This window comes from Stegostoma tigrinum, chromosome 18 (genome assembly GCF_030684315.1).
Source record: "Stegostoma tigrinum isolate sSteTig4 chromosome 18, sSteTig4.hap1, whole genome shotgun sequence".
Classification (NCBI taxonomy): domain Eukaryota; kingdom Metazoa; phylum Chordata; class Chondrichthyes; order Orectolobiformes; family Stegostomatidae; genus Stegostoma; species Stegostoma tigrinum.
The window spans coordinates 27,273,021-27,417,199 of NC_081371.1; the positions used below are offsets into that span (position 1 = coordinate 27,273,021).

General features: G+C 41.4%; 1 long non-coding RNA gene across 2 annotated transcripts; it reads left to right on the plus strand.

The window, feature by feature from the left end:
• The first annotated feature begins 25,273 nt into the window (after positions 1-25,273).
• Positions 25,274-77,706, plus strand: LOC125460665 (uncharacterized). 2 transcript variants are annotated; one of them, XR_007249308.2, is made up of 6 exons: positions 25,274-27,350; positions 33,379-33,468; positions 38,360-38,430; positions 60,243-60,325; positions 60,410-60,508; positions 77,566-77,706. It is a non-coding gene; the product is annotated as an uncharacterized LOC125460665 (long non-coding RNA). The 2 variants fall into 2 exon arrangements; XR_007249307.1 differs by lacking the exon at positions 77,566-77,706 and having other exon boundaries at positions 60,410-61,147.
• The last annotated feature ends 66,473 nt before the right edge of the window (positions 77,707-144,179 follow it).

A 144,179-nucleotide genomic window follows, 5' to 3' on the forward strand; every position in this document is an offset into this window, starting at 1 on the left:
CCTTTCCACCATTTACAAGACACAGTCAGAAATGTGACAGAATACTCTCCACTTGCCTGGATGAGTGCTCCTCCAAGAACACTTGAGAAATTTGACACCATCCAGGACAAAGCGGCCCACTTGATTGGCACCATATCCACAAGCATCAACTCCCTCCAACATCGACGCTCAGTAGAAGCAGTGTGTACCATCTACAAGAAACACTGCAGAAATTCACCAAAGATCCTCAAATTCACCAAAGCGCCTTCCAAAACCACAGCCACTTCCATCTGGAAGGACAAGGCCAGCAGATACCCTGTAAATGCCATCAGCTTCAAGTTTCCCTCCAAGCCACTCACCATCCTGACTTGGAAATATATCACCATTCCTTCACTGTCGCTGGGTCAAAATCCTAGAATTTCCTCCCAAGGGCATTGTGGGTCAACCTAAAGCACATGGACAGCAGATTCAAGTAGGCAGCTCACCGCCAGCTTTTGAAGGGTGACTAGGGATGGGAAATAAATGCTGTCCAGCCAGTGACATCAACATCCCATGAGTAAATAAAAAAAAGAATGTGATGGCATACTCCCCACTTGCCAAAAGGGGTATATCTCCAACAACAGTGACAAAGCTTGACACTGTCCAGGACAAAGCAACCCACTTGACTGACATCCTTTCCATGTCCTTAAACAAGCACCTGCTTTGAAATTGACATATATTGGCAACAGTGTGTACTATGTGCAAGATGCACTACAGTAACTCACCAAAACTCCTTCAACAGCACCTTCCAAACTCACAGCATCTACCATCTAAAGGGACGAGGGCAACGGATGCATGGGAATGCCACCATTTGCAAGTTCCATTCCTCACCTTCCTGACTTGGAAATATATTTTCAGTCCTTCACCGCCAGTGGGTCAAAGTCCTGCAGGTCACTTTCTAATAATGTTGTAGGTGTGCCAACACCCAAGGATTGCAGCTGTTCAAGAGACTGCTCACCACTACTTTCCCAGGCCAGTTAGAAATGGACAATAATTGATAGCCTACCCAGCATCGCACGCATTCAATGAATGACTTAAAAAAAGTTGTAGTTTCAGAATTTTCAGCAATGGCTTCTTCACCTGGCCCCAAACCACCTCCTCCAAAATCCTCCAAGTACCTAACCTGAGGCATTCTGCTTCCTTATCTATGAGCTTCCCCATGGCAACATCATTCACTGACATAGGGTCACCTTCCAAGTCTACACTGACAATCCAGATCTACATTTCCATCTCTGTCTCAGATCCTCCTTTACATTTGTATAGTTTGACTGTTTGAACAAGATCAGATCTCAACACTGCAATTTGGAGCAATGAAGGGTCATTCTTTTAGCCTCCACCATAAACTCAGTATATTGTATAACTTATTACCATTTCATTCTTCCTTGTTTAAGTTCAACATGGACACATGCCTGATAAATAGCAGTAAGTCAGGGAGATTTAATGCACGACTAGGATACAACCATTCACGTAGGTTGAAGATGGCCAAACTTCAGGGATAACATGTATTGGTATTGAAGCAACATCAAACGTCACCTAACCCTGTAATGCATAAGATATTAAATTGTTAGCAAAAATATCTTCACTGCTTTAAACAATATGTGCTTAACATTAAAATCAGGTACTAAGCTGTGAAATAGGGGAATAGCAAAATGAAAGTGCATCTTAAATCACTCCTCAAGGATGGTATTGAGTAGGCATGCAATAGTTCTGCAGGGGCTAGAGCCAGTTGGCAAATTTAAACTTTTATTGCTATCATTAATCACAGAAATGACAGTTTCTGTGCAATGAAGGCTTCAAGTTGTTTACTCTTGTACTTTAATTTTTACCTTTCCGTAGTTGTTCAACAGGGTAAGCTGGATCTCAATTTTCACTTTCCATTGCCCATCACAATGATGTGTAAAAGCACAATGGAAAACCATCTTACCTGCAAGGAATGTAATCCCATCAAGCATTCTCAGAATCATAAGTGTGTCTGCAATAGTACGGTTGATGGATTTCATGATTGTTGCTTTCTTCTGTTAAGTGCAAATATGTCAATCACATAAAAGGATTGGTAGAACAGTAATGTGGGTTCTTTATTACAAGACTAATACTGTACACAGATAATGGTAACCAGGAAAGTGTACAGAATATTTCTCAACTGGAGGCACCACTGCTCTGATCTGTCTACACACTGCATGAGTACATACTATCTCTTGGTGGACAGAAATGTACAGCCATTTCAGAGTCATTGACCAAAAACAGATCACAATGATGATCACAGTTGCTGTATACAGAAAAAAATCATCCCAAAATGACCTCTGATTTTATGCGCATGCGTGATCCTATTATCTCAGAACCTGATGATGATATCAATGTTCACTCTCTGTTCCTTTCCTTGTTTTATCTGCTGAACGGAATTCCAACATATCACCTCAGCTTCCACCATGGGTAGGTCAAGAGGCAGGTTCCAAATACCTGGCAGGAGCAGAGATCAACCAGGAATCTCTCCCATTGTTACTGCCTGCCATAAGTGCATGTTGGATAGATTTACAAGTTGATGCTCAAATATTTTGACACATATGGTCATCAAGTTTTCAAGTGGACCTTGAACCGTGAGGTCTGACACAGAGGCAAGGGTTTACTAACTGCACCACATGACCTCCCAAAGGCCAATGTTAGTCTGAAGTAATAACAAACCTCACAGCCAAACCATTGCTATATGTTCAAAATGCCAAATCATTAAAACTTTGATGAAGGATGCCACCTGATCAGATACTGCCTGTACTACTGCTTTATTTTATTCTTTCATTGAATATAGGCATCACAATCAGGGCCAGCAGTTATTTCCCATCCCTAATTACCTTTCACAATCACTACAGTTCCAGTGGTGTAGAAACACCTACAATGCTGTAAGGGACAGTGTTTCAGGATTTTGACCAAGTTGGGACTGTATTCACCCAGAAAAGCGTGCAGGAGGGCATGCCAGGAGCAGTAGCTGGCCTACCTAAAAATGACAAGTTAACCTGGTGAAGCTACAACTCAGGGCTACTTGCATTTCAAACAGCAGAAGCAGCATGCAATAGAGGTAAGAAATTCCACAACCAGCAAATCAGATCTAAGCTTGTGATTCTTCAACATTAATGGGAGTGAACAAATAAACAACTAACAGGATGATGAGGTGCCACAGATAGTCTTGTCATAGAGAGCCTTGCACATCAATGCCAAATATAAGGCTGAAACATTTGCAACAATCTCCAACCAAAAGTGTCTGGTTGATGGTCTATCTCTACCTCTTCCTGAGGTCCCCAATGTCACCTGTGCCAGTTTACAGCCAATTCAAGTCAGTCAATAATACCAAGTAAAAACTGAAAACACTGGATACAGCAAAGACTCAAAACATTTTAGCAATAGTACTGAAACCCTGTGCTCTAAAACTAGCCCCTAGCCAACAAAAAGAGAAATTGGTGGAAAACCCACAGCAGATCTGGCCATGTCTGTGGAGAGAAAGCGGAGTTAACATTTCAGATCCAGTGCCACTTTTTCAGAAGAAGGATCCACAGATGCTGCCAGACCTGCTGCGGTTTTCCAGCAATTTCTGTTTTAATTTCCGATTTCCAGCATCCGCAGTTCTTTGCCTTTTTCTATTAGCCCCTAGCCAAGCTGAGTCAGTACATGTACAACAATGTGTCAATGTAGAAAATTAACCAGCTATACCTTATCCATAAGAAAGCAGGATGCCTAATTACCACTTTGTCAATTAATGCAATCATCAACAAAGTGATGTAAGGAATTACTGACAATGCTATAAAGTCACACTTGTTCAGCAATAACCTACTAACAGATGCTCAAATTATGTTTTTCCACAACTACCCAGGCCCTTGCATTATTACTGCAGTGGTTCAAAAATGAACAAAAAAGCTCAATTCCAGAGGTGACACAAGTGACTATTCTTGACATCAAGGTACTCTAGCAAAACTGAAATTTACAGGTATCAGGGAGAAAATTCTTTACTGGTCAGTCATAACTAGAACAAAGGACAATGTTGTAGTTGTTAGATATTAATCATTGTCATCCCAGGACATCACTGCAGGAGTTTTTCAGACCCAACCATCTTCATTTGCTTCATCGATGGTATTATTTCCATCATAGACTTACAACATTGACTGGCGTATTTACATTTTTGGTCACTGATAACTTCAGGATGTCGATGGTGCAGAATTCAGTGATGGTAATCCTGTTGAATGCTATGAAGATGTGTTTAGAGTCTCACTTGTTGGAGCTGATTATTGCCTGGCACTTGAAGCTTGGCATCTGTGAGGCTGTGATGAGGAGGCAGAGATGAATCATTTTTTCAACAGTTCGGTTTGCATGTCGGATTTCCAGCATTTGCTTTTTTCATATATCTTTCCTGTTACAATACTTCATCTAAATCTAAATTGATTATTAATCATGCTCTATTACAGCCGCCAAAATAGTCACCACCTGCTCCATAATTATACTTAACAAGGAGGACTGAACATTCAGCAACAAAATAGGTCATACAACAGAGGAATTGATGATTGCTGATGTGTGGCAAGAAGCATTGTAATCAGCAGCTATTTGAGAAAAACACTGACTCATGCACATACACCACGTGATATGCCATTCTTTCCTGTTTTACAATGCATACTCCTCAAAAAACATGTTCCTTCTCTTTATGGTCAGCTGGCAAACTGTCCACCTTTTCTCCTTTATAGCTTCCCCACTTCAAACAGGATTGAAACAGTATAGAGCTCAATAATGCAGATAAGATCTGCTAAATTATTGGAATCTCCAAATAGCAATCAGTGTGCAATAATATGCTGAGAAAACCCGTAAGACCAGATCAGAGGTAGACCAGACCAGAAGAGCAATATGAGAGAGAGTTAATAAGATAACAAGTAAGAGACATTACTCTGATTAAGGGGCACCTCCAATACTGGGGTACCTCCTGCTACGTGCCAGCTTCATTTCTGCTATGAAATCACAAAAATTCTTCCACTCTCTCAGAACATGTGGCTCACATTCCCAGCACTAATGCTTATTGGGCACCTAGTAGCTCCCTTTCAGCATTTATAAACTTTCCAAAACTCTAGCTTCCCATTACTTTCCAAAGTGAAAAAGCAAGTGTAATTAAAGACTTCCCAAAGAAAAATAAATTTTCCCAATATATCCAATGATATTAGAAATGTTATTAAATCGCTTGATAAGCTTTCTCTGCTCTAGTTGACATAGTCCCAAAATTTGAAGTTTCTTCTCATAATTGTATTCCTACCATTAATCTGGTGAATCTACCTTAAAACTTTGCACATTGTACCTGCTAAATGAACCTAAAAAATTCATATATACTCTAGCTGTGGTCTAAACATCATTATTATAAATGATTTACTCTTGTCAATCATAGTCCTCATTATTGTCTGCCTCAACCTTTCCTCTACTTTGTTGGAAATTTAGACCAACCAATGCAAACTAACTCAGCGGACACAGCTGCAATGTATTCTTCCACACCTTTTTTTTGTTTCTGTCCATCCATCCTGCCACATTTGCTCATACTTCAAATTGCAATAAACACCTTGTGAGACACCTTTTGAAACATGTCTTAAAAATCCAGATGCATTATTTCTGCTGACTCCCATTGTCTCTGTGATCTGTCTCTCCATCAAAACATCATTTAAAAAATGGTCAAACACACACTGCCTTGAAAATATCTTTGCTGTAACTAAAGGGGATCTTCAAAGTGCTAGCTTGATATATGAAATTCTTGCATTCAGTATGAGGTACGATTTGGGCCTATCCCTGTGACATTGTGAAATATCGATAAAATATTCCAGTGTAGTCATTCATAGTGTATGCAGGGTGAGATTTCACTGCTCTGGACTGCTTTCTTGGCACTGGGAAGAAGGTGATTGCACCTGGCCCCTAAATTGCTTCCCTTGAAATTTCTGGACTTTTGTTTGGGTCAGCGGCTCTGGGGGGAGACATATCGTCCTCAAAACAATAACAACCTTCGCAACAGCAAATTCATGAACATCCTTTGGAGAGGAAGTATGTCAACTTTACTGCTCTGGCCTACATGTGATTCCAAATCCACAGCTTAAATAAATACTTTTTGAACAATAAAATAATTACTGTTGTAACCCATGGAGGTGTGACAACCTATTTGCAAATTGCAAGGTCCTACAAAAAGGATAATTTGCAAATTCAACATCCCATTAAAAATTAAGTGGCTATAACCAAGAAAATATTCTAGGATTCCAGGGTCAGCTGAAGTGGGATCATCTCTCTTTATCAGCTCAAGTGTTGGGACTTCTGCCTCCTGTGAAATATTTTGGCCTTCTATTTATATCCAAGAAGACCATAAGATATAAGAGCAAATTATCCTTTTTGTAGGACCTTGCAATTTGCAAATAGGTTGTCACACATCCATGGGTTACAACAGTAACTATTTTATTGTTCAAAAAGTATTTATTTAAGCTGTGTAATACTTCCTGATGCATTATGATCAAGAAAAGTGTGACATACATGAAAGTTCATTTGCAGTGGCTCATGAATAAAATTTTGTAGCAGAGTGGAAAGTAATTGTAATGTAATTTGATAGGCCACAAACTTGCACTTAATAAAGCAGTCTCAAGGTTCCCAACGAGGTAAATCTTTACTTAACTTTTTATTGTATATGAACACTGACACCACAGCACTGCTCAGATGCGCACAATTTTAAGATGATTTTTGAGTATGATAAGTTTTACTTCATTTTACATTTCATTTATGTAACCAATGTAAAGTAATATTATCACAATATACAGATTTTTTAAAGTACACTTGTTTAATTTTCTTTTTTCACTAAAGCACTGCCAATTACTTCTAACTGTACATGCACACACTATATCATTTTATTGGACCACAACATGCAGTTTATTATGAACGTGGACTGTCCATACTGCACCTTAACATACATTTCTTTTATTTCTTTTAAAATGCATTTTGTATCCTGCTTCACATCCTCAACCATTTGCTTCCCATGTGTTTTCTGTTTATTTCTCTATAACCTTTTCCCCTCTATCTGTGATTTTCAGTTTGGGGCTCTCGCATTTTGACCTGTAGTTCAGAGGTAAACTCAAGCATTCCAGGGTTATCATAGCTGCTGCTTATTGCTGTTACTTCTTTAGGAAACTTAATAAGCATTAAATATTCAACCACAAAGAAAGAGTTCTATTTTAGGTCAGTAGGCAGAGGGAAGGGTGAATAATTAAATGAGTTGGCCCTTGGGAGACACTTGCCTCTTCTTGCCTCCTCAGTAATTAAGTACTGTGCAATTAATATTCATATTAATCCACCATTAACCTTTCTCAATCCACCACCAACTGAAGCCCTTAAGTGATCTATTTGTGGCCACATAATGACTTCAGCCCAGAAATCACCTTCCACAACACAGTGCACAGAAAACTTAATTCCTGCCATTTAATCAGGGGTTGGCACTGTGGCTGGCGCCACTGCCTCATAGTGCCAGGAACCCAGGTTCAATTCCACCTAGGGTGACTGTCTGTGTGGAGTTTGCACATTCTCACTATGTCTGTGTGAATTTCTGCCAGGTGCTCCAGTTTCTTCCCACAGTCCAAAGATGTGCAGGTTAGGTGAATTGGCCATGGGAAATTGCACATGATGTTCAGGGGTGTAAGTCTGCTAATCATGGGAAAAATAGGATTACAGGGATGGGGTAGTGGATGGTTCTGAGTGGGAGACTCTTCAGAGGGTCAGAGTGGGCTTGTTGAGCCAAATGGCATGTTTCCACACTATATGGATTCTAAATATTAGTCTATTTAGCTTACTTCTGTTACTTGAAAACTTCAAGAGAAAAACTTCAGACTGTTTTCCTAGTGTTTGATGTTACAACTATTTACATTAAAAGTTGCATTATTCTCCTTGCATATTAACAGCGTGATTGCTGATAGTTTATCAATGCTTTAAAGAGGAAATGTAGCAGACCAGCTGTGAAATCACAATAATTCAATCAGTGTTTGTTTCCTGCTAAGTCTTCTAATTGCTGCATTAATTAGTTTTGTGAATAAAAACTGAAATTGCTGGAAAAACTCAGCAAGTCCATTAGCATCTGTGGAGAGAAAGCAGAGTTAACGTTTTGGGCCCCTTCTTCAGAACAGGAAAAGTTTTTCTGAAGGAAGGGGATGTGTGATGGAATCTGAGGTTTCAAACCTTGGAAAGTTTGAGACAGATCCGACCTGGAACTGAAATAGACAGGTTAATTAACCGAAACGGAAATAAAACTAAAATGTAAACTTCAGATTTCAGCATTAACTAATACTGGTGTAAGGCAAAAAAAAGGCAATAATTTAAATTGGATCCCATGATGCTGTACGGGCTAGCTGAAGAAAACAGAAGCTGGATTCAAGGACCTGAGAACATATAGAGCAATATGTAGTTCCTGTCATTGTTTCTGATAACATTCTGATAATTTCAAGATAACATTGGACAATATATGTCGTTAAGGCCGTTGTGAGAAGAATTGAGGAGGCTCTACTTCATTTTGATGAAGACCATTCCTGTAGAACTCAGATGCTGCTGTTAACTGGGGATCAGACTAAATTCTTGAAGGAAAGGAGCTGGAATTCTAATGGAGAAAGTTCAGAGCATTGAAGGACCTTGTAGCTAAAATTGTTGCTATCTATGTCGAGTGAACTGTCCAGTAAATGTGTGAGATTGATCTTTGTTACAAGTTGCTATTTAATGTGTAATTTAGGGTTAGGTTGGCCACAATCTATCTGTTCATTTGTATCCAGTTTATGTTGACTTATGTTTGATTGTTGCAGCACACAGCATGCTAGGTGAAATCTTACCAATGCTCTTATATGGACAATAAGACTTCCTTACTTGTATATTCCATCCCTATTTTAATAAACATGATTAGTCTGTTTGTCTTCCTAATTGCTTGCTGTACCTGCATGCAAGACCGGGGGACTCACCATCCCGCAGTACCATTGTTTATTTCTCTAAGCTATTTTCCCAGTGATACTAATTAGTTTATGCTCCCTACGTTTCCACCTTAATTTTCTATTGCTCTGCAAGATCTTTTTTGTGTCTTCTACTGCCAAGACTGAAACAAAATATTTATCAAAGTTTCCATCTAATTTTTTTTTGCTTCCCATTATTAATTCCAGTCTCATTCTCTGAGGGAACAATGTTTCCTTTAGTTACTCACTTCCTTTCTATATACACCTAGAAACTCTTACTGTCTATTTTTCTATTTCTTGCTAATTTAGTCCCATATTTTAATTTATAAACCATTTTGTTTTGGATATTCTTTGAAATTTCCAGAATTTTCCCAATTTTCTGGACAACCAATACCTTTTGTAACACTATAAACAGTTTCTTTTGATGTTCCATCCTTATTTAACCACATGTCATTTATTTCCCAATTGTATAGAACTGTTGAAAGTTATAAAATATCTGCTTAAGTATCTGCCACTGCTTAAGTACCATGTTGCTTTTTAACCTATTTTTCAAGTCCATTGCAGCCAATTTAGTTTTCATACATTTGAAATTGTCTTTACTTAATTTAAGAGACTAATTTCAGATCCTGTATCTCAACTACAAACTGAACGTGAAAATCTGCCGTATGCTTGAAAGATCATTTGCCATGAAATAATTTATAAAACTTGTTTCATTGCTCATTACCAAGTCTAACAAAAGCTGCTCTCTAGTTGGTTTCAGAACATATTGTAAGAAACTGACCTTAAGGTACTCTTTGAAACTCATCCTCTCGGATAACATTGCTAATTCGGTTTGTCCATTCCATTTGAAGACTAAAATTGCCCATGATTTTGTAATTTCTGTCTATCAATACCCCATTCTTTTTTGATGTATTTGATGTACTGCAGCATAGAAGAGGGTTATAGTGCACCTATAAACCACTCTCAGACAATTGCGTAAGTTTTACCTTTCCAAATAGATTCATAAAACAATAAATGAAAATATGAATAGAAGCAATGATACATTTTATGTTTACCATGTTTACAGCTTTAATTCTCCTTTTCAAGAAGACTGTAAAATAACAGTGACATCTGGGGTGTCATGAACTACATCATAAACTTTCTACAATATTGCTGCTGATCAGAGTAGGCTCTGTGACCATCTATATTTCCTTTATGGTTTCAGGTGGACTACCCAGTTTTGAACATGGTAAACCAAGATGGACAGTACAAAAAGATGGCCTGAACAACAGAAATTGGAAGAACACCTTTTCAACAGAATAGTGAATATATAGGCCAAACTATGTGAAAATGCATTGATTCAGGGCAAGTCAATAGATTGACAAAGACAATGAATAAATAAGAGGCCCAGAAAGGGGTGTCTTTACTAGAGTAAGACTCCGTCATTGAGGAGATAACTTATTGGCTGTGGAAGCAGTTAGCTTTTTGGACAAAATTATCATTCCTTCTTCCTAGTTTCTTGTGTCCAATATTTAAACAAACATATATCAGTACTTCTCCAGCAATTTTTAACATAAATACAAGCCTCACTTGTAACCTAATGGCTTGCTGTCTTTTAAGCACAAATGAGCTTTTCCTTTCATTGTGTCAGCATATATTAAAGAGGACACTGACCTTATCTGTACCTAGGAGTCAAGGTGAATAAGGAGAATGTATTCATATCAGTAGGAATTGAGTACATGTTAGGGGTATTTGTACATCAGAAATAAAACCACAATGTTATGATGATCGTGCAAACAACATAACACACCCTCATGGACAGGAGCAATCCTTCCTGGCACACATAATGTTCTGGAACAATGAACAGTTGCACTGCAGTTCACCATGGATAGAACAGCAAAAATTTGGCCTGTTGTGGAAAACTCAAGGGTTAATAAAGGCTCACCCAAATCTGAACACATTATTCAATGAAAATTATTCATGGTAAAAAGTAGTGGGTAATGAAGTTGACGCACTTAATCAGGAAAGACGGTTTCTCTGGCATTCAAGTCTTAGCTCTTTGCATCCACAGTTCTATAATATTAAATGATGTAATTTTGGTGTGCAGTTCAGTTCTGCCTCAAGTTGCTATCACATTTGTTCACACTGCAAATATGTGTAATCAATGAGGAGGTTTATAAGCCACAGTCACATGGTGAATGACCAGCCTCACACCACCTGGTACATTTCAACCTGTAAAATTATCAACGCCACATGCCCACAAGAACTAAATCTCACAGGAATTCCTTTTGAGATATTACAAGTACATTCATATAAAATCAAAACTTAATTTTCGCCTGAGAGGAACAGGGGAGGTCTTTGTTCGACACAACAGTTCAGATCTGAAGTAATTTCATAAAATATCAAAGCTAAGATTTTAATTAAAACTTAACAACTTTGGCCTTTGATGGGTCCTGGAGATGCTTGCAATTTCCTTCTCACCTACCACTCAAAGGATTTTGAAATTTCTTTTCTGGATTTTTTTATAGAATATTAGGCTGAGCACAATGATACTCCAATTTGCAACTAAATTAGCACCTGTGGTGAGAAGTTAGATTTAATCTGCATTTCTTTGATATTTCTAATTATTTTTTCAATAAGGGCATAGGCTATCTTGTGTGTTGTTACAACTAATGTATCCATCTTCAACTAGCGGCTTGGACACTAATCTCTCTGTATAAATTGAATAATGCTATAAGGAATTCATCAGATTTTTCTGTTTCTACTATCTTTTAAATCAATATCTCCTAGTATTAACAGCATACACAGGAATAGGACATTGAAGAGTCCTTAGTGTTTCCTTCCATTGTTCAATCCAACAGTGCAACCTTTAATATTTTTTTACAGAGAGTTTAGCCGGAATGTTCAGCAGTAGTAATGCCAACAGAGGCGGAGTTGTGTTGGGGAATGGGATTCTACCCAGCAGTTGTATTTGCCATTGAGTAGAGCTGAATTTCAGAAGTAACTGATTTAAGACCATCATCAGTCAGCAATGACTACTTGTCAATTCACAGACGATGGCTACTCCGATTGTGAGTTTTTACCATAGGTTCTTGATTCGTATATCCTTGGGCACATCGGGCAAGATGTCCCATGAGTCATAGACAGAGTGCATATTTGTTTCATTTTCTCTCCTTATCCGCCACTACTCTGTCTCATAAAGAAGGCATTTGAACTCAGGCCAAGTTGCCGCTTAATGGTCATATTTGTTTATATAGCAAATTCTTGACAGAGTTGGGGCTAATTAATTAATCAACTGGGCATTAGTCAAAATATATTTGACTGGGATTACAGGCTTTTGTGGTGTAGTACCTCTGATATAAGAAACCTGGGTTCACCTTCCATCTGTTCCAGAAGAATATAATAATATCTCTGAATAAGTTGGTTTGAAAATATCTTTGACTGGGCATTCCAACTCCATTTTTATTTAGCCCCATCTGCCCCTCCCTCATCTTTGATAGTTTGCATTGCTCTTAAAGGTCTTTGCATGTAAATTAATCAATTGGGAAACACAGGTGATTTAGTGGTGGGTAACAGATGAAAATATCATGGTTGATTTGTTAGTGGGGGGTGACAATTGGTGATGCATGGTAGCACTTCTGGATAAAAATAAGTTTGACTGGGCATTAGGGCTTTGGTGATGTAGTGGTATTGTCCATACCTCTGAGTCAGGAGGCCCCGATTCTAGTCCCACCTTTTCCAGGGATGCATAATAGCATTTCTGAATAGGTTCATTTGAAAACATATCTGACTGGGTAGATCAAAAGGTGAAACTAGTTGGACCAATGCATAGTAGAAGCTGTAAGACTGAGTAGTTAACAAATTCTATCCACAAAGACAGGTTCCTGTCACACCGATTGGCTCAGCTCCAGACTGACACTGGGTTGCCTAAAGGTGAAGATGTAAGCTATGATTTCTTACAGAGTTCTGCAATTGGAGTTCCATTGAAGAAGAACATCTAAAATCAAGTGCAAGGTCTCAAAATATGACTTTATACTAATGTTTTGTGAAACTGATCAATGGAAATATGATGCTGGAGAATCCAAGAAAACAAGATGTAGAGCTGGGTGAACACAGCAGCATCATAGGAGCAGGAATGTCAGCATTCCTGCGCTAATAATGGAAATATGAAGTTGACCTGAGAATATAGAGGCTACACCTTTACCAAGAAAAGAAAGATCAGGTGTAAACTATTCTCAGAGATCAAGGCTCAAAACTGAACATTAGGAAGCAGTGTATAAAAATGTATGGTCAAAATGTCTATGAAATTTGATCTATTAAATACACTGTTAAGGAATGAAAGACTTTGATCAATTTAGACAGCTGGATGGACATTCTATAGAGGAATGCAGAGTAGAATTCAACAAATTATATGCAACATTGCAAAATGTTCTACTTGGAAATTCCTAATACAGTGCTTGCCTTCAAAGTGTTTGAGTGTGCTTAACAATCAAAAATGGACAATTTCCTTGCATTAACTGGAATTAGATTTTCAGAAAGAAATGAGTTTTAGAAAGATTTCAGAAGCCTTAAAAAATTCCTGTGAAAATCTTCATTCTCAGCAGGCTCATAGTTCAAATGAGAGTTTCAATGGGAACACAAAGAATAGAGGACACATTAGTTGCAGCAATGTAAAATAACCAAGACATAGGCCAGAAGTATCAATTCAAAAGGAAAATCATAAATAAAAGGAGTAAGATAGTAATATCTTGAGCAACTATAAAAAAATGACAGAATTTGAGTAATTCTGATAGAAGAATGAATCCCATGATTGTCTGGGATAAGGTCAACAGGTGTTTTAGAAAGGCTCAAGATACTATTATGGAATGAATTTTCTTAAATAGAACATGAAGGTTTTTGAAATGAGGCAATGACGGGGAGTTTGGAAACATATGATTGTGATGTTGATCAGGCAGATGGAATTATACTAGTTACAAACAGTTTCAGTAGTAATTAATATTTTAGTCACAGGTTCATCCAATCAGGCTGAATACATGCATGTTCACAGTGTGTGGAGCGGATCAATTAAAATGTTACCTAGATTCTAAAAATAATATGGATGAAAGGAACATTAAGGAGTTTGAAAGTTCTATCTGTTTTAGGTTTGAAGATGGCTAGATGCTAAGATCACTAAAAAAACATAGCTGGGGTGAGCCTCAGTATCGACACAAACATAGTAACAAGTGTAATACCCTTATTGCTGGACAGACCATCTATAAAATGGCTCAAATGAAACTGAACACGGAATACAATGAGGCAATTGTTTTTGCGAGGTCAGTGGATTTACAGTTTATACAATCTGGATATTACTGTATTCCTTTATCAAGACCTAGCTTTCCTGATCAAAATATTAAGCAAGCATTATTAGCATCAGATGATCGGAGCTCAAAGGAATAAAAAAATGACTAATTATCTAAAAATTGCACTGGCAGTTTGCCCAACTATCCTCTTACAGATTAAAAATCCTACTAAGGGATGTAGGAATAAGGAACAATGATATCACTAAACTTCTGGAAGAGATCAGCAACATTTATCACATTTTTAAAGAAATACATTTCTACAGGGCAAGAAGTTTCAAAGGCAATTATATTTGAAATGACCACTGATTGAAAAATCACAGGTAATGTATAAAAGAAGTTGTGGAAATTATGTGGAAGTTGTGTTTAATATTTGAATGATGTAGCAAGGCTATTGTATTTGTCAGGTCCATCATGATGCAAGTGGATTGCCTTCTGGTTGAACTAGATACAGTTATGTTCTACTGGTATTACAAAGAGAAACTGCCAAGCTCTTTATGGTGCATGTCAATGGTTTTCTGTGGAGAGATTCAACAGAATTTGAGCAATGTGTAATAGATATATACTGTGTTTAGACACTAAGTCTTGAGTACCTTTGGATCAGCAATCTTACTTGAAAAAGGTTCATTGCATCCCAATAAATTGGGTCAAACCCTCCCAGAAAGTTGATTTTCCATCAAAGAAAGAAAGAGACCAACTAGGAAGTTTGACTGGACACTGGGAAAATAGGAATAGAACAGTTAGGGTCTTGTTTTTGACCATCACAGACTCAATGGGCTGGATGACCTCTTTCTGTGCTGTCGAATTCAATGGCTCCATGACTTAAAACTACCTGCATACTTAGACTAGTTCTGATCCAGTCATGAGATTTTGGATGTGAGAACAATGATGAAACATGCTACTGTTGAGGAAGTCTTGAGACCAAAAGAAAATAAAGAAATTTCATTCAGAAAGAATCACATTCAAATTTTCCAGCCTTAGGTGAATGCAAAAGATATAATACTAGTCCTTGTGGTGATGCTTCACATGCCAATCTTCCGAATGGTTATTTGGGTGTGGCAGGGATTATTATATTCTATGTGTAAAAGAATGATAAATGTTGCCCTTCATCCTAGGAATCCAAAAAAAAGGAGTTGATGCTCCTAAAAGCTACAGATACAAGTATATCCAATATTATAATAGAAATCTTGCACAACAGCAATATGAGAAAGGTTTACCCCTAGAATGGAATGTGGATTACCACTTTCTTTGGGGTAATATACGTTCAAAACAGGGTGTCACAGAGAAAGGTTTTAGGAACACTTGGCCAGTATAAATGTTACAAACAAAACAGAATATAAAAATAAAGTGCATTGATGTGACTCACCAGTTGTCAGATTGTATCATAAAAATAGATGCTTTTGTTACGATCCCAGCTGATGTTAATGCTGGGCAAGTCAGATACCAGTGCAACAAGATTGATGGTTCATTTGCTTTATTTTTACAGTTTGGTTACCATGGTTATCCATTACTGAACCTATTCACTCAGGGCAGTCAACCTTCTTTAAACAAGGAAATAATAGGTTGTTACAGTAAATATTTTTTAAAAGCTATTTAGAAGAATTTAGAGATGTCTTAACATACATAATATAAAGAAAAAAAAACTCTTGTCCCGGCAATATCCTTTACAAAGACTCAACCAGAATGAAGTATCATTCCTTAGTTTCTTTAATTCTTACTTAGCTCATAGCATTACAAATATTTGGCTTGAGTGATTTTCTGTATATTTACAAGACGTGATTCTCTTTGTTACTATCTGTCCATGAGATACGCAGGTACTGGCCGCTTCATTGACTTATTCTGGTTGAACTTGAGGAGTGGTCCTATCCGCATAACATGCCAAAATAGTTTTAATACTTCTTTACAGCTTGTCTGGTTATTTGTATGATATAGAATTTCAGAAAAAAATGATTTTGTTATTAATTGTTATTAACACATATACATAGAATAAGACAAAAATATGACTTCGTTTAATTTTTGTCAGTTTTGTTCAAGCATTGCTTTATTTAAAAAGAGGACTATCTGTTGTTATATCAAGTAGTTAAGCAGCGATTGAGATTAATGATTAATTATTTAACTGGATAGATATCAGGGAAGAACAAAGGTGGGGGCTGGTGTGTGGATGAAACTGTGACATTCTGTAGTATTGGTTGTAGGCAGTTGCACACCTTTCTTAGGCACTTGAAAATTCTTTTGTTGTGCTTTTGCTTGCACTTCAGCCTTATGCTCCTGATCTCTGATATCCAGTGAGGAGGGTGTGGGTAAATAAGAGGACTTCCCGGTGGCTCTGCTCCTAGCCTGGGTAAAGTGACCATTAACAGCTCCAGGCAGAGGTCAGTAGACAATGTCATAGTTGCTGACTGCCTGCCCTTCTTCCTCGGCTACATTTCTACCTGGGTATGCTTTGAAAGGAAGCTCGCAGTGTCCACCAATACTCTCGATGGGGCAAAGTTCTTTATCTCCCCTTCCAACTCTATTGTGATTTAATCCCCTCCTCCTCTCTCTCCTTTGGTAGTATTGCATTGCTCTTTTCTAATTTTGCACATAAATTGATTAATTGTAAACAAAGGTGATTTGTTGGAGGTGGAAAATAGATGAAAAATACCATGGGTGATTTGGTGTTGGGAAAAAGCTGTTCAGTTGTGTGTAATAACACTGCCAGCTATTTTAAAAAAAGACTGTGTAGTATTGAGGATCTTGTGGTGCAGGGGTAATGTCACTCCCTCAGAACCAGGGGGCTGAGGGTCAAGGCCCACCAGAAATACGTCATTACATCTCTGAACATGTTGATTCGAAAACATCTAAGACTGAATAGTTTCCCTCCAAATCCAACTAATTTTGTTCCCTTCCTCTCTTTCCGCCCTTTGCCAATTTTGTTGATGTTACACTGCCCTGGTGTAGAGTGCTTAGAACTTTTTTAACAAGTAACACAGGGGATGTGGTGGTGGATATGATTTAATAAACTCTATCCACCAAGGAAGGTGCCTGGTTTCTGTCTCACCATCCAGCTTAAAATACTATGGACAATGCTGTCACCATTTTGAATGACTGGTAGCCAGTCATTAATATAAACATTGCTGTGCTTTAAGTTAAGCTTCAGTGTGTCACTGTAGTGTGTGTTTTGAGCACTGCTGGTCTGTTAAGAAAACAAAACATGTTCCGGCCAACAGATACTTTACCCTGGGACACAGTTTCCAGTCCACTGGAGTTCATTTTGAAAGGGTTTTTCCTGAATGCTGGCAGACCAGCTTGAAAAAGGAAACTAGATTTTGTTTGACACTCCTCCCATTGAATCAGGAGAATGTGGCAGAAGTACTGTCAATCGAATTTCTCCATCACTCTTATCTGTTGCTGCTACATGGATATGGTCTCACCACTGTGCAGAAGTATGATGATAACCTGTTTTGTCCTAAAGTCAGCACAGAAGGAAAGAAATGAATTATTTCTCCATGCAGCTTCATAGGTTGAGTCATCAAGTTGTGATGTGAGTAAAAGCCCAGGGGCTTTGAAGACCACAGCTGCAACATCTTCAGGCCCACAAGTTTGTTGTTTCTCATCTGTTTGATTGCTTGTTGCAGCTCCTCCATCAATGACAGGCAACCAAGGGATTGTAACACAAGATTCTGCAAATAGCCTGGAGAGAATCATCTACCATTGCAGATGCACTCTTCAGAAGTTGTTGGAAATGTTTTATTTTCCAGTGTTGACATCTTTTAAGAAAAGAGAAACAAATTTGTGAGCAAAAAGTGATTTTGTCCAATTGACCTTAGTCTATAGGAGATGCTGGTGGCTTCAAAAAACACTCTGTATGTCATGATGGTCAGCATTCTGTTGATTCATTGGGCTTTCTCTCCCACCATTTATCTTCAATGCTGTAGTTTTGCCTTTCGGAATAAGTCTTAGAATGCTGTCTTCTGGATTGCAGTCTTGGGCATTATAGAATCCCTACAGTGTGGAAATAGGCCCTTTGGCCCAACAAGTCCACACTGACCCTCAGAGCATCCCACCCAGCATCCATCCTCCAATCTACTCATCCCCGGACACAATGGGCAATTTAGCAAGGCCAATGCACCTAGCCTGCGCATCTTTGGATTGTGGGAGGAAACCCACACAAGCACAGGGAGAATATGCAAACTCCACACAGACAGTCACCTGAGGGTGGAATCAAACCCAGGTCCCTGGCACTGTGAGGCAGCGGTGCTAACCACTGAGCTACCGTGCCATAGTCTGCCAGCAAAAATAAGCTGCTGATTTTTGTTCCAGGTGGCCACGTACTTCTGAATCATTTTCATCGCACCAATCCTGGTGATGGCAATGCTGAAACCTAATGATCTGGACACAAATGTTTTGAACAGCTGACTTTGTTCTGAGATTGATTTGGGAATGTGAAGATTTTACAGACTGGTTGTGCATTTGAAACTTTACTAAATGGTCAGGCTGCACTGGGACTGAAACATTGATCTTGTTTCTCCTCAACATTTGATTCTTGCTGTGTCGTAGAGCCAGAGTCGTAACAGCAAGGAAACAGACATTTCGGTCCAACTCGTCCATACTGACTAAGTTTTCCAAACGAAAGTAGTCCCATTTGCCTGCATTTCGCCCATATCCCTTTAAACCCTTCCTATTCATGTACCTGTCCAAATGTCTTTTCTATGTTGTAACTGTACCTGCATCGACCTCTTCCTCTGGCAGTTTATTCTACATACAAACCACCCGCTGGGTGAAAAAAGTTGCCCCTCAGATCCCTTTTAGAACTTTCTCCTCTCACCTTAGAAATATGTTTTGAACTCTTTTACCCAAGGGAAAAGACCTTTGCTATTCTGCTTATCTATCACCTATCACCTCTCACAATTTTATAAACCTCTAAAATGTTACCCGTTATGCTCCAGTGAAAAAAGTCCCAGCCTATCCAACGTCTCCTTATAACTCAAACCCTCTGGTCCCGTCAATAGCCAGTAATTTTTTTTCTGAACCCTTTCCAAATTAACCCTTCCCATAGCAGAGGCATCTGACCTGTACACAGTACTCCAAAAGTGGCTCCACCAACATCCTGTACATCATCAACATGACATTCCAACTCCCATACTCATTGGTCTGAGAAATGAAGGCAAGCATGCGAAATGCCTTCTTAATCTACCTGTCTACCTGTGAAACAACTTTCAAAGAACTATGTACCAAAACCCTTAGGTCTCTCTCTTTGTCAACCCTATCCAGGGCACTACCAATAACAGCGTAAGTCCTGCCTTTGTTCACTTTGCCAAAATGCAATATCTTGTATTCATCTGAAATAAACTTTGTCTGCCACTCCTTGGCCTAATGGCCCAGTTGATCAAGATCCCTTTGAAACCTTAGATAACCTTCTTTACTGTTGACTACACCACCAATTTTGGTGTCATCTTTGAACTTACTAACCATTCCTACTAAATTTTCATCCAAATCGTTTATACAAATGACAAACAAAAGTGGACCCGGTACCAATTCCTGTGAAATACTGCTGGTCACAGGCTTCAGATCCAAAAAAACAACCCTCCACCACCGCCCACTGTTTCCTACAGTCTAACCAATTTTGGATCCAACTGGCAAGCTCACCCTGAATCCCATGTGATCTAACTTGACTAATCAACCTACCATGCAGAACCTTGTCAAAGGCTTTCCTAAAGTCCATGTAGACATTGACCGCTCTGCCCTCATCAATCTTTTTGATTACTTTCTCCGAAAGTTCAATCAAGTTTGTAAGACACAATTTCCTATACAATCGTGAATGTTCATTACATTTCAAACAAGCTTCCGTTGTCGAGGAAGATCTGCCTACCGAGTCAGTATGGGTGGAAATTAGGAACAGCAAGGGAGTAGTCACCTCATTAGGGGTTTACTACAGGCCCCCCCAATAGCAGCAGGGAGATTGAAGAAAGCATAGGTCGGCAGATTTTGGAAAAGTGTGGACGTAGTAGGGCTGTTATAATGGGTGACTTTAACTTTCCCAATATTGATTGGAACCTCCTTGGAGCAGAAGATTTGAATGGAGCTGTTTTTGTAAGGTTTGTTCAGGAGGGTTTCCTAACTCAGTACGTTGACAGGCCAACGAGGGGAGAGGCCATTCTAGACTTGGTGCTCGGAAATGAGCCAGGGCAGATATCAGATCTTGTGGTGGGAGAGCATTTTGGTGATAGTGACCATAACTGCCTCACATTCTACATAGCTATGGAGAAGGAGAGGATTAGGCAAAATGGGAGGATATTTAATTGGGGAAGAGGAAACTATGATGCGATTAGACGTGAGTTAGGAAGCATGGACTGGGAGCAATTGTTCCATGGTAAAGGCACTATAGACATGTGGAGACTGTTTAAGGAACAGTTGTTGCGAGTGATGAATAAATATGTTCCTCTGAGACAGGCAAGAAGGGGTAAGATAAAGGAACCTTGGATGACGAGAACGGTGGAGCTTCTCGTCAAAAGGAAGAAGGTAGCTTACATAAGGTGGAGGAAGCTAGGGTCAAGCTCAGCTCTAAAGGAATACAGGCAGGCGAGGAAAGAGCTCAAAAATGGTCTGAGGAGAGCCAGGAAGGGGCACGAGAAACGCTTGGCAGAACGGATTAGGGAGAACACAAAGGCATTTTACACTTATGTGAGGAATAAGAGAATGATCAAAGAAAGAGTAGGGCCGATCAGGGATAGCATAGGGAACTTGTGTGTGGAGTCTGAGGAGGTAGGGGAAGCCCTAAATGAGTTATTTGCTTCTGTCTTTACGAAAGAAATGAACTTTGTAGTGAATGAAACCTTTGAAGAGCAGGTGTGCATGCTGGAATGGATAGAGATAGAGGAAGCTGATGTGCTGAAAATTTTGTCAAACATTAAGATTGACAAGTCGCCAGGCCCGGAGCAGATTTGTCCTCGGCTGCTTTGGGAAAGGAGAAATGCAATTGCTTTGCCACTTGCGAAGATCTTTGCATCCTCGCTCTCCACTGGAGTCATACCTGAGGACCGGAGAGAGGCAAATGTAATTCCTCTCTTCAAGAAAGGAAATAGGGAAATCCCCAGCAATTACAGACCAGTAAGTCTCACGTCTGTCGTCTGCAAGGTGTTAGAAAGGATTCTGAGGGATAGGATTTATGACCATCTGGAAGAGCATGGCTTGATTAAATGCAGTCAACACGGTTTTGTGAGGGGTAGGTCATGCCTCACAAACCTTATTGAGTTCTTTGAGGATGTGACTAGAAAAGTTGATGTGGGTCGAGCTGTGGATGTGGTGTATATGGACTTCAGCAAGGCATTTGATAAGGTTCCCCATGGTAGGCTCATTCAGAAGGTCAGGAGGAATAGGATACAGGGGAACTTAGCTGTCTGGATACAAAATTGGCTGGCCAACAGAAGACAGCGAGTGGTAGTAGAAGGAAAATATTCTGCCTGGAAGTCAGTGGTCAGTGGTGTTCCACAGGGCTCTGTCCTTGGGCCTCTACTGTTTGTAATTTTTATTAATGACTTGGATGAGGGGATTGGAGGATGGATCAGCAAGTTTGCAGACGACACGAAGGTTGGAGGTGTCGTTGACAGTATAGAGGGCTGTTGTAGGCTGCAGCGGGACATTGACAGGATGCAGAGATGGGCTGAAAGGTGGCAGATGGAATTCAACCTGGATAAATGCGAGGTGATGCATTTTGGAAGGTCGAATTTGAAAGCTGAGTACAGGATTAAGGATAGGATTCTTGGCAGTGTGGAGGAACAGAGGGATCTTGGTGTGCAGATACATAGATCCCTTAAAATGGCCACCCAAGTGGACAGGGTTGTTAAGAAAGCATATGGTGTATTGGCTTTCATTAGCGGGGGGATTGAGTTTAAGAGTCGTGAGATCTTGTTGCAGCTCTATAAAACTATGGTTAGACCGCACTTGGAATACTGAGTCCAGTTCTGGTCGCCCTATTATAGGAAAGATGTGGATGCTTTGGAGAGGGTTCAGAGGAGGTTTACCAGGATGCTGCCTGGACTGGAGGGCTTATCTTATGAAGAGAGGTTGACTGAGCTCGGACTTTTTTCATTGGAGAAAAGGAGGAGGAGAGGGGACCTAATTGAGGTATACAAGATAACGAGAGGCATAGATAGAGTTGATAGCCAGAGACTATTTCCCAGGGCAGAAATGGCTAACAGGAGGGGTCATAGTTTTAAGCTGGTTGGAGGAAAGTATAGAGGGGATGTCAGAGGCGGGTTCTTTACACAGAGAGTTGTAAGAGCATGGAATGCGTTGCCAGCAGCAGTTGTGGAAGCAAGGTCATTGGGGACACTTAAGAGACTGCTGGACATGTATATGGTCACAGAAATTTGAGGGTGCATACATGAGGATCAATGGTCGGCACAACATCGTGGGCTGAAGGGCCTGTTCTGTGCTGTACTGTTATATGTTCTATGTTCTATGTTCTAAGTCAATGAGCTTTCCAGCAAATATCAATTCCCTCAAATACCATGTGTTATGTGATGACATAGATTTTTGAATAATACAATGACAGAGTCCAGGAGGTGCCAGTGCTCTGATATTGGAGATCTCTATGCAGTTTTCTGTTTTTACTTCTGGTGCAGTCAGTGTCTGTTATGAGGCCTTGCTGTGCACAGTCAACCAGTAGGAGCATACATTGTACGTTGGCTTTTCCCATCCCATTTTTCCCAATAGATCCTCTCAAATATTATAGTCACGGCCAACTCTGACAGTAAAGTTTGGCAGAAATAAATCCTTTTCCTATTGTCAGATGACAATGAGGACTGCAGGAAGATCTATATAAATGTTTTCCCTAACATCATCAGTGGAGTCAAGGGTCATGCATAAACACTGTTAACTGTGGCACTTCGATTGTGGCTGCGCCAGAAGTGCCATGAGGCTTTCATTTATACAAATGGGGAGGTCTGACAACATATCCACCTATCCTGGACAGTAAAAGCATCTCAGTAACAAGAAGTCACCATCAGTCTTGCACTTCCAGTAGAGGATTATTCCTTTGGTTGCCCCTCTCAGGAAGGCAGGTCACACTGAGGGTAACAATGTCAATTTTCAGTCCTGACAGTTCACAGGCAATCAACCAATGAAAAATAACAACACTTGCAGTCCTCATGATATTCCAACTGAAGTCTTCGAAGCTGGTGAGCTTTTGTTCAATCAAGACTTCATGGTGCATCCTAAGGATTCAGGGGAGAAATAACTTGTCTCTTCCAAAGTCCCCTCTCCCTATTCCCAACTTTAATATAATTGCATTTTTTTTCCAGCTGGATAACTCTGAGAATATTTCAACATTCCAAGTTGTAAAATTCAGAGATATCATTCTTTAACCCCAGGACTTGTCAAATACATCAGGCTGGAAACCTGCAGACAACTTCATTTAACATAAGGACTTTGGGTGGCTGCTTTTATCCACATGATCTCGGCTGGAAGTCAAATTTCAGTAATGTGTTGAGCCACAATGACGGGAACAAACTTATCGTTGCAGTCCTTTCCTGCCTTCACAGCCAGTGAGATGCACAGTCTCCCTATGCCTGCTCTACTACTGAAGACTTTTTGGGCCACACTTTGCCTGGCACCTCCTACTCAATTAACCCATACTTGACCCTACCCAGCACAAGGAGGTCCCAATGACATCACTTAAGGGAATACCAAAACACACAAGCCACTCCATCACATCAAGGTGGATGTTAAATTGAAATAATTCTCAGTTGGCTATCAAATCCTTCCATGGATTTGGTGTGCGCAATGGTGGTTGAGGGGTGTGTTAAGTCTGACGTTACCGAATTACTTAAAGTGCTATACACAGAAGACTTTACAACTGCAGAAAATTATTCTTAATTGTACATTGACAGAAAGGTTTCTTCAATGGTGTCATATAAACAATTTATGAGTGCTTGCTCTCCTGCAGATGAGGCATAGAAGCTGCATGAGTTCTGGCAACAAGCAGAGGATCTGTTTAAAAATAACTCAAAAGAAACAAGATTGTATTGACTGTACAAAATTACCAGAAGCTAAAGAACACAACAAATGTCACCAAGGCAATAGCAGGCTGTCTAACATTTTACAGATGCTCTGTTTACATGCTTAGGGTGTTAATGCTTTGATATAATCATTCTAGGAAGTTTACATACACTGTCAGCAACCTGACATCACATGTAGTCCCAACAGCACTTAGAAGCTCCAGAAGAACATCACACATTGGCATCAAAAGGAAATGATCAGGAGAGCTAATTACTTGCAAACATGTTCAGGATTTCGAAAATATCTATGACACTGATGTGGTTGACTGCAATGTTCAGAATGAGTAATGATGAATTGTTTTGACAGTTTGCTGTGAATGCAGAAGATTCTGATCACAATGGATTAATAAGAGAAAAGCTTACAGGATCTCTCATATACTGAGAAATTGGCTGCCATTCTCTTGCTTCTGTTTCTCCATTGCATAAAGACTCTCATTTCTCAACCATTTCTTCAGATAATGTTTTCCTTTCCCGTTTTCTGCACACCTTGCATTTCCTTTCCAGTGCTGCATCCAGATACCCCTGTCCTTGCCAGTAAATGTTTCCTCACAACAATAACTAAACTTTCGATGGGGGACACCGGGTCCAACCATGATAAAGTGAAACCCAAACGTCTTATACAAGCCTTTGTGCCTCAGAACTGCTCTGAATGTCTCAGGAAATTGAAATTGAAACCACTGCCTCTGTATCATTTCTCCAGCCGTACCTTTAATTGTCTTATTTTGTTCTCTGCGTATGTTCCACAACTTTGAGGCTTACTCTTAACCAGTTATTTATCCAGGATTTTTTGACAGTTTCTGTTAAAAGATGTCGTAATTCCTATCTTTTATCCTGTCTGCAGGATTTTAAGCCTTCGTTCAGCAATCCTGTAGGCACTTCCTGCATTGCATTATTGGTTCAAGAACCATGGTTATGGCATTCTAAGACAATCGCCGATGCAACAAATGTAGTCATGGCAATAGAATGTTCTATAACATTGTTCGCCAGTCTTCGGCGCTTACAGAATTCCTAGTAATTTTCACTCGTTCATCTGAGGCTGAGAGCAAAATGCTGCTGGAAATTCAAGCCTATTAAGTGTGTATCACTGTTGGAGTGACATGTCTTGAGCTCTCAAATCTTGTAACAAACCCAGTAGTTAAGAAGGAGCGGTGAAATGTTTACGAGCCGATCACAAAAGGGAAATAAATCTTCAGTCTCGCATTGCGGATCACTGGAGTGACCTTGTGAAGACAAGCCCAGGACTGAGAGCACATTGCTCCATCCAATAAGCACAGTGGTTCCAAATGAGAGTGGGAAAAACTGCTGCCCAGCACCATGGCGGAATCACGAATAACATTACTCGCCCCAGATGGAGAGCGCAAATGTCCAAGGCCCCAACAAAACACAACAGACGAAAGCCCTATTCAGGAGCAAGAGGAGGACAAGGTGAAGTGGTTCTGGGATTACCTCACAAGTGGCTGGAGCTATTTGTTGAAACCCTTCAAATGGGGCTGGAGTTGCGTGTCGCAGGTCTGGTACTTCCTGCTTTATAGCTGCAGCTTCCCATGTGACAATGAATGGCCGCTGAGCGAGTGCGATTCCTCGCGGAGTAGCTGGAGGTCCTATGTAGGAGACAGAGCTCCCCCCAACATCCTGTTTTACTGCTGCCTCAAACGCTCTTTCACGACCTTCCTAAGCGACTGGCGAACTCTGACGGGCGATCGGAACCCCCTGATCACCCTCTACAACTTCCTCGGGCGCTGTTGCCAGTCCCTGCGGCATGGCTGGCACTCCATGACCAGGAGGACACGCTCAGGTTTCTGGGAGCCGGCGGCTTCGTGCGGCAGCTCCAGCAGACTCAGCCCGAACCTGGTCAGCTTGTGCCTGGAGCCCCTGGCGCGCTGTTGGCACAAGTTCCGCAGCGGCTGTGATTCGTGCCTGCGGGGCTGGAACATGCTGGCAGTGTGCTACGGTGCTGTCTCTTGGTTCGGGGATTTCCTGAGCCGGAGCTGGCTCTGGGCCGCTCGGAGCTGCTCCTCTCTGGGTGACTGCTGTGGCTCCCTCTCTCGCCTCTGGCGTATCCTCATGCTGTGCTGCCACTTCATCGCTCGCTGCTCAAACCTCCTCAAACGGCGTTAACCCGCAGATTCAGCATCAGAGCATTTCTTTCCTAATCCATTCCAGTTGTTTTTTTTAAAGAAAAGTACATTTCACATCTCCCTGACTCTTTAGAACCGGGGCTGCCTGATATGAAATTACCTCTTTATGACTGGGGTGACTTCCGATTAGAAACACTTGAGTGATACTAAATCACTGGAACCAATCCCGAATACAGCTATAAATAACGTGAAACCTCCAACAACTGAGGTTTCATTCATTCCAGTGCAGAAGAAATTGACCAGTTTTGTTAACATATGAAAGCAGCTCACCTAATACCTTTACCTTCATGTATGATGCAATTCTTCGAACTCGACAGAACTCCATTTTTTAAAAAAGCTTGAATCAAGACAAGTCCTAAACTTGGACGCAAGCCACTGTTTGTCTCTCATAGCCATTTCTTAATATTATCGTCACGAGTGTCCTAACATACTTCATCTTCCAGATGCCTCACAGCACCCTTCCTGTTCCGGGAGCAAAAGTCTTCAATTTACGTTTCTAAAGTGTAATACACCCGAACCTCGCGAATAGATCCTGCTCGGTACTTTATTGGGCCGGCACCTTACAGTTGTGTTTGAAACATTGCTCACTGAGGTTAAGAGCCCATACGTAAACATGAGCCCTATTAGTGTGATGGATCAAAATAGACTCACGATGGGATCCAAGGAAGCAATTAGGATCACGAGTGGTCAGTGCACAGTGCCGGCGTTGGGTTCACATTTTCAGCAGAATTTCTCTGGATCACCGAGCAGTCAGTTTTCTGATGGGACACCTAATCATGCAAGCAGGATCCAACCATTGAATCTGATAGCCCGTTAGTCACCGCAGGCAGGCAAACAGCTTCTCCATCAGGGATGGTGCAATGGATTAAAGTTATGGTAAGTCTTTTTTTGCACTTGGTGCTTCCTTTTTGTTCAGGGATTAGATGTCTTGTGGAAATAATCAGTTAGGGATTATAGTAACTAAATAGGCAGTAGTAGTGGAAGGTGCGAAAACTCCTACTTTGTGTTAAACCTGCCCAATGAAGAGTTGAGAGACATGTTTCTCTAACCACTTCTCGTCCAAGTAGTAATAATGCTAACTTTAGCCAGACGAGTATTCGTGAACTCATATAATTAATTTCTAGGTATTAACTGTTGTACATTTCGATCTTCCGAACAACACTTAAAATTCCAGCCTGCGAACTGTCGGTTACGCTGTAAGTTCTTAAATCAGAAGTTAGTCTAACTCATTTCTGCAATTCATGGCCCTATACGAGTATCGTCACTGCAACAAGCTGCAATATCGTGGTGTCCAGCCCCCTGACACATGTCTGGGCTCTGGAAAAGGAGATCAACAATCTTTAAACTCCATCATCTTTGATCTAAAAAGCAGTTTAATGAAGAAAAAAGGAAGCTTTGATTGTAACAATATTCTGATTTGAACTTGCCTCTCTGTGAGTTTCTTGTAATAATTATTAGTTAAGCTCGAAATGCATAAGCTGCATGCATGCTATTATTGGCTATTGGAGATATTAACATGTGGCACAATATAATTTGCCAACTTGAACCACAGGTATTTGATAGAAGTCAAGGCAGCTTTATTCAAGATTGAACCCAAACTGAATCACAGAATTGTTTCAGTTTAGGAGGAGGACATTCATTCTATCATGTCTGTACTAGCCCTCCAAATGAATATCATAACTTAGTCACATTCTCCGGCCTTCTCCCCCTAACATTTCACATTATTTCTGTTTAAATAATCATCTAATGCCCCATTGATTAAACCATTTGAACATGCCTCCACAACATTTCCAGGCACTGCAATCCAGATCTAAACGCATTCATTGGGTAAAAAAATCTTTTCTCTTATTGCATTTACTTATTTTGAATATCAGTTTAAATTTGTGCCTTCTTGTTCTTGATTTTTTTCGTCAATGGGAGCAGTTTCTCCATGTCTACTCTAGCCAGGTCTCTGGATTTTGAAATTTCTAAGAAATCTCCTCTTAGCTTTGTTCTCTGCAAAACAAAAGTTCCAACTTCTCGAATATATCTTCACAAATGAAGTTTCTCAACACTTAAATCACTTCTGCATTCTCTCTAATGTGTTCACAGTCTTCCAAAAGTCTCTGAGACTGATGTTTAACTAGTGTCTTAATAAGTTCAGCATTATCTCCTTGTTCTTGTATTCTACATTTCTATTAGTAAAGCCTCTCTGATGCTGCCTGGCCTGCTATGCTCCTCCAGCTCCACACTGTGTTATCTCTGACTCCAGCATCTGCAGTTCTTGCTATGTCCAAGGATTGTATATACTTTAATGACTGCTTTCTCCATTTGTTTTGCCAGTTTTAATGAGTTATGCACAAATTTACCTAGGTATCTCTGTTCCTTCATGACTCTTTATATAGTGCCCTTTATTTTATACTGCCTCCTCATGGCCTTTGTACCAAAATTCATCATTGCATAATTCTGTTCCACCTCACTGCCCACTCTACAAACTTCTGAATGTCCGTTTGAAATATTACATTGTGCTCCTCACAGTTTACAATTCTTCCAAGTTTTGTATCATCCATAAACTTTGAAATTATCCTCACTGCACCAAGATCTGAATGATTAATATATATTAGGAAAAACAAGAATCTCAATACTGATCATTAGGGAGGCTCCATTTCCTCCAGCCCAAAGATTCTTCATTAACTAGTGCTCTCTATTCCCTATTGTTCAGCCAATTTGCTCCTCAAGTTGCCATTGTCCTTTTATTGTGAGCTAAAACTTTTATCACAAACCTATTCTGAGGCATAATAATGAACACTTTTTTAGAAGTCCATGTACTCCACCTCAGCAGCATTATCATCATCAATGCTATTACCTGTGTAAAAAAAAACTCCAGAAAGTTAGTTAAGTATGATTTTCCCTTAATAAATCCATGCAGAGCCTCTCTAATATTTAACCCACATTTGTCTATGTGACTATTAGCACAATCTCAATTCATGTTCCCAGACGTTCCTCTGGTTGGTCTGCAATTTCTGGGTTTATCCTTATGAATTATAATCTCTTTTGAACAGGGACCTAAATTTTTTAGGTTTGCTGTCCTCTCCACCATTCTCAAGTTCAAGAAATCCTGAAAGATTATGACCAGTGCCTCTGCAATTCCACATTCACTTTCTTGAATATCCTTGGATGCTTGCCATCTGGTTCTGATACCTTGCCAATTCTAAATACCAACAGCTTTTCTAATGCCTTCTCCTTATCAATTTGAACCTTTCTAGTGGCTGCATTTCCTCCTCTGTCACTATGGCCTGTGTAACATCTGCTTCTTTGATAAAGACAAATGTAAAATATTCACTTAATACCTCTGCAATGCCCTTGCCCTTCATATGTAAATATCCTTTTTGATCCTTAATTGGTTCTACACTTCCTTTTATCACCCTTTTATTATTTGTGTCCCTATAGGAGGCATTGAGATTTTTTTCCCCTTACCTTTGCTGGCAGTCTTTTTAATAATCCTGCTTTGCTTCTCCCATTCACTTTTTCAACTCCCGTCTGACCAATTTCTGTTCAGCTTTGTACTCAATTTTATTTTCTACCTGATGCTTATTATAAACCCATCTTTCCTCTTTATCTCAGCTTTCTATCTCCATTGTCATCCAGGGAGTTCTGGATTTCTTGGCTCTACCTTTATTTATCAAAAACCTAATGATGCAATGTCCTCTGTCCCCTAAGTGTGCTCCCACTGGCACTTGATCTACTTGGGTTGCTTTGTGTCCAAGATCTAAGTCCGGTAGTGCACTTTGTTTTGTTGTACTGGACACAGTCATGGAAAATTCTCTTGAATAAAGTTTAAGAATGGTTGTTCCTCTCAGTCTTTAACTCTGTTCGTCTATATTTAGGTAATTGAATGCTCTCCTCAACAAAGACTACCACACCTCCTCCTTTTCTTTCTGTCCGACTTTCCCAAACACCTTGTGACCAGGAATATTTAACAGCCAGTACTGTTTTTTCTTCAGCCAGAACTCTATTATCATCACAATGCCACAATTCCACATGGCAATTTATGCCCCTAACTCATCAATCTTCTCTACTATACTCCATGCGTCACATACATTCAGTGTAACCCTGATTTAGAATGTTTGCATTTCTCCCTTACTTCAACTCCATCTATTAACTTACATTTCTCCATTCTGTTGCTAGCTGTCTCTCCCATGGTATCAGTCTCTAATATTGTCTCCTGGTTCCCACACTCCCACAAACTTAGTTTAAAGGCTCCTAAACAGCGCTAGCAAAATTCCCCACAAGGAACACAGTCTTGGCTCCATTTAGGTACAATACATGCAGCTTGTGTAGGTGTCATCTCCTCCAGAGCCAGTCTCAATGTACCAGGAATTTGAAGCCCTCCCTCCTACACTACCTGTCTACGCACATATTCATCTGTTTTAGCCTTGGTTTTCAGTACACTCATACATGAATTACTGGGAGTAATTCAGAGATTCCTGCTTTTGAGATCGTGCTTGCTAATTTCTGCCTAGTTCCCCAAATTCTGACTTCAGTGCCACATCCTCTTTCCTATCTATATCATTGGTAATAATGTGAACCTCTGGCTGATTGCCTTCCTCTGGAAGAATATCCTGCAGCTATTCTGTGGCATCCTTAGTCTGGCACCAGGTAGGCAACATACCATCTTGGAGTCATCTGTACTACCACAGAATTATTCATTTGTTCCCTTAAGGAATGGATCCCCCATCAGTATTGCTATTCCACTCTTCTTCCTTGCCTCCTTTACAGTTGGCTCAACCGTGATGTCACAGACTTGATGCATGCTGAATGCCTCTGAGGAACAAATGCCCTCACCAATATCCAGAATGAAAACTGAATCTTCAGTGGGACTTCAGGGAACTCCAACAGTACCTGCCTGTTTCTTATGGCCTGCTTGACAGTCGCCCATTTCCTATCTGTTTGCATGAGCCAACCTGTGGTGTGACCACCTCGCTGAGTGTGCTATCCACATAGTTTTCAGATTTGCAAATTCAGCATACTGAATCCAGCTACTGCCTGAGTTCCAAAACCTGGATATTATGTTTCTGAAGCTGGTGAAAAATTCTGCATATGTTCATCTTGGTCACATGAAGTGCCTTCAATTCCCAAAATGCCACACAAAAAGCATTCCACTCCTTTACGATCATTCTAGCAAATACTCTCAGTTCATAGGGAGATTTACGCTGCATCTTTATCTATTAAGTTCATGTGTTGTGTGCACTTCAGGGCACAGTGTCAAGAAAACTTTATATTGCATCTAATCTAGAATGAATCTGATATGGCAAAGCTCGTCCTAGTATTCAATTTAAAATTGGACATGTTTCATTTCCCAGCATAGACTGTGTACTAATGAATATGGTATGTCACCAAAATATGCTTTCAATAAATGCTTGGTGGTTTTTTTTTGGATATCTGAAACTATTGCTAAATTAATAAAGCTTTGGAAAACAAAAGAGAGCGCATTGGTTTTCAGCAGTAATGCAATGAACTTAATGAGGAATCAGTATTGCGTTGGATTACTTTCCTCATTTTGTGTTAATGATGTAGATCACTGTCACTCTAATAAAATAAAGTTAACACAATATTTTAGATTAATCTTATCCCATATATTTCTCATGCCTGTTTTTTCTGTTAAATGTGGCAGTGGGATATATTAACAACAACATATTAATAAGAACTTTTTGCAGTAAATTATTTATTTGACTTGATTTATTTATTTTTGTTTAAAAAATGCAGTGAAAAGTATTGTACAGTGTCGCCACTCTCTGCACCATCTTAAAACATCACCAGCATAAACTGGTGGAGCTCAATTATTCTTGTTATTGACTGTTTTTAAAAATTATTTCTTCTTCAGGACCTAGAATTTAATTTTTAACTGTTTTAGGCCCATGTTACTTGTGAGATTTTGTTTTTTGTTTCCGTTATCTCTGAGATCCCAAAATATTGGTCTTTTTGTTTTTCCTGATCTCTTGCCAGTCTCATTAAACAATGAATTCTTGAACTGGAGTAAATCCTTCCATAATAATGAACAGTCATGGTCTTCTATTCTTGCCTTGTGTTATGCTAATTACTTTCTTTTATCTCTGTTGTTTTCCTTCATCTGTAATGCAATCCCCAATTTAGGATGATTTGTAATGTAATTCACAATGCACCATGTGATGCACTCTCTTTACATTCTGAATAGTACAAATGACTGAACTGTTATAATAATGTTTAAAGAGATCATGTGTAAGGAGCTTTGCCAACATTTAACTCATGCTTTTCCTGATTGTCATGATGTGGAGGTACCAGTGTTGGACTGGGGTGACACCTGATGGAGGATCGAGGGTCCGAAAGCTTGCGCTTTCAAATAAACCTGTTGGACTATAACCTGGTGTCATGTGATTTCTGACCTTTTCCTGATTGTCCAGTAAGAACTGTATTGAAAGAGGATGTGAAAATCAGAGTGGAAGAAGTATGTATTAACAATTGTATATAAAATGATGCAAGAAAACCGTGAGAAGTAGAGAATAATAATGGGTGACACATAAAGACACAAAGAAATAAAGAGAACAACAAATTTGGAGAGAAAATTGGCAATTGGAAGGAAAAATAAAGATGCAGAGTAGAAAGAGACTGTGTAGAGAGACTGAGGATTCAAAGTGAAACAGAAAAACAGACATAGTAACATCAAAGACTCAAACAGTGATAGCGAACAAGTAATCAAACATGGAGACAGTATACAAAAAGAAACAAACAGGCAATAGATCAGGAAAGAAGTACAGCAAAATACAGGAAGGCAAACAGGGATAGAAAGAATAGGGTGTCAGTGCAGGTGGTAGAGAGAACACTTAGAATGTAAGAAAGATGGAATGGAAGAAAATTAATTAACCATTCAATCTTGTTCCTTCAATAGAGTATCTACAATCTCACCTATCCAGGATACTGGCCTTGTTCTGAATGGAGCTTCAGTATAAATAATCTTTGAGAGTATACCTCCAGAAAGGTAAACAAGCTAACATCCAGAATATAAATTCAACTTCAGATTTCTACACTAGAACAGAGGCATACCCACTTCACTAGTGAAGGAACCATTTCTTCCATGGAATATTTCATCTTCTCAATTTATACTAGCTTTTACAAGTGCTATTCTCACTCCTAAACAAAATCTACAGATAAATTTTCAAGTTGTTGCCTTTTTCTTCTTGTTATTTTGATGTTAGAACTAAATTTAACTCAGAAGAAAATTTCCTGTATCAATACACAAAAGGATTCTTATATTTGAGTGGAATGGTTCCTTCAGCATTTGTTACAAATATAACATACGTTCTGGACTATCAAGTATCAAAATAAGCCCTACACTTGACTGAACCTGGTTTCTGCCTATATATTATGTCAGGAAGAAAAAGGCTAGTAGCAAAAATACATAGAGTCGTAGAGCTCTACAGCATGGAACAGATCCTTCGGTCCACCACATCCATGCCAACCAGATTTCCTAAATTAATCTAGTCCTGTTTGCCAGCATTTGGCCTATATCCCTCTAAATTCTTCCTATTCATATCCCCATTAGGATGCCTTTTAAATGTTGCAGTTGTACCGGCCTCCACCATTTCCTCTGGAAGCTAATTCCATACACACATCACCCTCAGCATGAAAAAACTTGCCTCTTAGAGCCCTTTTAAATCTTTCCCCTCTCATCTTAAACCTATGCCTATTAGTTCTGGACTTCTCTGCCCCAAGGAAAAGACCTTGACTATTCACCCTATCCATAACCCTCATGATTTTATAAACCTTTATATGGTCACCCCTTAGCCTCTGACTCTTCAGGGGAAAAAGCCCCAGCTTAGTCAGCCTCTCCCTAAAACACAAACCTTCCAACTCTGGCAGCATCCTTGTAAAGCTTTTCTGAACCCTTTCTAGTTTCACAACATCCTTCTCATAGCCGGAAGACAAGAATTGGAAGCAGTATTCCAAAAGTGGCCTAACTAATGCCCCGTCCAGCTGCAACATGACCTCCCAACTCCTATACTCAATACACTGACCAATAAAGGCAAGCCTACCAAACACCTTCTTCATTATCCTATCTACCTGTGACTTCACTTTCAAAGAACTATGAACCTGCACCCAGAGGTCCCTTTGTTCAGCAACACTCCCCAGGACCTTACCATAAGAGTATACGTCCTGCCCCAATTTGTCTTTTCAAAATATAGCAGCTCACATTCATCTAAATTAAACTCCATCTGCCACTCCTTGGCCCACTGGCCAGTCTGATCAAAGTCCCATTGTACTCTGAGATAACTTTCTTCACTGTCCACTACACCTCCAATTTTGGTGTCATGCAAACTTACTAACCACACCTCCTATGTTCACACCCAAATCATCTATATAAATGGTGAAAAGCAATGAATCCAGCACCAATTCTTGTGGCACACTGCTGCTCACAGGCATCTAGTCTGAAAAACAATCCTCCACCACCACCCCGTTTTTGAGTCTGTTCTGTATCCAAATGGCTACGTCTCCCTGTATTCCATGTGATCTAACCTTGCTATCCAATCTACCATGAGGAACCTTGTCAAACACCTTACTGAAATCCATGTAGATCAAGTCTATCCACTCTGACCGCATCTGTCCCCTTCATTACTTCATCAAAAAACTCAAATCAATTTAGTGAGGCACGATTTCCTATGTACAAAGCCATTGTTGTTTATCCATAATCAGTTCTTGCCTTTCCAAATTCATACAAATCCTGACTCTCAGGATTCCCTCCAATGACTTGTGCACCACTGATAACAGGCTCACCAGTCTGTAGCTCCCTGGCTTTTCCTTAAAACTCATCTTAAATAATGGCATCACTTTAGCCAACCTCCAGTCTTCCAGCTTTGGATAGAGAGCAGGCTTTTGTCTTCAGTTTTAACTTAATGTGTACTTTCGCCGCTGAAAGGTGATGCTTATGAACTCTTCACAAGTTAAAACCATGTGCAAGGTGTTTGAATCAACCTGTTCAGAGATGTTGTGACGGCTCTTATAGCATAGTGGCATTGTCCCTACCTCTGGGCTGCAGAAGCCTGGATTCAAGTCCCAACTGCTTCAGAGGTGTGTAATAGCATCTTAGAGATGTTGTGATACATCTCTGGAGCATGTGGCCCAGGAGTAGGGAGACAACCTCTGTAGTACAAAAGCCACAACCCATGAGTACAATCAGTGACAATATTGTATTCTTATTGGTCTAAGTGAAGTGAGGCTACTTTCAAATTAACTGGTTAAATAAAATGTGATTAATTCATATTTTGCTCTTTAAGGATGCTGGTCATAATTGATGTCACTTCCAATTTGCATGTAACTGTTTCCCTAAGCTGTCAATTACTGTCCTATCGTTACAGTTTGTCCTGTTACTAAATTTTATAACTTACTTTTGATATCATGGACGCTTTATTATATTTTATTTGCTTTTTGTTTGCATTAAGGGGGTATGTGCTGTCATACTTTTTAATGATAGCTTGCCCCAAGTCAAGTATCAGTAGTGCATGTAGAACTGTCATTAAGTTAGGTACATATCAATTTTTTTTAATAGTAGTTGTTGATGCTTTAAACAAAGTTACTTGAGTTCATAGAATCTTAAAATTAATATAGAAATTACAGAGCAGGTAATACTCAAAAATATAGAGTGTAAATGAAATAATAAACATAGAACATAGAACATAGAACAGTACAGCACAGAACAGGCCCTTCAGCCCACAATGTTGTGCCGACCATTGATCCTCATGTATGCACCCTCAAATTTCTGTGACCATATACATGTCCAGCAGTCTCTTAAATGACCCCAATGACCTTGCTTCCACAACTGCTGCTGGCAACGCATTCCATGCTCTTACAACTCTCTGCGTAAAGAACCTGCCTCTGACATCCCCTCTATACTTTCCACCAACCAGCTTAAAACTATGACCCCTCGTGCTAGCCATTTCTGCCCTGGGAAATAGTCTCTGGCTATCAATTCTATCTATGCCTCTCATTATCTTGTATACCTCAATTAGGTCCCCTCTCCTCCTCCTTTTCTCCAATGAAAAGAGACCGAGCTCAGTCAACCTCTCTTCATAAGATAAGCCCTCCAGTCCAGGCAGCATCCTGGTAAACCTCCTCTGAACCCTCTCCAAAGCATCCACATCTTTCCTATAATAGGGCGCCCAGAACTGGACGCAGTATTCCAAGTGCGGTCTAACCAAAGTTTTATAGAGCTGCAACAAGATCTCACGACTCTTAAACTCAATCCCCCTGTTAATGAAAGCCAAAACACCATATGCTTTCTTAACAACCCTGTCCACTTGGGTGGCCATTTTAAGGGATCTATGTATCTGCACACCAAGATCCCTCTGTTCCTCCACGCTGCCAAGAATCCTATCCTTAATCCTGTACTCAGCTTTCAAATTCGACCTTCCAAAATGCATCACCTCGCATTCATCCAGGTTGAACTCCATCTGCCACCTCTCAGCCTATCTCTGCATCCTGTCAATGTCCCGCTGCAGCCTACAACAGCCCTCTACACTGTCAACGACACCTCCGACCTTTGTGTCGTCTGCAAACTTGCTGACCCATCCTTCAATCCCCTCATCCAAGTCATTAATAAAAATTACAAACAGTAGAGGCCCAAGGACAGAGCCCTGTGGAACACCACTGACCACTGACTTCCAGGCAGAACCTATTCAGAAAAATATTTGGACGTCTAAAACGATGAGTAATCTTGCTTTTATTTAAGATTTTACAAATTAAAAACTAAATTAAGTTAAAACACAGGTTGAGGATGATAATTCAAGGCTGTCATTCTACACACAATAGACCTCACAAGCTACACTTAAGATTGAAAGAATCATATAATACAGGAGACGTCCTTTGGCCAGTCGAGTGTGTACTGCCAATAACACATAAATCTACACGAGTACTACTTTCCAGCACATGCTCCTATAGCCTAGAATATTGTGACATTTCAGGTGCTTATGCAAATACTTTTTAAAAGTCATAAGCTTACCTAACTAACTACTCTCCCAGGCAGTACATTCCAGACCAAACCATCCTGTGGGTGAATTACTTTTTCTCAAATCCCCTCTAAATATCCGGCCTTTCATTTTAAGTATGTCCTTTTGTTATTGACCCTTCAGTTAAGGGGAACAGCTGCTTCTTACCCACCCTGTCCATGTCTCCTTACATACATCTATCAGGTCTCTCCTCAACCTTTGTTGCTCCAAAGAAAGCAACCCAAGCTTGTCCAGCCTTTCTTGATCGCTGAAACTCTGGTGAACCTCCTCTGCAGCTCTTCCAGTGCTATTACATCATTCCTATATACTAACCAGAATTACACACAGTACTCCAGATGTGGCCTAACCAATTTACTGTACAGCTCCAACAAAACCTCCCAGCTCTTATATCCTATCCCTGAACTGGTACGGGCAAGTTTCCCATATACCCTCTCAACCACCCTGTAAACTGTCCTGCTCCTTTCAGGGATCTGTAAACAAGTGCAACAACATCCCTCTGTTTGTTTTGGGTTTCCTAGTATCCTGCCATTCATTAAGTACTCCCTTGTCTTTTTATTTTTTCCAAAGCACATCACTTTACAAGACGACGATGGAAGACATTTGGTAAAAGTGTTTAATGATGTAAGAATACAGTGTTTTGGAGTTTGCTTATTCAACCTTGGAGATTTCACAATGGTACTCTGTGATAAACTGCAAAGTGTAACACTGAGCCTCACTTGTCAACTACAGACAGAGTTGGTCATGTGATACTGGTGTCCTACATCGAATAAGTTTAAGCAGAGAAACATAATTTTAGGTTAATTGATTAATGTGCTCTGATTATTTGATAATTACTGAACTCAACCTAATTATTAACCATTAATTTTGCAGATTGGTGAATCGCCTTAGGAATTATGGAATGAGTTACTCACTACAGAACTCCCAATCTTTGGCTTGCTCTGGTAGGCACGGCACATCTAATTATGTTACTGGTCGATGGTAATGCCATTGAACATTAAGGGGATTTGATTAGATTAATTTGTTGCAGACAGTCATTGCCTGGCACTTCCATGTTGTGAATATTACTTGACACTTATCAGTGCAACTGTGGATGTTACCCAGGTCTTGCCGGATGCAGACATGAACTGGTTCAGGAACTGAGGAGTTGCAAATGCTACTAAATATTGCTATCATCAGCAAATATCCAACTTCTGACTGCTTCCCCCCACCGAACCCTCTTCCTCTTAAATTTCCTTTCTCCTCTTTTTGCCTTCCCTGCCTTACTCTGTCTTTTTTACACCTTTTTACACCTCCGGAAAAAAAGCAGCAGTGAAAGTTGGGGATGGTTGTGGACAGGATGTAGAAACAGAGACAACAAATTAAGGCATCTGAAAGGAATGTCGTTGTTGATGCTGTAGCCTGAGGATCAGCTGCTGAGAGTCACTGTAATGATTGCCAGTAAGTGGCAGAAGTACTAATACCTTGGGCTCAATCTTTGTGAGTTTGAGTCTATAATGTGTTCCAGTTTGGCCTGTCCTCATTCAACCTCCACAATCAACACAGAGCCACAGATAATTAGGCACCATGACAGATAAGTGCTCAACTCTAAAATGATATGTTGTAAGTTTGAAAATAAATTCCACTTCGTTGCTATCAGCCTTGAGAGCAGATAAGCTGATGAGCAGTTCGTGCTCCCAGCATGGAGTTGGGCTTGCAGTGTTTTGATTTCCTGTAGAGCTTCCCAGTGGAATGTGTTTGCAATCAGCTAATGGTGTTCCTTTTCTTGACCTTGCAGGGATGCCTTTACAGCTCTGCAGTGGTGTAAACAAACAATATTGTTCTGTGGTTTTCAGTCTAGGCCGTGGCTGACTTTGTTTTATATATGAGCCATATTTCCCTCTGAGCAATCTGTCCTTTGTGGAGACTGAATGCAAACCCCGAGTTTGATAAATTCCACATGGTTTCTTTATCCAACTAATGAATGTGATGTTCAATGAGCTCTTTTTTAATATCCTGCGCTTTCATGTGTAAATAATGCTTGCTGAATTATGGGAAGGCTATAGCACAGAAAGAAATTCTGCTGTTGAGCCCATACAGGATTGATTTAGCTCTTTCTGACCTTTCCTTGTACCCTTGCAATTGTTTCCCATTCAGGTGCTTACCCATTTCATGTTTGAGAGCCACGATTGCATTTGAATAAGTTGAAAATGGGTATACATTCCCTGACCAGCCATGACCATAGAGCCCTAGAGCATGGAAACAATCTCTTCGGTCCAGCTCATCCATGCAAACCAGCCATCCCAATCTGCCTTAGTCCCATTTGCCAGCATTTGGCTCACATCCCTCTTATTCATTCCTGTTCATGTACCCATCCAGGTGCATTTTAAATGTTGTAATTGTAACAGCCTCCACCACCTCATCTGGCAGCTGGTTCCATGCACGTTCCAAAGTCTGGAATTCTACAGAATCTACTGATGAGCATGAAATAATTGTCGATTGTCGTAAAAACCCACTTAGTTCATTAATGTCCTTCAGGGAAGGAAATCTGCCATCTTTATCTGGTCTGGCCAACATGTGACTCTAGACTCATAGCAATGTGGTTGACTGTCAGTTGCCTTTTGACGTGGCCTATCAAGTCATTCAGTTGTACCAATCGCTGCAAATCTCAAAGAAATGAAACCAGACAGATCACCTAGGATCAACCTAGGCACTAGAAAAAACAATGGAAGAAAAATGCCATCATCCTTACCAATCTGCCAGCTGCAGATGCATTTGTCCATGACAGTATCAGTAAGAGTGACCACCACACAGTCATTGTGGAGACAAAGTCCCACCTTCACATTGAGAATAACCTCTATCATACTGTGTGACACTATCAGAGTGCAAAATGGGACAGATTTTGAATAGATCTAGTAACTCAAGACTAGGCATCCATGAGACACTGTGGCCATCAGCAGCAACAGAATTGTATTCCAGCACAATTTGTAAGCTCATGGCCTGGCATATCCCCCACTCAACCATTACCATCAAGCCAGGGGATCAACCCCTGCTTAAATGGAGAGTGCAGGAGGGCATGCCAGGAGCAGCACTAGGCGAGCCTGAAGCCACCAAACAGGACTACGTGCAAGCCAAACAACATGAGCAGCAAGTGATTGACAGAGATAAGCAATCCCACAACCAACAGATCAGATCTAAGCTCTGCAGTCTTGCCACATCCAGTCGTGAATGGTGGTGGATGATTAAAAATCTCACTGCGGCAAGATGGTGGCTCAGTGATTAGCATTGCTGCCTCATAGCATCAGGTACCCACGTTCAATTCCAGTGTTGGGCCACTATATGTGGGGAATTTCCACCTTCGGGTGACTGTGTGGAGTTTGCACATTCTCCCCATGTCTGCATCGGTTCCTGCTCCTGTTTCGTCCTGCAGTCCAAAGATGTGCAGGCTAGGTGGATTGCTAAATTGTCCATTGTGTTCAGGGATGTGTAGGTTAGGAGTGTGAGCCATGGGAAATGCAGGGTTACAGGGAAAGGGAAGGGGGATGGATCTGAGTGGGATGCTGTTGGAGGGCCGGTGTGGACTTTTTGAGCTGAATGGCCTGCTTCCACACTGCAGAGATTCTATGATTCTAACTCAATGGAGGAGGAGGCTCCACAAATATCATTCCTGTAGAAGGGCAACCAGAATTCTATGCAGTATTCCATAAGTAGCTTCACCAATGAAATGTACAGGAGTTGAGTGACATCCCAACTCCTATACTCATTGTTCTGATCAATGAAGGTATCTGTGCCAAACACTTTATTCACCGCCCTGTCTACCAGCAACTCCACTTTCAAGGAACTATGCACCTGCACCCTTAGGTATCTTTACTTAGCAACACTCCATAGCACCTTACCATTCACTGTTTAGGTCCTGCCCTGGTTTGCCTTACCAAAATGTAACACCTCACATTTATCTAAATTAAACTCCATCTGCCAATCCTTGGCCCATCTGATGACAGTCCTATTGTATTCAGACATAATTAATTTTTAAGCCTGATATTTTATGTAACTGTTACAATATCAAAGATTTCAGGATTTGTTTTTAGAATTAGTAAAAAAAAATGGTGGCTGATTGAATGGACCAATGCTTTTGGTGTCCACAATTTACAGGGAAAAATCTTCAGGCAGGAAGAATTGTTTTCCCTGTGAGTGGAGGCCTCTATTTATCTCTCCCAAAATTCACTTTCAATTTTTTATATGTGTCATAGAAGCATAAAAGACTTCTCCTATTATTTAGTCCATCATCGTTAATCTCTTTTTAAAGCTATTAATCTAGTCACTTAGTGTTTAGATAGTCCACAGAAAACATGAGGGATTCAGAGCTGTTTCCCCAAGCTCTTAGTCACTTAAGACTTCATGATTCATTAAATGGGTTATTGTAAGTCAGTGACATTTAGTGTTCCGTTTGGAATAGGGATTTCTCCCTCAAAGGGGTTTTAAAATAAATTAATTGATTACTCTATTGTGTAAAGACAAATGACAAAATTGTATTAGGACAGAACTGGTGAAGTGTAAATCCCATTTGGAACTATTGTTTTGGGTCCTGATGTTTTTGAACATTCAGTAGTTTCCAATATTCCATTGCTGTTGATTTTGCAAAAGAAAGGTTAAGTGGGCAGTCAATTTAGAAAAGGCTGCCCTAATGAATTTAAGCAACTAATAACCAAAATATCTCATCACTGTAACCATTCTTGTAAATATTTTCCAAACACCCTCCAGTGCATTCACCTATTTCCCATAGTATGGCACCCTCAACTGCACATAATACTCCATCTGAGGACTAATGAGTGACTTACACAAAGTTAGCATCACCTCCTCACTTTTGTGCTCCTATTAATAAAATGAAGAATGCTGTATACTTTACTTACTGCTCTGTTCACCTTCCTGCCACCTTCAATGATCTGTGCATTATAGTTTGTCTTTTCTGACTTTGCTTTTCCATGTTTATGAGCCAAGCAGAGGATTTAACCTTGATAACCACTCAAGATATAGGGACCAAGAATCTTGACAAAATTGTGAAATAACATCAATCCCTAATTGTTGAATTAGGTTTTCTGCTGGTGGAAGTATATATTTGGCATACAACAAGTTTCCTTAATAAAACAATTTATCCAAGCTATTGCTGTGGAAAATTGTTTAAGCAAAATTACAAAATACACGTGGAAAAAACAGAAGAGTTCTGAGGAAGGGTCACTGGATCCAAAATGTTAACTCTGTTTTTTCCTTCACAGATACTGCCAGACCTCTGAGCTTTTCCAGCAATTTTGTTTTTGTTTCTGATTTACAGCATCCACAGTTCTTTTGGTTTTTAACAACGGAAGAGTACCTGCTAGATCTGGGGAAGAGATCAAAAATGCCTCTCAACAGGAGATGAAGAGTAAGAAGAGTGGGCAGCCTCTTACAGGTGCCAGCACAATGTGGGCGATGGTGCGAAATATAGTAGAACTGAGGAGAGGTCAGGAGAATAGGTGAAAATGAGCTGTTGGAACAGTGCAAGGTAGAGAGAACATAGAGGTATAAGGGTGTACCTGACAAGCGGGTGGAGCCCAATGCTAACAGTATACATTGCGAGCTGCATTTTCTCCCATCAGTTGCTATTCATGATGCTATTTTCAAGAGCAAAACGGCTTGGAGAATACTCAGAGCAGACAGAGTCAGTGTCGATTTGATTCAGTATCACATCTGCTGAATTCTTGGACATTGAAGAGACAAATACAAGAAGCATGTGTTTGCAAACTCCAACTACATTTTGTTTTCATGAATCTCTTTGCCCATTTGCAATGGATACAGAGTGAGGGTCCTGAGACTTCAAATGCTGGTCAAAGGTGGATTGCTCCATGTCATTGGTGCTTGCAAATTTAACATTGCCTTCTCAGTGATGCAAACATTAGCAGCAATAACTTTAAAGGAAGGGAATGATGGCCAAAGTGTCAAATCATGACAAAGCCTCTAAAGGTGTTGTGGAAGAAGGGGGAACATCACTTCAAGAAATTGCAACAATGGACTATCATGAATGCAGTGAATAGTTGAATAACAGATTTGGATCTGATATTGGAAGGGGTGCAGAGTGCAGCAGGTGCTCCCCTTTTGATGTCATTCAAAAGGCAGGGTGTAGGGGGCATGGTGGCTCCAGTATAGTCTGGACAGACAGTGCCGCACCATCCTGGCATGCTGTTAACGACACAATTGGAATGGGCAACCAGGCGATGTGATATATTTTTAGGAACTTGGAGAATGGAAACAATCTTCAGAGGAGGAAGATGATGAGGAAGGAGCTGTTGTGAATAACAGAGCTCAACTGCATCAGGGGCTACAAGCCAGACAGGGCCCAACTGACATCCTGTTCCAGTAGATGAAAGTGATGTGCAGAAGATCATCATAGAATGTAAAATAGTCATTGGTCATAACACCAGCATTTTGTTCACACTGTGGGAGCAAACTGCTGCCTCCACCAAATGTTTTTCTATTCCTTTTGCTGGCTGTCAATAAATGCTCACGTTTGGGATACTCTGATGGTTTGCCTGTATGTGATGTTCCCCTACTGGACAATGACAATGACAATCTCAGGGCCTACTGTAGATACTGGGGACAGAGTAGCAGTGACTCAGGTGGGATGTTACTAGGACAGAAAGACTTTGTGACCTGGTGGTAACATGGAGATTAAGGTGAGAGAATGGAGTTGTATGTATGAAGAACTCTTGGCCATGCCAGCTATGTGCTGTGGGCAGCATGGTTTTGTGTCTACTGTGGCGTTGTAGTCACTGAGGGGCAACACTAGATTTCCAACACTTGCCTGGGTGCACAGTGTTTTTTTTCAATATACCACTGGCCCAAGGGATGTTGATATATTGGTAGATATCTGCTGACTGCAGAGTTCTTCTGGAAACAGCACATGGTAAGATCGGGCTAGAATTGGACAAAGAGGACACAATAGGGGTGAGATAGGCAGTTAATCAGGTGAGTTTGGTAAGATAGTGAGAAATGTAACTAGGTCTTGCAGTGAAAAAAACACTGCAAAATTTTAACTTACACTTAGCCAATAAAAACAAAAAAATTAGCTAGTGTCTGTGAACAGAAGGGTGTGGGATGAAGAGTGTGTTTGTGGATTGAGGAAAGGGTAAGGACAGCGGGAGTTGTGCAAATGCAATTTGGCAGAAGGGAGATGAACAAGAATAGTTAGCAAAAAACATTTGTTCCATCATGAAGAACCCAAATCTTGAAGTTATAATTCCAAATGCATTTACAACTAATTAATATAGAGCAACATTATTCTACTAGATTTATTGTTTCTAGCCTGCTGGTGATTGTAAGACATCAGTGTTTCTTGACTTCATTACCTGAAACTAAACAATATTAATGTTAATTACAAGCAGTTTAATACATTATGGCTAATGGTATAACAACATAACTGCAGCTGATTTTCATTAATTTTGAACGCCAAACCCATTGCCACAGTTTTAATAGTAAGTTTCTCTTTTGCTGTTTTGATATGAAATATTTATTTGGACATGTAGAGAGTAAGATCAGCCTGGAGGATTACATTCCCATAACATTTGCTCCACTTTCTTTCCAATAACTTGCATCCTATCCTGATGCTGACCACTCCAGGTACAGCAAGTGCAAATCTAACTTAATGGCCTGGATTTTCATCCTCAAGGCAGGAAACATAACTTAAGCCATTTCCCAACATTACAGTTCTACCTCCTGCCTATCAATGCCTGCCCATTACAACTTTCATTTGTGGGAATTAGTGCAGGCGGAGTTGGGTCCAACAGACTCAAATAGCAGTGGCAGGGTGCCAAGGTGGGTCGGCTGGAAGATCCACCTCCATACATTGGAACATCAACTCACCTCTATAAAGAAGATGCGGCACCCAATTCCTCACCACTCGTTCTTCTTCTCCCTCATTCCCTCTTTCATTTGATTTCCATTCACACATCATACTTCCTAATGTCTCCCAAAACCCTTTATATCTCCCTTGTCCCCTTCAGGTAGACTCGTCCCATTCACTATGGACAGAATGTGTGAGCCATGTCTTAATAGAAAATATTTGAAATGTCCTTGAAATGAATAAATAAACCATTCTTCATTCAAACTCCACTTGAGAAAAAACAAAACTGCTTAGGAGCTCCTGAAAATGTTGAACACATCCATTAAAACATCCTCTTGAAAACAAATCACATAATTCAATTGTTCATAAAGCTATCAGGATAAACAAACAAACAGCTATTCAGAAACCTTTTCAAAATGTTCCTAAATCTACAGATAAAGCTCACAATCCCATTCGCTACAGTGTAAAGAACCACATCTGAGTTAAGGTTATCAGTCATACTTGCTGCGTAGTCAAGCATTCAGAATGAGAATCCATTGCGGAACTGATCCTCCAGAGCTCAATGCAGTGGTGCCTTTCAAGTTGAATGAACGGGTGGCCAGCTGTTCATTTTGCAAATGCTCATAGATGGCCTTTCAGGTAAAAAAGAAGCCAGGCATTTGTCTAACTATTTCAAACAGACAAAAGGTCAGGCATCTGTGCAATCATTTCAAAGGTTCAATAGATGTTAGAACTTTCAATCAAGGTGAAAATCAAGACAGAGAGTCCAAATATGACATTATTGGCTGAATCCCAATATGATTGAGGGCAAAAGAGCACTTACTTACCCAGGGCTGGTAAATGTAATGTTCACTGGCCATTAAAGGACAGACCCCCATGATCAATTACTGCATTAGAAACATACTTCAATTATCAGGCTTCATCTAATAATGATATTTGAGACTGATAAGACATGTGGAACTTACCTGTCAAAACATTCGTGACTCCAGACAATGTTGTGCCAATGTTTATGATTTCTGACAAAAATGGCCTCAATCCATGGAAATATAGTAAGGGTCTAAATGCCCATCCATGCAATGGAGTAGGTAAAGGTGGGATTGCAACAACCAGACTCACTACCCATAATGCCTTCCTGGGGTCGCAAAAATTCCATACAACAGGAATGGTGGTGTGAATCACATTCAGGTTTAACCCACCACTCTTAAATTCTCCTGCCTCAATTCTGACACAGACAGATGAAAATCCATCCTGAGTAGGGACAAATTAATGCGGATGCTGGAATCTGTACTGAAAACAACAAATGCTGGAGATCGCAGTGGGTCATACAGCACCCATGGAGATACAGCAAGCTAACATTTCAAGTCTAGATGACTCTTCATCAGAGCTGAAGTTAAGTGTGGTGGGGACAGCATTTATGCAGTTGTTGGAGGAGGATGGTACGGGGGTGTTGGGTGTAGCATGCTGGTGGAGAAGAGATGTTGATAGTTCAGAAATGATCAGCGTGTGAGAATGGCAGAACAATGGTGTGTCTAACTGCCAGACTTGAAAAATCAGACAGTCCCACTGGGATGGGGGTAGTGGGGAGAGGACATGGTGACAGAGAATGTAACAAGTAAAGTAAGAAATGGGAGCTGGTTCACGATTTGAAGGAGTTGAACTCAATATTAAGTCCAGAAGACTGTAAAGTGCCTAGTTTGAAGATGGTCAGAAGTCACAGGACACCAAGTCACCTGACAAAGAAACAGCGCTCCAAATAAACCCATTGGACTATAACCTAGTGTGGTGTGACTTCTGACCTTTCCTACCCCAGTCCAACACTGGCTCCTCCACATCATAATCTGAAGATGAGACGTTCCTCCATTTTGCTTTGTGATTCGCCGGAACACTGCAGCATGTCAAGGACAGACAGATGGGCATGCGAGCTGAACACTGTGTTAAAATGACCAGCTATGGGAAGGTCAGGGTGCTGCTTGCACACAGAGCGGACGTTTTCTACGAGGCTGCATTTGGTTCCTCCAATGTATGGTAGGCCACGTTGAGTGTAGCGAATACAATACACATGCTTGGAGGAGGTGCAGGTGACATGCTGCTTCACCTGGCAAGTGTTTATGCCCTTGGTGGTGAGCAGGGACGAGGTGAAGGGGCAGGTGTTGCACCTTCTACAGTTACGTGGGAAGGTGCTGTGGAAAGGTGGGGTGGTTTTGGTGGTTGTGGAATAGGCTAGTATGTCCTGGAGGGACTGATTCCTGCAAATTGCAGACAGGGGAAGTGAAGGGAAGGTGTGTTTGCTGGTGGCATTCTGTTAGAGTTGTCTAAAATGGCAGAGAATGATCCTTTGATTGTGAAGGCTGGTGGGATGAAAAGTGAGAACAAGGGAGGACCTGATCGTGCTGTTGTGAGTGATGGGAAGGGGCTAGGGCAGAAGCACGAGTGATAGTTCAGATGTGGTTAAGGGCCCTGTTAACCACAGTGGATGGGAAACCACAGTTAGAGAAGAAGGAAGCCATGTCAGCAGTGCTGTTTTGAAAGGTAGCATCATCTGAACAGATGCGACACAGGCAAATGTAGACTGATGTATGCAGTAAATTAGAAATGTTGAGAGAAGAAAAAATGTGAAGTCTTCAGCATCGTGCTTTTAACAGTTGACAGTTATGTAAAAATAGTTTACGAAAAGATGTTAACATGAATAATTTAATCAAACAACTGCTAAATATATCAACAGCATGATTTTTGGTTGGTCTTCAAAGACAAAGGAAAGGAAGTTTTCTGTTAACAGTGGAAAGTTTAGTGGCTTTTTAATGATTACTGAAAATTTGTTTCCAGCAAATATATCTATCAGTACTTCTGGGTCCAGTTACCAATCATCCAGATTTTTTAATTGGTGCTTTTCTTTCAACATTGTCAATCTATTTTTTTGAAATGTATTAAAGTTGCCATTAAAATGCCTTTTGGAAAGCCTAGTCCAATGTTGCTCTCTAATAATATGTCTCACTTGAAACCTCAAAGGACCAGAGTCTACTGTTTTGATGTGATATTTCTTTTTTTCTGTCTAATTTTCATCCAATCACAGTGAGAGTGCCCATTTAGTTGTAATTTTGTTTTGCAATTTTACATCCATTAGCATTTATCTCATCTTGGATACTTAAAGCCAGCAAAGAGTTGAAATATTCATTCCTCTCCAATCTCCACTTCATTTCTATGTTCCTCAAACATGCTGTTGAATCCCAACTCTTCATACATTTTCCAATATTGAAAAATTGAATCTCTTCAGATTAGCTGCTATTCTCTATATATCACCAAAACTGCCCTGGCCAAGGTGGCATACTGTGGCTGTGACCCTCCTCAAACTTCTGCACTATTCAGTACAGCTGATCAGACCATTCTCTGCCATTAACTTCATCAAACCCCACTGGACTGCCATTGCATGTTGCTATTTCTCCCTCTGATTGCAACCAACACAGTTTCATTGGCAGAACAAATCAAACTCAGCCAAGTATCTCCCTACCAGTCTACCTTTGATCATCAATAAAGTGATGGAAGGGGTCATCAGTGCTATCAAGCAGCACTTGCTTAGTGTTAGCCTTGAGTTCTGAGGGTCACCGGACCCAGAATGTTAACTCTGTTTTTTTCCTTCACAGACGCTAATAGACATGCTAAGCTTTTCCAGCAACTTTGTTTTTGTTAGTGATAGCCTGCTCACTGACATGCAGTATGGATTGGCTTGGAGCTATCAGTTCCCTGCCTAGTTACAGACCTGGTTCAAACATGAGCAAAATATCTGAACGCCAGGGATGAAGTGACAATGACTGTATTGGCATCAAGGCTGCATTTGAATGAGTCAATGATTCCTAGCTAAACTGCATTCTGTGGGAATCAAGGAAAAACTTTCCACTTGCTGGAGGCAAGCCTGGCACATAAGGAGGTTGCTGCTGATCACCACAGGAGCTCCTAGGTCCACCCATCTTCAGCTGCTTTACAAATGACCTCCCCTCAATCAGAAGGGCAGTAGTGAGGATGTTCACTGACGATTGCACAATTTTCAGCACCTTTCATGACTCCTCATATCAAAGCAGTCAATTTCCAGTTGTTGCAAGACTGGTCAATATCCAGGCTTGGGCTGAAAAAGCACAAATAACATTTACACCACAAAGGTGCCAGGCAATTATCACAACCAACAAGAAAGAATCTAACCACAATCCCTTGGAGCTCAATGGTGTTACCATCACTGATTCCCCAACTATCAGCATCTTGGGAGATACCATGACCAGAAACAACTGGATCAGCTGTATATATTCACAAGGACTGCAACGGCAAGTCAGAGGCAAGGAATCCTGCAGCAAATAACTCACTTCCTAACTCCCCAAAGCCTGTCCACCATCTACAAGGCACAGGTCAGGACTGTGATAGAATACTACCCTCTTGTCTGGACGGGTGCAGCTGCTACAACACTCTGGAAGGTTGACACCGTTCAGGATAAAGCAGCCAACTTGCATAGCATGACATTGTAAGCATTCACTCCTTTACAAACTACAAAGAGTAGCAGCGGTGTATACTATCTACAGGAAGAAAGTACAAGGCCCCTTGGACAACATCTTCAAAACCTCTAACTACTACCATAAAGAAGGACAAAGGCAGCAGATACATGGAAATAATATCACCCACAATTTCAGCTCCAGGCAAATCACATCCTGACACAGAATTATATAAGTATTCCTTCACTGTCACCGAGTCAAAGTCCTGTGACTCCCATCCTAAAAGCATTGTGGTCTACCTACACTAAATAGACTGAAGTGGTTAAAGAAGAGAGCTCACAACCCCCTTCAAGGGCAATTAGGGATGGGGAATAAATGCTGGCCGGTGATACCACTTTCCCTAAAAAGCTTTTTAAAAAAATCTATCCCCTTGCTTGTTCATTGTTCCAACTGTGACTTCTCCCACTTAAAAAAAAACACTGCCAACCACAGAGAAGGACAACTTTCAGCTTAGTGCAAAATGACTGAGTCTTAACAAACCAAGCGAAGAGCCATAAGATGAATCTAGGGCTGGAACACAAGATGTGTGTCCTTGTGCACAGAGTAATGGTGGCAGAGGTACGTAAGTTGTTAGTTTCTGAGCTCTCAGGTCCAGTGTTAAAGGGCTGAAGCGGTGTGTAAATTGACCCAAGAACTACCATGTTGATGTGTTGCTGCTAGTGGCTTTCTGAAGCTGACCTGCATAGACCGTGTAAAGAAGATAGTGGCAATGGAACATGCCAAATCATCAAGCTGCATACATAGTAGGATAATGGCTGAGAGAAGCAAACAGCGAGCTATAGCTGCCAGAATCTATTTACAACATTAAATGCAAATTAACGTTAATATGTCCAGAAAGAATATTGAAAATTCACAATGGGTAGAGTGAGCAACAGCCACAATCTTACCCTTCTGTATCATTGCTCCCACCTCTTCCAATCCTCCATACCCTCCCACACCCTCCAATTCTCCATAGCCTCCCACACCCTTTAGCTCTCTAACAGAGCTTTTATGCTCTCTCCTTCCTTTCATTCCACTCTAGTTGCGAGAGCATTCAAATATTTTGGTACAATTTTCTGAAACTATACTTTCTCCTGCCTCCCTTCCTTCTCTAAAACTGAAAGCCTTCTCAAAGCCTAACTTTTCAAGCAAGTGATAGAATAATAGAAAACCTACAGTGCAGGTAGATGGCATTTGGCCCATCAAGTCCACACCAACCCTCTGAAGAGCATTCCAACCTGACCCAGGCCCACACACCATTTTCTGTAACCCTGCATTTCTCATGGCTAACCCAACTAGCCTGCACATCTCTGGCCACTATGGAGCAATTCAGCATGGCCAATTCACCTAATGTGCACATCTTTGGATTATGGGAGGAAACTGGAGCACCCAGAGGAAACCCACACAGACATGGGGAGAACATGCAAACTCTACACAGACAGTTGCCCAAGGGAAGAATCAAACCCAGGCCCTAGTGCTGTGAGACAGTAGTGCAAACCAAAATGCCCCACCCAGCCAGTATTCTCTTGGGACACTTTTCTAAATTCAAGGCAATGTATAAATGCAAGTTGTTCTTCTTTACACAAGTAAAATGTTCCCTTGTAGAATGGAGTAGTGATTTAAATACAATCACCAGAATTTTAATTTAGAGGTGCTAGAGTACCAATGGATACCATTGAAGTTAAATGGATTAAACAAGCAGATCAGTACAGAACACAATACGGGCAGAAAAGATTTGAACATGCTAATGTTTGTGTAACATAGGAAGCCAGAAAGAAGAACACAGCATTTAAAATTATCAACTCTGGATGTGATAAATACATCGCTAAGAGAATCAACACCCAACAGCCTTGGCCAAGATGGGCAATATTATTGATGCAGAAGTTACTTTATTGTTGCAGTGCTAAAATTATTGGATCTAAAGTGTACCTCAGATTAGAACAGAATATTAATTGTGATAACAGCCTGCTTCAGACTCAGTGGTCACAAGAAGAACATAATTGAGAGCAATGAGAAAATAAATATGATAAATAAGTAAGTCAAGAACATTAAAATCAATGTCAATAAATCCAAACCAAGGGAGATTGATGAAGTTAGGTGCTATGTGCAAGTTCTCTTTTACAATTTAAACTCAAATCCCTATTTTAATATGTTCATTTGAGACTTTAACCAATAAGGCAATAGGAAACTGTCTGGTGCAGTCTTTCTTTCATTAGCCAAGGTTAAGTGAAGCTTATGACTAATTGATTAAATGATGTGTGATTAATCACTAATAAGCTCCTAAGCAGACTTAATAAGACTGATGTCATCTTCCACCATCTCCCAACTGGTTCCTTAGTTATCCCTCCTCCTCACTATGGTCTGCTTATTAAAATATTCTTTACACCTCTTTTAGGGAAAAAGGAACCATGTGCAGGCAGGGCCCAATCTTTGATATTCTTCAGCTAATGTATTAATTCTCACTTAACAAGGAAGTTCCTGTTGAACCAGACACTTAGTTATCCCTGACCATTTGCTGTACTCACAGACATCTGTCAAATTATGTTTTTTCCCCTCATTGTGTTTGAATATCTTGAATAATTTTAATTACTGTTATTTTCCACAAAAACTACAAGATTTAGTGTAAAAAAAATCCTAATAAGTTCAAAACCATACACACCTAATACAGAAGATCACAAAGTACTATTACAAATGCAAAATATATTAACAAATTGTTGTCCTTGAAGTAAAAAGAGTGAAATATTCTTCAATATTATTGAGTGATGAAAGTCTAAAGTGTTATACAATTGCAATCTTTACAATATTAACCCTAATACTAAGGTTACCTTAAGTCAATTCCATTACTTCTAACAAATTGAAATAACAGCAGTGCAGAAGCACAGCCATAGTTATGATTTCTTAACAAGACTTAATAGACTCCGCTTATTCACCTTTAGAAGTATAGATCCAAGCTACATATAAGCTAAACAGGGCCCTCAGCCTTGCTTCTGTAACTCTATTAGTGTATTGTCTTCACTCTGTTCAAAAAAATCCTATGATGCAGTTTTTTAATCAAGTGAAGCTAAGCAGTGTCAAATGGAAGGGTACCAAATCTGCATTGGCTACTGTTAAGCAGAATAATATATTAGATTGTATTTTAAATGAGTGATTATAACTAAATTAAGTCAATCATTACTTTTCCTATTAATCTAACATGTCTAACAGACAAATTGAAATTTCTTGGACATGGGACATAATTGTTGGCTTGTGGAAAGTGTCATGTTTTCTACAGCATAACTTTCTGAAGATGTCTGATAACAGATTTATTTGTGGGAAAAGTAATTGTAGAAGCCAAATAATAGTAATAACAAGTTGATTGGATAAATTCCTTAAGTAGTGAGTCATAAAAATGACAGTGATTCCAGTTTTCCAGCTCTTGCCAGTAGAGGACTGGGTCTCCACATGATTTTTGATATTTTGAAATGATCTTTATATTAAATAATTTTGGATTTTACAGATAATACAAGAGTGCATGTTAAAGCAGGGTAGTCAAAATTGAAGAAAAGAAATTCAAGGATATCAATCATGAATTATCAGCTAAGCATAAGAATCACAAATGGAACCTAGCATTGAGAAATGTAAGTTGATCCACAGTGAGCTAATAATAATGAATAGGATTAGAAATTCAAAGCCACTTTCTATGAGACAGGAAAAATCTTTTGTGTTAATTGAACAAAAGTAGAAAGTATCAACACATATCAGACCGTATCACTGAATCCAACAACAAATGATACTGTAGCTCTAAAAATACTAATGATTCAATTGAGAGTGTTGTGCACACAATATATGTAATATTTCTTATTTTTCGTATGTATATAATGTGTTATCCACATTCATCATATTGTATCTACTTAGTGGTTGCATGTTTAATTTCCTTTTCTTTCTATTGCTGACTATTTTCTATTTATTTTTACTATCACATTATGTACAAATGTTATTCTTCTCACTAAACACCAGCAAAGAAATCTATGCAAAGCCATTTGACCTGAAAAATCCCCTACCCAAACACATTCCAACTATGTGACAACTCAACACCAGCTAGACTGTTAAGGAAATTATACTAAAAACAAGTAAAACAATAAATTTTCATCTTTTAACTCATCAACACATGAGACAAAGTGGTCAATCAACCTTATGTCCTGCCCTGGTATTTTCAGGCTCTACGTATCTATCTGATCCAAACAATCTCATTAAAAACATTGTCAAGCTACTACAGCATAGTTGTGACCAGAGTCAGCTTACACAGTGGCTCACCCACCCAGAGGCCCAGCAAACTTTGGCACAATGCTACTGACACTACCAACATTTCAGAGTCTTAATACAATAAAATATCTTGAGGTGCTTCACAAAAAAAATCATTATAAACCAAACATGAAAATGGGACATCTGAAGTCACATGACTTTGAATTGTTGCCTGGCCTGTTGTGCCTCTCTAGCTCCATAGTGAATTATCTCTGACTCCAGCATCTGCAGTTTTTGCTGTCTCTGATCATTTTACGACTTTTTTTTTAAAACCAGGAACCAATATGGATCAATAATTACTCAGTACTCAGTGAGTCGAACTTGCAATTTAGGATGTGGGCAGCAGGATTTTGAATGGCATCAAGTTTACAGAGAGTAGAAAATGAGTGACCAGGGGTGTATTTGAATAATGAAGTCTGAAATCAACAAAGGTACTAATGACAGCTTCAGCAGTAGATGAGTTGAGGCATGCGTGGAGTTAGTAATGCTACAGATCTAGAAATAAGCAGTTTTACAGATGACATGCTTATACAATTGGAAACACGTTTCCAGGTCAGGTATGATGTTGAATTTTCCAAAAGTCTGGTACAACCTCAGATGGCTGCCTGGTAGAAGGATTGAGTCTACAGCTAAGGAATGAAAGACAATCATTTTGTCTTCTCAATATTTAACAGAGAAAATTTCTGCTTTAGTGCTAGATGTTAGACAAGCTGGTTAATGATTTAGTATTGAAAGAGATGGTCGTGCAGTACAACTCCAAAACATCAATCTGCATATGAAAACTGATACTGTGTCTTCAACCAATTTTGCTAAGGGACAGCTTGGTGCTAGGAAATAGTGAGGCTGAGCATAGATCCTTGGGCATTGTCAAGGGTAACAGCGTTAGAGCAGAAAGGGAATCTATTGCAGTTGATATTGTGGTTATGACTGAATTAATGAGAATTGAACCCAAAGAATACAGTCTCATCCTGCTGGCTGACAGAGCAGAGACATTGAAGGAGAATGTGAAATTAACCATGTCAAATGCTGCAGGCATGTCAAGTGGGAGTAGAGATAGTTGAGCTTTGTCAATGTCATATAAGGTATAATATGTGATTCCAAAAATACATGTTTGAGGACTGTGGAAACAGCAGAAACTCAATTGGAAGGATTCACCTAAGTAATTTTGTGACACCAGGTATGGATTTGAGACATCCAAAGACATTGGAGAGTAAAGGGAGAATGAAGACTGAGCATTGATTTTCAATCACATTTACAATTACAATTCAATCTAATTAAAATACTTCGACAATAAATTTGGACCAAAACAATATAATTCAATTATACTCTTTTTTTCAGCTTAACATCCATTTAATCCTTTGGCTGAGAATGCAAATAGTGGGAACTCTTCAAAAAGTGTATTTCTGTTTTCTGCTACATACATTACTTCTGTACCTCCCCTCTTGTCTATCTTCAGTACTGTTTTCCTACCTCCTCCTCCAGTGAGTCTATCTCTCTTCCATTTAATTCTTGCATTTTGGATATTTCTCGTTATTCTCTTTACTTCTGCCTTTTCCTTGTTTCTTTTTCTACCGTTTTATTTTGAATCTACTTCAGATAATTTTGCAGCTTCCATTTGAGAAGCAGAATGAGGCAGAGGGAAAGATGGGAGAGTTAAAAGAAAAAGGATGGTAACACTTATTAAGAGTTCAACAGAACAATATGGAATCGTGGATTGGTAACAACGTTTTTTAAATAGATTTTTTGAAATGGTTTGGGATGGAGATTCTTTTTAAAAAGCTCAGGAAGAAATAAGCTAATTGTTCCCTCATGGTCCATTTCTAATGATGTGAAAAGAACTTTGAACATCTTCTGTGTTAATTAACATTGAGAGAGTTCCTTATTAGATATTATACATTCACTGCAGTCATAATTACTATCTGTCATTGTTGGAGTTTAAATATCCCAAAAACATGCATGATTGGGAATGTTAATCAGTATGTGTGTGTCATTTCCAAACTCTTTGCAGTTAACAACCTGACATTTTATCAGATAGCTTTGTAATAGAACTAGAAATGCTCTTTTTGATAAATATTCATAATTTGAACTTGGATATAAAGGGGTTTCATTTAAAACTCTGCGTATGACTCAAAAATGCATCAGGCAATGAGGAGGTTAGTTGCAGATTTTTGGAACATATATGCAGACAGGACAGCAGGAGGAGTAAAATCATGCATTTTCAAAGGATAATATGAGAAGCAATCATGTAAACTAAATGATTCAGCATTTTTAAACGGTGTGTAGAAATAGAGACAGCTAGGGGCTCATAAGTAAATCTATCCATGTTACAGGACTAGTCCGAACTGTATTTAATAAATTAAAGGCACAATCATTTCATTAATACCCAGCTTCCCAATTTATCAAATGCTCCGTTCAAGTTAGATGTTGAGAAATCTCAACATGGAGATCAGCTACCTGGCAACTTCAGCTTGTTGCTTGCTCCAAAGAACCTCCACATTAAATACAAGGCAATAACATCTCAGGACGGTCTCATGGGCACTGGCCACAAGAAACTAGCATCCCTGGACACAGGCATCCAAAGTGCCAACCTCTAAAAACCCTCACGATTCATTTCTGATCCACTTACAGGACGCTTACACCCTTCAGTGCTGCACCCTGGACTGCACCGACAACAGTCAATGGAATGCAGCCCATGCTGCATCTGAGAGCTTATTACTCACACTCATTAAGCCTACCTGGTTGCTTTGCCTTGCACCATTTTGCCTTTCTGCTTTGCCCTCTCACCCAGAGCTACCAGGTTCATATTAATTATGTCTTATCATGCCATTTAGTGCAGATAAAAGGCAGGAAGCTTGTCATGGTTGTCAGCAGGCTTCAGTCAGATCAAGGGGGATAACTATCACTCAGAGGATCCTAACACAGTAAGTTAAGGGCAGTTTCCAGTACCAGTCCAGAGGCTCTGACACGGTCAGAGAGCCAGTTGGGCAGTCAAAATCAGGATCCTCTTGTGGGTCTTCTCCACCAGGACTGCTGCAACCGTGAACCTATGTGCTCTCTTGATCATTCCCTGACACATCTTGCAATGTCTTTCTGTGTACTACCTACACCACTTCACACTTTCATTGAAAGTAAGTGATAGGAATCATATATTCAGCTTCATTAAAATTGCATCAATCAGTACTTGAGTGCGAAACCTACAGCTTTCTGGTTTATGATCTCCAGGCAACTATAGTATTAGTCAATTAGGACCAAAATTGGGCACGAAATTCAGAGTGTCAAACAGGCTATTGGTTTTTGTTGTTATTGTTAGTAACTGTATTCATTACCTCTGAAAGTGGAAAGAGGTAATGTTTTCAGCACTGTTTGTCTGTAAACTGTATATCTCAAAAGCTAAGTGAAGAATTTCAACTAAACCTGCTACCTGGATAAGATACAGCTGAAGCAAGAATTGATCACATTTTGGCAAAGATCCAGATTCAAATTTGTTTTAAAAGATCTGTTAACATGAAGAGATGGATAGATTGACTTTTCCAGACTGGTGTAGGTTGTTTTATTTAGAATATTGTTGATAGTTGTAAAATGTAATGGATTATCTCCAGTGAATTCACAAAATTTGTCTCAGCTGTTAAAATGTGAGCAGAATTTTCAGAGCATATTGGTGAATGTATATTGGCCTGAAGCCTCCTAGTGAAAAGGAAGGTCTTAAAAGAATGATGTTTTCAGCTTTACAGTATAGACCATTGATCATCCAGAGGGAAGCCTCAAGGGTCATCAATATATTTGTAATGACTTTGAGTTCACACAGCATGGCGAGAATATGTGCTAATTTGCACCTTCTTCACTTACTTTCAGTTTGCCTTCAGCTTTTGGCCAAAATAGCCACCATACTGTTACTATGGCAAATAGTTCATTACCTAGAAGTTATTTCATGACCTGGGAATGATCCCTCAGAACATGTAGGCCAGGGGCACACCAGTATCAGACCTCAATGTTTACTTAATTGAGGTCTGATGAGATTTTAGGGTAACTCACCAACGGGAGGACTCTAATCTTGAGCCATTGCATTTTTACCAGTGACCCTCAGCTAGATCCTGAAAGAGACAGTAAATAATCAGAAGGGAAGGTGATATTAGAAGAAGAGAACAGAAGAGAAACATCGAATGGGAGCCTGCCATACCCTTGAGCACTGCAGTGGAGGTAGGAGGGACATCCTTCAGCAGATTTTTTAAATGATTTGCTGCAGTGCTTCCATGGGAATATAAAGACAGATAATACCTGTATTAGACCACTACACAAAATTGGGCACCCTGAACAGAGCAGGCCTGTATTCAAAGATGCCCAGTTTTGGATATAGGTCTGGTACACGTGTTAATTGGAGTCCTCTTTGCTTATTCATTAATAAAATGTGAGCATTGCTGGCGGGGTCACCAAATAATGTCCATCTCCATAATCGCCCTTGAAAATCTGATGGCCAGTTATAGGAGCATAACCAAACTCATAGTTCTGTTAGAAAGGGAATTCGAAGATTTTGATCCAGCGACAGTGAAGGTACAGTGATATATTTCCAAGTCACGATTTTGCGTAACTTGGAGTGGAACTTGGAGGGGTTAGTGTTCTCATATGTCTGCTGCACTTATCCTTCTAGGTAGCAGAGATCCCAATTTTGGAAGGCACTGTTAAAGTATCCATCCTGGTGTTGCTGCGGTGCATCTCATATATGGCATTTACTGCTGCTACTGTGCACTCATGCTGGAAGGATCGATTGTTGAGGTAATAAATGAGCTGCCTTTTGAGTGGATTACTTTCTCCTAGATAATGCCGAGCTTCTTCTGTGTTATTGAAGCTGCAATCATCAAGGGGAATGGAAAAGTTTTTCAGCTTCTGGCTGAAGTGCTTTGCAGGTAGTAGATAGGCTTTAGGAGGTTGGGAAGTGAATTATTCGCTGCAAAATTCTTAGCCTCTGATCTGCTCTTGTAGTCTTGGAATTAATATGGTTAGTCTAGTTTGTGGTCAGTGGTACTTTCCAGGTTGCTGACTATGAATGGGGCGGCACGGTGGTTTAGGGGCAGCACGGTGACTCAGTGGTTAGCACTGCAGCCTCACAGCACCAGGGACCCGGCTTCAATTCCAGCCTTGGGCAACTGTCTCTGTGGAGTTTGCACATTCTCCCCGTGTCTGCGTGAGTTTCCTCCAGGTGCTCTGGTTTCCTCCCACAGTCCAAAGATGTGCAGGTTAGGTGGATTGGCCATGCTAAATTGCCCATTGTGTTTAGGGGTGTGTGGGCTATAGGGGGACAGGTCTGGGTGGGATGCTTCAAGGGGCAGTGTGGACTTGTTGGGCCGAAGGGCCTGTTTCCACACTGTAGGGAATCTAATCTAATCTAATCTAATTGATTATGGGGCATTAAGTGATGATAATGCCATTGAACATCAAGTGGAGATAGTTATAATCTTTCTTGGCTCTTATGTGGCATGAATGTTACTTGCCACCTATCAATCCAAGCCTCGATTTTGGTACATATGGGCATGGACTGCTTCAACATCTCCGAAATTATGAATGAACATTATACAATCATCAGTAAACATCTCCACTTCTGACATTATGATGGAAGGAAGGTCATTCAGGATTTGCAAATGGAAAAACTTAACACCTGACTGATGAACACTTCAGCTTCAGAATTTAACCATATGACAGGTGATGCACTTCCAGTCAATATTGAGCACAGTAAATTGTTTAGACATCTGACTTGGACCTGAAAATCAACACTGACTTTCAATGCCCATATTCTTTCCTCTTTTTCTGTGAAACCAACACCAATACGTTGCTGAAACAAATGAGTTTCCACGTCTCCATTCATTAGCTTACCTCTACATCCTCAGGTTATATTGTTTAAAGCTAATTTGCACTCCTTGTGGTGGCAATTTGAATAACTTTAGCTCACTTTAGAACAAATAGTAACTTTATGTTTGCTTAAAGGAATTTAGTTTCCACACAAGTCAAATTTTAAACAACACCTGAAAGGAAGGCTCAAGATTTTCTTTCTTTAGATTAAACAGGACTGAAGTGTTCAAACAATGTATAGAAGTTGAATTTTAAAAGTGTTTTTCAACAGGGACCACTAGATGTCATTCTGCTATTCATCAGTTTGTTTTATGCTGAGGAGCCTATCACTGAAGAGAGTTCAGAACTGAGCAGGTAACCCATTCTTATTATTTTACCCAGCATATTGCCTTGTCAATATCTGATTGCAATGATTTGTTCCACTTGTTTTTTTCAAAGGACAAGACAATAAATACTTAGAAGATATTGTGAATATGAGAGACAACAGCGTTGATAGCATCCAACAGTGCATTGATGAAATTGAGGAACAAGACTGAAGTGAGCACATTTTCTATGATCACATAAGTGATCATTGCATTGTTAGAATAAAAAGAAAACATGTACATCTGTTGATTGTGTCCTCTGTGTATGTTACTCATGGCGATGGATTTTACCAGGAGATGCTAATTGAAAAGTCCATGGTGAGAAACTGGGCCATCTGTAATTAGACCAGAGTGGGACCTCTGTCTCTGCTGGCACCTCTGTAATCCCAACAGTATCAGAACTAAGTAGTGACCATTGCTGGGACTGTAGGCAGCCCAGGAAAATAAAAAGATGATGAAACTGGACTTCACATAAGCTGAGGATCTTAGTCAGGCTGTGGTGGACCCCCCCGAGTGCAGCAAATAGAAAGAAGGAGGAGTTCCAAGGCCAGGGATGTGTATAATCTTTAGGAATGGAAGGGGGTTGTTTTGGGTATTCCCTGATGAACACAGGGAACCTTGCTAAAAATAAATACGCACCTTTTCTGCTATGATTAGTTCACTTAAGGACCTCGAGATGCCCAAGGGTGGACAGGTTGCCCAATGCAATGTTTCCCCCCCCACCACCTCAGTAATATGGGACACAAGTCCACGGTAGTGGGAAGGTGGTGGGCAGATTCATTTACTTTACAAGACCCGTTCACTCATTCATCTTCAAGTATGCCTGGGTCAGGGAGGGGCCATTAAATTCACTTTACAAAGTGGAACAGATCAATGACTTCAACACAATCATTGAGTTTTGAAATAATCTATCATTCCATTAATTGCCATTGTGTAGTTTTTATATCTTACTGTGACTTTATTAAAGGATGATTTTTATTCACCAATTGTTCTTGCTATAATGATAGTTGAGCAATCAATGTAAGTACCATAGATATTGTACATGCTTTTGTGGAATTCATCTTGCTCATTTGGCAGATTTTTATGAAACTATTTTATTCGTCACTGGTTGCTGTGAGTCATAAACCATCTGACAGTACAACTCCTTGGTCTTCATTTAAGGAGTGTTCAGATGATATTAATGTGACTGACTATTGCCCAGATTAGGTTTCTTCAACTGAGGTTTCTGTGATGTTCACTGACAAATATGCTCTGTTTTATTTGCTTTATATTCTTTCTTTTGGTTATACTGTCTACTGAATCACATCACAACTGTTTTTAAATCACTGGGGCAACAATATTTCTGCTTTCTATACATCATTTATTTCTGTCGTTCATTTTTTCTCAATATTTATTCCTAATGATTATTCATCTTAGCTATAACACAGGAAGGCTTTGTACATTAAAGGCAACATATAAAAAGCAAGTTATTTTTGAATCTTTAATCATTCAAATTTTTAATCATTTTCTGCCTGATTTCATACATTTTTAAAACCAGTAGGTTTATGACATCAAACATATTTTTCAAGGACACTGTGGTATATCACTCTAGAGTAAGCAATCTAGACTCAGTGCCATTAGGTGCATAAAAATTGCTAAGGCTTGTTCACAGTGACAATGAGTTTATTCAATCAAATACTTTGATTCCTATAGGATTTTAATCAGCATTTTGAGGATTGTATTCTGCAGCTCTGTCAAACCTACAAAATTAGGAACCTTACATTTTGCTGCTTTTGGCAATTACAAGTTAGTACTGTTCAGAGCTTTGCTTTGCATAAGCAATTCATCCTTGGTGTATATTTATATCTGTAATCAAAGATATGTTTAAAAGTTGCCATAGTAACTAGCTTCAGTTGAATTAAAATGCACAATGGTTTCTCAGTTACCTTGATGGAGCTTAACAGCCCCACATTTGTTTGAGACCCTGCAACGGCCTTTTGAATGCCACTGCTTGCACCAGAATCCGTACATACAATTCCAAAGGTTTCATACTATCTATTGGTAAAACTCAGCAGCTGGGCAGCAGTATCAGAGCTGTAATTGCTGTCATCCATCAGCAGTAGAGTCACAGAATTATTTATCCCAATATTGCATGTTACAGGTATTAATCCCAACAACAAGGAACACATTTTAAATATAGGTTTGAGTCAGTGTCTAAAATATTGAAAAGCATGGTGCTAGCTGGTGCAAGCAAGATACCTAATTGAAACTATGTCTAATTGGACCATGTTGGTCAGACAGTTTTGCTCAAAATGAAGACTGCAATGTGCATATTAAGCAACATATCAATATATAATGCATTACACCAGTAGGTTTATGACATCAAACATATTTTTCAAGGACACTTTGGTATATCACTCTAGAGTAAGCAATCTAGACTCAGTGCCATTAGGTGCATAAAATTGCTTTAAAAGAGTCATAGAGATGTACTGCATGGAAACAGACCTTTCAGTCCAACTCATCCATGTCGACCAGTTATCCTAGATAAATTTAGTCCCATTTGCCAGTATTTGGCCCATATCCCTCTAACTCCTTCCTATTCATTTATCCATCCAGATGCCTTTTAAATATTGTAACTGTACCAGCCTCCACCACTTCCTCTGGCAACTCATTTCATAGCGTCACCACCCTCTGTGTGAAAAAGTTGCCCCTAAGGTCCTTTTTAAATCTTTACCCTATCACTTAAACCTATGCCCTCTAGTTTTTAACTCCCCCACCCCAGGAAAAAGACCTTGTCTATTTACCTTATCCATGCCCCTCATGATTTTATAAACCTCAGTAAGGTCACCCCTCAGCCTTCAAAAGCAATTGTTCAGATTCTTGTCTTCAGAAGGAAAATACTATCAGCAGCAAAGGCAAACACCTAGAGTAGCCGCCTAAAATTTTAATGAATCTAATCTAGAAAACTTGCAAAAGCTGAATAGCTTCAAAATACATTTATCAAAGCATTCAAAAAACAGGTCTGAACATAATGTATTCCATGATATAAAAAATTAAACTGGAATTGCTGTGCTCCACAGCCTCTCCTGCAGATATACCCTGTATTGCCCCACTGCTTTTTCTTTGCAATACACAGATGTACCATTAAGTACAATGGGACTTTATAAGTTACGGTACGGGATGTGAGTTAAGATTATGTGGGCATTTTTTTAACACATCCACACATGGACCTCTAAACTTTTTTAATCCATTTATAATCTTTTGAAGTTTGCTATTACCTAACTGTGAATCTTAACCATATTTTAAAATTTTGAAATGTAGGTTGAGAATCGCTGCTTGATGTGAGTTTGCTCACTGAGCTGGAAGGTTAGTTTTCAGACGTTTCGTCACCATTCTAGGTAACATCATCAGTGAGCCTCCGACGAAGCTTTGTCGGAGGCTCACTGATGATGTTACCTAGAACGGTGACGAAATGTCTGAAAACTAACCTTCCAGCTCAGCAAGCAAACTCACATCCAGAACCTCAACCTGAGCTACAACTCTTCTCAAAACTCGCTATCGCTGCTTGAATTAAAGTTCTGTCCCATAGATCCTCCTCCATGTATCTTCAGTGTGTTCATTTTGTAAAACATTGCACAAACTTCTATTTTTTTTTCCTTTAGTAGCTTAAGACTCTGGTATTGTTTTTTGTGATAGTCTTTGGCTTAATATGCATAGATCATTTAATCATAGAATCCCTACAATGTGGAAACAGGCCCTTCGGCCCAACAAGTCCACACTGACCCTCACAGCATCCCACCCAGACCCATCCTCCTAATATACACATCCCTGAACACTATGGGCAATTTAGCATACCAATCCAATTACACATCTTTGGCCTGTGGGAGGAAACCGGAGCACCTGGAGGAAACCCACACAGACACAGGGAGAATGTGCAAACTCTACCCAGACAGTCGCCCAAGGCTGGAATCGAACATGGGTCCCTGGTGCTGTGAAGCTGCAGTGCTAACCACTGAGTCACTGTGCCACCTCATGTCAAATCACTATTTTCTGATGTGCCTATCTTTTCATTTTGATGCTGCTTCTGTTAAGACGGTACCACAGCATCGGAAGCTGTTGATCCAGGCACTGTGCACACCAATAATGTTCATACCTAAGCTTACCTGATAACACAAGGTTCACTAATTTAAATATACATGACAGAGCTAGCACACTGTGCACATTATTACTTTTAACAGAAACTAAGTGACACGGTGGCTAAATAGTTAGCACTATTGCTTCACAGCACCAAAAACCCAGGTCAATCTTGCCCAGAGGTGACTGTCTGTGTGGAGTTTGCATTTTGTTCCCTTGTTTGTGTGGATTTTCTCCTAGTGCTGTGGTTTCGTCCCACAGACCAAAGATTTGCAAGATAGTTGGATTAGCCATGCTAAATTGCCCATAATGTGCAGGGTAGCTGGATTAGCCATCAGAAATGCAGGGGTGAGTTGTGTCTGGGCAGGATGTTCTTAGAAGGGATAGTGTGGACTGGATGGGCTGAATGGCTTGCTTCCATGCTGTAGAGATTCTATGATTCAAGAATGAAGTAAGGAGGCAACATAACTTGATTAAATCGCTTTAGAGATATTGCTGTGGAAGGTCCCACAGTTACTATTCCTTTCCACCAATGAAGAATTATGTGGTAGTACAAAGTTAGGAAATTTAGAAGCCATCCATTCTTACCCTAATTTCTGTCCTGACATAATGTGAATGCACAATTAATGGAATGTGTCTTCAGGTATCAGCAATTATTATATAGTTTGACAAAAATATGATGTCTTGGTCCCAGATTTGAGGGCAATCTGAAGCTGTAGAGATAGAACTATGGTATATTGTTATTGATTCCTAGTTACCATATCTATACTTAGTCTGAATTTTGAACAAGAAATCTAATCAATACTGTTTCACCTATCCATGTATGCATTCAATCTAGTGGTACATTTATGTCCAAGTAAGTGAAAGTAACATGATGATAGCTGCTGGTTTCTGAAGGTTATTAATTTTTAAGTGCACCATTCAGAAAATGCTGGCAGCTTGGTTTTTGAGTTTTGACTGCAAAACTTGCAAGCCTCAAACCTCATAAACGGTACCTTTATCCGAGGATCACTCCAGCATGTACCAATTAGGCCCTGGTGAGATTTCTTTTAAATCTAGGAGAGCTCAGATAGTAAAGGACATCTTCTGTGAAATTGGAAACAGGAACAGACTTTAAGTAGCAGATGCTGAAGTCAAACCTTAAGTAAAACTCCCAGGCAGAGATGTCATTACTACTTAAGCTAAATACTTCAAACTGGAATGGTCAGAAGAATTTGTGCAGAAAAAGTTCATTGTAGTTGGAAGAAGCCTGTAAAAATGTCTTTATTTCACTGTTTGCTTCCATTCTTTCACATCTACAACCATCTTCCTGCTACGTCCATGCTTTGAGTGTAGGGCATGAGAGCTGAAACCAGGAAGAAGCAAAAAGGCTTCAACAGCACCAGCATGGGCATCCAGCAATAGCCTCTGACTACCTAAAGCAGTGACCATTACAGAAAGTGTAATTCACAGCAACATTATCCCTAAATAAAATAAAATGCGCAGGAAGCTCAGCAGAATGCACAGCATCTGTGGAGAGAGAAACAGAGGTAAGTTTTTGAGTCCAATAAGACTCTTCCACTTAATAGAGTCTTCTGAAGAAGAGTCACATTAGACTTGAAACATTTCGTTCTATTTCTCTGTCCACACATGCTGTCAAAACTGCTGAGTTTCTCCAGCATTTTCTCTTTTTATTAACTCTAAATAAGTTGGAAGGAATTTTGAGTTGGAAGGAATTTGAATACCTGTTCAAAGCTCCAGGCAGTATCAAAAATTCTGCACAAAGCTGCAAATTGACATAACAATTTTCATCACTTAACTGAAAGGCAATGAATCTCTTATCTGAACATAGTTTGTTCTGACAATGTTGCAAAACTCATTTTTATGGACCTTTAAATGACCAAACCAGACATACAATGAAGGCTTCTACAAAGTGGACAAGTCAATTTTGATGGCGTTCTTAAAAATCCAGAAAAGATATGAGCAACACTGTAAGATTAAATATGAGTGAGGCTGAACTTTGGAATACACTATCTGGAATGCATGTCAGAAGCAGATTTAGAGATAATAAGATCACTGCAATTTCATGACAGCAAAGATAGCCAATAGAATAACCAAGCTTGTGCTAACCTCTAAACCAACAGATGCATTCCAAAATGACATCTTGGATGAACCCAACTGCTGTACTGTGGAAGTACTAGAGCAAAGTGAATGGATATAAAAGCAGGGATGAACTATTGAGGCTTTATAAGGTTCTGGTCAGGCCACATTCGGAGTATTGTGTGCAGATTTGGGGCCCATATCTCATGAAGGATATCCTGGCCCTGGAGCGGGTTCAGAGGAGGTTCACAAGAATGGTGCCAGGAATGGAAAGCTTAACATATGAGGAACATTTGAAGACTCTGGGACTATACTCATTGGAGTTTAGAAGGATAAGGGAGGATCTGAATGGCCTGTACAGAGTGGATGTTGGGAAAATGCTTCCATTGGTAGGAGAGTCTAGGACCTGAGGGCACAGCCTTAGAGTAAAAGGAAGACCTTTTAGAACGGGGATAAGGAAAATATTCTTCAGGCAGAGAGTGGTGAATCTATGGAATTCACTACCACAGAAGGCTGTGCAGGCAAGGTCATTGAGTACATTTAAGACTGAAATAGATAGGCTCTTGATTATCAAGGGGAACAAGGGTTATGGGGAGAAAGCAGGAGAATGGGGTTGAGGAAATTATCAGCCATGATTGAATGGCGGAGCAGATTTGATGGGCTGACTGGTATAATTTCTGTTCCTATGTCTTATGGTCTTATGGTCTTAAGAAAGGAAAAAGCCACACTAATAGGGAGACAATATGTTTAATTTCTCCATCACTAGCACAACAGATAATGCAGGGAAGCCTGATAAGCAATGCAGGCAGTGCAGGTTCATGCATGCACCAAAAAATGTCCAGCTTTTAACACTATATACAAGGCGTTTGGCACCAGATGACTTTAGAATTTCCAATGCAAAAAGCAAAGGCCAGAATAATTGATTCAATAGCATGAGAAAACACATCTTAAAACCAGACAAATAAAGTATTTGAACCAAGCAAGACCTTGTACCAAACAGCATTAATGCAAGATCCATGAAATTTCTAGCCAAGCTACATGGTCACATGATGAGGATGACTAGGCCACAAAGTGAGCAGTGAGCCTCAAAGAATGTATTAAAACAATGGTACCAACCATAATATAGGAACAGAGGAACAATTCAGCCTCCCAAGGTCACTCCACCATTCAATACAATCATGGATAATCAATCACTTCAATGCCTTTTACTAAGCTCATTGCCGTAATCCTGTATGTCACTGGTAAAAATCAGAAAGCTAACAATGTCTACCTTAAACACACTCAAAAACTGGTGAGCGGGGATAGATTTAAGAAGGGCTGACGGACAATTTCTTCTCACAGAGATTGGTGCATATGGAATGGGCTGCCAGAGAAAGTGGTTTAGGCAGATACAATTCCAACATTCAAAAAACATTTGGATAGGTACATGGATAGGAAGGGTTTAGAGAGATGTGGACCAAATGCAGGTAATTGGAACTAGCTGAGTGGGCACCACAGTGAGTATGGACAAGTTTGGACGGAAGGGCCTGTTTCCATGCTGTATTACTCTATGATTTCATAACTCTGTGACTGAGCTTCAACAGCCCTCTGTGACAGGATCATATCCCTTTGAGTAAAAGATTTCTCCTCATCTCAGACCTAAGTGACTATCCCCTTAGTTTTAAATTGCGCCACTGGTTCTAAACTCCCCAACTAATGGAAACATCTCACCTGACTATCCCTTTCACTATTTTGTACGTTTCAATGAGATCATGTCATTCTTCAAAATTCTCGTGAATGCAAGCCCAGTTTACCCAATCTCTCTTCATAGGACAGTCCTGCCTTCCTAGGAATAAGTCTAGTTAATGTTCATTACATTGCTATTAGGCAACATCTTTCCTGAGATGAGGAGAATAAATCTGCACACAATACTCCAGGTACAGTTTAGCCAAGTTCCAATACAATTGAAGCAAGTTCACTGTTCCTGTACTCAAATCCTCATGCAATAAATGTTAACATTCCATTAACCTTCCTTGTTTTATTAGCATATTAGACTTCAGTGATGTTGCAAAGTTGGGTACATCTGTTAAGAGGCAGCCATCAGCTCTAATGAAAGAGAAAATCACTGGCTCTCACAGAAATCTCTAAGATCTCAGAGTAAACACCATCTAAATAAAGGTACTACAGTACACTTAGCTAATATACCTTACACAAGAATTCGATGGAGGAAGGTATTCCTAACTGGAGACAGCAGAGGAAGCAAGGAGCATTCCATAAGATGCATCTTGGCTGTAATTCTGAAGGATTAAGTTTTTTTTTGTTTATATAAGTGGAACAGCATACTGTTAGAATTTTGTGTTATTTGGGAGTAGTTAGTAGTTAAGGGGAAATTGTTTGGTTTGTTAGTAGTTCTGTTAATTCACTAACTCTTAGAGTTGGATAAATAAAATGTTAATTGTTGATTATAAAGTGAGTGAAAGGATGTCATTTCATTTAACTTCCCCTCCATAACAGATTGATGGCTTGCTGGGATGTGAACCTGCAACTTCCCGGACAAGCCCCCAGTCTGTTACAGAGGGGAGGTTAAATGAAATGAAATCCTTTCATTTGTAGAGTGACTGTCAAGATTTCATTTTATTTCACCTCTCCTTTATAACAGATTGGGAGGTGAGAGATGGCTATACCACTTTCACACATCCTTTAACAGGTTACGAGGTGAGGCGAGCTTCTATGGGTGTTTCAGTTTTAATTATCAGAGTGGTGTTGACCTCGTTTCCACTCTGGAACAGACTGAGGACTCGAGTCTGGGATCTGGCTAGTTTGTGTACGGTATCTGAACGGATCTGAATGGATTTTAACAGATTTGAATAGATTTCGGGTACGAAAGCTCCCAGCAGATTTTATCAGGCTTGGGGATTAATGTCTTAGATGTTTAAATAAAACTTAATTGAGAAGTACAAAACTTGTTGGTCCGAAATGTCAGCTTTTGTCCTCCTGAGATGCTGCTTGGCCTGCCGTGTTCATCCAGCTTCACACTTTGTTATCTTGTTTAATTTCAGTTGCATGCTGTTAGTTAAATCCAAAGTGGGGAAATGGCTGTTAACATTGCTAAAGAGGTTCTGGGGGTCAAAGATGCTTCCCAGATTTACCAAGAAAGTTTGGAACGTCAGAGGAATGATATATTTGTCGACATAGCAAACAGGCTAGATTTGGGTTTAACTAGAGAGAAGAAGAAAGCTGAAATTGTAAAGGAATTAGTCAAGTATTTAGGTATACCAGAGAAACGGTCAAGGGCAGTGAAGTTACAAAAAATTAAATTGAAAATTAGACAGTTGGAGTTGGAAGATAAAAGGAAAGAAGAGCTAAGACAGAAGAAAGGGAAAGAATGTTTGAGTTGGAAAAGATGGAAGTTGAAACTTGAAGCAAAAATGCTTCAAGTGGCAGAAGTAAAAGTACAAAATAGAAGTGAGGATGAACAAACTCATCGCAGCCAACAGCCTGGTAGGGAAATGTACAAATGTGTCCAAACATTACCAAAATTCAACGAAAATGATGTAGAAGCCTTTTTCTTCAATTTGAGAAATTGGCTAACCAGATGGAATGGCCAGAGAATGTGTGGGTAATGTTCATTCAGACCAAGTTGGTAGGCAGAGCTAGTAAGGTGTCTGCAGTGCTGTCAGAGGAGGTGTCAAGAGAACATGAAGAAGTAAAACAGGCTATTTTGAGTGCCTATGAATTGGTAGTAGAATGATATAGACAATGATTCAGATTTATGTTGAATTTGAAAGAACTAAACATTGTAATTTTAATAGATGGGTGACAGCATTAAAGACAGAAAAGATATATTTGGATCTTAGAGAGAGTATTCTGCTGGAGGAGCTCATAAACTCACTTCCAGAAATATTAAGAATTCACATTGAGGAACAGCAAGTTAAAACAGTGAGAAGAGCTCCAGAAATCGCAGATGAATACACATTAGTGCATGAACTTAAATTTAGCTTCCGACAGCAATATCATTCCATAAAGGATAGAAAATGGGAACAAGGGAGATCCTTCAATGAAAAGCAAAAAGTAGGTCACACTGGGAAAAGTTTACCACAGGTGAAAAAAGAAACCCAAGAGGCTGGAAAAGAAGCAAAAGGCCTCAGGTGTTTGTGCTGTAATAGAGAGGGACACACAAAGCCACAGTGCTGGTGTTTAAGAGAGGCACTGGGAAAAGGGATGTGGTAAAAAAAAAGGCTAAACCAGTGGTATTAGTTGATGTAGGGAGGGAAAACTCGAGAAGTTGAGGAGCTGCAGGATTTGCACCGCCTAGTCACGGGCCGGATAATAACAGAGTGCCTAATCTCTTCAAAGACTTCACCTCTGTGGTTAAGGTTTACTCAGGAAGAATGGGGAATAGTTAAAGAAGTTAAAATATTGAGAGATACGGGAGATGGTCAGTTTCTAACAGTGAGAGACTAAAGTATTTGTACTCCTTCTGAAATCTTACCAGAGACAGTGATAATTTATGCATTAAATGGAGAGAGATTTAGAGTTCCCCTGTGTAGGATGAGGCTGGAAAGCTCAATCAGGCAATGGCATTTAGTTCTGAAAGATTAATGGAGGTACAACAAAACACTGAGATGATAAAGGAATTATATAATAAAACCTACTCAATAAAGAAATCAGAATGTATTCCAGAATGTTATTTCTTTAAGGATCAAATCTTAAGATGGAAATGGAAACCTTGGCAGTTTAGTACAGTGGAAAAATGGATGCTAGTTCACCAGATTGTGTTGCAGGGAGCATACAGACAGGAGGTACTGCAGGTAGCACCTGTAGGAGGTCATCTAGGAGTAAGGAAGACTCAGGCCAAGATACTGAAGCATTTCTATTGGCCTGGATTACCTAAAAATCTGGTTGCATTTTGCCATATCTGTCATATGTATCAAATGGTAGGAAAGCCACAGACAATAATAAAACCAGCACCTTTGATTCCAATTCCAACATTTGAAGAACATTTCTCACAGGTTGTGATTGATTGTGTAGGTCTCCTCCCTAAAACTAAAAGTGGAATCCAGTATTTGCTAGGTATAATGTATGTTTCTACCAGATTTCTGGAGACAATTCCATTATGGAATGTCAAGGCAAAAAAGATTGTGGAGGAGTTGCTTGCTTTTTTTAACCCATTATGGAATACCCAAGGAGATTCAATGAGACCATGGATCCAATTTCACTGTCAATTATTTAAGGAGGTCATGGATAGTTTAGGCATCCAACTCAATAAGTCAAGTGTGTACTATCCTGAATCCCAGGGAGCATTGACATCAGATTCTAAAGACCAAGCTTCTTGCCAATTAGGATAAAGGTATCCCATTTCTGTTTTGGCTATTACAGATGCTCCAAATTGATTCAATTTACTCCATTTGCATTGATATTCAGTTACAAAGTTAAGAGGTCCTTTAAAATTAATTAAGGTAAAGTTGATAGTCTGAAGTCAGAGATCTCTTTATTGGATTATGTATCCAAGCTGAGAGAAAGATTAAACAGAGTTGATGAATTAGCTAGACAACATTTGAAGGTGGCACATCACATAATGAAGCAAGAAACAGATAAGGAACCTCAAATTTGTATGTTTGCCCATGTGGATAGACTACTGGTGCTGTTACCAGTGGTAGGAGATCCCTCCAAAGCAAAGTTAGTGGTCTCTATCAGATTGAGAAGAAATTAAGTCAGGTGAATTATCTGGTAAAGGTGCCAGATAGGAAAAAAAAATTGGGTATGTCAAGTGAACATGCTGAAACCTTACTATGACAGGGAAAGGGAACCAGAAAAACATGTTACTGCCTCTCAGAGTGAGGAGTCAATTCCAGATAATTTGGATTTTGATGTGCTGTAGAATAAAGTAAATAATGAGGAAGACTTTAAAGAATGTCTCAGGAAGAGAGAACTGAATTGAAAGGCTTGTTGCACACTATGAGGACATACATAGAAATAGAATGGGGAATCATAATACTATAGAACATGTGTTTGACATAGGGAATGCTGTTCTGATAAAACAACACTCCTACAGCCTTAATCCTTTCAAAGCAGCACAGGTACAGAAGTAAGTCAAAGAGCCGAGTCAAAGCGAGTGGAGTTTGCCAATCGTGTTGGTTCCCAAACCTGATATTACTCAATGATGCCGCATAGATTATCGGAAGATCAACGCTGTGACTAAATCAGACTCATACCCAGTTCCAAGGCTGGAGGACTGTGTGGAAAAAGTTGGGAAAGCCACTTATATCACAAAGTTGGACTTACTTCATGGTTACTGGCAAATACCTCTGTCAGAGAGAGTGAAAGACATTTCTGCTTTTGTAACACCAAATGGGCTGTATCAATTTAAGGTAATGCCCTTTGGAATGAGGAACGCACCAGCCACTTGTCAAATACAGGGTTGTGGCAGGATTGACTCATAATGCTTTCTATGTAAATAACTTGGTGATCTTTAGCAATTCATGGACAAATCACATGCTGCATATAGCAGAGCTTTTGAGAGATTACAGAAAACAATGTTGGTCATAAATTTGGCAAAGACAGAATTCACGAAGATGAAAGTGATGTTCTTAGGACACATCATCTGACATGGAAGGCTGACACTGAGGAATATGAAGACGAAGGCCATTGAGGAATTTCTAAGACCATCCTCAAAGCAAGAGGTGCTCTGCTTTCCAGGACTGAGCAGAGTCTACTGGAGGTTTGTACCAAACTTTAGTAGAGTAGTGGCACTTTTGACAGATTTGCTAAAGAAGAACACAAAATTCCAGTGGACAGAACAATGCCAGGAGGCATTTGAGAATTTAAAATCAGTTGTTAGCCACTGCATCCGGTTCAGCCACGCCAAAGTTCTTGAAACCCTTTGAAGTCGCGATCGACATAAGCGGCGTAGGGGTTGGAGCTGTGTTATTACAGGAGGATGATTGTAGAATTGAAAGGCCAATTGGTTATTTTTCAAGGAAACTCAATGTCTACCAGAGAAAATATTCAACCATTGAAAAATAGTTATTGGGTTTGGTACTGGTCTTACAACATTTTAATGTTTATATTGCAGACAATGTATCAGAAATAGCTGTGTACATTGATCACAATCAGTTAACATTTTTAGAGAGATTTAAGGACTAGAACACCAGACTATTTTATTAAAGTTTTATGTTTCAAGCACTTAATTTACAGATTGTACGTGTTGCTGATCATGAAAATGTTATTGCAGATGCATTATTATGGCTTAAAAGAAAAATGTGTATATAAAATAGAAACGGTATATGTATATAGAAGTTGTATGAAATGTGTAATTCTTGATCTACGTATCTAGTAATAATGGCTTTAAGATTAAGGGGGAAAATGAAGCCATCTTTTCATAATGATGGTTCATTTCTTCTTAAGGGGGAGGTATTGTGAAGTTAGGTAGAATATTTGAACTTAAGAACATAAGAACTAGGAGCAGGACTAGGTCGTTTGGCCCTTCGAGCCTGCTGTGACATTCTATAAGATCATGGCTGATCTTTTCATGGACTCAGATCCACTTACCCACGCTCTCACCATATCCCTTAATTCCGTTATTGTTCAAAAAAAATCTACCTTAGCTTTAAAAATGTTTACTGAAGTAGCGTCAACTACTTCACTGGGCAAGGAATTCCATAGATTAACAACCCTCTGAGTGAAGAAGTTCCTTCTCAATTCAGTCCTAAATCTGCTACCTCTAATCTTGAGGCTATGCTCTCTAGTTCTAGCTTCACCTGCCAGTGGGAACATCCTCTCTCCTTCTATCTTATCTATTCCCTTCATACTTTTATATGTTTCTATAAGATCTCCCCTCAGTCTTCTGAATTCCAATGAATATAATCCCAATCTACTCAGTCTCTCCTCATAAACCAACCCCCTCAACTCCATAATCAACCTAGTGAACCTCCTCTGCACCCCCTCCAGTGCCAGTACATCCTTCCTCAAGGAAGGAGACCAAAGCTGCACACAATACTCCAGGTGTGGCCTCACCAGCACCTTGTACAGCTGCAACATAACCCCTCTGCTTTTAAACTCAATCCCTTTAGCAATGAAGGATAAAGTTCCATTTGCCTTCCTAATTACTTGTTGTACCTGCAGACCAACCTTCTGTGAGTCATGGACAAGGACACCCAGGTCCCTCTGCATAGCAGCATGCTGCAACTTTTTACCATTCACGTAATAATCCCTTTTACTGTTACTCCTATCAAAATGTATGACTTCGCATTTATTTACATTGTATTCCATCTGCCAGACCTTTGCCCACTCATTCAATTTGTCTGTGTTCCTCTGCAAAATTTCATAGTCTTCTGCACACTTTGCTCTGCCACTCATCTTAGTGTCATCTGCAAACTTTGACACCTAAACGTGGTCCCCAACTCCAAATCATCTATTTAAATTGTAAACAATAAATTTATGTTTGTAAATTTGATGTTTGTAAAATGATAGGGGGGAAGAGTGTGTGGTCCATTTAAGAGATTACATGTTTTTCTTGGCTTGGAGATTAAAGAAAAAGTCTGCAGGCAGCAGCAGAAGCATACAGGGTTCTTGAAATTGAAACATTGTATCAGAAGGCTTTATTGTTAGCAGGTAAAGCAGCATTTTTACTAAGACAATAGGTTTTGAATCTTGCCAATTAATTTGAACCAGGCCCTAGATACCAAAGCCCAATTAAATTTAAAACTAAGGTTTTGACAACCTCAGACCAATCCTATTGTAAGAAATTAAAAGATCAAGGCTATGAAAGAAGAGGGCATTTGAAAATTGAGGTTTAGAGCGAACTGCCATCTGAAGGGAAACTCACTGGTTCACTCAGAAACCTAAATGCTCTCAGAGTAAGCCCTATTTGAAAATAAAATATTACGGCCCTCTTAGCGAATATTCCTGATACGTGAATTTGATGAAGGCATTCCTGATCAGAGGACAGCAGAAAAGGCAAAGAGCATTCTGGAAGATGTATCCTGGATGTAATTTCAAGGGATTAAGTTGTAATTTTTTAAATTATTATTTTAGTATTTATAAGTGGTAGTTATATCTATTTGGAACAGCATATCATTAGAATTTTGTGTTATTCGGGAATAGTTAGTAGTTAAGGGGGAATTGTTTGGTTTGGTACTAGTTCTGTTAATTTGTTAACTGTTAGAATTAGGTAAATAAATTGTTACTTGTTGATTATGAAGTGAATGAAAGGACTTCAATTCATTTAACCTCCCCTCTGTAACAGTGTATCACCAAAAACACCTAGGTGGCTTTGTACATCTACACTTTCAAACCTTTTACCATTTTAGAAATACTCTACACAACTGTTTCTCCTACCTAACTGGATCTACCTAACATCACATATTTCTACATTGTGTTCCATTTCACATGTTCTGACCCACTCAATAAGCCATATTAGGGTTTCACCAAACCTGTTGTGTGATTAAATTGTTGGTATTGAAAGGAAGAATGCAACAGTTTATCTCACAAGAAAGTATCACACAGATCATTTATTTTTCATCAAGGCAAGATAAGGTACAGAGTCATTTTGGTAAATGTATCCTTAGGATGTTGATAGTGGAGGGCTCAGAACAGTAATGCAGTTGAATGTCAAGGAACAAGATTAGATTCCCTCTTGTTGGAGGTGGTCACTGCCTGGCATTTGTGTTGCACGAATGTTATTTGCTACTTTTCAGCCCAAACCTGTAAATTATCCAGATGCTACTGCATTTGGGCATGAACTGCAGCAGTTCAAGAGGAACAGCTCAAAGTACTACCTTCTCAAGGGCAACAGGGATAGGCAATAAATGCTGGTCCAGCCAGCAATACTTATATCCCATGAATGAATTTTTAAAAATGGATGTTTTTAACATATACTGTTAGGTGACAAAATAATGCAACCATCAGTTTCGGTAAAAGCAACAATCAGAATGTGATTCCACTGCTTTATAGGAGGACTATAATTTGAAATTCATGTTTCTCTGTATATTTACAACAATCTTTGGCTAATAAATATATTACAATTTTTCTGAGATTTAATCTGGATTATAGGTTTGAGCAGTGACAGTTATAGATGATGTGTTTACAAAATATTTGTAATTCTCCCGAAAGGGTTAGCTCTCTTTTATTTCAATAAAATATAGAGTCAATGTTTGATACAATAAAAATGTTAAACAAGAAGGAAAGCTTATAGGAGTTCTTTCAGAATGAAATGTTACTTAAGAAATCTATATATTATTCATTTTCACCCCATGTGGAGACTTATAATTCTGGAACTACTTTAATTGCAGAGCACATAGCATTGCTGCTAAATTCTCCCAGCCCTACGGCTCTGAAACAACATTCAGCTACTATTAAACTTTCAAATGAAATCACTGGAGCTGCTTTACTCAATAATCACCATGACAATACAATCTAGCTGTGAAAGGAAATGCAGTACAATAAGTCTCAAAAAGGAAAAAAGAACTTATTGAAGATATGCTCCTGAAAAACGTATTCTGCTTAAGATTGGATAAATGCGGGAGAGGTAGGCACTGGAAGAAGTCTCTAAGGCTTTTCTTCTTGAACATAAATCAATGGTATCAGTTGTTCAAATGCATCCTTGTTAAACATTTATTAATCAATCTCAGAATATGATTCTGACAAAATCAAAGATACACTGTTGCAGATGGAGTTCACAGACACAAATTGAGCTACATCCAGACTCTGGATTCCAGCCTTTTCAAACAAAGTTTTTAATTAATGAGCCAATTCCTAACTCAACCATTTCAGTGCTGATAAGTCCATTGTTCAATAATTACATGGTGATGTGTAAAAGTCATCCAGTAAATAAATTCATGCAGATTGTCAAATTGTAATAACTACATTGGATCATGTAAAAAATTGCAGTCAGATGTAGGATTGGGACAGGCTAGTTGGGCTGACCAATTTTAAAAGTCTTGTATTTACATTCAGAGGATGAAATGTGTATTGTAGAATACACTTGCAGCATTTATTGAACTAATGTTGAAGCAGTTTTAAGTTAAACATTGGTGTCTGAAATCCCGTCTCTTTTTTTAGGTCTTACAAGGCTTCCTAAAATTTGAAAGTGGTGAAGTGCATGGATTCTCACAGCAAATTTATGATGGAGAGGGAGAGATAATGGGAACTGCAGATGCTGGAGAATTCCAAGATAATAAAATGTGAGGCTGGATGAACACAGCAGGCCAAGCAGCATCTCAGGAGCAGAAAAGCTGACGTTTCGGGCTAAGACCCTTCATCAGAAATGGAGGAGGCGAGGGTTCTGAAATGAATAGGGAGAGATGGAAGGAGGCGGATCAAAGATGGATAGAGGAGAAGATAGGTGGAGAGGAGAGAGACAAGATAAAGAGGCGAGGATGGAGCCAGTAGAGGTGAGTGTAGGTGGGGAGGAATGGAGGGGACAGGCCAGTCCAGGAGGGATGGACAGGTCAAGGGGGCGGGATGAGGTTAGTAGGTAGGAAATGGGGGTACGGCTTGAGTCGGGAGGATGGGATAGGTGAGACGAAGAACAGGTTAAGGAGGCGAGGATGAGCTGGGCTGTTTTTGGGATACAGTGGGGAGAGGGGAGATTTTGAAGCTTGTGAAATCTACATTGATATCATTGGTCTGCAGGGTTCCCAAGTGGAATATGAGCTGCTGTTCCTGCAACCTTCGGGTGGCATCATTATAGCACTGCAGGAGGCCCAGTATGGACATATCATCTAAGGAATGGGAGGGCAAGTTGAAATGGTTCGCGACTGGGAGGTGCAGTTGTTTATTGCAAACTGAGCGTAGGTGTTCTGCAAAGCGGTCCCCAACCCTCCGCTGGTTTCCATGATGTAGAGGAGGCCACAACGGGTACAGCGGATGCAGTATACCACATTGGCAGATGTGCAGGTGAACATCTGCTTGATGTGGAAAGTCTTCTTCGGGCCTGGGATGGGGTGAGAGAGGAGGTGTGGGGGTAGGTGTAGCACTTCTTGTGGTTGCAGGGGAAAGTGCTGGGTGTGGTGGGGTTGGAGGGGACTGTGGAGTGGACAAGGGAGTCACGGAGAGAGTGGTCCCTCTGGAAAGCAGACAGGGGTGGGGATGGAAAAATGTCTTTGGTGGTGGGGTCGGATTGCAGATGGCGGAAGTATTGGAGGATGATGCGTTGGATCCGGAGTTTGGTGGGGTGGTACGTGAGGATGAGGGGTATTCTCTTTTGGTGGTTATTGCGGGGACGGGGTGTGAGGGCTGAGTTGCCCCTCCGCCCACACGTCAACAAATACCAGTCACGTTTGGACACTGAGCAGTCTTTCCGCCGCCTCCGCCTCCACACTTACTTCTTTAACTGGGAGCCTAACCCTCCCTCCACTGACCCCTTCTCCCACTTCCAACACAAGCCCTCCTCCTGGACACCACCCCAAGGTCTCCCACTCTGCCTCGACCTCTTCATCTCCAACTGCCGTCGAGACATCAATCGCCTCAACCTTTCCACCCCTCTCACCCAATCTAACCCATCCCCTGCAGAATCTGCAGCCCTCCGCTCCAAACCCAACCTCACCATAAAACCCGCAGATAAGGGAGGCGCAGTTGTAGTATGGCGTACTGACCTCTACATCGCTGAGGCCAGGCACCAACTCTCCTACACCTCCTCCTACTGCCCCCTTGATCATGACCCCACCCCCAACCACCAAACCATCATCTCACGAACCATCCACAACCTCATCACCTCAGGTCACCTCCCACTCACAGCCTCCAACCACATTGTTCCCCAACCACACACCGCCCGCTTCTATCTTCTTCCCAAAATCCACAAACATGCCTGCCCTGGTCGATCCATTGTGTCCACCTGCTCCTGCCCCACCGAATTCATCTCCACCTATCTGGATGCCATTTTCTCCCCTTTTGTCCAGGAACTCCCTACCTATGTCCGTGACACCACCCACGCCCTCCACCTCCTCCAGAACTTCCAATTCCCTGGTCCCCAACACCTCATTTTGACTATGGATGTCCAGTCCCTATTCACCTGCATTCCCCATGCAGATGACCTAAAGGCCCTCCGCTTTTTCCTGTCCCACAAGCCCGACCAGTCCCTCTCCATTGACTCCTTCATTTGCCTAGCCAAACTCATCCTCACCCACAACAACTTCTCTTTTGATTCCTCCCACTTCCTACAAAGGGGGTGGCCATGGGTACCCACCTGGGCCCCAGCTATGCCTGCTTCTTTGTAGGTTACATGGAACAGTCCCTCTTCCAAAGCTACACTGGCCCCAAACCCCACCTCTTCCTCCATTACATTGATGACTGTATCCATGCCACGAGGAGCTCAAACAGTTCATCCACTTCACCAAAACCTTCCACCCCAACCTCAAGTTCACCTGGACTATCTCTAACACCTCCCTCACCTTCCTGAACCTCTCTGTCTCCATCTCAGGCAACCACCTTGAAACCAATATCCATTTCAAGCCCACCAACTCCCACAGCTACCTAAAATACATCTCCTTCCACCCACCTTCCTGCAAAAATTTCATCCTCTATTCTCAGTTCCTTCGCCTCCACTGCATCTGCTCCCAGGCATTCCACTCCCGTACATCACAGATGTCCTCGTTTTTCAAGGACGGCAACCTCCCACCTGAGTAGTTGAGAACACCCTTGACGATGTCTCCCGCATTTCCCGCAAATCATCCCTCAATAACCACCAAAAGAGAATCCCCCTCGTCCTCATATACCACCCCACCAACCTCCAGATCCAACATATCATCCTCCCACACTTCTGCCATCTGAAATCTGACCCCACCACCAAAGATGTTTTTCCCTCCCCACCCTTATCTGCCTTCTGGAGAGACCACTGTCTTCGTGACTCCCTTGTCTGCTCCACACTCCCCTCCAACCCCACCACACCTGGCACTTTCCCCTGCAACCACAGGAAGTGCCACACTTGCCCCCACACCTCACCCCTCACCCCCCATCGCAGGCCCCAAGAAGATTTTCCACATCAAGCAGATCTTCACCTGCACATCTGCCAATGTGGTATACTGCATCCACTATTCCCGTTGTGGTCTCTTCTATATTGGGGAAACCAAGCGGAGGGTTGGGAGACCGCCATGCAGAACACCTCCGCTTGGTTCAAATAAACAACTGCACCTCCCAGTTGTGAACCATTTCAACTCGCCCTCCCATTCCTTAGATGACATGTCCATCCTGGGCCTCCTGCAGTGCCACAATGATGCCAACCAACGATTGCAGGAGCAGCAACTCATATTCCGCTTGGGAACCCTGCAGCCCAATGGTATCAATGTAGATTTCACAAGCTTCAAAATCTCCCCTCCCCCTACTGCATCCCAAAACCAGCCCAGCTCATCCCCACCTCCCTAACCTGTTCTTCCTCTCACCTATCCCATCCTCCCGACTCAAGCTACACCCCCATTTCCTACCAACTAACCTCATTCCACCCCCTTGACCTGTCCGTCCTCCCTGGACTAACCTAACCCCTCCCTTCCTCCCCACCTACACTCACCTCTACTGGCTCCATTCCCGCCTCTTCAACTTGCCTGTCTCCTCTCCACCTATCTTCTCCTCTATCCATCTTTGATCAGACTCCCCTTCTGTCCCTATTTATTTCAGAACGCTCTCCCCTTCCCCATTTCTGATGAAGGATCTCGGCCCGAAACATCAGCTTTTCTGCCATTCGAGCTCATCACATGCTTTGTTTATATTTGCTAGAAGCAATATCCATTCATATACAAGGACCCGTTCTCTGCATCTCAAAGGAATATATTCAAGTCTCGTAACTTTTGAATTACCAAAGAAACTGGGGAGCCTGTCATTCCCCATTGGTTTCTCCATGGCAATAGTCACATAACCTGCAGCTTTTTTTCTCTCTCCTGTACTATAAATTGTTGTGGTTGAAATCCTGATTCATACAAAATTAAAGGTTTCAGCAAATGTTTTGTATTATCAAATGATTACTATTTTTTTAGTCGAGATTGTGAACCAAAAAGGCAAGAAAACTCATCTTTTAATAAAGGTGATGATAGCATTTGTAAAAAGGAAGTTTTTATTCATGGTGCTGCCCAAATAGTCCTTCTAAATTGAATTAAGTAAAAGGTATCTGGATATTCATTATGAATCACTAAACATTTTGTTGGCAAATTAATAGGATTTGCAGGGTGGCAAAGTTGATTAATGAAGGACTTCAATTATGCTTACATTGACAAAACAAAGACAATAATTTTATTAAAATAGTAAGTCTTCTCAAACCATATCTTAGAATGTTTTCATAATCAAATGATGCATTTCTAATGAAGAAACATATGGTGTTGGATCAAAGCAGGATAAGTAAAGTGAATGAAAGAGATCATTTGGGAAATAGTGACCATAAACTAATTAGCATCATATTGAACAGATGGAAAAGATGAGACAAATTTTAAAATGTTGCATTAAAAATTAACTAATTTACATGGGATTAAAAGGAATATAACTCATTTTAATTCGTTAAACAAATGGCAGATCAAAAAAGGAGCCAGCAGTTGGTAGTTCTTAAGTATGAATATGGTACAGATTTAAAAGTCGTGTTTCCATGGATAAGTAGAGAGATAAAAGCAAGAATAAGAATGAAAAGAAGCTTTGATAATATTGGAAGGATAATTATGAGAAGTACATTAGAAAACGAAAGTAACAGCAAGTGCTTAAATGTTAAAAATAATAACCGAAAGGTGACTGCATTTTGAGACACATGGGGTATCTTTGTACATCAGTTTAAAGAAATATCAAAAATGGCTAAATTAAAAACAATTTTGTCCCAGTCTTGACAAAGTGTAGAAGTGTGAGGAAGAATCATTTGCAGTGATATCAAGGTCCCCCAAGTGGAGAGAGCTTGCAGCATTAGTAGTGTGAAGCAATTCAGGTGCAGAGAGCAAGTGAATGAAGATGTTGCATGCAATAGTGAGAGTGGTAGAACATGGGCCTTGATGGGAGGTGGGTGCCGGAGCAGAGATAAAGTGAGTGTAAGGCTGCAGTGAGAAGGTAGTGGCATATATCCCGGCAGTGCAAAGAAAATCATTTTCCTTCTTCCTGCACTGCTGGGTGTTTTTCCAGACTGTGGCAACCACACTGACCTGGGTGGCAATCTTGGACCAGGATGGACTGGTGGCTTAGCTCCCTAAGGCAATCTTCTGGAAATGGAACCACCCTCTTTTGTACCACCCATCCACCAGGACCTTGAAATCCCCGATGATGAAGTGGGGTGCCAATTTATCCTTATCCGCCATGCCCTTGAAAAATGTATGGAACTGTGCAGGGCAACTCTGAAACGTCAGTGCTTAACTGGGTGCCCAAGAGTTATTTTTATATGGTGCCATTGCCAGGGATGCCATTATGTGCCAGGATATCCAGATAGTTGCAAGCATTCATGGTTATGGTAAAAGGGTGAAAGGGCCAGTATCAGATGAGGGGGCACCTTAGGGACATTTTAGGCAGTTAATGGAGCAAGCTTGGGATCAAGGCATGAGAAGCCTCGCCGAGCATAGTGAAGAGAAGGCTTCCCAATGTGAAATGATCCCAAAGTATCTACCCCAGCCAGATCAGAATAATGGAAATTCATTGCAGCTCACAATTATTTCATAGTAGTGCACAACATGCACCTTCTATACTGCCTACTCGCTCACTCAGGATCCCTTCCCACTTGTTCCCACTTGCATTAGCACTAACTGCAATGCCACCCATTTTCATATGACTCAGTTCATCCCTTTCTCTCATTCTAGGTGAAAATAATCAATAAAAGGGCTGAAAAGGCTAGGACATTGTAGGTGGTTGCTCACTGCCTACATTGAGAGATATTGACATTACCTCATTTAGTTGGGTTGGCCCATCCAGTCGCATGAATGAAGCATCTTGGTTTTGAAAAGTTTTAACTATACATAACACCATATAAAATACACGTAATTTTTTTCAGATTGCTCTCTAACATTGAAACAAATGATAAACAGCTCCAGGCTCAGTCAATATCTAGGTCTCAACCTCTCCTAAAATCTGATTTCTAGGAAGAGTCCTGTATTTCAGTTGAAAGGTTAACTAATTCCCAGACTACAAGAATCAGAATGCTACATCTTCAAATGCATCCACCTGCATCCAAGCTCCAATGAAAATGAATTTTACCAGAACAGCCAACTGCAAGAACCTGCACTGGGCCGATTAACTCATTGGGCTCTGATACATGTGAATTATTGCCGGTGTCTTTTTTTAAAAGATAAAATCATAACTTCTTCTCCTTCTTTTCTCTTCTTTATTTCTTGCATATTTGTATTTGTGTGTATGCGTGTTGCAAATGTGAATCTCCTAGAGTCTGAATGCTTAAATAAACTATAATCCTTTTAATCTAAAATGAATTTGGTGTAGGTTATTTAAAAATTGCGCTTCACAAACAAATAACAGGAACACATTACGACCTATTTTGAAAGGACAAATGAACAAAATAACAACACATATATTTTAAATGAGCTTAACTTTGGCAAAGAGGATCATAAGGTGATTTAATTTGTCTCTCCATTTTGTCAGTGATGTGCCCATTAAAGTTCTGCCTTAATTGTGCCACAATTAAGGATACAAAACATAATTACAGTGCAGACATCAAGTGAAATGTTTGGACCAGGATGGCATCACAGTCTCATAATTCTGTGATTTTTTTACCTCTATGAATTTTCTCCATCTACTGCTGTAACAGCAGTGGAAGACAAACAAAACACCAAGAGAAATGTCAAAAATGGGCTGTTTATATTATGGACATTCAGTCAATCTGCTGTTGTAGCCTGTTATCTCAAAGACATTATATGCAGTTATGTTCTAAATCCCATCATTTCTGTAATTAGGATCTGTCAATGTGAAAGGGAGTCTGAATACCAGTCAAGGAAATGCTGGTGCTGGAATCTTAAGGTGTTTCCATGTTTCCTTAAATGTTACATGCAGAACCATGACTTTACTTCGAAGTTGCCTTATAGAGATTATTCTTTTCAAATTCGTTTTGGAAGTTCTCAGCTCCAATGGAGACAATGCTTGACATTTTCCCACTTGAAGTGAAAGAATAGTAGCGAGTTAGTTTCAAGATGTTACTTCTGCCATAACCTGCAGCAAGTTATATTGAATGATCACACACTTCTCAATAAATTACTTATATAAGCGAGAGGTTGAGGACATTACTCAGTGAATCACATGGCTGGAGGGACAGAAGTGCTCACCACAGTCAAGACCTTAAGCTTCCAAAGCTCTCGTGTCATATTTAAAGTCCAACTGGAAACCACTTCAGATGATGTAAACCAGAATGACTGCTTACACTGTAGTGTTTGCCTCTAAGTTCTAATCAGATGGCACAGAAGAAGACTCAGCTAGCACCCCCTTTCTTGGCAGTAGCTGCTGGTGGTTGGATTGACTCCAGAAAATCAGTGACTTCCTTGCTGACTATAACAAGAATTCACATCCCCAGCCTCTACCAGCCTGGACAGAGACAGCAGTATGAGTCATTGCTGTCTGTATTGTGAAAAGGGATGCCCAGCAGTACAGAAAGGTCAAAAATAGTCTGCATTTTCGACCATAAGACCAAAAGACATAGGAGTGGAAGTAAGGCTATTTGGCCCATCAAGTCCACTCCACCATTTAAATCATGACTGATGGGCATTTTGAACACCACTTCCGTGCACTGTCCCCGTAGCCCTTGATTCCTTCTGAGATCAAGAATTTATCAATCTCTGCCTTGAAGGCATCCAACGTCCCGGCCTCCACTGCACTCGTGGCAATGAATTCCACAAGCCCACCACTCTCTGGCTGAAGAAATGTCATCTCATTTCAGTTTTAAATTTACACTCTCTAATTTTAAGGCTGTGCCCACGGGTCTTGGTCTCCCCGCCTAACGGAAACAACTTCCTAGCGTCCACCCCTTCTAAACCATACATTATCTCGTAAGTTTCTATTAAATCTCCCCTCAACCTTCTAAACTCTAATGAGTACAATCCCAAGATCTTCAGCCGTTCATCATATGTTAAACCTACCATTCCAGGGATCATCTATGTGAATCTCTGCTGGACATGTTCCAGGGCTAGTATATCCTTCCTGAGGTGTGGGGCCCAAAATTGGACACAGTATTCTAAATGGGGCCTAGCTAGAGCTTTATAAAGCCTCAGAAGCACTTTTATATTCCAACCCTCTTGAGATAAACAACAACATTACATTCGCTTTCTTAATTACAGACTCTACCTGCAAGTTAACCTTTAGAGAATCCTGGGCCAATACTCCCAGATCCCTTTGTACTTTTGATTTGTGAATTTTCTCACCATTTCGAAAATAGTCCATGCCTGTATTCTTTTTTTCCAAAGTGCAAAACCTCACATTTACTCACACTGAATTTCATCAGCCATTTCCTGGACAACTCTCCTAAACTGTCTAAATCTTTCTGCAGCTTCCCCACCTCCTCAGTACGATCTGCCTGTCCACCTATCTTTGTATCATCGGCAAACTTCGCCAGAATGCCCCCAGTCCCTTCATCCAGATCATTAATATATAAAGTGAACAGCCGCGGCCCCAACACTGAACCCTGCGGGACATCACTCGTCACCGGTTGCCATTCTTTGTAAGTGGCACCAATCATCCTTCTGCTACTCATAGTCATAGGACTATCATTCACTATAACTGGCGATGCATGCACATCTCACCAACAGTGACGGATTATAGCTCTCAGCATTCAATGCATCATGTCCTCTCAAGTGCTCGCACCTACCTCATCCTCAATAACTACTGGACGTTCCTGCCATTTGCACTTTCTAATGACTCACCGGAGACACCTTACCGTCTCTCCTTCCCATACAGCATAACTAATTGTTCTGGCAGCTACTTCCATCACAATCAGTCCCTCCCTTTGTTTCATCATAGGTAAAACTGCCTCAGGACTGAGGTGAGTGCTCCAAAACAGCCTGTGTGGGAGATGTGTTGCAAACATTAGGCTCCTAACTCCATTCGAGGAGAAGATAGTAGAGCTGGCTCAAGATTACCAGGACTGCTTATATGCTGATGGGGAAGACAGCAATGGGTAATCAGCTCAGTTATCTCCATTGTATTGGGCTGCTTTCTGATTACCATCAGAACTCATTTTTAATCTGTACAGGCTTTTATCTATTTGCTCCAAGTGATTCCCTCTCTTCTCTTCTGTAGACAGTAACTGCACTCAGGGAACCTCTAGAAGGAAGAGGGCGTTGCCGGAGCCCCTCAACCCCGGGGAGGAGGTATGTCCTATACTCAGGATAAGGGACAGGCTGATCCTGCAGAAACAGGCACAGGAGATTTTACAGGTATAGCAGGAAAACTGAAGCAGCTGGAACAAAAAAAAGGGGAGGTCTTCAATGCTCCCAGTTCTGTGGTGGCTCCAACAAGTGAGCACCCACCTGTGTCCATGAAAAAGACAGCAACAGCAGAATACTCAGTGGCTGCCAGACATGTCATCAGACCTGCACTCTATCACTTTTGTCATTGGTGCTCAGCAGAGAGGGATACAAGGCAACATAACTTTACTCCAGGTACTCCCTCCTCTCAAGAAGAGACAGCATGGTGCCAGCAAGGAAGGGCAGCGATATCCAAGAGGTTTCTCCAATGGACACTTCAGAGGTGTCCACCCTCTCCTCCATCCATCACCTGTGATCCCAAATCTTGCAGCAGTACATGCCAATGAGGGTGAGCCTACTTCTAAGCAAAGGGCTGTCAGCTGGTCAGGGCCTTTTAGGCTAAAACATTCCAGGGATGACTGTCCAATTCTTCCAAATCAGCTGGCCTAACCTTTGAGCAGTCTTCCTTCCTAGCTGCAGAACTCTGGCCTGCATCCAGATGTAGCGGGAGCAAGAGGTTTGCACGCACTTCAAGCCATTGTGGGAACTTATCACACAGTTGATGTTCGATCCAGTGTAGAGAGGTTTCAATTTTATGTGCTTGAATAACTTGCATGCTCTGCCTGAGACCCACAGATTTCTCCACTATCCTTAACATTCCCTGTTGTGTTACTGTCTCTGCATACCCATAGACTTCAGCTAGAGAACAACATGCTGCCTTCACAACTTTAATGAGACTGACCCATTCCATGCCAACAGCCTGCTCATTGTGCAGTATCAGTGTGCCACCAACTATTGTCAAGGGATGTAAACTGTTCTTTGTCTAATGTATTGTAATCTAAACTGCTGCTTCTTAACAAACTTAATAAGCTGTCTTAAAACTGCTTGCATATGGTCAACGGCCATATTTAAGAAACTGAGGTCATGAACCCCCAAAATCAAATGGTCATCTTCCTCCCTGTTTTCTCTAGTCTCCAAACAAGGTGCTAAGAAAGTATTCCTAATTCATGTACAATCCTCACGATGTTCACATCCTTAGAATCCTACAAGCCGAATATGAATTTAGCCCTCAAGATGACATAGACTTATTCTTCTGATACCATCAAAAGTTCCTGCTCACTCATTTAAAACAAAACAAAGAACTGCAGATACTGTAGATCTGAAACAAAAACGGAAATTGCTGGAGAAACTCAGCAGGCCTGACAGCAACTGTGGAGAAAAAGCAGAGTTAATATATCGGGCCCAGTGACCCATTTTCAGAACTCCTGCTCACTCATGTTCTGTCTGTCACCTGTTATGAGCCATTCTTTCTCACTTCTGAATTTGCCAGGGTAGTGTTTCCAATGAAAGATCAGACAGTGGCAGTAGGTTATTCAAAGGCTGGCTTGATATGTTAGTTCCTGAGGAAGTACTTACTTTTGATCTTAGGTGAATGTTGATCTTGCTGGTCAATTGGAGAGAACAGTGAGGCACAATATTGGGTTACGGTGCCCTCGGCCAGGGAGATGCGCTATCCTGATTATTGCCAAGGAGTGTATGTAATGGTCTCAGGTGAGAACAGCATCAGTCCTACAAATAGAGAATTTTCACCAGCTCATGTCAAACTATGCCCTTATCACAATCATTGTGAGAAGAAACCTGAGCTAGAAAATAATCAGAACTTTTTTAAACAGTACGTTGACACAGCTGCGTCATGTGGCATATGGAAGATTAAAGTCAATGATGCAATTGCTCGTTTATCACATTGGCAGCTGAAAAATTCTCAGTTAATGATCAGGTGAACACTTTAAATAAAAGTGAAGGAAAAATTCAGTTCAGGTGAAAGAAAAATAAATTAAAACTACACAGTGATGAGAGATACATTAATCTGTAGTGGGCATGGGAAACGTTTTCTCAAATACTGAGTGAGGCTCTACGGACAGAACACATCCTGTAGTGGGTTTTGCAAATTTAACAAAAATGATAGCTACAAACCCTTTATGATGGTGAATAGAGCATTACAAATAATCACTGAGCAAATACTTTGAATAGAACCAGATTCCAAAGAGCTTTCTCACTCTCAGCCACATTGCGCCAGGAGTGCAAAACAACCACTATTCCCCTGAACAGAAGATTAATGTTCCAATTAATCCAACATTGGAGTGTATATTGTTAACTTTCATTATGTTTTCAAAAAAATAAGCTCAAAGGCAAAAGTCTGCATATATGAAAAACATTACAGTTTGTACTTTCAGTGATGTCTTTGGAAAGCTGTTCGGAATTGCGCCCTGCTAAAAGCAAACAACATTCCGTTTCTGTATTCCGCATGGAGATGGCCTCAAGGTCCTCCGCTTCTTCCTGTCCCGCAGGCCCGACCAGTCCCCCTCCACCAACACCCTCATCCGCCTAGCCAAACTCGTCCTCACCCTCAACAAATTCTCTTTCGATTCCCCCACTTCCTACAGACAAAGCGGGTGGCCATGGGCACCCGCATGAGCCCCAGCTATGCCTGCCTCTTTGTAGGTTACGTGGAACAGTCCCTCTTCCGCACCTACACAGGCCCCAAACCCCACCTCTTCCTCCGGTACATTGATGACTATATCGGCGCCGCCTCTTGCTCCCCAGAGGAGCTCGAACAGTTCATCCACTTCACCAACACCTTCCACCCCAACCTTCAGTTCACCTGGGCCATCTCCAGCACATCCCTCACCTTCCTGGACCTCTCAGTCTCCATCTCAGGCAACCAGCTTGTAACTGATGTCCATTTCAAGCCCACCGACTCCCACAGCTACCTAGAATACACCTCCTCCCACCCACCCTCCTGCAAAAATTCCATCCCCTATTCCCAATTCCTCCGCCTCCGCCGCATCTGCTCCCACGATGAGGCATTCCATTCCCGCATATCCCAGATGTCCAAGTTCTTCAAGGACCGCAACTTTCCCCCCACAATGGTCGAGAACGTCCTTGACCTCGTCTCCCGCATTTCCCGCAACACATCCCTCACACCCCGCCCCCGCCACAACCACCCAAAGAGGATCCCCCTCGTTCTCACACACCACCCCACCAACCTCCGGATACAACGCATCATCCTCCGACACTTCCGCCATCTACAATCCGACCCCACCACCCAAGACATTTTTCCATCCCCACCCTTGTCTGCTTTCCGAAGAGACCACTCTCTCCGTGACTCCCTTGTTCGCTCCACACTGCCCTCCAACCCACCACACCCGGCACCTTCCCCTGCAACCGCAGGAAATGCTACACATGCCCCCACACCTCCTCCCTCACCCCTATCCCAGGCCCCAAGATGACTTTCCATATTAAGCAGAGGTTCACCTGCACATCTGCCAATGTGGTATACTGCATCCATTGCACCCAGTGTGGCTTCCTCTACATTGGGGAAACCAAGCGGAGGCTTGGGGACCGCTTTGCAGAACACCTCCGCTCGGTTCGCAATAAACAACTGCACCTCCCAGTCGCAAACCATTTCCACTCCCCCTCCCATTCTTTTGATGACATGTCCATCATGGGCCTCCTGCAGTGCCACAATGATGCCACCTGAAGGTTGCGGGAACAGCAACTCATATTCCGCCTGGGAACACTGCAGCCTAATGGTATCAATGTGGACTTCACCAGTTTCAAAATCTCCCCTTCCCCCACTGCATCCCAAAACCAGCCCAGCCTGTCTCTGCCTCCCTAACCTGTTCTTCCTCTCACCCATCCCTTCCTCCCACCCCAAGCCGCACCTCCATCTCCTACCTACTAACCTCATCCCACCTCCTTGACCTGTCCGTCTTCCCTGGACTGACCTATCCCTCCCCACATCCCCAACTATACTCTCCTCTCCACCTATCTTCTTTTCTCTCCATCTTCGGCCCGCCTCCCCCTCTCTCCCTACTTATTCCAGAACCCTCACCCCATCCCCCTCTCTGATGAAGGGTCTAGGCCCGAAACGTTAGCTTTTGTGCTCCTGAGATGCTGCTGGGCCTGCTGTGTTCATCCAGCCACATATTTTATTATCCTGGATTCTCCAGCTTCTGCAGTTCCCACTATCACTCCCCAACATTCCGTTTCTTCCTATTAACTCCTAGGGCAATGCACGTCAATTTAATGACATAACAGCTTTGTCTGACAGGCTTCATCTTGCCCCACTGAGGAAATAAAATGCATTGCCTAACTCAATGATCTCTATTATCACCTGCAGAGAGGGTTTGAAGAACCTTGGAATTGTTCTGCCACACCAGGCCTCTCAATACTGTAGTCCCAAATCCAGAGTGCCATTAACATTGAAAATTCAGGCCTTTCCTGAATGCATCTTTTGTTTCTTCAGTAACTCATTACCACTCCATTTAGCCTGACACAGTAAAACCTTTGGCATTCAATCTCTCCATTCCATTCTATCAACTTTAACATATTAGAGTTCAAACAACAAGTTAAGGTTGTATTACTTGAATGATCATAAGACCATGAAACCATATGATATTAGAGCAGAATTTGGCCATTCTGCCCACTGAGTCTGCTCCACCATTCAATAATGGTTGATATGATTTATCCACCTTCAGACCTTTCAGCTTTCCCAGCAACTTCTCCTCTGATTCGCCTCTGTTCCCTGACTCTTTTGAAGTTCTGGTATGCCGCTGGTGTCTTCCACTGTGAAGACTGACTTAAAGTGCCTATTTAGTGTCTCTACCATTTTTGGGTTCCCAGCTACTACTTCTCTGGCCTCATTTTCCAGTGGTCCAAAGTACATTCCCGCATCTCTCTTGCCTTCTATGTATCTAAAAAAAAACTATATGCCTTGCAATCTTATTTTACATTACTGGCTACCCTATTTATATATATCATCTTCTCTCCCTTATCTGCTTTTTAGTTGTCCTTTGCTGGTTTTTTAATGGTTTTCCAATCCTCTGATTACCCACTAATTTTCACTACATTGTATGTTTTTTCTTTTACTTTTATGCTGTTCCTGGCTTCCCTTTACAGGCATGGTTGTCTCGTCCTCCCCTTCTTCTTCCTTGAGATGAATTTCTGCTATACCTACTGATTTACCTTCAGAAATACCCACCATTGCTGCCCCATCATCTTCCCTGATAGAATGATTGGGTTTCAATGGATGAATTTCCATCTCTGTGTGCAATCTTAATTCAAACTCCACAAGAGACCCATTTTTTTGTGCTTCTTCCCATCATCCTTCCTGAATACCTGCTCCATTTCTAACTTATTCCAGCTTTTTTGAAAGCATACAAGACCTGAAACATTCACTCTGTTTGTATGAATACTAGTGTAGCCAGAACTGTTGAGTATTTCCACCTTTTTTTTGTTTTTATGGTATTTTTGCAGTGCTTCTAATGTAGTATAAAATCCCAAGATGCTATGAAGAGACACTTCATAGAAATGTTTCAAGAATAATTTTACATCAAGCCTCACAAAGGATATAAGGGAACTGTGATGAATTTTAAGAACTGTTTTACAGGGACAAAGGGATGTTGAGGAGTGAATTCCAGAGTTTGGGAAATCACTAGCCAAAGCCGTAGCCATCAAGAATGAATTAAAATCTGACATAAAAAGACCAGAATTGGAGAAGCATCGACATCCAGCAGAATTGTAGGACTGGAGGAGGTGCAAAGATAGGAAGAGCGTGGAGGATTTTGAAAAGGGAATGTATTGTTTTAACTGTGCCAGCACTTGATTGGCAGCCAATGTAGACCAGTGATCATAGGGCAGACAAGTCAGTGTGATGGGTGTCACGTTAGAGCACTAGCAACAGAGAATTGGATGTCTTTGTTTATGGAGAGTGAAAGACAGGAGGCTGTCCAGGAGTGCACTGGAACGGTCATTTCTCATGATAACAAATTATAAATGAGTGTTTCGGCAGTGCGAGATAAGGCAGGGGTGGTCTCAAGGAATGTTACAGAGATAGAAATAAGTGGTCTGACTGAATGTTGACATATTTGCTCATAAACTCACCTTGGAGTCAAACATGGCATCAAAGTGACAAACTATTTGGTTTAGACTCAGACATTTGCCAGGAAGTGAGTTGAAATCACTGACTAGGGAACTGACTTTTTATTGGAGACTGAAGGGAGTGGCTTAAATGTTAACGTATTTAACTGGAGGTTTTCTGGTCATTGGATAGTGGGAATTGGACAAATGTGCATACTTAACTGCAGAGGACTTGTCAAGAGAGGATGGCAAGGTGTTGTCAGCGTATATATGGAATCAGAAATTGTGAGGGGCATAATGGGAGATAGGAGAGGAAACAAGAAGAAGCTGTGAGTTTGGTGCTTGGGCAGAGCTGAAGTTTAGAAGATGCAGTAAAGGAAGAGGGCGGCAGCAACAGCTGAATAAATGATCTCAATGGTTGTGAAAAAGACCATTGGCTTCTTACCCTTGTTGTTTAAGATGAGGGGGGAAAGCTTTTTCCTCTGGTTTGATAGTCTGGAACAGGAATGGGTAAGCCTTTCTGCCAGAGGCAGGGCCAAAACAACATAAATGCTCAAGAATAAAACAATAATAACAAGTTAAGTTTTGATACAAATAAACGTAAATCCCCTGTTATTATTATTGTTATGCTATCATAACGATGTAATCAAAAACTATACTAAATGCCAGTGCCCTTTTCATGCCGTCTTCACTTAACATGAACAATGCAATTGACCAAACCCCTGGCACCAAAGTTATTTTTGTTGTGGAAATCTGCAATAAAGAGCTGAAATACTAGCCAATTAATAAGGATCAGTGGCAGGATTTGATGCATTTCAGCAGGGAAAATGTTTGTTCATGCTCATATGTAGAACGGAATGTGACAACGATTTTCTTCACTATCTTGCAGATATTTAGCAGTTTAGATCGTCTCAAGGAAGCAATAAAATTCATCAATTTTTCTTGATTGTATTTTTCTCAGACATCGGTAACTGAATGTCAGCCTATTCTGTTATAATCCTGCATCATTTGGTCCTCCAGTACGCTTGTGGCATTATTCTACGAAATTTACAAAAAATTGCCTCGAGTTTTTCCATAAATACAGAGTGTTAGGGAAAACAATTAACGATTGCAGCCAGAGAAGTACAGAAGAGGTAAAGAATGAAGCCAGAAATTGTCGAGAGGCACCCTTAAGATCTCTACCTGACAGCCATAACAGCATTTGATGTTCTGACCAAATTAAATATTTGAATCTGCATTTCATCTGAGAGATAGTACCACTGACAGTGTCATTTTCCCTCTGTACTGCATTGGAGCATCTACCACTATAGCTCAAATGCTATAGTGGGACTTGAGGCTGGAAGCACCTGAGTCAGGCAAGACTGCAACCAACTGAACAACAACTGTCATGAAATTTCTATTCCATCATTCAGTCTTAAGAATGTGCACCCTAAGAATGCAGAGCTTGTTATGTTTTAAGTGCCTTCTCCTTGAGGAAGAGAAGGTTAAAAGGAGATTTGATAAAGACTTCCAAAATCATGTCAAGCCTTGCCAGAGGAGCTAGGAACAAACAGTTCCCATTATTGGGAGGGTTGAGAACCAGAGGATGCAGGTTGAAGCTCATTGGCAAAATAAAAAATGATAACCTGAGGCAAAGCTTTTTACACAGCAGGATTTGGAATGCTCTGCCTAAGATTCTTCTGGAGAGAGGACAATTCAAGGCATTCAAGAAAGAACTGGGTTTTTTCTGAAAAATTGTGTCGGGCTACAGGGAAAGCATGGGGAGTAGCACTAGGTATATTGCTCTTTCAGAGATCCAGAAAAGACAGGATGGGCCAATTAATATCCTTCCTACAGTAACTATTTATGATTTTGTATTTCAATCACTATCTCCAGCAGAATTGTTGATCAAGTTTTCCTTTGCAGGATCTGCAAACCTGCTATACACTAATTCCTGCCGATTAGTTTAAGTCAATATCCTGTGGTTATGAACACTGCTGCTATCAGAAACAGCCTTCTCTTATTTACTTAATCAATACCCATCTGGACTTTGAACAGCTTTATTAAATCTATCCTTAATCTTCTCTGCTCCAAGTACAATTCCCAGCTTCTCTCAAAGACCTACATAACTGTAATTCCTGATCCCACTATCACCAGAAATGTAGTGATAAACACTTATATTGTAAAAAGTGGTTGGAATGTACGTGGAAGCAAGATTTATTTTAATAGATTAATAGCTACTCTGGTGAGTAGACCTTTCAGTATATTATTATGCTAATAGAGTCCTGAAGGTCTGTGCTGTTAGCTTATCTACACCAACACAGCAGCTAGTAATGTATTGGTTTCCTCAGCATCGTCAGAGGGTTAGGGAAGAAAGGAATAGCGGTTAGATGTTTTCTGTTCAAAAAGAGTAATTTCACCTAGAGAAAAACTAAATAGAAGTTTAGAAATTCCAAAACATACCCTTGGAAAACCACAAAACAAATTAAAACACAGACCCCCTAGTGAGTTAATTTGAATGCAGATTTTAGCATGTGCTGCTCCCAATGTTCTTCCACAGGAATTTCTTCTAACATGGTGGACACAATCCCCAAGAAAGGCCCACCTCCAGCCACCAATTCATCAGTCAACATACCTTGAACTATTTCCTTTGAAGCCCTTGGCACCATCAACATCAACTGGTATTGGTCACTTCCAAGGGCTCAATCTGGTTTACCTACCTTGTTCTAGAGATAGAGTTCAGACTCTCAGTGGAAATGGAGAGCATTTTTTACATTAAGATGAGAAGAGTTTTTTTTTCCCTTGGATGGCTGTGAAGCTTGGACACTTTCTGTCCCAGGCTGAGATCAGTAGTCTTTTGCCTATTGGCTACATTCCTGTCCTGTTCCCACTTGCTGACCTCCTTACGAATAGAGGAGATGGATGAGTGGTTTAAGGTTTAAGGCTGTAGAAAAAGAATCTGGGCCATCATTTTCAGCAGAGGAACTAAAAGCTGGTCACAAAAATACAGCAAAAACTGAAATTGCTGGAAAAACACAGGAGGTCTAGCAGCATCTGTGGATAGAAATCAAGCCAATGTTTCAGGTTAATTCTGAGGAAGGATTACTCGATTCAAAATGTTAATTCTGATTTGTCTCCATTGATGCTGCCAGACCTGCTGACCTTTTCCAGCAATTTCTGTTTTTGTTCTGATTTGCAGCATCCGCAGTTATAGAGTCATAGAGTCATAAGTATATACTGCACAGAGACAGATCCTTCAGTCCAATGCCAACCAGATATCCTATATAAATCTAGTCCCTTTTGTCAACATTTGGTTCATATCCCTCTAAACCCTTCCTATTCAGACACCCATCCAGATGCCTTTTGTGTGTTGCAATTGTACAAGCCTCAACCACTTCCTCATTCCATAATTGCCCCACCATCTGCATGAAAACATTACCCCTTGGATCCCTTTAATATCTTTCCTCCTCACTTTAAACTATGCCCTCTAGTTTTGGACACGCCCATCCCAGGCAAAAGACCTTGGCTATTTACCTTATCCATGCCTCTCATGGTTTTATAAACCTTTGTAAGGTCAACCCTCAGCCTCCGATGCTCCAGGGAAAATAACCCCATTCAATCTCTTCCCATAGCTCAAACCCTCCAACGCTGGCAACACCCTTGTAAATCTTTACTGAACCCTTTCTAGTTTCACAGCATTATTCCTATAGCAGAGAAGCTAGAATTGCACACAAATCTCCAAAAGTCGCCTAACCAATGTCCTGTACATCGCAACATGACCTCCGAACTCCTATATCAGTGCATTGACCAATAAAGGCAAGCATACCAAATATCTTCTTCACTATCCTATCTACCTGCAACTCCACTTTCAAGGAGCTATGAACCTGCATCCAAGGTCTCTTTGTTCAGCAAAACTCCCTAGAACCTTACCATTAAGTGTATAAGTCCTGTCCTGATTTGCCTTTACAAAATGCAGCACCTCACATTTATCTAAATTAAACTCCACCTGCCACTCCTTGGCCCATTGGTCTATCTGATCAAGAACCTGCTGTACTCTGAGGTAACCTTTGATATTCACTACACCTTCAATTTTGGTGTCATCTGCAAACTTACTAACCATACGTCCTGTGTTCACATTCGTATCGTTTGTATAAATGACAAAAAGTAGTGGACCCATCACTGATCTTTGGCTTTCAGTTTTCACTAAAATGAAGATCAGATTTTGCAGTGAATGGTAGCCTACAAAGAGCAATAATGCCAAAAGTACGCAAGTTAGCCCACAGTAGGAACGAGGCACATGATTCATTGTTCTATCATATTTTTTATTAAGAAAAGTGCAAAGTATTGAAGTGCATGGAATTTACATGTGCATTCACTTGCTGTCTGTAAAGTAAGTCAATTCAATGATTTATATTTGGCCCCATCTCACAGAATGTTTCTCAATCTCTGCTTGGAAATTTTGGAGATAAGTATTACAGCACATGTGAAAGACATAATATTCAGTCCAAATCAGAAAAATCTCCAATCCTATAGCCCTGTAACTAGAAATTTGGTGGCAAATATGTGCTTGAATGGAAGACATTGATACCAATTATCATAGAATTCCTACAGCGTGGAAATAGAACACTCGGCCCATCGAGTCCACATCAATCCTCCAAAGAACATCCCACCCTCCCCACCCCCCATCCCTATAATTCTGCGTTTCCCATAGTTAATCCACCTAGCCTGCACATTCCTGGACAATTTGAGCAATTTACCACGGCCATCCACCTAACCTGCACATCTTGGAATGTAGGAGGAAAACAGAGCACCTAGAGGAAACCCACGCAGACATGGGGGCAATGTGCAAACTCCGCACAGATCAAAACCAGGTCCCTGATGGTATGAGGCAGTAGTGCTAACTACTGAGCACATCTTGGAATGTAGGAGGAAAACAGAGCACCTAGAGGAAACCCACGCAGACATGGGGGCAATGTGCAAACTCCGCACAGATCAAAACCAGGTCCCTGATGGTATGAGGCAGTAGTGCTAACTACTGAGCCACCAAGCTGCCCTATGGGAATGACCAGTAAAAATGTACATGAGAAAATATCCAAACAAAAATTTGTAACATCTTACCTGTTTTCTCTCCCTTCAAAACACATAGTGGAACATTTTCCTACTTTAAAGATGCTTTGTAAATGTTGCTGAAGAGATAGATAGGGAAGAGCCCTGGATGATTCACTTTCTGATTTTCCTCCTCACCACAAGGATCAATCCAACATTTTTTGGAGCAATAGAACAGCACCAGTGCAAATAGTGTACAGTATTTCTATTTATCAGACCTAATCTTTTTGATTCCGTGCCTGTCCAGTGAGCCAGAAAAAAAAATCACATTATCTGGGTCATAGATGTCTTCTTTTTCTGGGCAAGTGCTTAAAAGGTACTCATATCTCTCTCTATTTTATCTAATGCAGAGAAAAGTTCCATCTCATTTCCATATGCTGAGAATATTTTTTTAACTGAACAAAATTGTTATTTACACCAACTGAAGTCACAAGCAGAAGTAACACTTCTCTTGACAATTTTGTGTTTCACATTATCCAGATTGTTTAAATACTTGGAAATTTGCCTTAGGTTCACGTCCTCGCTCCTTGGTGATCAGAAAGTAACTTACTTGAAGATAGAACATTGGGAATGTGTTATGTGCCATACAGAAATGACAAAGTGCTGGGAATAATTAGATGAAGAATAAATGAACTCAATGAATGCTCCAATCATTAATCATTCACAATATTACACTTTCATCTTTGCCTATTGTGCATATTTTGCATACTGTACAAAATATGAGCGGTGATTAATTGTGACAAAACTACTTAAAATCATCGATTTAACTCCTTCAGGCATCAGACATTTCATATGGATATTTGATTTGATTCATTTAGCTTGACCTAAGGCAATCGTACTGTGTTTAGATATGAAAAGTTAATGCTTAGATTAAGTTCTTACCTAGAATTCAATGGAAAACTTGATACAATTGTCTTACATTTTATGTGCAATTTACTAATATGAACATAAGTTTGGATTTGGTCCTTATACCATGACAGTTGAATAACAACTTATATTTATGTAGAACTTTTAACATGATCAAATATCACACTGTGTTGCCTAGAGATGTAAGGGTGGGTGAGAAATTGATAGCTAGAACACTGAATTTGCAGCCTACCTGGCAGACTGGCATTACCAATTTAATGGAGTAGCTGGAACATAAGCAAGGATCCTAACAAGTCAGCCCAGTGTCAACGTTTCCAAGGAACGCCCTCAACCCACCTCTTGCAGAGGTCTGTAATTGAATGCTTTTGGAGGCCGTGGAGACAAGTTCTAAATATTCCTGAGAGGAATTCTCAATTCGAGAGATGCCTCAGAGATGTTTCTATCCCACAGGCATTCAAATTATAGAATCTTCCTCCTATTTCATGATCTCTCGCAGAGGATAGACACATCCTTGTACTAAAATTGACTACCCCACAGACTTTGGGTGTCTCAGTGTGTAATCTTATACAACACGAATCAACCTTTGAGTAGAGCACTTGAGTCCAACCTGCATCCATTGAATCAATTTACAGCTACGGTTAGTGCATGAAAAAATGAGAGAAAATAGACAAAGCCACTTTTACAAGTTTCTTCTGCATGAACCCTTCAAGAATTCCCAAGTTAATATGAACAAAAATCAGATACAGTGTCAATTATCCTCTACAGTTCCTCCAATGTGCCTTACTCTTAATCTCAGACAAAACCTTTCCATTTTCTACAAGGATTTATTGATGTGCTTCTCTGATTTGAGAGTACCCTATTATAAACAGAACATTTAATTCAATATATTTTGGCTTTCATGAATAGATTCAGGGAACAATTCATTTCACTGAGGACATTATAGTCACTTCGTGTAATGATGGAATTTATGACCATTCAGCAAGTATGGTGCGCCATTCTAATATGCACAAATACAAGTTCAAATAAAAGGAATTTTAGTTATAAATGTGCTTCTCTTGTCCCAATCTTCCTCTCAATCTTCTTATGTAATATTTCTGGTTGTATTTTGTATGTGACACACACACATATATACACACACCCACATACGCGCGCGCACACACACACACACTTCTGTAATCTATTGGAAATCATTTGAACACAATTCCTGGATGGAAAAGAACAACACCTGAAATCCTGAAGCAGCATTGTCCTCTGAAAGTGAATTGGAAAAAGCTGTGGAAAAATTATCAACTGAAATGGCCAATTTTGAGTTAACTACACTGGCATTGACCGTGGGAAAATTACTATTCCGTTCACAATATTTCTGGAGGTGTTTTACATCCACATTTCAAGGCAGAGAACTTTTTGACTCTCATAACGTGACCCTCTACTAGCAAATTCAAAACACAATTGAAGCAGAACACAAAGAGGATAATACCTAGGGTTAAGAGGGTACTTCCTTTAAAAAAATATTCTCCTGTGGCCTGAACTTCCACCTCATGAGAAATGAAAATGTTCAGTGATTCATAGTCAGCATGAGGAGTTGAATTATTTTCCATTTAAATTTATCCTGCTTCAATAGCATGCTGTTTAACTGCAATCTTTAAGCTCATATTCTAATTAATAAAACATTTAAAATTTAATGGCAATTTGAAATGCATTGCAATGATAAGGAACAACTTGAAAAGCAAAGCAAGGCAGAAAGAGAATGTTGATGAGGTGGAGATACCCAACAAAGAACTGATGTCCATTTCAAGCCCACCGACTCCCACAGCACTGATGTCCATTTCAAGCCCACCGACTCCCACAGCTACCTGGAATACACCTCCTCCCACCCACCCTCCTGCAAAAATTCCATCCCCTATTCCCAATTCCTCCGCCTCCGCCGCATCTGCTTCCACGATGAGGCATTCCACTCCCGCATATCCCAGACATCCAAGTTCTTCAAGGACCGCAACCTTCCCCCCACAGTGATCGAGAACGCCCTTGACCGCGTCTCCCACATTTCCCGCAACACATCTTTCACACCCCGCCCCCGCCACAACCGCCCAAAGAGGATCCCCCTCGTTCTCACACACCACCCCACCAACCTCCGGATACAACGCATCATCCTCCGACACTTCCGCCATCTACAATCCGACCCCATCACCCAAGACATTTTTCCATCCCCACCCTTGTCTGCTTTCCGGAGAGACCACTCTCTCCGTGACTCCCTTGTTCGCTCCACACTGCCCTCCAACCCCACCACACCCGGCACCTTCCCCTGCAACCGCAGGAAATGCTACACTTGCCCCCACACTTCCTCCCTCACTCCCATCCCAGGCCCCAAGATGACTTTCCATATTAAGCAGAGGTTCACCTGCACATCTGCCAATGTGGTATACTGCATCCACTGTACCCAGTGTGGCTTCCTCTACATTGGGGAAACCAAGCGGAGGCTTGGGGACCGCTTTGCAGAACACCTCCGCTCGGTTCGCAATAAACAACTGCACCTCCCAGTCGCAAACCATTTCCACTCCCCCTCCCATTCTTTAGATGACATGTCCATCATGGGCCTCCTGCAGTGCCACAATGATGCCACCCGAAGGTTGCAGGAACAGCAACTCATATTCCGCTTGGGAACCCTGCAGCCCAATGGTATCAATGTGGATTTCACCACCTTCAAAATCTCCCCTTCCCCCACCGCATCCCAAAACTAGCCCAGTTCGTCCCCTCCCCCCACTGCACCACACAACCAGCCCAGCTCTTCCCCTCCACCCACTGCTTCCCAAAACCAGTCCAACCTGTCTCTGCCTCCCTAACCTGTTCTTCCTCTCACCCATCCCTTCCACCCACCCCAAGCCACACCTCCATCTCCTACCTACTAACCTCATCCCACCTCCTTGACCTCTCCGTCTTCCCTGGACTGACCTATCCCCTCCCCACCTCCCCACCTATACTCTCCTCTCCACCTATCTTCTTTTCTCTCCATCTTCGGTCCGCCTCCCCCTCTCTCCCTATTTATTCCAGAATCCTCACCCCATCCCCCTCTCTGATGAAGGGTCTAGGCCCGAAACATCAGCTTTTGTGCTCCTGGGATGCTGCTGGGCCTGTTGTGTTCATCCAGCCTCACATTTTATTATCCATTATTAAAGTGACATTGTCTATTGATTCCCCTCAGTTGGTATGGGCTAGAAATTCCAGATTGTAAATTAAGTGCATGGTTTAGTGTAATGGACAGAATCTTCAAGGGGACCTCAACAGAATGGATTGTGATGGAATCTAGCCCAGAGAAGCCTGTCTTGACATAAAGAACAACTCCCTGAATCTTTTATGTAATTTCCAGGCATCAAGATAAGATTCTTACCAGGAAGTAGCGAGTTGCCTATTAAGGAAGAATACTGTTTGTTAACAACCTTATTAACTGCCCATCTTGCCTCATTAACATGCAGCTTTCTATACTACCATCCATTTCAAGCAAACTACAAGCTGAGAATTTTCAACGTGGACTTCATGTGGGGACTTCTACTGATGCACACAACCTCCATATTGCTCACCATGCAACATCTCAGAAAATGATCCGTGGGTACCAACTGCACGCAGCCCTCATCCACTGACATCAAAATCTGATATTTGCCAAACATTGCACTTCTCTGATTTTCAGGCAATTTATGGGCTTGCATTGCAGGACATCAGCAGCCATAGATCAAACCTAGCCACATCTCATGGTCGCTCACTTGTCTCTTAGCACTCATTCTCTCAGTGCCTATCTGCATACTTACACCATTCATACCCTGACATGCATTGTCTTCCTTATTGCACCTTGCCTTGCCTATGAACACAGTTACACAACCAGTCAGGGGCCAAACCTCTTGCTGTTTGGCAGTGTGTTACATCAATGTCACATGTGCACCATACCAGCAGCTTATATGGCAAACACACTGCATTTATAGCAAGCAAGCAGATTCCAAGTCTGAAGGGAGTCGCCCTCACTAAAATCTATGAAGACAAATGTCTGTTCCAAATCCTGGCACAGGAAGTCAAGTACAGCCTTTGATTCAAGTTCAGGGGATTGTCCCTGGTCAGACGTCTGGTCAGGGTGTTCTTGGTGAGGGGATCTGAGCTATGGCAGTTCTGTGAGTTGGTCATGGTCAATCCAATATCTCCACAGTGACCAGTCCAGGAGGCATAGATTCAGGGAGAAGTACAAACATCAGTCAATGTCCACACACATCTCATCTGGCATTGTTCAGTTAGACAGAGTGGATAAAGAGTATCAGTTCCCCTTAGTTGAAGGGTCAGTCATAAGGAGACATAGGTTTAAGGTGAGAGGCAGGAGGTTTGATGTGAATGTGAGGAAAAACTGGTGGTAATGGGACAGCAGCAAAGCATAATTAAGTTTAGGAACACATTACTACAGATGCTGGAATGTGTACAGAAAACAACAAATGCTGGAGATCACAGCAAGTCAGACAGCATCCATGGAGAGACAGCAAGCTAACATTTTGAGTTTAGATGACTCTTCATGCAATAAAGCTTACTGGGTTGTTGGCCATTCATGTCTCCCCATCCTAGTTATATTGAGTATTTTCACCTCATACAGAATCAAGGGCCTAAAGCCAATCACCCCTTGCTGGTCCAGGCATTTTCAGCCCAGTTACCGACCAATTTTTGAGGTAATGAGCAAGGTGAGTATGAGTATAACGGAAATGCATGGAAGAACAGTTAGTGGTAATGCATGAGCAGGAGATGTTGTGATGTGTCCCCAGTGAGTGAGTAGGGAGCACAGGGGGCGGGAAGAACCCAGGGTTTTGCGCCCAAAGCAAATATGAACAGGTCGGAAAGTTCCACAGTCAGCTGTCGTTAAACAATCCTGAACAGCAAGATATCTTCGAGATGGGGAAGTGCTTTATGGAACTGGTCCTACAGCCCCAGAAACAATTTGGAGCTAGCCACAGTAGCTGCCAGGTGCTGGGTTGAGCTGCTTAAAAGGCAAGTCTTAGCATTCTGGGACTTGTCCCTGCCCTAATGTAAACAATAAATCAAAGGATCAGTTTTCAAGCTCCCTCCCTTCACAGGCTTTCATCGCCTCACCCATCCCCAGACTGGAATCAGACCAGGCCTTTGACTGAGTGTGATGTTACACAGCTGTTTATTAAAGAAATTACAACACATGAGCAGGAACCAGTGGGCACATATGAGAGAGATTCAGTTGGCAACAAGCAATTGATTGGTCTGTGGATCGGTGACAGTTGTCAAAAGTTGCCTTCTGCCAACCAACAGCTATGTGATTGGCTCTCAGGTAACCAAACAGCTTGGAAGTGTGAAAGAGTTTGCAGAAGCCAGTGGATCTCTGAAAAGGAAGGAGTTGCCCTTTCTCTGCAGTAAATAAAAACACTTCAAGCTTGAATAAAGCCAGTTTATTTTCTCTCATCAGTTGCTATAAGGTATGACTCTTAACCAGCAAGTCATAAGACTATAAGCCTGTGAACCAATCAACCTGTGCTTCCTGCAAACAAGTGACGTCACCAGGAAAAGGAGGCTTGAGTGGCAGTAGGTTCTGACTCGCCAAAACGATCATCTCAGAGAACCCTGTGGACAGTGGCCATTGAACTGCCTTCCCAGTCATTCTCTCCACCCATGGCACCCTTGTTTTCTTTCTCTCTATCAGTGTATCTGTCTGTGTGTGTAGAGACAGTTTTATAAAGGGACTAGAGTTTTAACAAGTAGAATTATATGTTGCAAAAACAGAGGTTGCTAGAAAGGCTCAGCAGGTCTAGCAGCACCTGTGAAGAAAAGATCAGAGTTAACGTTTCACGCCTGGTGACCCTTACTCAGGGCTCTGAGGAAGGGTCACTGGACCCAAAACATTAACTCTGACTCTTTCTTCACAGATGCTGCCAGACCTGCTGAGCTTTCCCAGCAACTTCTGTTTTTGTTCCTCGTTTACAGCATCCGCAGTTCTTTCATTTTTTATTTAGAATTATATGTTGATCATTCACAATTGTTTATGTGTAGTGAGAGTCTATTTAGTTGTAATAAATTCTTGCTATGTACAGAAGGCTGGTCCTTACTTTCGAACAACCTGAGTCTAAAACACAAGTAAATTGGAGTAAATTGCAGACTTTGATAAAATATTTAACCTTAATGACGGGTGCAGATATAATAGGCTCAATTTCCAGTAAGGCATAACAATCCTCACACGTGCACTTCTAACATAAATCTTTGAAACATCAGTAGGAACTATAGCCCATATATTTTTCCCCAAACCTTAGGAGTATCATTACAGTAGGTGAACAGCAGATAGGATTTAAACAGGGCATGGCAGAAAGAGTTCAGTCAGCGAGCAGCAAGAACAAGTGAAATCAGAGGCAGGGATATGAACAGTGTAGAGAAGGTGAAACTGTGCTTCCTGCAAGCAAGTGATGTCACCCGGAAAAGTTGGGTGGCATAACGGCTCAGTGGTTAGCACTGCAGCCTCACAGCACCAGGGACCCGGGTTCAATTCCAGCCTCAGGCAACTGTCTGTGTAGAGTTTACACACTCTCCCTGTGTCTGCATGGGCTTTCTCTGGGTGCTCTGCTTTCCTCCCACAGTCCAAAGATGTGCAGGCTAGGTGGACAGGCCATGCTAAATTGCCCGTAGTGCCCAGGGATAGAACATTGAACAGTACAGGCCCTTCAGCCTATGATTTTGTGCTGAGATTTTACCCTAATCCTAAGGTCTATCTAACCTCCACCCTACCTTATACTATCAATCATATGCCTATCTAATAGCCAGTTAAGTGCTACAATGAGGCCGACGCCACAATGAGGCCGACTCCACTCCGGCAATACATTCCATGCCCTGACCACAGTCTGAGTAAAAAACCTACCTCTAACATCTCCCCTATATCTACCTCTACTCACTTTAAAATTATGTCCCCTCATAATAGCTCCTATAATAATCTCCTCTGCACCTATTCTAACACTTCCACATCTTTCCTGTAATGAGGTGACCAGAACTGGACACAATATTCCAGATGTGGCCAAACCAGGCTTTTGTGTAGCTGCAGCATAACTTCATGGCTCTTGAGCTCAATCCCTCTATTAATGAAAGCTAACACACCATACGCCTTCTTAACAACTCTATCCACCTGGGTGGCAGCTTTCAGGGAACTGCGGACATAAACCCCAAGATCCCTCTGCTCCTCCACACTGCCAAGGATCTTTCCATTAACCCTGTGTTCTGCTTTCAAGTTTGTCCTTCCAAAATGAATGAGCTTACGCTTTTCAGGGTTAAACTCCATCTGCCACTTCTCAGCCCAGCTCTGCATTCTGTCTATGTCCCTTTGTAACTTAGAACAGCCCTCCTCACTGTCCACAACGCAACCAACCTTCGTTTCGTCTGCAAACTTGCTAATCCACTCTTCCCGTCCTTCATCGAAATCATTTACAAAAATCGCAAATAGAAGAGGACCCAGAACAGATCCTTGTGGTACACCACTCGTAACTGAGCACCATGTTGAATATTTTCCATCCACTCCCACCCTTTGTCTTCTCAGGGTCAGCCAATTCTGAATCCAATCTGCCACATTACCCCCTGTCCCATGTCTCCTTACTTTCTGCATGAGCCTACCATGGGGAACCTTATCCAATGCCTTATTTTAATCCTTGTATACCACATTCACTGCTCTACTTTCATCCACATGTTTGGTGACCTCTTCAAAGAATTCAGTAAGGATGTTTAGGTTAGGTAGGTTGACATGGGAAATGCCAGGTAGGATAATGCATCGGGTGGGGTGCTCTTCGGAGGGACAGTGTGGACTTGTTGGGCCAAATGGCCTGTTTCCACACTGTTGGGATTCTATAATTCTATCATCTGTGATCTTCAGTTGTGAGTACTGGAAAAGAGTGCGAGAAGTAGTGCCACTTTCACCAGGAACCAGTCAGAACTCCTGTTCAGACAGAAAATTGAAAAATTTTCAGAGAAAAGCAGGAGGTGACTGACTAGTGTGTGTTACTTATTTATCTCAACAATATCACGACAGTAAGATCATAACAGCAAAAGACAAAGGAGCAGAAATTAGGCCATACGGCCCATCAAGTCTGTTCCACCATTCAATCATGAATGATAAGTTTCTCAAACCTATTCTCCTCCTTTCTCTGCATAACCTTCGATCCCCTTGACAATCAAGAATCTATTGATCACTGTATTAAATGTACTCAATGACCTGGCCTGCACAGCCCTCTGTGGCAGTGAATTCCAAAGATTCACCACTGCTTCTCCTTATCTCCGTTCGAAATCATATTCCTTTTACTCTAAAGCTGTGCCCTCGGGTCCTAGTGTCTCCTACCAATGGAAACATCTTCCCAACATCCATTCTGTCCAGGGCATTCAATATCTGGAAGTTTCAGTTAGATTCCACACCACCCCCCATCCTTCTAAACTCCATCGAGTATAGACCCAAAGTCCTCAAACGTTCCTCATATGTTAAGCCTTTCATTCCTGGGATTATTCTCACGAATGTCCTTCGGACCCGCTCCAGGGCCAGTACATCCTTCCTGTGGTATAGGGCCCAAAATTGCTCACAATACTCTAAATGTGGTCCAACCAGAGCTTTATAAAGCCTCAGAAGTACATCCCTACTTTTATATTCTATTCCTCTCGAAATAAAAGTCAACATTGTGTTTGTCTTCCTAACTATCGACTCAACCTGCAAGTTTACCTGAAGAGAAACTTGGACTAAAACTCCCAAGTCCCCTTGCACTTCAGAACTCTGAATTTTCTCCCCATTTAGAAAATAGTCCATGCCTCTATTCTTCTCCCCATAGTGCATGACCTCACACTGTCCTACACTGTATTACATCTGCCAGTTCTTTGCCCAATCTCCTAACCTGTCGAAATCCTTCTGCAGCTTCCCCACCTAATCAATACTACCCGTCCCATTACATACTATTGCATCATTTGCAAACTTAGCCTGAATGCCTTCAGTTCTTCCATCTAGATCAGTAGTGCACAAAGTGAAAAGTCCACCGTGAACACTGATGCACAGCGCTTGTTCAGTTCCTCAGCCATTTCTTTTTCCAGCATCATCTTCCAGCAGTCCAATGTCCAATTTTGCCTCTGTTTTGCCCTTTATATATCTAAAGAAACTCTTGCAATCTTCTTTTATATTACTGGCTGATTTACCCCGAAATTTAATCTTCTCCCTCCTTATTTCTTTTCTCGTCCTCTGTTGGTCTTTGTGAGCTTCCCAATCTTCGGGTCTCCCACTGCTCTTCGCCACATTATATGCTCTCTCTTTTGCTTTTAATCTGACTATCCCTAGTCAGCCATGGTTGCCTCATCTTCCCTTTAATATGCTTCTTTCTCCTAGTAATGAATTTTTGCTGGGTTTCCCAAATTACCCCCGAAACTCCTGCCATTACTGTTCCACTGTCTTTCCTGCTTGGCTCCTCTCCCAGTCAATTCTGGTCAGCCCCTCCCTCATGCCTTTAAGGTTGCCTTTATTCAACTGTAAACCCATTATATCTGATTCCTCCTTCTCCGTCTCAAATTTCAGAGTAAATTCTATCCTATTATGGTCTCTGCCTTTTAAGGATTCTTTCATCTTAAGCTCCCTTATCAAGTCTGCCTCACTGCACAACACTAAATCCTGTATTGCCTGTTCCCTGATGGACTCCACCACAAGCTGCTCCAAAAAGCCATCTTGTACACATTCCACAAATTCCTTTTCTTGCAATCCACTACCAACCTGATTTTCCTAGTCTGCCTGCATATTGAAATCCCCCATGATCACCGTAACTTCACCTTTCTTACACACCTTTTCTATCTCCTGGATTATTTTGCGCCCCAGTTCCTGACTATTGTTTGGAGGCCTGTACATAATTCCAACTATGATTTTTTAACCTTTGCAGTTCCTCAACTCTGCTCACACAGATTCAACACCATCTGACCCTACTTTGTTTCTTGCTATTGATTTAATTTCATTTCTTACTAATAAGGCAACCCCACTCCCTCTGCCCACCTGCCTGTCTTTTCTATGGGATGCATGTCTTTGGATATTTAGCTCCCAGCCCTGACCCCCTTGCAGCCACATCTCCGTGATGCCCACCACGTCGTACTTGCCAATTTTGATCTGCGCCAATAGCACATTTGCCTAATTTCATGTACTGTCTACATTCAGATATAAAATCTTCCATCCTGTACTGAACATCCCTCTTCTCATTGTCATTCATTTATTCAGCGAGCTTGAACTTTGACCCCTAATGTAGGTCAACAGTTATTGAAATGATAAAATATAGCACAATACTAGACCCATTCATTAAAATTTAGTCATTAAATGAATTAAAATATCATAAGGATGGCAGATGATATGTGGCAGCTGCAGAATGTGGGAGCTCATGGATACCTTTGTGAACCAAGGCAAACACATTTGTGGTAAGTGCCTACAATTTGAGGAAATTCAGCTCAGAATTATTGAGTTGGAAGCCAAACTGCAGATACTGCATCAGGGAGGAGGAAGTTTAATTCGACACTCTGTTCCAGGAGGTGTCCAACTCCCTAAGCATTGTACAACATTTTGACTGTTCTAACAACGGTGAACCATTGTCCTCTAGAGAGTGAGTCTACATAATTATTTAAATTGAGAGAGATTGCAGAGCTCTGAGGTACAAGCCACAAAAAAAAGTTAATATGCAGGTATAGCAAGTAATTAGGAAGTCAAATTGAATGGTGTCATTGATAGCCCAGGCAAATAGAATATACAAGTAGGGAAGTTTTGCTACAGTTGTACAGAGCATTGGTGAGACAATATCTACAGTACAGTACTGGTCTCCTTATTTAAGAAAGCACATAATTGCATAAAGTTAGTTCGAAGAAGGTTCAGTCAGTTGATACCTGGCATGAGGGTGTTATGTTGTGAAGTAGGTTTGCACAGGTTGGCCGTGGTTGCATTGGAGTTTAGAAGGATTAGGTATTTTTATCGAAACACATAAAACACAGAGGGAACTTGACAGGGTAGATGCTGTAAGGCTGTTGTCCCTTGAAGGCAGCGGTTTTCCACTTAGGATGGAGCTTAGGAAATATTTAACCTTGAGAGAGCCATGAATCTATGGAATTCTCTTCCCTGGCAGCAATGAAGGCTGAATCATTGAGTATTTTTAAAATGAAGGTTGATAGGATTTTAACTAACAAGAAAATATTCGAGTACAATAGCTATGCAGGGAAGTGGATTGAGGCCACAATCAAAACAGCTATGATCTTGATAAATGGCCTGAGGGCCCAAATGGCAAACTACTGCTCCTGATTCATGTCTTCATAAGTTCATGTATTTGCACAGATATACTTATTACTTCAGCCAATGGTCTACTTGGAATCTGAGAACCAAGCATAAGGTGGAAATAATAGGGTGGCATGGTGGCTCAGTCATTAGCATCGCTGCCTCACAGCGCCGGGGACCTAGGTTCAATTCCACTCTCAGGTGATTGTGTGAAGTTTGCACATTATCCCTGTGTCTGTGTGTGTTGCCTCTGGGTGCTCTGGTTTCCTCCCACAGCCCAAAGATGTGCAGGTAAAATGGATTGTCTATGCTAAATTGCCCATAGTGTCCAGAGATGTGTAGGTTAGGTGGATTATCCATGGAAAATGCAGGGTTACAGAGAGAGAGTGGGTCTGGATGGGATGCTCTTCTGAAGGTCAGTGTGGACTCAATGGGTCAAATGGCCTTGCATCCACACAGTAGGGATTCTATGATCCAATGTGTACTGTGCAGCCGCTCACTCAGTAAAGTTGGTCCATCAGCAAAGTTCCTTACTTGCTGTGATAAAATCAGAGGGCTGAGTTTTAACTCTATAAGTAAATGGCTTTGTGAATGAGTTGAAATCTCATTCACTGTTGCTTTCTGTTCAGCAAATTGCAGAACAGACAATAAAAGCAGTGAATAGAACATGAAGTCTTACAACAGTTCTCCCTGCTTAGTGTGAAACACAACGGTGCGAATGATTGATATCCTCAGGCATATCTCTTTCTGCATTATAATTTCAGCTCATAGTAACTTTCACTTTAGGGAAAATTAAAGGCAAAATGTTCTTCATACATATGTAAATAGAGCTGCTCGAAGAAATCCCCAGCTCCTCCTGGTTGGCTTTATGCTTACTTGTTAATGATGGCGATATTTGCAAGATATTACACAATCGGGTTTGACAGAATTCTTCCTTCAGTGTCTAGGAAGGGCTGTTCCCATACAGTTTAACTTAAGGGCAAGTCAGAAATAATGAATGTTTTCAAAAAAAGGCAATCTAATAAGTCAGATGCATGAAAAATACCTCATGGAATAGTTTGATGAAATAGTTTGAGTCATTGCTGTAGTTTGCACACGAACGCAATGAAACCATTGAAAGAGATTGAAGGATCCTCCCCATTACTAAGCCACCTGATATCAAACTATCAGCCACAAACTGAGATCACTCCTACACCACAGTATGACTTGCACAGTTTACTATGTTTTCCCAATGTTTCAATGTGAAAAATGCAATGTGCCACTGTTTGAGAAATAGAAACAGAAACCAATTATCAAACCTGTTGCGGGTATTATTAAAATCAGAGAAGTCCAGTGGAACAAACATTAGCCACCACAAAATCAATTGGAGTTTTCATTTTTGTGGTGGGGTCAGAGATATAAATTACATTTGTCCCTCTGGTACTTACACAACAAAAATGGTTAGCAGAAACTAAAAGTAGTTTTAACCTGTGGTGATAGTTTGGAGCAGGACATAGTAAGTGTATGTAAAAACAAACGCAAGACATTAATACTGGATGACTTTCACGTAGATTGCACAAGTCAAATTGGAAGAGCCAGCCAGGGAAAATAATTCGTCTAGTGCATTCCGGACAGTTTCCCGAAACTATGGGAGGAATTGTACTTTTCTTGGCTAAGTGTGAGCTCTGTTGGATTTGGTGGACATGATGTGGAGATGCCAGTGTTGGATTGGGGTGGACAAGTTCAGGTGTTACGTGATATTAAGTTATAATCCAACAGGTTTATTTGAAATCAGAAGTTTTCAGAGTGCTGGGGCCAGTATTCCAAAAACTTGATTTCAAATATATCTGTTGCTGTATAAACTGGTGTCATGTAAGTTCTGGGTTTAATGGAGTGAAACTTGCTGTGAGGCTGGGCGAGTTTTCTTGCCGTAACTTACAAAGCTTGCTGTTTTAATTGCCGTTGACACCCAGTGGTATCACATTGTCTCTCTGTTCCATCTTACCAAGTACCATGCCTGGAAGAACATGCTACTCAATGAAAAGCAACCATAAGACCAGCATCAATTATGGGTGCACCAGCTTCAAAAGGCCTCATGCAATGTCCCAACAACTGAGTAAGTATGATTATTAGTGGCCCTGACATACTGCCATTTGCGAACTGCATCTAGGCCTCCTGCATTTTGTGTCTTACAGTTACAGCTGGTGTGCAAGAATATAAGCCGAAAGGTGAACATCTCCCCAGAACATCTCCTCAAAATCAGAGGAAGAGAATATCTGCAGCCTGGAGGAGGCATCAGCAAGGCTGCCCACTGGACAAGGGACACTGAAACATGGGTGGGACTGAAAGGCAATGGGAGTGTGGGATGGGTGGCTGCTGAGGACTTCACACTGCTCAGTTGGGTGGAGGGAGAAATGCCCCAGGCCACTGAAACTCAGAGAACTGCCATTGACAGACACCTTCTCAGCCTACGGCTGGGGAAGACTCTGTTGTCCTGGTGATGAGGGCCTTCAGGAATGTGTTCAGAGATTAGAGGATTGGCAAGCCTACAGGACATTGGAGTGAGGCAGCCAGTCCAGCAACTGTCTGGATCCGTAGAAAGGTTGGCAGGTGCAGTGTGAGGTGATGCCAGAAAGTCACATACATTGTACTCATTCACGCATTCATCCTCAGGACCAAAAGCCAGGCTGAGAGGAGGAATCTTGGCCACATATCCATGAATAACAGTGAGTGCCAGGAGGAGGAACTACACACAGCTCTCTCAGCAATGCATGCTCAGGAGACTGCAGAGGTGGCTGGACCCTTCACCTTCACACTGCCTGCCTCCCCACCCATCCATGGAGCTTCAGGCTGGAAGGGATAGCTTGCCTCAGGTGGGAAAACTCTTGACATGTCAGGCCTGTCCAGGCAAAAATATCACTGCGGTTGTTCTGCCATATTTTCAAAACCAATGGAATCCACTAGGGACCAGGCTGCCTCCACTCCATCTGCAAATGTGAGCCACAGCAGGAGGGTTGGGATTTGAAAGGTATTGTGAGGGCATATGGGTCCCGTGGCTTATATTTCCATATATGGTTCTAGTTTGTGATCATTTGTGTGATTGTCCATGTCTGAGAGTAAGGATACATTGCAGCCTGCAGTTTCCCTCGTTGGTCGCTAAAGCTGTTCTATGGGATGGGAATACAATGAGCACCAGGGAGTAAACAGCCTGCATGCTGTGAAGTCAATATCTTATGGGTGCAGCACTCACATTCTTCCCCTGGGAAACACCAGTGACCAGCTGTTGTTGTAGTCACCTCCCTCATACTCCAGCTCCCTGACACCTCCCACTGCAAATGCATTCACAGCCATTCTCATTTCTCAATGTCCACGTGCATCAAGACAGAAATGATACTGAGCAATCCTCTGTCACTGGCTTTCAGCTTCAGTATTAACATGTAATTGTGCCCCCAAACCCTATCCCCCTAGGTGCCCCATCCCTAAATCACAGGGGTTTCATAGTTCCCCAGGTCATCACCCAAACCATGCAAATGTGCCTACACCTGCCTCACTTCCCACCCTCCAACCCCCATTTCCCTTCCTCTTTAATCTCTGTGAACAAAAGGGTCCAGAGGAACAATTTTTTCACACACAGTAGGTTGTGAGTGTCTGGAACAGGCTACCAGAACTAATGGTGGAAGAAAGTACAATTTAGTCATTTAAGAAACATTTAGACAGATACGTGGATGGAATAGGTATATAGGGATCTGGAACAAACACAGGCAAATGGGACTAGATTAAATGTGCGAACTGGGCGGCATGGGCAAGTTGGGCCAAGGGATCTGTTTCCACACTGTCCACCTCTATGACCCTATAACAGTGGCAGAGAGATGACCATGGACCAGCCCCCGCTGACACCCGCCCAGATTTCTGGCTGGTGACCACACGTCTCTGACTATGGGTAACCTTCCACCCGTGGCCTGGCCCTATGGAGACAAGATAATAAAGTGTGAAACTGGATGAACACAGCAGGCCCAGCAGCATCTCAGGAGCACAAAAGCTGATGTTTCGGGCCTAGATCCTTCATCAGAGAGGGGGATGGGATGAGGGTTCTGGAATAAATAGGGAGAGAGGGGGAGGTGGACCGACGATGGAGAGAAAAGAAGATAGGTGGAGAGGGGAGTATAGGTGAGGAAATAGGGAGGGGATAGGTCAGTCCAGGGAAGACAGACACATCAAGGAGGTGGGATGAGGTTAGTAGGTAAGAAATGGAGGTGCGGCTTGGCGTGGGAGGAAGGGATGGGTGAGAGGAAGAACAGGTTAGGGAGGCAGAGACAGGCTGGGCTGGTTTTGGGATGCAGCGGGGGGAGGAGAAGAGCTGGGCTGGTTGTGTGATGCAGTGGGGGGAGGCGACAAACTGGGCTGGTTTTGGGATGTGGTGGGGGAAGGGGAGATTTTGAAGCTGGTGAAGTCTGCATTGATACCATTGGGCTGCAGGGCTCCCAAGCAGAATATGAGTTGCTGTTCCTGCAACCTTCGGGTGGCATCATTGTGGCACTGCAGGAGGCCCATGATGGACATGTCATCTAAAGAATGGGAGGGGGAGTGGAAATGGTTTGCGACTGGGAGGTGCAGTTATTTATTGCGAACCGAGCGGAGGTGTTCTGCAAAGCGGTCCCCAAGCCTCCGCTTGGTTTCCCCAATGTAGAGGAAGCCACACCGGGTACAGTGGATGCAGTATACCATATTGGCAGATGTGCAGGTGAACCTCTGCTTAATGTGGAAAGTCATCTTGGGGCCTGGGATAGGGGTGAGGGAGGAGGTGTGGGGGCAAGTGTAGCATTTCCTGCGGTTGCAGGGGAAGGTGCCGGGTGTGGTGGGGTTGGAGGGCAGTGTGGAGGAGACAAGTTGGTGTTTGTGACATACTCCCTGGAGTCCTAAGGCACACATTGAAACTACAAAGTCACCCCAACCAGACACCCATCCATTTCCTGTGTGGGAGGCTGCACCTGAAGGCAAGCTTCTTTAAATAAATTTTAAAAACTTGGTAGAGGGCAAAGTGAATGTAGGATCCTTAAAAAGCAAGGCTGGAAAAAACAATAAAACCTGTTCTGAGGAAAGGTGACTGGACCTGAAACGTTATCTCTGCTTTCTCTCCACAGATGCTGCCAGACCTGCTGAGTATTTCCAACAATTTCTGCTTTTGTTGTTGGAAAAACAATAACAGGGAACCACAAAAATGGCAGAGAAACTTAATAAATGCTTTGCATCATCCTTCACTATAGACAACTTTTAAAAAAATCTGAGGGGAGCATGGGTGAGATAATCATAACTATCACTGAAGAAAAAGTGAAAGAAAAACTAATTGGGCTAAAGGCCAATAAGTTTCCTGGATTTGATGGGTTGCATCCTAGGATTTTAAAGGAAGTAGCTGCAGAGACAGTGGATGTTCTGATATTAATCTTTCAAGTATCTTTAGATTCTGGAAACGTCCCAGATGATTGGAAACCTGCCAAGGTAACATCCTTAATCAAAAAGGGAGGGAGACAAAATAAAAATGACTATTGATCAATTAGTTCAGCATCTGCCATTGGGAAGAGTTACAGTCTTTATAAGGATAATAATAGCAGAGAATTTACAAATACACAGCATAATCAAGCAGAGTCATCATTATTTCATGAAGTAGAAATCATGCCTGACAAATTTATTAGCATTCTTTGAGGATGTAACAAGCAGAATGGATAAAGGGGAACCATTTAGATGAAATATGTCTAGATTTCCAAAATGCCCTACTCAGTAAGATAGTACACATAAGTCTATTTAAGAAAACAAGAGCCCATGGTTTTTGTGATAATTTATTGGCATGAATAAACATTTGGCTAACTAATAACACAAAGAGCTGTTGGTAAAGGAGATATTTTCAGGACAACAACCTGTAATTAGTGGAGCGTCATGGAGATCAGTGCCGGTCTCACAATTGTTTGAATGATGGAAAAGAATGTACTATCACCAGGTTTGCAGACAACATGCAAAAAGCTGGGTAGACTAACAGTTGAAGATGATACAAAGAGTCTCAAGAGGGATGCAGATAACAAGGTGTAGAGCTGGATAAACACAGCAGGCCAAGCAGCATCAGAGGAGCAGAAAAGCTGATATTTCAGGCCTAGACCCTTCTTCCCAAAATGTCAGCTTTCCTGCTTCTCTGATGCTGCTTGGCCTGCTGCGTTCATCCAGCTCTACACCTTGTTATCTCAGATTCTCCAGGATCTGCAGTTCCTACAATCTCTAAAGAGGGATGCAGATGGGTTACATGAGGGTGCAAAACCTTGGAATATGTATGGTAAGTGTGAAGCAATGCAATTTAGCAGAAAGAATAGATCAGATGATTACTATTTAAATGGATAAAGACTGCACAGAGGAATGTTGGGGATTCCTGTGAAAGAATCACAAAAAGCTGGCATCCATCTTTAGTCGGTAATAGCAAAGGCAAATTCACTGTTGATCTTTATTTAAAAAAGAATAGCATATAAAATAGGAAGGTTTGCGAAAAGACGTTAGGCAGGCCACTACTGGAATACTTTGAACAGTTCTGGACTCATCTAAGGAAAAATATATTGGCATTGGAGGCAGAGAAGGTTTTCCTGAGGAAGGGTCACTGGACCCAAAATGTTATCTCTTTTTTACTTTACAGATGCTGCCAGGCTTGCTGAGCTTTTCCAGCAACTTTGTTTTCATTTATTTTTGACCACTTGCCTTCACAACTTTTTCTGTGTCAAAATTTCATCGAAACAGAGGGTGGCAGAGACGTCATTGAGAGGAATTCTGGGAGGCGGCATGGCAAACACCATCACTGGTCTAAATATTGCAGACAAACCAGTGCCAAGGAGTGCTAAAGTGTTTCCCAGGCAAAGTCAGATTTATTTTTTAGATCTACAAGGGCCTAGGAGGCAGTTATGGCAGTGGTATGCTCCTCTTGCCAAATGTGGGTAATCAGGGAGCAGTCTTGTGCCCCTGACAACTACATCTGCAGGAAATATGACCAGCTGTAGCTCCTCACAGACTGCATGGTTTGGCTGGCGAAGCAGGTGTGGGACACCCTGAAATGGGAGGGAAAACAGGCAGAAGTCACTGTCCACACTGGCACAAATGATACAGGTAGGAAGAAGGAAGAGGTACTGAGAAAGCAATTCAGGGAGTTAGGTAGGGAACAAAAAAGCAGCACCTCCAGGGTGGTAATCCCAGGATTACTATTTATGCCATGGGGTGGTGAGGCTAGGAACAGAGAGAGAGCATTAGGAACATTAACATTCAGATAGATCTAGGCGTACAGGTCCACAGTTCCCTAGAAGTGGCAACACAGGTGGCCAAGGTAATTCAGAAGGCATATGGCATGATTGTCTTCATCGGGCGGGGCATGGAGCACAAGAGTTGGCAAACCATGTTGCAGCCATATAAAACCTTTATTAGGCTGCATTTGGAGTATTGTGAGCAGTTTTGGTTGCCATATTACCAGACTGACGTGGAATCTTTAGAAAGAGTACAGGGAAGGTTCACCAGGATATTACCTGGTCTAGAGGGCATAGGCTATGAGGAAAGGTTAAAAAGACTACAATTGTTTTCACTGGAATGACTAAGGTTGAGAGGAGACCTGATAGACATCTACAAAATTATCACAGAAATAGGTAGGGTGGATAGTCACAGGCTTTTTCCCAGAATTAAAGTTTCAATTACAAGGAGGCACAGGATCAAGGTGTGAGGTGGATAGTTTAAGGGAGCAGTGTAAGGGAAGTTTTTCAAACAACAGTGGTAGGAGCTTGGCATGCACTGCCAGAAGAAGCAGTGGAAGCAGGCACACTGACGACAGTTAAGAGGCACCTGGATGGCGACATAAATAGGGAGGGAATAGAGGGATAAGGATTGAATAAGGGCAGAAGGTTTGTTTTTTTAGATTAATTAGGGCATGACGGTTGGCACAGGCTTGGTGGGCCGAAGGGCTGTTCCAGTGCTGCACTTCTCTTTTGTTCTTTTTATTCTTTTGTTCTACTTGGTTGATCCCAGGGTATGGTTGGATTTTCTTACAAGGAGAGGTTGAGTAGGTTGGACTCATTGAAGTTTAGAAGAATGAGAGGAGACCTTATGCAAGATTCTTAGGGGCTTGATAAGGTAGATGCAGAGAGGTTGTACCCCTTGTGGGACAGTCTAAGACCAAATCTCAGAGTAAGGAATTTCCCATTTAAGACAGAATGAAGAGTAATCTTCTCTCTCAGACAGTAGATCACCTGTGGGATTATTTACTGCAGAAGGCTGCAGAGGCTTGGTTGCTGAGTATATTCAAAGCCAAGTTAGACAGAAATTTAATCAGTAAAGGACTCAAGGTTATGTGTATATGTGTGGAAAGTGGAGACATTCATTGAATGGTGCAGCAGACTTGTTGAGCTGAATGGCCTACTTCTGCTCCTATACCTTGAGGTCTTAGGGGAAAATATTGATTCAGCTGCCAGGTTTAGGAAGCTTATAATTTTGTTTCTATCTGTAGCCCATGATTTCAGGAAAGAGTCAAGAGGGGTTTATGTGCCACAGCACTTATAGATGTCTCACTTTGTATCTTACTTTTGCTTCTAATGATGTCTTGATCCAATGTCTTATCCATTCCCATATGTGGATTGTTTTTGATTAAATTATTGTTATACAGGAATTTTTCCGTTTTACATGATAAGGCCATAAGAACCGTGAAGCTTCTGAAGTTTGCACAGATTGGATGCCAATGTCAATGATCTTGGGGTATGTGTAGTCAATGCCCTGAGATGTTAGTGCTCAGTATCCAGCAGGAAGGTCAATCAGAGGAGCAGCGAAGTGAATTCACCTGCTAATCATTCCAGTTTATATGTTGAGTTTTCTTGACATCCTGCTTGTGGGCTGAGTTTGGTATGATAGAAAGCTAAATATTGTTGAGATGAAGTGGGCTGTCAACAAAGCATTTAACAACCAATGATTCCTTTTAATTTACAACTCACCGCTGCCTACAGAAACATTCATAATGCTGCGTTGGGAAAGCATAAAAGAATGAGCAAAATGTTCCTGATGTTGCGATGGGCCTTGCCAAACTTCTTGTCCAATTCTGCTACAAATCTGCTACATATCACATCACTCAAATTCCTGTGAGATTGCACCTAGTGAAAAAGCAAGTTGCCGTGTTGTTTCCTTTCCTCCTTGAATGGTGTTCCTGAGGCCAATTAGTGTTCTCAAACTGACACACAGCTAAAATAAAAAGAGCCCTTGATTCAAATTGTAAACCTTCTGATCAATGAGGCTTGGCAGCAGTCACCTTTTCATGGGTAACTGAGGAAGTGCACTTTGATACTTTAGCTTCAAAAAATCTCAAGGAAGAGATCCTTAAGACATCTTACAGCACTTCATTTTTGGTGATTTTTTTAAAAGTATAAACACTGTTGTAAGGTTACTCAAAAAGTAAATGAATGACCTACCAGATAGTCTGTTTTCATATTTGACTAAGACATCTTAACAACAACATAGTTTTCCCTGAGCAAATTCAACAGATACTTTTCGTGACTTGAATTGGCAAGCAAGCTTCAATTTTATGACTCATCCTCTGATAATACGGCACTGCTTGTGCATTGAAGCATCAAGCCAGATAATGCGTTCAAGATGACAGCTCTGTTTCCCTGTAAGGGCTACAGAGAAGGGCGTATGCTTTATAAAGCAAACTTGAAACTCTTGGCACAAAAACAGAGGTTTGGAGAGCCAAAGTGAAAAAAAAACTAGCCCCCTTGACTTGAGGCTTCTGTGCTCTGTGCAGAATGCCCTAGAGTGTCAAGTAGAGTAAACTTTCTCATATCTATGTCATGTGGTACTACCACTTAACCTGCCATTGAACAGCAAGAGTCTACTACACTACCTAAGATAATAAAATGTGAGGCTGGATGAACACAGCAGGCCCAGCAGCATCTCAGGAGCACAAAAGCTGACGTTTCGGGCCTAGACCCTTCATCAGAGAGGGGGATGGGGTGAGGGTTCTGGAATAAGTAGGGAGAGAGGGGGAGGCGGACCAAAGATGGAGAGAAAAGAAGATAGGTGGAGAGGACAGTATAGGTGGGGAGGTAGTGAGGGGATAGGTCAGTCCAGGGAAGACGGACAGGTCAAGGAGGTGGGATGAGGTTAGTAGGTAGGAGATGGAGGTGCGGCTTGGGGTGGGAGGAAGGGATGGGTGAGAGGAAGAACAGGTTAGGGAGGCAGAGACAGGTTGGACTGGTTTTGGGATGCAGTGGGTGGAGGGGAAGAGCTGGGCTGGTTGTGTGGTGCAGTGGGGGGAGGTGAGATTTTGAAGCTGGTGAAGCCCACATTGATACCATTGGGCTGCAGGGTTCCCAAGCGGAATATGAGTTGCTGTTCCTGCAACCTTCGGGTGGCATCATTGTGGCACTGCAGGAGGCCCATGATGGGCATGTCATCTAAAGAATGGGAGGGGGAGTGGAAATGGTTTGCGACTGGGAGGTGCAGTTATTTATTGCAAACCGAGCGGAGGTGTTCTGCAAAGCGGTCCCCAAGCCTCCGCTTGGTTTCCCCAATGTAGAGGAAGCCACACCGGGTACAGTGGATGCAGTATACCACATTGGTAGATGTGCAGGTGAACCTCTGCTTAATGTGGAAAGTCATCTTGGGGCCGGGGACCGCAACACATCCCTCACACCCCACCCCCGCCACAACCGCCCTAAGAGGATCCCCCTCGTTCTCACACACCACCCCACCAACCTCCGGATACAACGCATCATCCTCCGACACTTCCGCCATCTACAATCCGACCCCACCACCCAAGACATTTTTCCATCCCCACCCCTGTCTGCTTTCCAGAGAGACCACTCTCTCCGTGACTCCCTTGTTCGCTCCACACTGCCCTCCAACCCCACCACACCCGGCACCTTCCCCTGCAACCGCAGGAAATGCTACACTTGCCCCCACACCTCCTCCCTCACCCCTATCCCAGGCCCCAAGATGACTTTCCACATTAAGCAGAGGTTCACCTGCACATCTGCCAATGTGGTATACTGCATCCACTGTACCCGGTGTGGCTTCCTCTACATTGGGGAAACCAAGCGGAGGCTTGGGGACCGCTTTGCAGAACACCTCCGCTCGGTTCGCAATAAACAACTGCACCTCCCAGTCGCAAATCATTTCCACTCCCCCTCCCATTCTTTAGATGACATGTCCATCATGGGCCTCCTGCAGTGCCACAATGATGCCACCCGAAGGTTGCAGGAACAGCAACTCATATTCCGCTTGGGAACCCTGCAGCCCAATGGTATCAATGTGGATTTCACCAGCTTCAAAATCTCCCCTTCCCCCACCGCATCCCAAAACCAGCCCAGTTCGTCCCCTCCCCCCACTGCACCACACAACCAGCCCAGCTCTTCCCCTCCACCCACTGCATCCCAAAACCAGTCCAACCTGTCTCTGCCTCCCTAACCTGTTCTTCCTCTCACCCATCCCTTCCTCCCACCCCAAGCCACACCTCCATCTCCTACCTACTAACCTCATCCCACCTCCTTGACCTGTCCGTCTTCCCTGGACTGACCTATCCCCTCCCCACCTCCCCACCTATACTCTCCTCTCCACCTATCTTCTTTTCTCTCCATCTTCGGTCCACCTCCCCCTCTCTCCCTATTTATTCCAGAACCCTCACCCCATCCCCCTCTCTGATGAAGGGTCTAGGCCCGAAACATCAGCTTTTGTGCTCCTGAGATGTTGCTTGGCCTGCTGTGTTCATCCAGCCTCACATTTTATTATCTTGGATTCTCCAGCATCTGCAGTTCCCATTATCACTACTAGACTACCTGCCCACTTGCCATTACAGGTAGTTTGCCTTTCTTGGATCATGTCTTTTCCCTCATGCATTCTCCCTTCTGACACTTCATAAGTGTATAATGTCAGTTTTCAACCGTTAAAGTACACAACCAATATTTAGTCCCATTAATGGCCATTTATGTCTAAGTGGACCACTCCTTTCAAATTTGAAAGTAATTCTCCACCTGATTTTCTGAGTGCCCATCTGGACACAGCAGCAGTAGAATTTTTTTTAAAAAAGGATAACAAACAGTACAGAAATGATTGGAATGTTCAAAGAGGCACTCAGATGAAAACTAATTTTATGGCAACAGGAATCCAATGATAAATCAGGATTATGGGTTAATTGCTGGCAAAAATAAAATGTTGACTTGAATTGAAGTGGACAAATTACTTTTTTAAGTACATAATAAAACAAAGCTATTCACTATTTTACAAATAGAATAGTCAGCAATTCAATTTCTATCCAGTTCAGTTTGCTTTCCTTTGACAAGTGGTGTTCAGCTTGTCACCCAGACAGCTTCCAGGCATTTTCTATAGCCTGATGAACAGAAACTAGATAATGACTTCAGCGATGAGCGACCTTACTGCTTGCTGCCCAGCAGGAACTCCAGATCAGACACATTAAGATTTCTTGCACTTCTTGCTGCTATTCCATTCGTGATTTTAGATGTTGCTTCTAATTGTGGCTGCATTGGCAGAAACATCACACAAATTACATTTATACAGCAGCTAGAACGTAGCAAAATGTCCCATGGTGCTTCACAAGAATGTTATTGAACAGAAATGGCAACAAACTGCATGAGGAGCCACATACAATTTGGTTAAATAGATAAACTTGAAGGAATCCTACAAAGAGAGAAACAGAAAGACAAACAGGGACAATTTAGAATAGAAATTTCAGCATTTTGGATTTACACAGCAGAAGACACAGCTGTTAATAGTGGAGAGATTAACATTGGAGAGATTATGAGATTAGGAAGGGATTCAAGGGTTGGGCAATGAGTAATTATGTCAAAGGAGGCTGGAGGGCCATTGAGTAATATCCTGAGATGTGCATTGTGGAAGTTTAGTTGAGCAATTAACATCCAAAAACTCTGGAAATGTTCCTCAGTGAATCAGTGACTGCAGAGAGAAAATCAAATTTGATGATTCAAATCAATCGCTTTTTATCAAAAAGATCATCAAACTGAAAGGTTAACTCAGGTTCTCCCTTCACAAGTGCTGCCAGACTTGCTATCTATTTCAAGAATCCTTTGTTTCATTTCAGATTTCCAACATCTGTAGTATTTAATTTATGTATTATTTGAGAAAATGTTAGTTTGGCAGGTTGAAGAGTGTTCTGGTGTTGTGGGCAAGGATAAGAATATAGGGATGAGTAGTGTGTGGCTTTGTTCACCCTGATAAGGATTTGTAAATTTCTGTAGACTGTTTAACAGTTTTGGAATTGAGTGTGTTCAGTCCATGCCAAGGGTAGCTTCATCCACACGACATAAGTGATCATTCTCGTCTGGTCATCCTGTCTTCAATGAATTCCCACAACCGCCTTCAGAAGGAGGGCTTGGATTTCTTAAAAAGGGGTGTTATGGCCAAGATCCAGGGACTAAGTAGAGATTAAATAAAATCAATTCTATGAAATAAAGTGCATTACAGATTTCACTCTACTGAAAAATACTCTCATTCATCAGAAGTTACAACATTAATATCCCTTCAATAACAAAGTCTTTAACAGCAAATATTTCATCCAAGTGCAACCAGCATTAAAATTCATAGTCCTACTCAACAGTCCAAAACTACTTATAGCTGTCAATCAAATTATGAAAAGGAAGGCACCCCACTGAGGTAATGAATGGTTAGAAAATCAGTGACTTCCTGGTAATTCCATAATGGAACCCTCAGGCTTACTTCAAAACCGCGAAGTAGCAAGAACTCATTTGTTTAACACAACTAATTTAAAGCCCATAAGAGCTAAATCCCTTTTCAGCTTTAACAGTTCCAATGAGTTTTGATGATCTCATGACTTCATACATAATCTTGCCCATTTTTTAAAAATTCCAAACACAATTGACCTACCCTCCCAAGAGCACCTGACTTAGAGTCATACAGTCATACAGAACCTCCAGCCCAACTCATCCATGGCAACCAAGTTTCCCCAACTCAACTAGTCCCATTTTCTGGCATTTGGCCCATATCCCTGCTCGTGTACCTGTCCAAATGTCTTTAAATGTTGTAACTATACTTGAGCCTACCACTGCCTCTGACAGTTCATTCCACATGCCAACCACCCACCATGTGTAAAAGTTGTCCCTCAAGTGTCTTTTAAATCTTTCTCCTCACACCTTACAATTATGCCTTCTAGTTTGAGCTTCCCTACCCGCAGGAAAATCTCTTTGATATTCAGCTTACCTATGCCCCTCATGATTTTATAAACCCCTCAACTTCCTATGTCCCAGTGAAAAAAGTCTAAGCCTATCCAGCCTCTCCTTATAGCACAAACCCAACAGACTTGGTAACATCCTTGTAAATCTTTTCTGCACCCTTTCCAATTTAATAATATCAACACCTTACTCTCTCAAAGATACCCTATGATCCTATACAAAGGGGTACGATAACTTTCCAAAAGAGCACACTCGCTTGCCAAACAATCCACAATGCTCACGGTTGCTCCTAACCAGGTTAGTTTTCCAACACCTACCTCACCAAATTCACACATGGGTGGAAGCAGCTCCTGAGTTATATGGGCAGCAGCTTCCGGGTGCCAGCAATGTGCAATTTAGAACCAGTCCTCATTTCCCCCTCAACCACATCTGCAAAATTAGCAGAAATGGTTTGGAGATAGGACTTCCTGATTTAGGCCTCTGCTGGCATTTTCACACAGATGGAAAGCCTTTCTGTCTCTGCGAAAGTTCCAGCTTGTGTGTTTCTTTCTTGATTTAGTGATAAGATCACCTGTTCTCTGGGCAGAAATACTGTTTGACTGTAAATGATTCAATATTGCCATAGTAGAAATAATTTTGAGCCATGCAAGTACTTGACAGTGAAGTAAACGAGCTAAGAGCAATTGCTTTCTGTTCTATTTGTCCCTTGTCTATTACTAAAGAGTGTAACTTAATAGTCTTTTAAAGGCTATTTGAGGGTTTCCTAGTAGAATTTTTGTCTGTTTTCAGCATTACTTGTATCAATGGGTTTCCTACTGGGCAAAGACAGAAAACTTGTTTGAATCTTGCACACAAGGCTACTATGAGCACAGAGAAACTTTTCAAACAGGAAGTAGCAACGTAAGCTATTTAGAAATCTCTAAGCTGAGATGATTCAACACAATGCTATGAAGTTGCTTTGCAGTACAGTACTTGTTGGAACTGGCACATGGACACAAGATGCAGGTTTGTACATTTTCATACATTGTTATCACAATCTCTGCTGGATTATGAGCTGCTAAGACAATGTTCAGATTCTTCTTCAAAGAAAGGAAAGCCTCACCTCCATAATCCCCCCAAAAAAGGCTTTTACAAAAGTGCAATTGATCCAAAATCCAAGCCCCTGATGGACAACTCTAGAGCTTAGGTCACACAAGAAAAAACAGGCTAAAACCATCATCCCCACCACTAGTGTGTCGTCCCACAGCCAGGTTGGTTTTACTGGGCATGGCACAAGTTATCATAAGCACAATCAACAATAATATAATTTTATAAGCAAGGATTATGTTCCTGTTACAACATACAACTGCGAGACAAAATTTTTAACACTTGTTCAACAGAGAAGAAGAATCAGTTAACTTTCACCCAAAGTTGAGGCTGAAACTCTGCAGCTTGAAACCAGACATCATACCATTAGTGTCTCATCAAAATCAGTCCTTTCTTTCCAGTAACTCTGATGACACTTTTTGTAATGGTCCAGGACCATGGGTGGCTTACGGATTTTTGCCCCAACAAAGTTGTCTGTGGAGTTGGCTGGAACTATTTGAGACTCTACAGTCACAGACGCTCAAGCATTCTTTCTATGCCATTTGAATGAATTTGCTCAGTATTCAAACTGTGTTAAATAAAGGATAACAATTTAAATCTAGTTCATATATTCAGGAAATTATTTCTGACACATACAAGATCTACTGCTCTGATTGCTGACCTATGATTACAGCTTAATAAAACCTTACCTAACCAGCACTAAATCTGAACCTAAGGAGAGCTGGCAGCCTTGGCAGGCAGATTCTGCATTGACGAAACTGTGGCAGTGAATCATCCCTTTTATCTTGTGCATGCTGTGAATGATCAGGAGTCAACTCAAAGTGCACATTAGTCAAATAATACCAGATTAGAGCGAATTTTACCATGGTACCCAATTCACAGATGGGAGGATGTGGTACCATGATGTGCTATGTGCAGCAGTTGATATATGATTGAATACTTTGGAAGTGTTCTTTCTCCATTAAATACTTAAGTTCAAAAATCTTCGTCAAGGACAAGATGAACAGAAGGCAATACAATTTGTGCTTTGCTGCTAAAGGAAGGAGTTTGAAATATTGAACATGCAATGAAGTTTCACAGTTGATTCTGGAGGCAACAGTTAACCACAGGATAGAGGGAACTTTATTGAGTGATAAGAATGATTAGTTTGATACGCCTATATTTTTCTTCACTGTTAAATTACTTCCACGTGACACTAGCAATTGAGTAGCTAACATGCCTGCATATCAGATGCAGCTGCTCACAACATACTGCCTGTTCAGAATTCACAAAGAGCAGAGTATTTATTTGTATCTAGCTGTAATTACTGGTGAGTGCTAGTGTCATTCTCAATATATTAAGTGCTCATTTGGGATATCTCACAACAGCAACTTCCTGTTATAAAGGAATTAACAAACTAAGTAAATGTCACTGACTGTTTCTGTAAACAGCTGCAGAAGTTGCGCTCAGCAGATAAAGATCCCCAGTTGATTAAACCTCATTTTGTTTATAGAGGAGACTGTTTATAGAGCAGCCAGAGTTTCAATTCAGCTTCCATCAAAAGTCCTTTCATACGGTGTAAGAAAAAAAAACTTTTAACAGTAACAATTTGCATTTTAAGATCAAGGAACTCTGCAAAATGCTTCACAGATACGCTAAAGTTGGCACCAACCCAAAAGAAAGAAATGTTAAGTGAGAATGGTCAAAAGAGTTTGTTGCTTGGAGGATATGTGAGGGATGAAGATGTGTTTAAACTGGAAATTCCAAAGTCTGACTCCACCAAGAGCGGGGATAGGGACATATGATTGTGTCAGAATTTAGAGTCAGAGAATGGTAAATTCTGAAAGGAAAGAGTGATAGTTCTAGAAGGGGTTAAAGAAGCCATGGAACAACTTAAACACAGGATGAGAATTTCCAATTTGCAGAGTTCGGAGGCCAGCAACCAACGTAGGGACAAACAGGATGACTAATCAGGGTTTGACATGGAATAGGATTTGGGCAACAGAATTTTGGAATTAGCTGAAATAAATGGGGGGCAAAGAATAAATGGCTTTTCTCGGAAACATTGAGATAAACAGATTGAGGGAAAGTAAATGCATGGCTGAAGTTTCCAACATGGCTGAGGTAGGAGTAGAGATTGACAAATGTCACTGAGTTGTAAATAGGCTGGAGGATAATGATGGAGAGGACATGTAGGTTCTGGATTGAGTATGACATCAAAGTTAGAAGCAGTCGGACTAAGACTGAGTCAATGGCTGGGGAGGGTACAGAGTTAGCGTTTTTGTTTTTGTTCCTGATTTACAGTACCTGTAATTCTTTCCATTTTTATTTAGGTACAAGCCTTAGTCAGAATAGAGAAATGAGGAAAAATGTTACATTACAGCTATACACAGTATAACCGTACGTCAGAAAAACAAGAAGCAAAGTTAAAAAGACAAACATCACAGTCTCTCTTTAAGGTACCTCCACAGCAGACCATTGCAGGGGGCCTCCATGTGGTCTGACTATTGGCTGCCAGCATGCTCTGCACCAGGTCACTGGAGTCCCCACTCCGGGTCACAGGTGTCCCCGCTCCGGGTCACTGGTGTCCCTGCTCCGGGTCACTGGAGTCTCCGCTCCGGGTCATTGGTGTCCCCGCTCCAGGCCACTGGTGTTCCCGCTCCAGGTCACTGGTGTCCCCGCTCTGGGTCACTGGTGTGCCCGTTCCAGGTCACTGGTGTCCCCGCTCCAGGTCACTGGCATCTCTGCTCCGGGCCACTGGTGTTCCCACTCCAGGTCACTGGTATCCCCGCTCTGGGTCACTGGTGTGCCCGTTCCAGGTCACTGGTGTCCCCGGTCCGGGTCACTGGTGGTCCCGCTCTGGGCCACTGGAGTCTCCGCTCCGGGCCATTGGTGTCCCCGCTCCAGGTCACTGGTGTTCCCGTTCCGGGCCACTGGAGTCTCTGCTCTGGACAGCTGGTGTCCCCGTTCCGGTCACTGGTGTCCCCGTTCCAGGTCACTGGAGTCTCCACTCCAGGCAACTGGTGTCCCTGTTCCAGGTTGCTGGTGTTCCCGGTCCAGGTCACTGGAGTCTCTGCTCCAGGTGGCTAGTGTCGCCACTTCGGGCCACTGGTGTCCCCGCTCTGGGCCACTAGAGTCCCTGTTCCAGGTCACTGGAGTCTCCGCTCCGGGCAGCTGGTGTCCCCGTTCCGAGTCACTGGTGTCCCTACTCCAGGCCACTGGAGTCTCCGCTCCGGATCGCTGGAGTCTCCACTCCAGGCCACTGCTGTCCCCGCTCTGGGTCACTGGACTCTCCGCTCCGGGCAGTTGGTGTCCCTGCTCCAGGCTACCGACTGCCAGTCCAACTTCAAAGGACAGGAGTCAGGGCTGGGGCTGGATGTCTGAGGCTTAGAGCCAGAGAAGACAGAATAGGAGAAGAAAACCACTGAAGGGAGGAAAGAGGGAGAAGAAAAAAATGGGCAGAGTGGATGACAGCATCCTATTTTGCCACCGTCTTACAAGAAGCTCACTAGGTGTGATTGGGAATGGAAACTGAAGCCATTTGTACAGATGGTCAGCTCCAATTAGACAGCTAATAGTGAAACCAAATGAAAGAACCTAGATTAATAACCAAAATTGCTGTAAATACTCAACAAATCTGGCATCATTTCTGCCACTATAAACAGCAGGTTGTGCAAGAGCACCATGTAGCCCTTGTTTGGCTTTGCCATTAACCTGAGGGTATCTCAATGAACTTGTAACATCTCTTGTAAAAGCAGTTAAGAGATGAAGTCTGTGAAGTCCTCAAGGAATGTAATTTCTTGTGTAAGCCTTTCTTTAAAGGTAGTTGTCTTGTGCTTCTAAACAAGCCACCATTTTAATACAGCCACTGTTAACATAGCCTTGGCTTTCAGCATTGTGATTGTGACTGGGGCATTGTTCCTGCATTAGAAACTTCTTTACACCATTACGAGGACTTTATAAAATGGTGGCTTGTACCTTTTCATTACACCTCCCCCTTGCTGCCGTGGCAGAAAGACAATCCTCCTCTCTCTTCCAGGCAAATGATTTGAAAAGTCTTACACTCATGCTGTCCTTGATCATCCTGCTTGAGTTCTGCAGAAGGTTTTTAGGGTGGGGTAAAGCAAAATATGTTGCTCACCTAAAGTTGGAGTGTGTCTCTCCCATGATGCTACCTATGCTAGTTACAGGACTGTTTCCTCGCTTGTGATTGAATTGTGATGCTGACCTTGAAATCTTTCACCCACTGCTCTCTGGTGTTGCTGGATTTCTCTGCAGGCTTTCTCTTGCCACTTTTATGTTATGTTCTTCGTGTGTGTCAGTATACCTTTAAGAGACGCCTTATGTCAGTATACTCTTCACAGACCTGCTAATGATATCATCATTGTATCATAGCATGTGATCTGAGTGCATATAGTCCACTCTACCCAGGTCACATGAGGTATAATATGCCACTAAGACATGCTAATTTGTTCTAGACTAATAGTTTTCTGTTAGCCCAAACACACATATGCCTGTGAATGTTACACTGTTACATAAAAGCAGTGTCTGTAATAATTCTGTTGGACTTTTTAACACCACATTATCCATTCCCAATATTTGGTTATGGGGAGACAGCATAAGCACTACAGTATCAAATAAAACAATCTGCTGGAGACAAAAATCACATCACTTACTGTCATTTTTCTAGGTCTGGTCGCCACTTACCATCCCCAAGAATATATCCTTAGATGCGTCCGGGAACTTGAGACAACAAGAGCTGAATACAAAGTTGGTGCAAGCTGTTAATATCAATTGCTTATCCACGATATGTGTTAACACAGTGGAGCAGGGCTTTGCTAGTGCATTCTTCCATCAGGTCTTAATGTCATGTGAACTGACATCACCAAGATATAGCCTTTTATGAATGTAGCTAGTCACTATATTGTGAGAGAATTGGTACAGTTAATTGCTTACTTGACAGGTACTGAAGTTCTGCATGTTTTGTTTCAATGGGACATTGCTGTGTTCTCCTATGGGTACGTATTACACGGCAGTGCTCATAGTCCTGAACAAAAATAATCAAATAATAATGAGACAATAATATGACTAGAAAAAAAAATGAAAAAGGAAAGTGTTATTATTGTCTCGACTTCTGGTCTGCAGGGTGCTCCTTAACCACATAAAAACAATATGAAATATGCTGTCTTGAAACGGTACTGCTATGACGAGATCCCATCTGAAGAATGAACCATAAGGTTCCCCCAATTTGATATTTTTCATGATGGAGTGACCCAAATCTGTAAGCTTCCAGATAAGTAGGAATATCCTGGCTCACCTTGTTTATTCACCCACCTCCTCAGTCAGTTCCAACAAGATAAATTTAAAATGAACCCTTTTTTGTGGATAACTTTCCCCCCTGATGATAGTGAATGTTACAATGAATATTACCAGTAATGACGACATTGGTAGCTGCTCGTGATTGAAATTTCTTTGCCTGTCAGCATTCAGCGTGAGAGAGCACTCTTCACTTTCTACACCTGCAGTTCAAAGGTTTTAATGGTTGTTCTCAAAGCTATGCCTCTTACAGCATTCTCGTCCACACACTAGGATATCAGGCTAACATGCACAGACCAGAGTTGAATTCACTTTTAACCCCTGTCTCAGTGTATTCTGGAAAGAAGAAAGTATAAATATGTCATCTGCCCCGAATACTATCTTTTCTTTATCACCACATTCACAGAGTGAGATACTCACAGAGGGCTACATTTCAATTTGTAGCACATTTTCCTCTTTAAAGCTTCTTTGACACTGGCAATTGTGACATTGTAGAGTTCCCTTGTAGACAGTCACGGGATTTACACCCTCAGTCATTTTGGCTGAATCAGTTTCCTTTAAAAAGACATGTTGGAATTGAAAATTTTGCTACGTCCTTTGGTGATCCTGGGTTATGATCTGCAGCCAAGACAGTACTAATTAAGATCTCTTTTGTTCTTGTTTATTTCCATCAATGCCAACTGCCTGCATGCCCATCACCTATGTATTTTTCAACAATGGGAAGTTGATCTAGTTCTGAGACATACTATAGAGATATCTCAACTCAAAATAGAGCTTGTTTACCTTCTTAATACATTGATATTTTTAACAGTGGTGCAAGTGCCTAGATATTTGGCTGTGCAGCACTTCTATTCCTGATAGTAAACAATCGCATAAGCCCTCAATAGCAAATACTAGCGATAGTGTTCAGCATATTTCAAAGTGACAGAGAAGGCAAACCAAATAGCTTTCCTGCATCATCTACTCAGATGTAGACCACTTAATAGGGAGCAAAATATATTTTGCAATTTCTTCCCTGCTGTTTATCATGTACTCACACAGTTGCTGTGCTCACTATTGAATACTGCAACTTTGAGCAACACAATCTGTTCAGCTTTGAAAGACAGGATTAAATTGAGCTCAATTTACAAGGTCAAATTTGTGCTTACAAGGCAGTCACCTTTGCAATTTCCACTTTTCAAGCTCTTATTTCCAATCTTTTGAAACAGTGTCGGTTGTTCTGTGTTACTCTTTGAAGTTCAATTCCTCCATATGGGCAGACTGAAGTAAGGAAGTAGAATCAATCAACACTTGGAATCAAGGGGATCAGAGGAACAAACAACTTAGAATAAATATAACAACTGCTAGAAAACAAACATGTATAAACCGGTAGCAGTGCCACTAATCAGTCTGGAAGATTTCACACAGAGAAACTAATTGTGGTGGAAGAACTGAGATCTAGGAATCTCCATAGAGAGGGGGTGCCTTGAGTTGCAAGTTTCGCGGAAAAAGCATATATTCATGAACAGTGCTCGATATCCAACTGAAATTATGACGTTGGGCCCTTCACCACTGCTGTGTAGTAAACATGAACAAATAATGATATCCCATTGCATATGATATTTATATAACAAAACAAGAAATAATGGACAAGTGACAGCCAAAATGTTTTGTGTCACATTATCCACTCGTTGGGAACTGTGTAATATGGGATAGCATTGTCCTGAACACATGAGAAAAAATGCATTTCGATAACACAAACTACTTAAACCTCAATTGCCGCTAGGTAATATTATAAGGTATATTATAGCATATATTACTAGGTAATATTAGAATATTATAAAGCTTCTGCAATACATCCTCTAACAGCAGTTACAGTTCGTGGATATTAACAGCATGCCAAAACATCTGTACACAACATAAAGGAATAGTGTTTTAAATCTATCCTGATGGTATTGTTTGCTGATATGGTTTGTTACAGAAAGTTGAAACGCATTTACTCTTGGTATGGTATCTTTGTTTTAAGTGTGAGCTTTGGTATATGGATCAGAAATGATCCCAGGCATAATTTTAGCAGAACAATAGTGCCACCAACCAGACGGTGTTTGTGGAGATTCTGTCTGGGCACTATTAGCTATCTTCATTAATTCCATTGGTCTTCATAACAATGAATTATAGTGAGATAAGAAGCAACAAAAAAATCACTCTAAAGAAATCATCATGTCATTATAGAATAGAGTTAATGCACAGAATCATCCCTGAACAACAAAGGTTTCAGTGAGAAGTTTGAGAGAACTGCATGAGAAGTCCAGTGAAGCCATTCTCATCAGGAGCAATAAGTTGCGTTTTCCAATTAAGTTTCAGACATCAAGATGAAATTTTCACTAGCGAGCAATGAGAAACCTGTGAATAGTGGTTATTGATCATTCTCATGCTTGTTATTGTCTAATATCACATTAGTTTCCCATTCTACTACTCACGGGATAGAAACTTAACATTGAGAATTCCCGACGTAAGAGTCAAAGTAGGTATGCTCCAACTTCCAGTTCCTCCACACTTCCATCAACACCAACATCTCAGGGCTCACTCCACGGGCAGCAACCACACACAACACACATTTATAAATGCTGGCATCTAGCATGTGCCAGCCTATCCACACCGTCAAGGCACATCCTCAATCCAATGTTGTTTATAGGCTGTGTGGCTATGCAGCTGCTCTGAGGGTCTTCATGCGCCAATCTCTATGCTGACATATTTATTTCTAGCTTCTCTGGCCATTGCCATGCACATACCTTGGAGTTCCACACAATGGCTGGAGACATTAAAGGGAATGTAAATCAATCCACTTACACTGCACTTCTGTACTTTCAGCTTCTCATTTGGAGTGCACAAGCAGTTGTCAAGACCTCAACAATGGATCAGCTACTGGAAGAGGCAGAGGTAGCCACATGAAAGAACTCATACAGTATATTTGGGATGGTTTCCTAGAACAACATGTTGTGCATCCAACCAGGTATCAGTCTATTTTGGATCTGATAAAGTATAATGAAGCAGGTATAACAAATGATCTCAGACTAAAATATCCGCTCAGAAACAGTGACCATTACATGGTAGAATTTAATATTAAGTTCAAAGTGAAAAACTTTGACCGGAAACAATTGTGATAAACCTAAAATGGGTATTTACAAAGGAATAAGGGTAGAGTTGGAATTTAGCAGAAAAGATGATTGATGAGCAATGGTAGACGTTTAAGGAAATAGTTCATGATTCACAATACCGATAAATTCCAGTGAGGAAGGAGGGTACTAGGAAGAGCATAAGCCAACCATGATCACCCAAGGAAGTTAAGGATAGTACCAAATTGAAAGAAAAACATAAAATGTGGTAAACCTGAGGACTGGGAAAATTTCAAAAGCCAACAAAAGATGCTCAATAAAACAATGAAAGGGAAAAAATAAGCCATGCAGACAAACTAGCAACAGCTATGTAAATCTCACACCGGTACCATGTGCCACTCTTGTATTTGCCAAACATACTGCAGTGCATCAACTGAGTGGTCATGTCTCAAAGTACAACAGATATACTTAGATCAGGAGTTCCCTGCACACTAAGTCAGGGGCAGCCGCTTGCAGATGTTCAGGCACTTAGGCATGGTCAGACATTCAGCTAGGGTGGTCACAATCAGGGCGTCTGAATCCCTTCAGTCTGGGGGACCTGGTGATTGGCAGCCCTGTGGTCGAGTGTAACCAGTCCAGGGAGTTGCAGGAATGCAGTCAGGGATCTGTACAGCTATCAGTCAGGGGGCTTGTCTATCATCATTCGGGGATGTTTAGCTAAATCACCCAAAGCAGGTGGCGGGGGGCGCAAAGGGAGGGCGGTGCATGGGCCATGGTCAGTCAGTCCAGGGGATTAATCCACTAATGGTCAATGGGGGGGGGATGTGAATGAGGGTGGGGTCAGCACAGAGGAAAGGGGCCTGGGGTGGCTAGGCTTATCACAAATGTCTTCCAACCAAAGTTTCTCATTCTGAACTGAATGCTTTTACACCATTGCTGAATTGCGGTGCCCAGAATTGGTACAGCTTGAGGCCAAACAAGAGTTTTATAATGATTCAACATATTTTCCACTTTTGTTCTCTTTGCCTCAATGTACAAAGTGTGGAGCATGTATTTTTCTTTTAACTATATGTACTTTCTTCACATGCTTCATGAAATGATTTGTGCACATATCTTTGTGTATTTCTGGAAATATCTTGGAGCAAAGAGGAAGCTTGTCATAGAACACAGCCCATGGTAAGAACCTGTACATCGAGTCTTTATATGGAGGAGGCTGTTGCTCTGCAGTTTGTGTACAAATGGACCCAGGTGTCTCTGATTCTGTACCTCCTTTTGCACCTTTAGTTTGGATTGGCCGCCCTTGTTCTTAACAAATCTCTGCACTAACTTCCAACTGCCCTGTGTTCACCAACTCCACAAGCAAGTGTCTGTCCCCTTTAAGTTCCTCATAGTTCACAATCCTTCCAAGTTTTGTATCATCTGCATGGTTTGAAACTATGCCCTGTTAACGTTATTAATATCGTCTATTTCAGGAATTAGGGGGCGGCACAGTGGTTCAGTGGTCGGCACTGCTGCCTCACATTGCCAGGGAGCTTGGTTCAATTCCAGCCTCAGAGGACTGTCTGTGTGGAGTTTTCACGTTCTCCCCGTGTCTGAGTGGGTTTCCTCTGGGTGTTCCGGGTTTCCTCCCACAGTCCAAAGATGTGCTGGCTAGGTTGATTAGCTGGCCATGCAAAATTGCCCATTGTGTCCAGGGATGTATATGTAAATGGATTAGCCATTGGAAATGCAGGGTTACAGAGCCAAAGTAGGGCATTAGGTCTGGGTGGGAGGGTTTGGTGTGGACTCTTTGGAGGGTTGGTGTGGACTCAATGGGCCAAATGGCCTGCTTCCACGCTATAGGGATGCTATGAGAAGTAGTGGTTACAGTAACAGCCCTTATGGAACACAATCCTCCAGATTAAAAAGCTACCATTAACCACCACTCTCTATTTCTCATCTACCAGAGTTTGTGATTAATCTTGCTTTTTGTTATACTGAAGATAGCAGTGCAGCTGTGGCATTTATCCTACTCCATGTCATATCGTGGAAGTAGTTAGAAATTAATTTTCATCTTGTTATCAAACACAATGAAAAGTGGCAGTAGTGTCAATGCCCATAAAAATGTTGGATATTTTTAGTACTAAGTGGTATCCAACATTGCTTTACAGCATTGTCACTTTAGCCAGTGAGCAAACAATAGCTAATTTTTCCAACAGGCCTGAATAGTGGGCAAGTATTATCATTCTTCACCAGCTAAGCATCTTCTGAAAAGATTTTCTTTTATTAAATCAGCAATAAAAGATTATTGTGAACATTTTAATGCCCCAATCAATAAAAACACAGGCGCTTTCTGCTATTTCTTCAGGAAAGCCATAGCTAGGCTTTGACATTCTTTAAAACCAATTTGTGGGAACCTTGCTAGTTTGTACAAGAGGACAAAGAAAATAATGGAAGCCTCCAGTATGGCACCTCTCTGATTTAGCGCAATTTGTTCAATCCTACAGATCAATTCAAATAAAGCTTTGAATTGTATCAGATACTTAAATAGAATTCAACAATTAATCCTGGGCTATTTCCTGTGATAATATGAACTATCTTGATGTCTCAGTTTAACACAGCATGACAAAAATAAATTGAAGGAAATAAGAAGGAGTCCAAATGATCATAAGCTTTCATTCAATTCTCTGCACTTTTTCATCAAAGAAAAGGCTAAAGATGCAGAAGAGATCATTGTCAGAGAAAGAGACACATCAAGAACTGCAGTTCAAGGGGACGTTTAGTGATAAAGAAGGCTGAGGCAGTCAAGGAGCTTAAGCAATATTAAATTTGAACGAATAGGAAGCCCAGGGCCTTTAGTTCAGTGAGAGACTTGCCTCCTTACCTATCACAACCCTAAGGCATCTCTCACCTCCAATTTCCACCCTATCTTGCCATGAGTCTTTGCTGGAACAACTCACCACTCACCAGACTTCCCAAAATTCATCAGCGTCCTTTGTGCCTATGGTATCTTTAAAAGTCCACTGAGCATCTCTCACCTCCAATTTCCACCCTATTTTGCCATGAGTCTTTGCTGGAACAACTCACCACTCACCAGACTTCCCAAAATTCATCAGTGTCCTTTGTGCCTATGGCATCTTTAAAAGTCCACTGAGCACGTGGACAAGCACTGTTAGTCTGGAGCTGTCCAGTACCATTCCTGACATTTGCCCTAGACATGATAAACAGAGGGAAAACAGCACTCCACTTTACAGGCAGGGTCCTGGAGGTGCTACCAGAAGGGAGGTGTACAAGTGGATATGCTCTCCCTCAAGGACCAGCAGTGGACGATACCAGCCAGATGCCAGCCTGGTCCAATGTCACCACCTGGGTTAATGCAGTCCCCAGCAACCTGAAGGAATACCCAGCACTGGAGGAAGAAGCTAGCATAAGTGTCACAATCTTCTCTCCCTTACCTCACACTCACTCTATCTCTGCTATGGTACTAACCTCCCACCAAGGCTCATGCTCTACCACTCTCACTTTTGCCCACAGCATCTCACCCATCAGATCACAACCATCCCAACTCTAACACCACAGATCTTGCATGCTCAGTCTGCTGCCTACTGTCAAAGGCACAACACTTCTCCAAGGTGCTTCCATAGTAACAGCTGGGCCATGGATTTTCATCTTCTGTAATACTTGTTTCTCTCTCATTCCACGAGGGAGACAAAAACAGTCAAGGCAGGAATGTGTAATCCATCATTTGGCTTTTCACTCGTTTTGAGGAGAGGACCCTAACTCTGGCCACCACGTAAGACCATAAGACATAGGAGCAGAATTAGCCCATTCAACCCATTATCACTGATATGTTTCTCAACACTATTCTCACACTTTATCCCCATAACCTTTGATGTCTTTACTATTCAAGAACCTATCTATCACTGTGCTAAATATATTCAATGACTTGACCTCCACAGCCTTCTGCAGCAATGAGGTCCACAGATTGACCACCGTCAAGCTGAAGAAATTCCTCCTCATTTCAGTTCTAAAGGCTAGTCCCTTCACTCTGAGACTGTACCCGTGGATCCGAGAGTCTACTACTAGTGGAAATATCTTCCCCATGTCCCCTATATCCAGGCCTCTCAGTGTTCTATAAATTTCAATGACATCCGACCTCATCCTTCTAAGCTCCTCTCCTCATACGATGAGTCCTATATTCCCAAGATCATTCTTGTGAATGTCCTCTGGACCCTCTCTAATGCCAGCATATCCTTCCTTAGATACCAGGCCAAAAACTGTGCACAATAATACAAATACAGCCTAACCGCAGATTCAGCAAAACATTCCTGCTCTTGTATTCTAACCCTCTCAAAATGATTGAGGTTTGCCTTCCTAACTTCCAACTAAACCTGGATGTTGACCTTAAGAGAATCTTGAATTAGGACCCTCTATGCTTCAGATTTCCAAACCCTTTCCCCATTTAGGAAACAGTATACGCCTCTATTCTTCCTACCAAAGTGCACAATCTCACACTTTGCCACACTCCGAGCCTGTTTAATTACATTTGTAGCAGTCCTGTCTTCTCAACATTACCCAATCCTCCACCTAACTTTGTGTCATTTGCAAATGTAGCAACAATGCCTTCAGTTTCTTCAGCCAGGTTGATAATATATAACGTGAATAGTTGTAATCCTAACACTGACCCCTGCAGAACTCTGCTAGTCATCAGCCGCTATCCTAAAAAAATTCCTTTATTACCACTCTTTGCCTTCTGCCTGTCAGCCAATCCGTTATCCATACCAGTATCCTAACACTAACACCATGGTCTCTTATCTTATTTAGCAACCTCCTGTGCAGCACCTTGTCAAAGGCTTTCTGGAAATCCAAACAGATCATGTCCACTGGCTCTCCTTTGTGCAATTTGTACTTTGCCTCCTCAAAGAATTCTAATAGAGTTGTCAGCCATGACCTACCCTTGACGAAGCCATGCTGACTCAACCCTATTTTAGCACGCACTTCCAAGTTCTCCACAACCTTAATTCTTAACAATAAAGTCTAAAATCTTGCCAAAGGCTGAGGGCAGGCTAACCAGCCTATAACTTCCTGTTTTCCATCAGGCAGACAATACAAAAGTTTGAAAACTTGTACCAACAGAGTTAAAAACAGCTTTTTCCTCACTGTTATCAGACATATGATTGGACTTCTCATATATTAGAGTTGATCGTTCTCTGCATCTGCTCTGCAGCTGTAACACTATATTCTGCATTCTGTCTATTACCCTGATGCACTTACGTAGGGTATGATTTGTCTGATTAGCAAGCAATACAATACTTTTCACCGTATATGTGACAGTAATAAATCAAATCAAATCAAACACCCTCCCTTTCTTAGCAGTCATGTTACATTAGCCATTTCCTAGTCCTCTGGGACCCTCCATAACCTTTTTGTTTAAATTTGTTTTGTGAGATGTGGGTGTCACTGCCTGGTATTGCCCGTCCATAGTTGCCTTTGAGAAGGTGGAGGTGAGCTGCCTTCTTGTCCCAAGCAGAAAATGAGCTGTTGTTCCTCCAGCTTGCGTTAGGATTCACTGGAAGACTGTAGCAAGCCGGAGACAGAGATGTTGGCCTGGTGTTTGATGTTTGCCACTTCAATGCACCACCTTGCTCCCTGGTCAACATCTCTGTGTCCAGCTTGGTACAGTCTTCCAGTGAATCCTAACGCAAACTGGAGGAACAACACCTCATTTTCTGCTTGACAGCCCTATGGGCTCGATACTGAGTTCAATAATTTTAGGACCTAAACTCTCCCATGTCCCAGTCCCCCACCCCACACACCAGGCCTTGTTACCAATAACCTGCCACTACACACCCCGAGTTGTTAGTCACTAACAGTTCCCATTAACGACTACTCATCCTCCCAACCTGATCTTTAGCAACTCCTTTGTCTGTCCAACTGTCTCTTTCTCTCTCTTTGGGCTCTATCCTATCGTTTACTCCCTTCCCCGCCCACCTCCCTATTTTCTGCATATAAATTGACGTTTTCCCAGCCACCATCAGTTCTGAGGAAGGGTAACCAGACCCAAAATGTTAACTCTGTTTTCTCCTCCACAGATGCTGCCAGACCTGCTGAACATTTCCAGCAACTTTATTTTTGCTCCTGATTTACAGCATCCGCAGTTCTTTTGGTTTTTTCCAGTCTTACAGTAGCCACTTTGTACACAATTTTTATATACGTTAAAATTCTAGCACTATGTTGTTACATAATTGAATCTATTATACACAAACGTTTGTGTGACGTCTGTACTGGGGAAATAGGAGATGCTTTCAGCACTGGCTAAGCGCTGGCTGTTACTCCTAATGGGAAGGCAGTGGCCTAGTGGTATTAGCGATGGACTGTTAATCCAGAGACCCAGGTGATATTCTGGGGAACCTCAGTTTGAATCTTGCCACAGTAGATGGTGGAATTTGAATTTAATAATTATCTGGAATTAAGAGTCTAATGATGACTGTGAATCCATTGCTGATTGTCAGGAAAAAAAACATCTGATTCACTAATGTCCTTTAGGGAAGGAAACTGCCAACCTTACCTGGTCTGGCCTACATGTGACCCCAGACCCACAGCAATGTAGTTGACTCTTAACTACCTTTGGGGCAATAGAGGTGGGCAATAAATGCTGCCTGGCCAGCAACGCCCCCATCCCATGAATGAATAAAGAAGAATGTCTATCCAGCCTGCTTGCATAATTAGGAGATATTTGCCCTTTTATCTTTTCTTGCTTAGTTAGTAAAAATACTAGATCTATAATATCTAAATAAGTTAGACATTACACATGTACTTAATAAAAGTATAGAGGATATTAAACTGGTTACCGCAGCTACCTGGTGAGATCTTATTTAATATTGCCGGTTTTGACAGTTGTTACACATTTATCCATACAGTTTCACAGAAGCACTGTTTTGATAGTAACTTTCTTAAAGGGAATAGTGCTCCTATTTGATATGTACTTAACAGGTACATGCTAATGGAAGAAACTCGTTTGATGTTCTGCAACCTATTCAAGTGCCCAGAGATGGTTGATTAAGGGGCAGATTAATATTATAATCTTTCCATAGTTTTGGGTGAGTCATTGAGACACATTGGCAGGAATGGTATTGTTCTGAATAGGTTACAATATGAACACTTATTCAGTGATAGCCTTTGATATAGAAACAGATCTAAACACTGCTTGCAGCATGGGGCCAATAAGGATTGATGGTGTAAAGAAGCAGTAATGGATTGGAAAGGATGTTTTAGTCTATCACGTAATAGTAAAATGTACTACAAAACTGTGATTTTATGAATGAATGAAATGCTGTATAGTTAAACACCATGTGCCGATGAATGGTTAGTAAAAGAGCTATGAATGAATGAGATTGCAGTATTAGTAAATATAGAGTGCTTGCGAGTGGGCTGTAGAGAGACTTATAATACAACATCCCACAGCTCTGTCTATCACTTGCTACTTATGTTGTTTGGAATGCACATAATCCTGTTTGGTGGTTTCACCAGGTTGACACCTCATCTTCAGGTATGCCTGGTGCTGCTCCTGACAGGCCCTCCTGCACTCTCCATTGAACCTGGTTCAATCCCCTGGCTTGATGGGCATGGTTGAGTTGGGGATATGCCGAGCAAAGCGGTTATAGATTGTGCTGGAGTACAATTCTGTTCTTGTTGATAGCCAACAGTGCAAAAATGGATGCCCAGTTTTGAGTTGCTGGATCTGTGTGAAGTCTGTTCCATTTATCACGCTGATAGTGCCACGCAACATGATGGAAATTATTCTTAACATGAAGGTGGGATGTCATCTCCACAAACTCTGTGCAATGGCCACTCTTACTGAAACTGTCATGGACAGATGCATCTGCAGCTGGCAGATTGGTAAGGATATAGTCAAGTATATTTTTCCCTCATGTTGGTTCCCTCATCACCTGCCGCAGAACCAGTCTAGCAGCTATGTCCTTTAGGAGCCGACCAGCTCGATTAGTAGTACTGCTGCCGAGCCACTCTTGGTGATGGACCCTGAAATCCTCCCACCAGAGTACATTTTGTGCCCTTTCCATCCTCAGTGCCTCCTCTAAATGTTGTTCAACATGGGGAGTACTAATTCATCAGCTGAGGGAGGATGGTATGTGGTAATCAACAGTAGGTTTCCTTGTGCTTGTTTAACCTGAAGCCATGAGACTTTGTGGGGTCCACAGTCAATGTTGACGACTCCTAGAGCAACACCCTCCTGACTGTATACCACTTTGCCTCTACTGGGTCTAATCTGCCAGTGGAATAGAACCTATCCAGGGATGGTGATGGTGGTGTCTGAAACATGGTCTGTAAGGTATGATTCTGTGAGTATAATTATGTCAGGCTGTTCTTTGACTAGTCTGTGGGACACTCTCCCAGTCTTGGCATCAGCCGCAGATGTTAGTCAGGAGGACTTAGCAGAGTCAACAGGGCTGTATCTGGTGGTGTCTTTTCTGGTGCCTAGGTCAGTGCAGGTGAAATGAACTTTGAGACTTTGCAGTGATTGGTACAATTGAATGGCTTACTAGACCATTTCAGAGGGCAATTGAGGGTCAACCACACTGCTGTGGGCCTGGAATCATATATATGCCAGGCCAAGTAAGGATGGCACATTTCCTTCCCCAAAGGACATTAGTGAACCAAATTGTTTTTTCTGTCAAGTGACAATGATTTCATGGTCATCAGTAGATTCTTAATACCAGATGTTTTTTTAATGAATTGAAATTCCATCATCTGCCATGGCATGATTCGAATCTGGGTCCCAGAATGTTATCTGGGTCTCTGGATTAATAGTCTAGCAATAGGACATTGCCCTCCCTGTGAAACACTGCAGTGATTCATAAATGATCACCACCAATGCCTCGATAACCTCCTCAGCTATCTCCTTCAGAATCCAGAGTGTAGTCTATACAGTCTGGGTAATTTATCTGCCTTCAGACCTTTCAGCTTCCCTAGCACCTTTTCCTTAGTGGTGGCCACTACACTCACATCTGTCTCTGCCTCTCTTTAAGTTCTGGTAATCTGCTGGCGTCTTCCATCATGAAAACAGATGCAAAGTACCTGTTCAGTTCCTTCGTCATTTCTTTGTTCCCATTACTACTTCTCCAGCCTCATTCTCCAGCGGTCCAACGTTAGTTATTGTCTCTCTCTTAAATTTTATATATCCAAAAATCTCATGCAATATTCTTTTATATCATTACCTAGTTTTCCCTCATATTTCATCTTCTCCCTCATTATTCCTTTCTTAGTTGTCCTCTTGTTGGTTTTTAAAGGCTTCCCACTAATCTTCACTGCAATGCCTGGACTTGTAATTGAAAGCTCTTCTTGACTTTCTGTGTGCATGGGTCCCCTAAGCAAAGGCTATCCTCTTTGACTTGACTGAAAGTTATGATAAGCTTTCTGGCTTTGTGTCTGTGAGGGTTCTTGGAAGCTGGCACATGTCAGATGTCAATGTCTGTAGACATGGGGCATGTGGGGCTGTGCGCTAAGCTCTTGATGGCTATTTTCCAACGTGGACGTTGTTTAGAGCAAATGGTGAGCTCCATCCATCAGGTTCTCGCAGTGGTTTCCTGATCAAGTTTCCCTGATATTGAGCTTGTTTGATAAGATGTGAGGCTGAATATTTATGAGGTAAGTTGGGGCACAAATATTAATCCCTGTCACTTAATATCTCGCCGCTGCATTGTGAGAATTTCAGCACATTGCTTGTGAAAAGCAGACAATTCCCAACATTGAATTGGGTCTCACTGCAAATCGCACCATTGACACAGCTTTCAGACCCCGAGAAAGTTCTGCCCAATATATAACAAAGGGTCCTATTGTAAAGGGTGTGCAGGAGCAGGGATACCTGAAGAGTATGTGTATAGTCATTAAAGGAGGAAGGACAGGTAAAAGAAGCTGTTAATAAGCTATTCCAGGCTTCATTTACAGGGGCATTGAGTACAAGAGCAAAAAAGTAATGCTTGCTGAAGTGTCGTGTACAGTTCTAGTGCCACACTTTAAAAATATGAATGCATTTGAAAGGGTGCAGAAATAGTTTACAAGAATGTTCGAGTGATGAGAAACTTCAACTATGAGAATACACCACAGAGTTGGGTCTGTTATCCTTGGAGAGGAGAAGGCTAAGAAGGGGTTTCATAAATTTTTTTGAAATCATGACAGATTGGATAGAGCGGAAACTACTCTCATTTGTAAAAGGATTGAGGACCAGAAGGCACAGGTTTATTAAAGTATTTTGCCAAAAAAAAACAAATGTGAGGTGAGGAAATGCTTTGTTCACACAGTGGATAGTTACAGGATGAAATGCAATGCCTGGAACTGTGGTGGAGGCAAGTCCAGCTGAAGTATTCATGAGAATGTTGGAGGCAACATTTTTTTGGACTATGGACTGAAAATGAGAAAAATGGACACTGCTTTGAAAAGGACAGAAAGTATAAGGAATTGTTTGCAACTTAGGCAAATAAGTAAGGCTAACACATACCTAAGG